Raw genomic sequence first — 121,896 nt, forward strand, 5'->3', positions numbered from 1 at the left:
TCAGCTTTTTGCTTTGTCCTTTTAAATAGGAGTCGAGCAACGATGAACCAATTTAGCTCCTGTTTGACATAATTTAGTTTATGAACTCAACAAATTAGGAAAGAAACATGTAACATAGTTAACAATGCCTGTTTTTAAAAAAATCTCAGTTTACTGCTGACAGGTATTGGTAGCCATACCAGTCATAATGCAGTTGAGCTTAATCTTCTGCTCTATTGATATTTTGTGATGTTTTGCCTTTTCTGTTGAGGGTGGCACTGCAGAGTACTAAAAAGGTTTTTTTCTTTTGCTCTAATGGCAGTGATACTGTGCTGTGTCACGCTCCTTCCACCAACTCCTGACAAAGATAACAGAAAAGAAGAACCAGAAGATCGGTGAGCACTTGCTAGGAGAAACCTTTGTTTTAAAACACAGGCTTTCCCAGATACAGAGGCGGGGAATTGCTGATCTGACATCTGCTGCCTGTCCCACATTTGCTGATGCCTGGGGAAGGAGCCTCAGAAATGTTTCTTTGGGCTGAAGTCCACTGACCCCTCCTCCTTTTTTTTTGACTCTGTATGATGCTCTAGTCTCAGCTGTGGCACGCTGGACAGCAGCTGCTGTGCTGAGTGTGAAGCCGTGGCGTGGTGCTCCCATTTGGAGCAGCACCTTTTGGCTCCAGCAGCTCTAACTGGCTCTGTGCTTTGAACCATTGGGCACCACGCGCTCTGCTCGGTGCGGCTGGGCAGTGACTCGTTCTTCACTGCAGGTCTCCAGAGCAAAGGGCAGAAGTCTCACAAGCATTTTAAAGATCATGATTTTGGGGTTTCTTTCTCTGCAGAGTTTGAATCTGCGTCTGCAGCTCTAGGTAGATGTTCATGAGCTGCTCCACTAATAGAGCATAGAGCTTTGAGGCTTTCTGTGGCATTTTTGCAAGTTCCTTCAGAATTAAAAGCTGGCTGATACACGTGAGTTTATTTTCTCTCCACCATCTGAAAATTACAAAATGCTGATGCAGGTGGAAAAAGGAGGTTGTTGAGGAGGAGAGTGAGTATACTGTGTTAGAGAGGATGGACTTCTTTGACCTTGGGGATGCTGCTTTTGAATATTTGCACTGTGCTTTTCTAACACAAAGGAAATCACTGCTCTGCTCCTAAGTGATCTTTCAATCTTTCAATCAAAGAAACACCCTTATTAGTGTTTTTTTAAATCTTCTCACCTTCTTTCATTAAATCATACTCTTTACAGTTCCAGTTTACCTGCATAGAACGTTATGAGCTGACTGAAAATCATTTTCCTTTGTTAGTTTTTTCATCATTGAGCAATTGAGCAGTAATGAGGACACAAATCATCTTTTCATTATAAATATGCATAGCAAAGTGTAAAAAAAAGTATGTTTCTAAAACAAATAAATAAACAAAACTGTGTGGTGAAGGGAAGGAATTGAGAAAAACAAGATGACAAAGCTTTTTCCTGATGCTCTACCTTTGCAAGTGTACAGGCATCAAAGTCAGGAAAGTATTCAAGTGATGTTGGATGCTCTGAATGCTGTGTTTAATGGAAATAGACATAGGATTGTGTCTGCAACTTCTGTGCGATGCAAATCAATATCACTCATCAGTATGGCAAAAGAAACCAACAAATAAACAAACAAAACCCAACTAAAAACACAGCCTAGGATGACTCTAAAATAGATTGGTTCTTTCATGGAAATGTACAGATTTGTTTTCTCTCTTGACTTTTGTTCACATTTTCCTTGTTCCTGCTAGATATGAAAACAACCTATTATGTCATTTTTTAAATAGGGACAGTATATATCAGTCTGTATGGCATAGATGTTCAGTTCCAGCAATGAGAAACAATTACGAGTTTGGATGAGAGCTGCACATTTTCTAGCTCAAGTTTGTTGGAGATGTAGCTGTGCGGAGGAGGCACTTTTTCTGTGTGTGCGTTTGCACGGCACTTAATAAAATGAGGCCATTATTGGAGGGTGAGAGAGAGAGCTCAGTTCCTATTGTAATGACTATAAACCTCAGCCAGGATAAAATGCACTCATCACCTACTTCTTCATCCCTCCCCACAGGTTGCAGGGGATTGCGGCAGAGCTCTTCCCTGTTGTAGCACACTCTGCTCAGGGCACAGGTGGCAGCTGTGCTTAAGGGTCCCCCTCCCACCCCAGGCTGAGTCTTCCCATCAGTTTGTTCTGCACAGGGAAGCATAGTGAGTCTGGAGAAACCACTTACCCCTTTGTTTCAGGAGAAACATGTAGTCACTCCAAAACAGAAATACAAACTTCTCTTCTTCTGGTGCCAGTCCTCAGGATGTATCATAATCTGGTCCTCAAGAGACAGTATGGCTATTTCTTTTGCCTCTGGCAGCTGCTCAATGCCTTTTCTACAAATATTACAATCATTGTGGCTGCATTTGTTCATATGGTCAAAGACTGCTGATGTTATCCCTTCCTGCCCCACAAATTTGTTGTAGTGTCATACAGTATTCAGCATAAAATGTATAGCTGCATGCTTGTTTTTACTAATAAAACACTTTGGTCACAGAAAGGTTGCCAGCTCAGGTTTTTGTTACTTCACAATATTCATCTGAAATCTTGTGGCACCTGTGTGACACAGAGGTCACTAGCACTTTGAGCTCTGTAAAGCAGGAGACGTGCATGTGTGTGCTTTACAACTGCTTGTTTGAACAATAAAACCCAAATCGCAAAGCTCAAGCCCCTTCAACATTGTCTCTCCTAGGACAAGGTGGGGACTGAACACCATTAACTGTTTATTTCACAGCCCCACAGTGTCCCTAGATCCACGGGAAAATAGATTCATATCAATGGCAGCGAGATTCTGAACAGAGATCAGCTTGGGATCAATCCATGCAGCTCACCTTGCAGGCTCAACTCAAGGAATAAAATGGGACAGACAGCTGGTGGGACGAGGTTTCTTCCAAAGAAATTCTTCTGTAATTGTGTTTTGGCACCACCTGTCTTGCAGTCCCGTTTAGAAGAGTTAGATTTTCTCACATCATTTTGAGGTTGAGAAGCAGGGGTTAAATAATGTTCCTGCTGCAGACTATATCCCTGTAGCCATCTCAGAAATCCAACGTGTGTGTAAGACAGGTTCACTTTCCATCCTGGAATGGGTTTCTGTGCCATGTAATGATTCTCCAGCTGCTTTTAAAGGCATGTATTTTTGATTGTGCTTATGAGGTGATTGTTGAAGAAGTAATACATAAAAGCACAAAAATAGGGGTGTTACCTACCTCCTAATGTCTACCTCCTAATGTCTGCCTCTTTGCTTCAGTGTGCTTCAGGTGCCAGGACAGCTGAAGCAGAACATGGTTACCTGGAGCAAAGATGATCCAGCAATGGTTTTAAACTGAAAGAAGTCAGGTTTACATTAAATTTTAGGAAGAAATTCTTCATTGTGAGGACAGTGAGCCACAGGAACAGGTTGCTCAAAGAAGCTGTGGAGGACCCCCATCCCTGGAAGTGTTCCAAGATCAGGCTGAATAGGTCTTTGAGCAACCTGGTCTAGTGGGAGGTGTCCCTGTCCATGGTGGGGAGGTTGGAATTAGGAGGTCCCTTTCAATCCAAACCATTCTATGCATTCACATTATAAAGAGAACACTTAAAAAATTAAGGAACAGACAATATGTTTTATCAGAAGCATAATCAACAGCATGATGTGTCCCTAAGAGAGCCCTGTCTTGGAAGTATCCTCTGTGTTTGGCTAGGAAAAGCTGACTTCTGAAGTCCAGCCTGGGGAAGGAGATTTAGAAATGTGATTTTTTGATAACTACTGAGTATTTGGATTCACAGTTCATATTGCAAAATACTTGAAAACAATAGTGTCATTTAAGGACTAAGCTATGGACTAAACTATTTTATTACCTATGATCCAATTCCCTGTTCGTGTTTCTGGGGCCTGAGCTCTTCTTCTGCTGGTCTGTATTGGCTCCAGCTCAAAGAGTCATATAACTGACTGAGTCAATAGCAGAGCTCTTAGCACCAGCACCAGGACCCATCTTGGATAAATGGAATCATGGATAAATTCTTCAATTTCTCGCTTTCCTTCAGGGATTTATAGAAGCTATTTTTATTAAAACTTTCTTGGGTGCTTCTCCTGCTGCAGCTGGAGACCATGTGATGAGCATTTTCTATTAAACCACAGACAAAAGAGTCAGAAGTGCTTTGTTTACCTCAGAGCTGACTTTCCTTTGTTTCTGCAATGTTTGTTTCCTTTAGGGTGACCAGGAATACTAGAATGCAACAGAAAAGCCCTGACAGATGCTGCAGCAGCAGAATTTCTCTGTTCAGATGGTATTTTTAGATGAAAAGGTGTGAGACGTGTTTAGCTTGTTTGTCAGGAAATTGTTTATTGGTTAACTCTTTTTTTTGGAGCATCACAGAGAGACCATTTATTTTAGCCCATTAGGTTTTTTGGGAGGCTGTCCTGTGAGATCTCACATAGCTATTGCACTGAGTAAGAAATGAAATAGTATGGCAATAGTATGTACTCACCACAAACTAGGGGATGTCTTCTCTCATTAGCATTGGACATTTGTGGTTAAGTTATTCACAGCTGGAGAGTGACAAAAGACATAAAGCTTTCTCACCTATTCACATTGTCTAAACTGTGGAAGAGTTTCCCCTGCACGATTGCTAAGTCAGTTTTCTGCTGATTTCAGTATAATTGGATGACCTTTAAAAAGAGTTTCTATAGCAAGGGTTGCAGAATCAAATTCTGTTGTGCCTGATTTTTTTGTCCTATATGCAAGTCTGTGTAACTGTGCTTTCTGTTTGCCTTGCACTGTCCCCCCCAACACACACACCTTCACCCCTTTGGAATGGGTATTACTATGGAAACAATTGTGTCCTTGCTATTGTTAAAGGCAGCTGAGTGACATCCAGAAATCCCATATACCCACAGAAAATTGTAATAGTAAATCATCTGACCAGCTATTCTTAGCCATTCTTTTCCTCATGTAAGAGAAGGATGATATATAAAAGGAGATTATATGAAGGAGCTTTTTTTTTTTTTCTCGTACGAATTTATGACCGCTCAGCTGAAGCGCAGGAGTAAAGGTAAAAAACCCAAGGCATTTCACAAGTAGCAGAATTAATGAAGCCTAGTTCCCTATAGATCTGTATAGCCTATGGTTGGATTCTCTGATGACTAATACAATGCTAGCCATCTGATCACATCGTTTCTTTTAGCAGTGACATTCAGAATGCCTTTGTGCCATGTGGATCCTCAGGTATCTAATAACAATTGAGTTCAAATTGCAGCTTTTTGTCAATGAGGGTACTGGCAATGGTCTCTCTCATCTGCCCACAAAATGGTTTTCATCAAACTTGTGGAAATCTATGGGAGATTGCTGTACTCCATCATACTTGCTTGAAACAAACCATCAGGTTCAAAAAGTGTCAGTGGGGAACAGACATAAAGACATTGAATATGCAATCTTGTGAACGTCTTTTTCTTGGGGAATCTGCCCAAAATTTTGCCAGGTTATTCAGTCTAGCAGGTGGGTAATCCTTCTTGGCTTCATGAGATGACATAAAGATTTTTCAGTCTTTTTTAACAAATGGTTAAAACAGGAAAAGTTGGAGCAAGGGAAATTCACATGAAACATTAGGATCTTTTTTTTTTTTTCACAGTGAAAGTGGTGAATCTGTGAAACAGGCTTTGCAGAGAGCATGTAGATACTCCAAAGCTGCTCAGGGAAAGCCCAGAGCTACTTTTGTAACATCTGCTTTGAATGGGGACCGAACCAGATGACCTTCAGAGATGCATTCCTATCTAGAGTTTCTGTGTGTCTGTATTACTTGCTACTTTAGATTTCTTTTCTGTAGGCCTTTGTTCCCCAGGAAGAACCACAGCCAAGGTCAAATTCTCCAGGAACATGATGTTTTGATAAACACATGCATGCTGGCAGGGGCAAACCCTCCATGGAAGGGTTCAGATTTTTACTGTCTGAGACAAACTAGAGCTGTTCTATTGAATCTTCAGTATTTTCATTGTTTTATTTAAACTGTGTGTAAAGTCACTGTGAAGCTTCATATTATATAAAAAAGCCCTCATTTTGACATCTCCCTCTCTGAGAAACTGGAGAGTGCAATGCAGAATGACCACTGGAGCAGCATCTCTTGCAGAAAATAGTTACTGCTTTTATTGCATAATTTTGGATAGTATGCTCTGGAAAACTTGGCTGAAGTGGGAGAAAAAAGTGAAGTCTTACGAAACACATTTTATAGTGAGATTGCCTGTCCCAAGTGCAATCAATCTGTCCATTGAGTTGGCAGTGTTCAGAAACAGATGAAAGTCTCTTCAGATCTGAAGATTGCAAATGTTGCAGAGTCCTATATTGGGAATATATGGGCACAGGAATTTTTTAAAAAAGTATACTCAAAACCTTCATAATTTTTATTCTCCTTACCTTTTTTTTCTTTCCATTGACACTAGTGCAGTGGGAGATGGTGAAATAGTACATTAGTAATGAGCCACAAGGCCAAAAAAAATGGTTTTGCTCACCCTGTGCTAGGCCCCACACAGGGGCCCGTGGCAGGGCTGGAGAGTGCACAGTGGCAAGCAACAGCCCTTGAAATACAGGGTTTAGGAGCTCAGACCAAAGGCAACAGGTGGATACAACAAACAGCCAGAGGCAGCTCAAGGTATCAATGGGGCGATTATGAACAGCGTGGCAAGCAGCTGTCACTGCACACCAGCTGCCTCGCCACCCGACAGCTCACACCAAAGAAAGGCAAGACAGAAAACAAGCCACTAATGACTGATCCCCCTCCCTCAGCCTCACTGGCAAAGAACTGGAGGTTCTGCATCATTTTTTTTTTGGTTACTCATGTCCTTTTCCACCCCTACCCACTTGCCCATGGATGCTGTGCCCTCTTCTGTCATCTCTTCTATTTAGATGCTAGGCTGTTACACATGAAGGGCATGGAGCAAAACTTTCCTTACCTCATCAGGAAGGAAGGGGAGATTTTAGATATTGTGAGATAGGGGAAGGGACACAACACGTTAGGAGCAGAAATAGGGGAGTAATTTATTTCTGTAGCACAGCCTGAAACTATGTGAGCAGTTGCAGGGATGATAAGGATCTTGGGGGCCTGACAGAGAAGGAAGGGAGAAGAAAGGAGTACCTTTTTTTGTGTACTGAGACACTGCTGTGCACCAGAACAGTAAAAGACTGGTGTGGTTCCTCAGTACAGGCTGAACAATACATCTGTCCCTTAGGGTCATCACAGCAGCAAACTTGCTCATCACTGTGCTGTTCTTCATACTCACACACTGGGTGTGGTGGCCACCTCCATACTCAGAGACCTAAATGTAACTGAGTAATTGTAGGTGCTGTGTGAGGCTTTTCTGGCCTCCCAAGCTAGCCTGGAGCAAATTGAAATCCTCTGAAAATTCCACTGACTGCAGTGACTACCTCTCTGCTGAGTTATCTTGGGGCTTGGATACCTATGGTTAACACCTAAACACCTGCATGTATACACCAAAGTTGTTATGGGACTAGAAAACAACAGATAGAAGTCATAGCAATTACTGCAAGGGCGCAGCTGTTAGTTGAGAAGCAAGTTGAATTAGTACATGTAGAGCTCTGTGCCACTGCAATAAATCAACTTCCAGTACCTGAACTAATGTGCTTAAACCTGTGTGATATCCTTGTGCTGCATTATTGCCTGCAATGCAGTGCCCTTGCAGGGTGGTGGTCCTTAGGATGATGTTGCATGTTGAGCATTCTCTGGAATAATGATATTACTGCACTTTGCAGGACATAACCTTTTGAGTTTTTATCTGTTGGTGGAACTATCAAACATGTAAGACAGGATTCAAGCCAAAATGTCCTGTATTTTTCCTGCAGTTTCTCTTGAGGAGATGGATGCAAAGCAAAAAGAAAAAAGAAAAAGTGCGAAATTAGTACAAATTGACAATCATTGACCACCGCTGCTGCTAGCATGGAAGGTGTCCCTGGCAGGAGGCAGCTGAGGGACACCAGCTTTTAGATTAGTTTCAAGCTTAAAATAACTTCAAAAGTATATGCAAAAAGACAGAAGATGAGCATTTGGTGATGCTGGAGCAGAGGTTAGTTCAGAACATGAAAGATAGGGAAGATAGAAATGTAGTTCTTTAGTGTTGGGGCTTTAATAAGACTTATAATCCATTTTAATCCATTTTGTTTGGTTTTTTGTTTTTTGTTTGTTTGTTTGTTTGTTTGGGTTTTGAAAAAAAACAAACAAAGAGAAATAGGGTAGCAAATCCTCCCACACTGGCTGTAGCTGAATGAAGGACAAGCCTACCCCTGCAAAGGACTGTAATGTGATTTGCCCAAACTGATTTTTGTATTGGGTCCAGAAGCAATACAGTACAGCAATAAAGCACAGAACCAGAGTAGAGCACATGGACTTTATTAGGCACAGTGTTGCATACAGGGGCCACTTCATGTTTTTGACCCCAACAAGTGTCTTTGCTGTGTAGGAAGAACTCAAGGTATCTTCATCATTGTTTTTTTAAGGAGTCTCTGCTGTGAGCTCCAATGTAGACGTAGCCAAAACTTTTCCATGTGAATAATAATTAACATGTAGCACACAGACTAACCAGCAGCAATAGATCATGTTTTCTTGATGTAGCTCAAAGTATATACCAAACACACAATCAATCACCCAGAGAAATGCATAAATGTGGGTTCAGAAGAGGCAAGAGGAGGGACTGCAGGCTATAAGGGCATTTGCAAATGACTTGCAAATGTCAGCCAGGCCTTATTTGCATTAACAAATCAGAAATATGCATTTTCAAATTGCATTTTCAAATCAGAAATAAATGGGTTTTGATTGGCTAAATTAAAAGACTTAGGAAAAGAATATGAGAAAGGAGAAGTGTTTGAAAAATGCAATTGCATAGTATAAAATCCGTGAACATAACATAAGGATTTACAAACCAACCTTGAATTACTGGTTCAGGAGAATTACTGGAGACAAGCATTTTTAATTGTTTTGCTGAAACCCTCATAGAGCTTGGAAATAATTTAAGAAAGATAAAGGTGATCTCAAAAACTATGTTAGAAATGCACCCTCATATCCCAGTTTGTAAGGAATTTTTTAAAAATAATTCCCTGTCCTTGGTATTATTTAAAGTGGAGGAGACAGAAGGAAATTTTTCTTGGACACCAGGGAGGTTAAACTACAAGCAGAATTTTTACAATTTGAAGGTCATACCCTCAAAATGCCAGTCTTAACAACTGAGTTCTTACCAAAACTCCTGCTATGCTCTGAAGGACCTTTTCCTGGAAAAGATGGAAAAAAACTCACCCAACTCTAAGGAATTTCTGGTTTGTAGTTAAAGGTCAAGATTAACTTCTAATTCTCTGAAATAGACACAGTCTCAAAAATTATACTGTCTTGTTAAGTGTTGGGGTTTTTTTACTTCAAAACACAGGCTCTTTGTAATAAATTCATGGCTTTCCTTTGGCTGCTTCCTGTGTTTTCCTTTTGTACATATCATCTTGAAATCTTCCTCCTTGTAACTGGATGCAATCCCAGTCCCAGTCCATAATAGTGGTGGTCACTGGTGGTGGGCAGTTTTCCAGGGGAATTCATTATCTGAGTAATTTATAACTGGGCTGAATAAAACAGTCAAAAGTGTATAGAGGGAGAGGAAACAATTCCACAGTGCTGAGGGCTGGGCTGGGTGACCAAAAGGGTATTTTCTGTCTTGGATTTCTATGCTGATCATGGAAGCACACAGTCTAATGAGCCAGATATTCAAACATCTTTGGGCAAAGCATTTTGGAGAGGAAGAATGTACATTGGATGCTCAACTTGATGCATCTGAAAGAAAATCAATAGTTTTCCAAAGGCCATAATTGGACAGAAATAGTGCTGGCAGTTCTGGATATTTCTCTGTGAAAATGTGTACCATCCATTATATAAGCAACCAAGTATTTTTTTGCATCAAAGGCTGTAGTGAGCAAATTTAGTTACTCTTCTCTTTAGATCTTAGTCTTGCTGTTTTTTCATGGATGATATTAGCATAGCAGCACTCCAAAGTCCTTTTTTTTCAAAGTAACGTGATTTCCCACCCAGTGGCTTGCACTCTTTCTGTGTTGCAGAAAGTCAAACAAAGGACCTCCAGTGTAGAAAATAATCATATATAATATAATAATCTCGTATATGTGGGAAATGAGGAACAGCCTTTTTGACAACCCAGCTGCTTTTACCACATCTGACTTCACAGGGCATTAAATATTCTGATTGAAGACCAGTCTTGGGGAAAGTTCTGCCATATCTGCAGGATGATGTGATGTTCAGGTGATGGTTCAGGAGCAGGTGTTTCAAAGCAGGATAACAAGGAAATGTTCCTTTGGGGACCATGTCCAGTGTGTCAAGTGGGTACAGTTGGGGCTGGCTTTCAGCAGGACCAGCTGAGTCATGGGACTGATCCTCTGGCATGTGATCTCACACATGCCAAGACATTCTTAATAAGAGGAGAGGACTTAAAAATAAGTTCTTACAATTAGGCATTTTTATAAAATTTAAATATTTTAGTAAAAGATTTTTGGTTTGCAGTTATTTAATTGTCAGTTTTGTAAACTAGCTTTAATTTCAGAATATTACGTATTTTACATTATTAATAAATTAATGTGTTTTGATCACTTGTTTTGTACTCTCTACAGTACCAATTGCTAAATCAATTATGAAACCAATTATCTATTACAAATGACCATTTTGCTCTGTTACCAATGAAAAACCAAATATGAATTACCAAACCAATTAGAATACCAATTAAAAATTTCCATTGTAATTACCAGTCACTAGTAAGAATTACCCCAATGGCCTTTTGGAACACCAATTACCAATTAAAATACCAATTACCAAAGCAAATATCAGTTACAGTAACACTTAACAATTAGAATACTAATGAATGATTGCATTACCATATCTGATATTGTTTATCATTAAAATAATTATTATGCTCTATTCATATAAAAAATTAAATTACAAAATTTTAAAAGCTCCCCAAATCAAAACAGAAGCAAAATCTCTCAGCTGATGGCAATTATATTTCCTCATAGACATTGCAGTATGGGAGGTTTAAACCTGGGGGCCATTTATGCTGACAATGAATAGAAAATGTTGTAATTCCCCACAGAATGGATGCTTGAGGTTACCATTTGTAAGAACCAACTCTGTATATGCTTGGAAAGCCCACCTGCCCCTAGTGCCAAGGCTTCAGACCTTGGTTTTCCTAGTCCTGAATCCCAGGGGTAGGAGCCAGGGCTCCCTGCCATGGGAGATCTGGACAGTTGGGTCACAGCTGTCACAGCTGTCACTCTGCCCATGCATGACACAGAGGTGTGTGTCTTGTCCTCAGCACGAGCTACCCACAGAGAAACACTCCCCCTTCTAGAGAAACAAACAGCTGCTGAAGAAACCTCCCCCTTCTAGAGAAACAAACAGCTGCTGAAGAAACCTGCCCCTTCTAGAGGCACTGCTGCTCAGTGCCCCTGCTTTCCTTCACCTGTTCTGGGCTGCAGACCTGGCTTCAGCCAGATTCAGCTGGTTGGTGCTGTGTGTGCTTGAGCCCAGAAATCCCAGTTCCAGGAGAATGTTTTGGCCACTGGGATGTTAGCAAGGTGAGGCAATGCCCTCTGCTGTGCTGGTGGAGCAGCCTGGCCTGGGGCAGTGGAGCTCAGCAGGCAAGCATGGGTAGGGATGGAGAAGCTGCAGGGCCGAGCTGAGGTGATGCTCCCACACTTTGCTCCCAGGTTTGTGGAGTGCCAAGTGCATAAGTCAGAGCAATGAAATTCTTTCTCCTCACAGTGCCCAGCCATCAGAGCAGTGTGACCTGTGGCCATCCCTGACCCTGGCCACGGTCTGGAAGAGCACTATTCAATCCACATCAGAACCTTTTCAGGGCTCCTACTGGCTGCCTGACAATGCCAAGAAAAACATGAAACTCCTTGTGCCAGTGCCCTGGGCCTGTTTCACTAGAGGAGGGATAAGCTATGTTAGTTTTTGTTTAAGCATGCCATAGAGCTGCAGTTTAGCACTTCTGTTTCTAGAATGGCCTCAGGGACTTGCTGCTCAAAGATCTAAAACTGGCTGTTTATTTCAGTTTCCATTTCTGACCAGCCTCACATCCAGTAGCATCACTGCAGGGCTGCAGCAGCTCCTGTGTTTTTCTGGGGACAGATAAGCTGAGGGACTGCCACATCACACTACATGAATATATAACCTACTCCCCAAGCTATATGAGATCCCAGCAATACACAGACTATTGCTCATTACATAGAATCTGAGAGTCCATATGTTCAGAGGACAATGTGTGATACATTATTCACCCTTGCAGTTACTTTATAATTACATGTATTTGGCTAGCTGGGGCACATAACTGCTCCAAGGTGTCAGTCGGTGTGTTGGAGGCTTTTCTGAGAAATTCAAGATATTGGGGTTTTACGTAGCCGAGATTCTCCCTTGGGATATTTGGTACAAAACAAGCCTTGGCAGAAGTCTATTGGTGCCCCTGTCTCAGGGGGCTTCCTGGCAGATGCCAATTACTGACAATTAACCATCCATGGCAGAGCTCAGGCCATGACAGGCACGTCTGTGTCCGGCTCAGGGACTCAGGTAGCAGAGAAGTGTGTGAGTGCAGTGTCCCTTTGCTGAGCACAAAGCACAGCAGGGTGTGCGTGGGACGGAAGGCACCAATATGGTCACGGATTGTGCATGTGCCCTCGGTGTCCTTGGCTGCTCTGGAGAGTGGTAAGGTCCTTGGCAGGAACTTAGCACTCCTGGGGGGCAATATGGCATCTCCTCCAGACTCTGCCCACAGCATCTCTGCTGAGGCTTTAGGGCTTGGCACAGGCCCCTTCTGGTGGTCTCTGCAGCACCTGAACTAAGGGAGTGCTCCAAGAGGAGGGCAAGGGACTTCTGAAGCCCTGTAGCACCTCTGTAAAAAAAGTGGGGAAGGGCAGGAGCAGAGAAGACACCTTGCCTCAAAATCTGACAATGTTTCGTTAACTCCTGAGAGAAAAGTATAAGAGAAGAGAAAGATTTATTTGGATTGGAAATGAATGTGTAGAAAGAAAAGAAGCGAAAGGGAAAGGGAATTACAATGTTCTGCTGCAGTTCTTGTTCTTTCGAACAAATACTTAATCTCTTTCTTAGACAGTGCTTAATGAACCTTTCAAAAACTGAAAGTGTTATTCTCTTTTTTTTTTTTTTTTTTTTTTTTTTGGTGGTGGTTTTTTTTTTTTTTTTTTTATTTTCTCTTCCAAAATCTGAAGTGCTGGGACTCCTGAAGCTCAGCAGAACTTTGATTTTTGCAAGTTCTATTTGTGCTATTGCAAGTCAGCTAAGCATTTTCCTGTAAACAACTGACCAGGAAGAAATACACCATTACCTTTTGCTGCTGTGGTAACTTGCATCCAACACCAATGACTTACGGGCAATATTATCCACATCTTCATCATTAAAGATAGAGATTAATTGTCTGGTTCAATATCTCATTAAAAATTAAAATCTATCCATATGCAGTATCTCTTCAGCAGAGTTAAACCAGAGTAGACTTTTCCTGGTTTGCTTAAACTGAGGGATGAATGACCATATTTTATCTCTGCAATACCAGAGCATGGTCACTTAAAAAAAAAGAAGAGGTTTTAGTGCTCTATTATTTCCTCCCCAGTTTATGAAAAGATAGGTTTGGGAACTACAGAGCAGCTGACCAGCTCAATTAAGTGATTCCACAGAATTTTTGGTATCTATTGGTCTCAGTTATTTTAGAAATGTTTGAGGAAGTGTAATGGATTATGCTGCTAATGGATCCATTCTGCTCTGCTCATTGTTATTGTCTCTTCTTTGTCATATCTGCAACTAGAGTGCTGCTTAAGTTAAGCTGAGGTCTGTAATTTAGCATCTCTTTTTAACTGGAGAACCAAAAAATATACCCCTTGCCCATCTCTTGTTTGGAGAAATATGGGACTGCCCTGTAGATTTATACACTTCCAGATGAATTATCAGACTGAAAAGAAAATGTTTTGCTCTGGAATTACCAGTTTACAACATAAGCATTTATTATACCATAATGGCTCTGGGGCCAAAGTTTAATTCAGCAACTTCATGAGACTTACTAAAACTGATTGGTAGTGGAACCATTACTTATTACTGTGCTATGAATAGGGAAAGGTTCAAGTCTGGAAAAAGATGTGGACAAATTCTGGTAACCCAGTAGAGGAGTAAGGGCCTGTGGATGCCTCAAATCTTTACCAACATTTCTTACACTTATATTGTCTATACCTGAGTACCTTACCACAGTTCAGCAACTCAGCATTTATCACTGCTTAAATCCAGTGACATCCACAAACTGTGTGTTTTTCAGGTGATTCTTAGTACAGAGTAGGGATAGAGATAACAGGGTCATATTATGCTGGCAATGTGGTGAAGGCACTCACTCTAGCTGTGGCAAATCCAAGCTCAGTTTCCTCTCTTGCCTGCAGAAGTTCAAATCCATGTTTTCCACCTTCCTGGGGATTACCCTGATCTTGAATCTTGCCAAAAAAAAGAGTCTCTTGCAGCAAGGATTGACACCCACCTCCCCATGCTGGGAGAAAGTAAAATATGATAAATTTCATATGTGGTTTTTAAAAGTGACCAGTTTTAAGAGGAAGGAATGGTGATTCAGAGAAAAGGGACTTTTGCTTGGGATCTTCAGCATTCCAAGCACTTGTCATGACGATACTGTGCAAGAGAGAAGGCAGGAAGAAGGCTATACTCCAGATGGATTTTATTCAGAGGTGCAGAGAATGCAGTACTTTTCTCTGGCTCTGGACTAGACCCCAAGAGCCAAACACCTCAAAATCCTGCATCAGGATTCATAAATCTTCACCAGCCCTAAGCCTTTGCCTATCTCTAGCAGAGCACACAACCTTTAGATCAGTACCCAGGTTCCTGCTGCTGTGAGGCTCTAGCTTGCAAGAATCAGCAGAAGAGGCTGCATGGGCTCAGCTCCAGCACTGCCAGGAATTGGGCCGTCCCTTACATTTGCCCCCCCTGCTCCTAACGCCTGGTTCTCCTCCTGGATAACTTATTCTGCTTTCCCAGCTACCCAGGAAGGATTTAATAAGCTGAACCTGGAGCAGCTGGGTGAACCTGTGTGAGAATATGGGTCAGCAGAAAAGCATGATTACAGAAATGCTATTTAAGGCTTTCCACTAAAATATAAAGGCCATGTAAGAAAGAAAAGGAATCTGCTGGGTTGAGAGCTGTCTGTCCATCCATGAAATAAAAAAATCTGTCAGAGCGCAGACGGTGTCAGGAGCTGACAGGCAAGGTGCCATGTGTGAGTGGTGTGTGTGTGGCCAGTCCTGTGTGGATCTGAGCAGTTCCCAGGAGGTGACAAGAGCTGTCAGCACCTGTGAGCTCCTGCAGCAGTTTGCAGGTTTGGGTGTGGGGTGCCTGGTGCTATAAACGCCCACTGATGGCAGCTGCAATTGAGGAACTGTGAAGCGTAGGAATGACTGTGCCACACATCTGCCCCCTCATTTCACCACAACCCACCAAGCATTCTGCACCCAGACCTGTGGAGCACAGCAGGATCACAGGCAGGATCTTCAGGATGGGGCCCTGTATCAGCAGGATGCTTCTGCCTCTGCCTGCCTTTGCCTTCGTGGCTGACGGCCTTTCAAAACAACAAATGCCGCTAATTTTGTACTAATTTTTTATGGGGACCCTGCCAAGGTCAACAGGCCTAAAATTTCACACGCATGTGCTACCCTAAAAACATTTAATTTGGTGTTTGTTCTTTTTTTCACATCTCTATTATCAAGGGGGAAAAATACCACTTTTCAAAAGGAGGGATGCAGCCGTATTAAAATCCCAGCTGGGTGAACTGCTCACAACAGATCCAGCAGATGCGGGCGTGCTGATGGCAGGGTTTTGCATGCCAGCTGTGCCCTCTCTTGCCTCTCCATGTCAGCTCTGTCACCGATAGCTGGCAAGGGATGCAGGCCCTCAGGATTCTGTGTGCAGAGTTCGAGACACTCATCTCCAGGCAAGTTTCTGCTGGCTCACGTTGGGTGCCAGGAAGGAGAGGACACCATAGTGCTGATGCTTGTCAGCAGCATGACTGTGTTAACAGAAAACCCAGTCTGCTGAGTTAACTCTTCAGCATCAGGCTGTTGAGCTGTTTCTATCCTCCTGCACTCTCAGTCTCTGCTTCTTTCAGCCCAAAAGGGGATTCTTTCTCCTTCTGCCCCAGCACACACTTAGAAAAACCCAGCAGGCTGAAGGAGGATCAAATTTTGGTCTTGTAAACCTTGCATATGTTCCTTTAGCTTCTCACTGCCTACACATGCTGCATGTATTCATACACATATGCAAATAAGCAAATGTGGTCATATGTGAGTGCATATGCACAAAATGACATGCACTTGCACCTATATAGGTTTTGCATAGTAAGCATAATAATAAGGTACAAAGGACTTGTATAAAACAAGAAAGTCTTTGAGATCTGTGCAGGGGATTTAAACCCACCAGCCTGCTTTTTGTTATCTTTTCTCCAAATCTTGTCAGAAATTGTGCTGCCATCTTCATTCTTTTTTTCCCCAAAAAGTCCTGCAGTTACCTGTGGCATGGACAGATAATTACAAATATTGACTGACTTTAAGGTAGAGAGCAATAAAACATCGCTTAGGGGATAAAATTCCCTGCTCCTCAAGTTGTCATGCATTGCCTGAAGGCAAAGAGCCAGCAGAAAATACACAATCAAAAGGAACTATTTTTATCCAAAGACAATTTCCTTTCCCACTCCTATCCTCAGAGACAGTTACTCTTTGTAGTTATTACCTGTAGGTCTGATATGCCCAAAAGCCCAGTCACATCAGGGATACACTGTGCAAGGCACTGTGCAAAATATAGCAATGCTGTTGTTTCTCTTCTCCGAAGATTACCTCCTAAAGGAGACTCCAGGGATGAGGGCAAGCCAAGCCACGAGGTCTTATCCATTGCCAGGAACATCCCGTGAGGAGAAGAGGAATTTCTGCATTTATCTAACATTGCCCTCTTACTCCTCTCCCATGTGGATGAAGAGTCTCTGTAGTTGCAAGTTTCCCTGAGGAAGAGGAGGTCAGAATTTTTGGATCCGTCTCAGAAGGGGCAACCCCATCACTCCCACTGCCACGGTTCTGTGCTCCGACTGCAGGGTGAAGAGCTCAAGGGGACCTGTGGAGATGGCAAAAAAAAAAAGTGTTTTCAATCATCAGTGTCTCTTTTTCCCAGTTCTGGTCTCCCCAGACAGCTGATACTTTGCAGTCCCACAGAGCTGCTATTTCTTAGCAGCATCTTCTTGCTGCTGGCACCTGCACTTTATGTTCTGAGTCAGACATCCATGCTATATTGGCACACGCACTACCATTTTCTATGGCCAATAAAAATGTGTTTGTGCCTGTGTTCTTGGAAATGAGTCCCCATCTCGCCTCGACAGCATTTAGCCTGTGAGTTAGTGTTCAGATGGGAGGTAATTAGGTCCTACCGGGGGTCTGGATTTACTGCTAGCTCTGAAACCAAATGAATGTGTGACACACAGCTCATGTTCTCTGTTCCTGAAAGATGTCTCCAGCATTTACCTCTTCTCCCCTTGGAGCAGGTACCACCAGCCTCTGTGTCTCAGCTGTAGTTAAGGCACCTGGGAGAGAAGTGAGGAGGATGTTGGCATAGATCTAACATATGTTGTTAGCACAACACACAAGCATATCCCTCAGGCTACTTCACTGCCATTTCTAACACAAGCAGCAAAGTCTTTTATAACAAAAACACTCCTTCCCTTAGCTAGGCAGAGGGAGTGCAGGTGCATTAGCAACTCTTGCTCTTTCATCTTCCAGTGCAGGTTAAACAGAAACCCTCCCATCTGCCTGTGATCCCAGAGCACAAGTCTTGGGGATCAGAGAAGTACGGCAAACATTCATGGAGTGCTAACTGTATCAGTGGATGCACACTGTGAGTACCCAGATACCCCAGTGGTGAGTTTAAGTAATCTAAGTGCTTGATAGGGAGGCAGCTAAACAATTAAAATCAAATGCAGAGTTATTACTGTGAGCATGTGAGAACATTATCAGGAATCTTGGACACAAAAGCACAGTCTCATACTCTTTAATTCCTCTTACACTCATGGTATGTGCCTGTCTGAACCCCCACAATAAATTCTCATCAGTTGATGCTCAATAGGTTGTGCTGCCCTAATGATGCACATTAACATTTTTTAACCTTTCTGATTCTGCTTTGGTAATTAGCCCAACATTTTGAAGCCTCATTTGCCAATTCTGTCTGATATGTTGATGAAATAAATCTATGGGCTTCCAGTATGAATCTGAAGAATGTGGCAATCAGAACAAAGCATTGTTTCAGCTTTGTGTACAGTTACTCTAATTACCATAATGTATAATTACACATATTCACATGTATATTTGTGCGCATTCGTGCACATAGTCATTTACACATGCATGTTCTGTTCCTTAGAGTGAAGGCTGAGGGATAGATAGACAAATACTCAGCATACACAGAACCTACTATCTTGAGAAACCCGTATTTTTTGAAGTACTGACACTACTGGCCAGATAAGGAGCCCATAATCTCCGTCTTTCTCCACTGAAAGAGCTGTGCTGGAGCTCTGACATAAATGCACAAAAGCAGGAATATTTGAAGTTAAAGCTTCCGTTCCCTGGATGTGTGTGGTATATCATACTTTAACCCATAGTTTGCTGCGGTATCTAGGCATGACTAACAGAATTAAGGTCACGAGAGACAATGAATCTCAGAGGATTTTTGTACCAGGCTGAAAGAAGACAAAGAAAATTACAGTCCTTTCAAAAGCAGAACTAGTGGGGAAAGATATTTCTGTATAGATGTCAAAGAAAAGACATGCCCTTCATATCTCCATCCATATGTGCCCAGACATGCACTCACACACACAAGCACAGAGACATGTGTGCTTATGCACTGCTAACAGAGAGAGTGTACCTATATTTTTAGCCTAGTGTATTTAAATCTGTATTTTTTAGTACTATTGTGCATGAGTTGAAAATCTGTTAGCCTATTTTTTAGCCTATTGTATTTTTATCTGCAAGTTTTAGTGCTACTGTGCATGCATTGAAAATGTGTTCTTAAGGGCCATTCACAGCCTTTTCCCCCAATCTTACCATTCAAACAATTTCACCTTCTTCTGAAATTTTTCCTATGAGGATACAAGTCTCTATCACTAAATTATTTCCTATATGGTATATTTCAGCATTATCCTTTAGTGTCCAATTGGATGTCAAAATATTTAAGAAGCAGGAAGGCATGATGATAAAGGATTGACTCTCCACACCCTAAATCTATCAGGGAGTTCTCATGGGAGCAATACAGCCCCATACATTTTGAAATGTAGCATTTCTTATTCATTTCAATCATTTCACCTTTCAACAGTTGCTAATGATGCTTAATATCACATTCAAACCATTTACCAGCTAACCAAGAATGAAAATAAACATCTTTGGCCACTTTGTTTAAATTTGGGAAACTGGCCACATTTCAAGAATTAAGAGAGTCTCGTTTGACTGACTGTTCAGCTAGTACAGCGTTGACAAATTGTGTGACTGGTGCTGAAAAAATCCAACCCTCTAGATTCTACAGCTTGCTAAAAATGCAGATATCCCAATGGTTTTTTAATACTGCGATGGAACAGAAAGTTTCCCCTGGAATGTGTTGATTGAGAAATATTAAAGGTTAACTTTCCCCATGCTGCAGAAGGTCAAATATACCCCCTTCCTGGGGATTAGCTCTCTGGTAATTCAAGCTACAACAAAACATATGCCTTTGCCTCTCTTCTCCTGCAACACTGGCTCTTCTTAGGGTTTCCTGCAGGACTCCCATCTGTTAGACCAGTCATTTTCCTGGTGTGCATATAGCAAGATCTATAATTATCTAGGTATAGATATGTAAAAGATAGATGATACACATAAATGATACAGATACATATATTCATAAACACGTGCCTCCACATTTGTAATTCCTGACTCTTTGAAGCCTCTGACAGAATCATGACTGATTTCAACAGAGCCCAGATGTGTGACTTTATTTGCAGGTGCAACTGAGCATTTTGTTAACAGTAGAATCGATCTGAAATTTTCTAACAGAATATTTTCCTGTTAGAAAATGCCAGTTTGTCCAAAGGGAACTACTTCATGAAAATGTACTAATTACCATGACATTTCTCTTGCAGACAGAAATTTTTAAAAGCATATTGACTGGGTCAGATGTGACCCTTTTTGGACATATTTGGAATAGAACATATTTCCTCCAAACTATTTTTCACGTAGAGAAATTAATGTAGCTTTTGATACTATTTTATTAACTAAAATAGAAGGGGATATGGTTGGTTTATAAAAATAAAACTCCTAAGTATTTTTTTTTCTTGTGGAGAAATTTGAGAGAGGTTTTTTTGGTTTTGCTGCAGCTTTGGAGATTTTTTTTCCTTAACTGTGCAATTCCTTGTGAAACTCAGTCCCAAAGAAACTAGTTCAGTCACAGCCATATCTTACATGGATTTTTTGTGAGGTCAAGCTTGAAGGATCTGATAGGAAATTGGAAGATGAAGAGGCAGCCGTGGTCATGTTATCATTAGTGCTGCCCGAGGCACTGCAGAGATGTCCTGCCTCTGTGCTCTGTGAAGCCTTTGGATGCCCAGGGAGCCAACTCCAGAGGACTGCTGACACCAAAGGGAGCTGCCTTAGGGTCTCTGCCTCAGCTCAGAGTTCCTCTTTATTTGTATCTTCTAAAACCTTCAGCATATTTTCAGTGCTTAGCCAATACCAATATCCTGTGAACCAGGGAGGAGGAAGCTGCTTGCAGTGCTTTTTTAGAAATGGTATAATAAAGCAATGGTCACCTTTTCTGAGACAACAGCCAGTAATAGGCTATTCTATTTTTCCTTCTATCCTTTAGAAACCCATGTGAATAGATTACTTAAATCTCATTTGCTGTGAAATGTGCTACATGGCACTTTGTAAGTGGGTTGTGTTCAATGCTGAATAAAAGAATGATATGTCATGAACCCCTCATTATTTTAATTTTCAAACCTATTGGTTTTCAAGTTGATGAAAGACATGTGTAATTCACAACAAAATGGTATTGTTTTACTTAATTTTGAAACATTTTTGCAGTGAAAAACATGACCATGAGTCCTCAATTTTCCATTACAGATAGACAACTTTATTGTCAGGCTGATAGTTATGGGATTATATCTTTTCTGGAAATGTTGAAAAACCTGCCACATTGTAGATAAATTTCAATCTTGCTGGCAGCGGAAACTCCAAAATAGACTTCAGGTGATGCTGTTATGAACAGCAGAATCAATCCAGTAGTTCAGAAGGAGGTAGGATTAGGAAAAAAAAAATTAAAAATAGAAGAGCACTGCTCACATATGGAAATTAAAACAGTCACTGATGACTCCACAAAGAGACAGCTCAAATTATCCTCACAATTATCAGGTAGAAGACTGCAAATTATGCTCCCAGTTCACAAAGAAAAAGCAATCTAGAAGAGAAGTGCTGATTTACATAATCAATATCATCCAAATTCAGGGAGGCTGCCTTTCAGCACACACAAAAAGAGAAAGGAGAGCAGGAGACAGGATTTGCACTAGGCAGATAATGGAAGAAGAACCATGCTGAGAGAAAACTGAGATAAAAGAAAAAGGACTTTAGAGAGCGGAGGCAGGACAGCACCACCTTGCCTGTGTGCCAGTCCAAGCGTAAGCTCTAAGAAAGCTGAAGTGGGGGGGAGGATTTAAGGAAACTTGTAATGTTCTTAATGTCATCTGAAATGGAGAGTAAGCCTTTGGGCTGGCTTCTTCCAGCCTAAAATTGTACTTGAAGTTACAAGCATTTGAAGATTTCCATGAGTTATAGGCAGATTCTGAACACATCTTTTAACTGCAACATTGAAGTTCTCAATTATATGTTCAATTACAATTATAGTTTTCAATTACAATTACCATATTCCAAGTGCCTTTGCAGTGTGATGATACAATGACTCAAACCTTTTTGTTTCACACCCACCTCTTTCTTATGGTGTACAGACTCCAGGAGATGGATTAACAGCTCAGGAAAATGAGAAGTGTGCCATGAATTCAGTCACACTGAAAGAGTCCTTTTCCCCCTGAGCATCACACCATCCACTGAGCAAACACCCCACAGTTGTTCTCGCCTGGATCTTTTAACCTGCACCATCCTGCTGCTGGGCAGAAGCTGAGCATTCACAGATGTCACTGCAGCCAAGGCCCTTTTTGTAGTTGTGACCTGCAAAGTTGATGAAAGCATTCATTTGGGCTTGTAGCTGCAACTGCCAGACCTGTAAATGGAACAGACTTGATTATATGGATCCTGATCATCCTCAGCTTGTTCCAAAGGCAGGAGGTGATTCTCGTGGGATTGTGAGCATTGATTAGCCAGGAGCTGGTCCTGCAAGATAGGCTTTGGACTCTATCCACATTCTGAAAAGGGCTTGGACACATTTGCAGCTTTAAGCATATTTCCATGGCTCAGTGGAGTCACTGAGACCTCGTGAGCTCAAGGCTGGGACAAAACCAGAGGAACTTCTGGAAAGCAGTAGTGATGGAAAAGGGTGTGCTACAGCAGGGTACCAGTGCCAGGGCTCATCACTTTACTGCTGTGTGTGGCTGAACAGGCTGCAGCCCTTGCAGGGTCCTCCCAGAGGGAATGCTGCAGGCCACAAACTGCAGGGAGTGCAGGCAGGCATGTGTGCAATGGATCACTGCAGTCACAGTGCAGAAACGCACATGGCAAGCGCAAAGGCATCGTCCTCACCAGACGCCTTCCTTTGCTTAAAAGCAGCTGAAATGAAGGGCTGGAGTCAACAGACTGACCTCTGAAAACGTATTTGGGTGTGGGGAAACTCCCTCCTGCTCCCATTGGCAGAACTCCCTCTGATTCCCATCAGGAGAGTGCCACATCCAGTGTCCAGCCTGCCACATCCTCTGGGTTGCTGAGGCAGAACCACGGCTGGCTGAAATCAGCTGCCAGAAAGTTGACCAGAGCTCTCTGCTGCTCCAGGCCCTGGTGAATAATGCAATATCCACAACCTTGGAAGAAAACTAAAAATAATTTTACAGGGAAATAATACATTCTTTCTAATCTGAGTCAAACCTAAAAATTAAACAGCTATAATTATCAAACCTAATTTAATTAAAACTAGCTGCTCACCATCTGGTGTTATTTGTATAAATTTGGAAATCTACTATTTCATATTAAATTCCTCCATTTAACAAATTATATTAGAAAATATATTTCTCCACTGTAATCATTATGGAATTGATCATTTTACAAATTGTATTTCCTTCTACTTGATAGAAATATATTTTGTATAATAACAGGCAAAAGATCAGCTACTTTTTTCTTCAAAACTGAATTTAAAATTAAGACTTGCAACATCAATAAAAATAAGTCACTGAAGTAAAAATATGTAGGATGATACAAGATTTTTTTATTTCTCAATTTGGTCACTGTGAGCATAAATGAGAACTCCATCGGATTTTTCTCTAGATGCAAGCACATATTCAGACCTATAATATTATATGTCTATTATGTGTGTGCATACATTCTATAATAGCTATTGAAGAACAACAGTTTGATTGGGGGAGCACTGTGCACTTTCCTGAGGCAGCGTAGAAATGTAAAGCTGTAGACATTTAAAAAGTACTGTCAAAAATATATTTATCTTTTTCCCCCAAGACATATAATAGTCATTTATACAGTGATAAGTATATCACTGTAGAAACTGAAGCTAAAATAATGATGAGGACATAATGAGAAGACCACATATTCATTGGCACCTAAATGCAAGCGTATGACATAGCCAGCGTGGAAGTCATAGTTTTCTCAATGAGTTTAAAAAATGCCTGCAATTTTTGGCATGTAGGTATTTCAGTAAGGAAGTAGGGCAATGTATAAGTATGATAAAAAATAGTGCATTGAAATGGGCTCAACTGGACATGTTCACAGAATGTTACACACACAGTGGGCATCCTTGGGAAGCCTCAGGATGGACGGGATCACAGCAAAGGACTGAGACAGCAGAGTGGGCGCAGTTTAGGGCATAAGTTACTTAAATCATATTTGGAGACATGGAGTTTATTCCAGCTTGCCTGCTGATCTGCTGCATGAATTATGTATAAATAAGCTCTGTTAGTCCATTCACATCACATGCAGATTGTAAACACATGTGGGCAGTGGATGGTTCTCCAGTTGCACTTGGCTCAAGAGCCAGAACCTCTTAGTGGTGGCCTCCAGACAGCACTGCAGAAATAAACAACACCAAATGCAAAGACCAAATAAGTCATTCAAAATGGATGGTGAGAGGAAGGAAAGGAAGCAATGGAGAGAAGGTAGAGGGAAAATGTCTTCTCTAAATCTTAAAAAGGCACATTTTTCAGAAATATGTTTACACCTACAGTTACACCTGTTTTGGCATCACCTGTGGCTGCAAAAACATGAGTTAATCTGTAAGTCACCTATTTGCAATCCCCTAAAAATAAAGCAGGGAATTCCCTTAAAGTGAAGTCAGGGACACTCCAAAATATCCACAGTGACCAGAGGCCCTCTTCAGAGAAGCATTTGTTAGTAACAGGAGTATACAGAAACAACAAGGGGAATGGTGCTCATTTTTATCTTGTTTAATAAAGAATTATCTTCCACATAGAAAACTTGGCTGGTCCAAGTTTCCTGGGGCTCTCCAGTGAGCAAGATGCTTCCACACATCTTTCCCTTAAGCAGCACCCAGGATTTTTCCTCGCCAACCCAGGCTCTCTGCCCCAGAGCTGCCTCATTGCAGTGGGCCATTCCATTATACAATAACTCTTTTTCACTGACAAATCACTTGCAGAACTTCACCCCCTTTTGACTCATCAGTATTTTTAGATTAGCACACAGCAGCACCCATTCCATGACATTTGCTGCTTTGCTTTTTAACAAGCAAAACAAATCCAGCATGGCTGAATTTTATAGTTTGGCTGCTGTTAGACTCTATCCTGATGGGAGCCTAAACCCACTGGTGCTCTTTGGACCTGAGCTGCTTGGCAGCAGAAGGGGATGAGCAGGGAACAAAGTAGCCCAAATGCAAGATGCTCAGATGTATGCAGAGAATGCAACATGACAAATTGCTAGGTTTGGTTAAATTGGGACTGTTAATTATAGCAGTTTAAATTGGGTTCTGACTCAGATTTTGAATTTGTAGTGGCAAGATGACAGCCTGGAGAAGGTGGTTGTAAATGGCTGACTCAGAGGATGATGATCAGCACGACAGTGCCTTCTGCCTGTGCTAGTACTATGTGTTTATAGGAGAGATGTTATAAGGTGATAGTCACCAGTCCAGCTCCACCCCTTGATCTGTTCACCAGGCATTATGGAGACTGGAAAGACCAAGAGAGCAAATGGAGGAAGGAGCGTATTAATTGGGTGAGTACAAAATGGCAATCTGCCATCTCTTTGGTGCTCTCTCCTCTTCTTTCCATATGTAATGCTGGTTTTCCAGATTCTTCTGTAGGCATTCAGCTGCTTCTGACTTGAGTTGATGAAATGGCTTCTAAGGGAAGGATGACTGGGAGGTTGGTGTCTCCATGCAGAGGCTGCCAAGAGGATGGACACTTGGGAGAAAAGCTCTCTGATAAGAGGGTTGGAAAACCTGCTTTAATTTCTGAGCAAATTATGCAAAATTTGAACACTGGTCTTAGAAATACCAGATGCTGACAACTCCAGTGTCTTTCCTCTCCCCAAAGTGCTTTTTTTGCTACCAGTTGTCCTTGAAGTACTTTCAGTCCTGCTTTTATGCAAAATGCAAATGTCCAAGATTCCTTTCCCTGTGTACTAATATGAATTAGCTCAGCTGTTCAATTGATTGTTGAAATTCATTTGCAAGCATTGTAGGTGACTAAGTTTTGTAACTGTAACTTGTGAGTTACAAACAGGGGTCAGAAATCTAATTCCACAAGATTAATGTAACTAACCCATGCTTTGATCTTAGAAATCCTTACACCAGTGCTTGGCTGAGGGCACTGTCAGCCAGCCTCCGAACGGGGAGTGGGGAGGATTTGTTACAAACTACTTGTGACTGAGCTAGAAGCCAGGAACTACATGCACTAACATCACTTTTCAGTTGCTTGTAGAAATTATATTTAGAACGTGAAATTATTGTCTACAGATCTCTAACTCTGATCTAATAATTGCTAGAGACTAATATATTCAATAAATTACTTTTTTCATCCATTGAATAGCTGAGAACAGATTGTGATTCCCCAGTCTATTTGCTATTCAAATGAATTCAACAGATACCTTTTCTAATCTTTAACACTGTGGTCTGAGAGCAAATATCCACGGCATGTAGTGGCTGGTGCTCTGATAAATCATATGCATCACTGCTGTTTTCTGACAGGAACACTGTGCAGATACCTCAGCTGAATCCTTGTTTATGCAAGCATACAACTGGGTTTTCAGAAGAACTTCCATATGAGGCTTTAAAAACTGTTTCCTCTTGCCTTTTTTGTTGTTGTTATTTTGTTACCAAAGGTCTCTTTTCCAAACTATCACTGAAAACAAAAGGAATTTAGATGTGACCAAAGCAAACTTATTTTAAAACTTATTTTAAAATCTTTTTTTGCCCATCAGATATCTGTTAACATGCAGTGCATGGGGCCCTGATGCAGAAAGGTGACTTATGATAGGCATAGCTTTCAGTGTGCTGTCATGCTCCCATTTAATTCTGTGTGACTGTGCAAGCAAAAAAATGAAGTACGAGCATTTTTTGGGGAAGATCAGGACCTAAGCAAAGATTATCTGAAAACTTTCTGAATTATTCAGCTCCAGTAATCACTATTTGAATACTACTCCTGAAAGAACTAAGTCAACCATCACAGTTTCACTGTTCTGTAGACAACCCAAAAAATGGAATGTTGACACTATTTCCCTGTGCAAACAAAACAAAAAATACAACAGTGAGCATCCACAAACATATGCAGCATGTAAGGGGACGTGCCCAAGAGACACTGACCCTGGACAAAGGAACAGTCATTGTGAATTTCTCAGAGGTTGCCAATGGGATTTTTTACAGTGTAACTTATTTCACCAACCAATGCTTCCTTTTTTTTTTCAGAATAAATTTTACATTTTTTGGAAGTAAGCAAGAACATTTCTCAAGGGCTTCCAGGAGGATTTCACAGAGTTTGGACTGAATGTAGCTGAGAGGAGGAGGATGGGAGAGACTTATCAGTCTGAGATCACGTCACCCTATTTATTAATCCACAGCAGAATTCCTGCAGGTAACACCAGGAAGCCTGACTGCTGGCAAAAAGAAAACACTGATCTTCAAGTGTTAACTGAACTGTAATTATAATTTCCACAGCAAAACACACAGATTCCTGGAAACTATTTTTGTGTTGCATGAACACTTCCTGGTGGCTTTTGTGCCACTGCTTTCCAGTCTGGGAGTCCATTCCTACAACCAGAGATGCCCTGCCTTCAGGTTTATGTGCCTGCTTTGTAGAGAAGCCATACAGATCCATCACACAAACTTAATTCAATCCTCAGTCCCTGCTGTGATATAGATGTTCTGAAGGTGGGGAGAAACCCTCTAGCAAAGGCATAAAATCAGTGGAGTGCCTTTCCCCAGACACAAACATAAGCGTAGCCATATGAGAAATGTTCTAACCTACATTTGTGCCTGAAACAACTCAGTTGGAGGAAGGAACAAGGCATAGGTACAGAGATTTGCAGTTTTTGATGTCCTCCAGGGTAGAGATGTAGTGACAGATTGCCTAGTCAGAGAGAAGGCTGGGAGAGCTGGAAAGATGAGGCAGGGTATTAGCCCCTTCAGATCAGCCTGCAGTCTGGGTGAGTAGCTCTGTTACTGACTATTGCCATTTGTGTATTTTTCTCCTTCACATGCTTTCCATTGAGTTATGGTATATTCCACTGGCATGTTGTGGTGTATCACCTTCCCTTTTCCCCCACCGCTCTGAGTACATTTGTGTCTGTGTTTGCACCACAGAAGACACTCATAGGCCATTATAACCAGAGATAGCCAAGCTCTTCCTCTGGGAAGCTACAATCAACCTTGCCAAACTCCAAACTGCAATGCTTCCACCACAGTCGGTAGTTTGAAGGAACCTGGGAATGTTTCCCTGTGCCAGAGTTACTCCTGCCCAAACTCTTGCTGTGGTGGAGAGGGTCCCTGTGGTAGAGACCCTTGGAGAAATCAGTTTCTGCCTCCTTACTATGGTGAAGCAGTGCAGTGGATGGAGGAGGCTGGATGGTTCCAGAAACTGAATGCTGCTCTGGAGAATAAAAAAAGTCAGAGGGCAAATAAAATAAAATGACCAAAAACCCCCAACACACAGGCGGGCAGTAGGCAAATGGAGAGTGAGTGGCAGGAAGGGCTGACAGGTGCTGCGGGTCCTGTGAGTGTCACTGGAGGGCACATTCTCAGCTTTTTTGCTTGTTGCACCTTCTTGGGGCTGATGGCCTGCAGCAAAGCAGCCATAAAACCCGGCATTGTTTCAAAGCAGTTACTCGGTCATGCTTGAAGGGTTTGTACATGTTTGTTAGAGGTTGCAAGAAAAAAATGTGACTGAAAAACATAAGGCAAGCCCTCGGGGTAGATGTACTCTGTGAGGCAGTGTAATCTTGTCCTGCTGCTTACCAGCTTTGCACCTGGTTAACTCTAGGTCAGAATGAAACTATATAGTCAGAAGTGATTATTTGTGACCCCAGACAAGAACATGACCTTTCTATCTACAGACTCCATTGAAATGGCAATACCCTGATTATGGAATATTTCTCAGCTAATTAGGAATGCAGGCTCTACAGGTCACTGGGAGTTCATACTATTCCCTTGGCATAAGCAGATGTGTTCAAGATAAACTTGTACTAAACACATCAACAGCTCCACACTATCTCATGTGCACTGGGGAGGAAAAAAAAAAAAAGAAAAAAAAAAGAAAAGAGAGACAGCATCTCACCAAAGCCTGAAGAGCCAGATGACTCCAGGAGCTAGATATTAATTTATGAACATTAAGTAAATAATTGTCTTTTGGGTAGTGGCTCCTGGGCTCTACACCACATGGCTGCCAATATGTAAGCAGGACTTACTGGGGAGGTGCAAATCTGAGGCCAGGAAGATAGGCTGCACAGCCTGTAATTCCTGCAGAGCTGTGCAGGATTCATGCAGGGCCAACGTGGGTATCTGTGCTGTGCTCCCAGCCTGGAGGGGTTAGGGAGCACAGCACACAGGCACTCAGGTAATCGTCATCACAAGAGCCTGTGCAAACTTGGTGCAGTGACATCTTCATTTCTGTTTCTACCTGTTTCTACCTCTATTTTTGTTTTTTTTCTTCACTCTATTTCCCCTCCCAGACCCACTACAGGCTTTCTGATTGCTTCCCAGCTGCTAGCTAGATTCTACATTCCACTTTATATCTCCTTCATCTTTCCTTGCAAACCCACACATCTTCTCTAAACTTTATTGCTCTGCTCTTTGCCTGATCTATTTTCCCATTTCTCATTCAGATGGATGCCATATTCCTGTTGCAAGTTTGTCCAGGATTCTCTTCTACTCATTGTTCTTGCTGTAATTTCCCCTCCTATAGCAAAGGACTGCTTTCCAAAGAAAACTGGTCATGTTTCCTGGTGAACTTACCTGCCTCTGCCCTGCCATCAATCTTCTCTCTACCAACAGCTGTGATTCAGCTGGCAGGCACCACACACTCCTCAAATACATGCTCAAGGGAGGAGAGTCCTGCTGGCATTGCAGGGCCAGCAGAGAAGCTGTGTGACAGCCGCTCTCTCTCTGAGCAGCCGCTACGGCTCTACTGTCCCAGAACAACACTCCTACTTTCCCAAAAAATAGCAAGTGTTTTATTTTGTTGGCCAAGCAGGAGAGCTGAATCTTTCTCATGCTCATGACTTATAACTCTTCATGTGACAGGCCATGATGGTGAAGGCATCTGCTTTGCTCTTTGGGAAGCAGTTGAATTTCATCTGCTGTATTACAGAGTGCTGTTCAACAAGGTAGCTGCTGTCGGAGCTGCTGTCCTGGCCATTTTCTGGGAGGATGATGTACTGCCTAGCTGTGCCTAGCCTGCACAATGAACACTGTAAACACAGCCCTTGTATGGTTTTATCCTGCAGGACCTGGAAGCGTTTGCAGCTGATAGAGATGCAGGATAGCATCAGTGATCCTCATCAGTGTTCCTTCAAGTGCTGAGCTGGGATTTTGTCCGCACTGCCCCACATCCGTTTTCACAGGAAAAGAGGTGATAAATAACAGCCCTTTATGTGCCTCTGCCTGGAGATTCTTGGATGAATCCTCCCCTCCTGTCTGTGGCACTAGTGAGACAGAGATAAGCAGAGGGAGGCATGAGAAGCCCCCGAGGGGTAAGGGACATACCCAAAGCCAATGTTAGTTGTGTGCAGTGGGCACGGTGTCTGTGAGGTAGGAAAAAAATTGCCATAATATTGGAATTAACATTCCTGCTTGAGCCATAAAGAAACCAGGACCTTATGACTTTGTGTGTCATAACAATCCAAATGCTCCTGGTGGAGCTAGGGAAGCTGGCAGGAGAAGGTAGGGGACTGCAGAAAGCCATGCACTGCTGCCAGAGTTGAGGTCAAGCAGGTTTGTACAGGCTGATCACACCAGGATGGATACATGCACTGCCTTTTCTTTTTCCCATGCAGAAAAACCTCTTCCTCAACACAGCAGATACATCTGCACACAGCTGGTCAGGAGACAGGAGGGACAGCCAGGGACTTGCTGTGGTACCTGTATTTTCCTTCTCATTAGCAGAAGCACCGTCTCTGATTTCTGTTTTATTGCCTTGACTTCCTTAACACCATTGCTTGTGTGAACAATAACATTCTGATGCCAGCAGTATTAAGGCACGGCATTAAATAGGGGCATTTTTAACTCTGAGCCATTTTTCTCTTTTCACTAGGACACTTTATGTATTGTTCAAAACTGAAAGACTGAAAATACGGTAGGAAAACAGTTTCTCAGTGGCCCCTGTGATGTCTGTTAAAATGTGTACTGAAGGGGAAACATCTCATCTGCCATGTAAAAGAAATTCAAAGATATCAGCCTCTGAAAAATATGATGCAGGCATTGAACAGGTCATATTCTATATCCTCAGATACTTACACAATACAGTGTAGGACAGGCCCTTTTCCAATTGTTATATCTACATATGCTATCTCTTTAAACATAAACAAATACACTTCTGCAGAAGATGACTGTGCCTTTCTTTCTTTACTGTCAGCAAAGATAGAGATATTTTGACTGATGGAGTAATTCGGGTGGGGAGGGAACTGATGTTCCAGAATGTGTCATCATGTCCTCCTCACAGTGACAGGTGGCTCCTAAGCGCCTCCAAAGTTGCCTCTTCTCTAGGCTGAGAAAGTGAGGTCCCTCAGCCACTGGTCCTCATGGGGCCAGTGCCCCTAACCATTTTGCTGGCACTCTGAATTTGTCCCGTTTACCGGTGCCTTTCCTATGTATCAAGGAGCTCAAGACTGGATGCAGTAACAGTCTCATGAGTAAAGAGAGATAATCCCTTGCCTTCAGCTCCCCAGCAGGGAGACGCTCACCTGCATCACATGGAAATATATTTCCATGGCATATGCAAGTAGCAGGCAGATAGATAATGATGTCCCAGTGAATTACTTGTTCCAGTTGTGCCCTCAGTGGATTTCCACTTTTCAAGGCCTCTACATATTTTGGAGGAAAGCATAAATGTTTTCTTCCAGTGTCATGTTGGCCTTTGGAAGTCTGACATCACCGTCTGGTCTCCTCTGAGACAAAGGGAAACTGTCTGTAAAATATCTCTCCTTTCTGGTAATAATATCTTAAATAGACTTTGGTATTACAGCAGTAAAGTAGGTTACAATATTTAATATCATTTACCTTTCATAGTGGACCTGTGAGACAGAAAACTAGTTTCATCTTGAGTTTATGAATATGTAAATGAGGCATGGAAAAACGAATAGATTTATAGGTAGAAAGGCTGTCACAGAACAGGAGCATGAACTGATATCTGCTCAGCTATCATGCTCTGTGTTCTGGCTACTTCTTCTTTCCTGCTTCTATTTTGGTGTCATGCTGCCTTCATGGATGAGATGACTTGCTGTCAAGATGTGCAGCAAGATGCAATCTGATCCTACACACCCATGGAAGTGGGAAAACACTTGGGTTAATCTATCAGCTCATCAAAACAGAGCCCCAAGGGTTGCTGAACTTTGTCATCTCCTTTTTATCTTATGCTGCCTTGAAATGAGCTGATTTTTCATGCTATAAAATGACAACACAAAAGAATGCAGAAAGTTAGTTCTTCAAATGCTGATCCAGGACTACTAGTGGAATAAACATAATCTTCCTTTTATCTATTCTGCTTTTCTGTTTGGTTTTGGCACTGAACAGTCTCTGTCCCTCATTGCCCTGTTCCAGTGCATAAATCATACATGGATCTCTCCAGCTCCCACTCCCTATTTCATTAAAAAAATGGAATATGAAAGGTGTGCGGAAGCCCTGGAGGGAAGTGACACAAACCCAGATGTTGCACGATCTATGTCCCAGCTGCAATGAGCCTGCATGTGGCAGCTGCCTTTGCACAGCCATCAACAACAGCAGCTGGAGGGGCTCTGCTGTTAATGGCTCATCCCCCAGGAAGGAGCCAAAGTGAGGGAAAACAGCAGGCTTTATGTACAAGATATCACATTGCTACACTTTATGTTTTGGTTTTGTTATAAAACAAGCAAGAACCTAGAGAAAAAGAAAGCAAAATTAGATATGGTCCCTTGACCTAAAAGTGCCATGAGATATTACTCCCTGCCCCCTGATTAAGCCCTTCCCTTTCTGATTCAGTCCATAGGAGATCAGGTATTTGTTACTGTATGAACTATTCTAAATACCTTTTCTAAGGCAGTAAAAAATAAAAGTGGTCTAAGAGCAAAATGAAAATGAAAAAAGAATCACGAGTTTTAGAGCCTGTCCAGTGAATGCATATTCCTAGTGGGATTTTTTCTCATCCTTGAAGAAAAAGGCATATTTTAAGACAAATAAAACAAAATAGAGGTTTATATCCTCACTAAAGAAAAAGTAGTTTCCACCTTCATTGTCACTGTGTTTTGATATATGTTTAGTTGTGTTATATCCTAGGATCATCTAATTTCCATATAAAGTGTAGCTACTTTCAGTTTTACTATATAGTGTTCAGGGCAGACTTTGATTTGTATGCCCTAGGGTAGACCTGAGAAATGCATAATTTTCTTTAAGTCCCTTCTGTCATGCACCATCAGTAAATTCCTGTACAGATTACAACATGGATGTTTAGTCAGAGGTCTGCACTCCCACGGAGGAGAGTGGGAGGGATAATAATAAATGTGTGGACCGAAGTGGAAAAAAAAAAGAGTAAAAGAAAAGAGAGGAAGAGAGAGAGAAATTCCATTAAGAAAGGTTACTGAATCAAGAAGAATTTATCAAAAGTAGACTGGTGAGAGTGGCTCTTGAATTTTTATGAATTTGTGGGGCACACTAGTCAGTCTGCTTTGGACTGTAATTTCAGGTAATAGCAGAATTGGGACCACTAGGGCATAGTCTGTCACTGTTTCTAATCTCCACTGCTCTGGAACAACAGTTACACATCAATTCAATTAATCACCAGTGATAACAAAAGTTGTTTTTTTCCCACTTTAGAAATATTATTTTTTTAAATTCTTTTTTTTTTTTTAGTGCAGAACTTTATCAGACACAATTTCTTTTTCCCTTGCGAAGAAAAGCTTATGAAGTTCATTTATACAGAGAGCATAAATCCTATCTCCTACTGTTTTCCCCTGTAACCTAACATGAAATATGGCTTATAGCTCAACTAATTCTCAACATTTAGTGCAAACTGATGAAAGTAGTTCATCACTCACAGGGATGCACCAGGCTTGCAGCAGCACACACAGACCAGGACAGGTGCATACAGCAGTGTCATGGCATGACACATACAGTCTCATATATAGCAAAGCAGACAGGTATCTTCATGATATTCATTGGGGATATGTACCATTAAAAAATGAGTGCATCCCATTTTACAGCAACACTGTCTTTCTTCCTTGTCACTCTTCCCCCTCCCCAGATTTATCTCCTTTTCTTAATGACTCCCTTTTTTCAATTTGTGTCTCTCTCTGACAGATAATACTTTGTCTCCTTGTTCTCCTGGCTTGGTTTGTGTCTTGCCTTGTTTGCTGCTCATTATTTGCACTATTTATTTGCAGGATGTAGATACAAGAACTTGCCCATAATCAGTTCAATAATTCCACTTCAAAACAAGCCATTCTGCTGCCACATGTAATCCTGACAACTAATCATCCACCAGCCCAGGTAGGTCTGGCTATTGCATATTAGCTGTGCTGCAACATCAGCCTCTTTCCCTTGCCTCCTACACTTTAATTCACTATTAAATTCCCCTTGCCAAGTTTTACCTTCAGTTGCATTACTGCAATGGGAAGGGAAGGAAAGGAGCACAGCAATGCAGCAGGGATGGCCAGCTCTTCCTGACTTCTCAAATACCACTTTTTTCTGGTAAGTACAGTTGAAACTGTGTTTTCAACTTGTGACATATAAATTATTAGAGCTGACATTTTCAATATCTCCCATCTGAAGCCTGAGAGATAACATTTGCCAGCCTGCATGCAAGCAGCTGTGATCGCCCCATGTAATGGAAGGGTAAACTGAGGCATAGGGTGAGGACATGAACTTGCCAAAGGAAGTCAGCCCTGCACCTTAGATCAATATGTGCAGCTCCACTATCAGGTGGATGAATGAGACAAAGCTCTGTGGAGACATAGATGCACCCCAGTACCACAGCCCTGGTGCCAGCCAGTGATCCCAGCAGAGAGGGCAGTGCAATGTTTTACACTGTCCAGGGGCTGCCCTGGAGAGTGACTAGGAGCAGAGCACAGTGATGGTCCCAGGGACACCAGGTACTCCACAGGATGGGGAAGTGTTCTTGCTGCTGCCTGCAGGAGGACCTGATCTTAAAAGATGAGATGGGGGATGGTCTCCATGGTGAACAGGAGTATCTTGTTATGTTCCAAGATACAGGAAAGTCAGACATTTAGCAAGGCAGACAAAGACCTAACCACATCCTTCATAGAGAGGCAGGAGCATTCATGTACAGTTCCTTTATCAGTATGAAAGGAAAGGGTTGAATATGAAGTTTACTAGGCAGCAAATAGGTCTGTCTTGTCTCTCCCTCTCTCCATCAATCAGGAAAGAACAGGTCTATTTCTAGTTATGGAGACCCAAATAACCAGAACGTTTCTTCTTGCGAAGTGGAGGACAGGGAAAATTTCACAGCCTGATTTCTCTCAGATGGTTTGTGTAAGAGTCAAGCTTGCATTTGAAGCTGAGCATTCACGTATAGCTGAGAAGATGAATCAGAGTTTTGGCTCTGGTTCCTCTGCAGAGACAGCAGACCCAGTGATGACCAATGTGGTGGCTCTTGCATCAGCTCCTCAAAGTGACAAATGTCCCTGACTCAGTGTTTGTGCCAGGCCATACAGCACCACCTGGCTCAGCCTTTCAGGTACTGACACAGCATAGTATGAACAATGGAAACAATGGAAAGAGGCTCTGATTTTTTTTGGACACTCAGTGGAGCCGTCAGGTAAGTTCATCCACCACTGCCCTGAGGAAGGTTCCAATCAGGTGTTGTGCACTCCAGCACCAAAGAACATTCAATGCACAGCAAACTGCTCCCTTTTGTAGCACTAACCTGTGTCCCCCCCCCACATCAGGCATTCACTGTCCTGCCCGGTGTAAGGTCGTGCTGTTTATTCAGCACCATTCCCCACCATCCCCAAAAGTGCAGTCTGCACAAGCAGAGGCAGCACTCAGACCCCATTTCCAGTACATTACTGATATGTGACCTCTGCAGCAATGCCCGGGGTGACAGGAAACCTCAACACTTCTGACATGCCAGTTCTGTGCAATCCTGAGCAAGGTAAGGCAAGCTCCATGCTCGCTCCATCAAGCTTTGGGAGAGTGGATGCAGATGGCTTTAGGAGACCTCTTCACACCTCTTTTATACCTTTGTTTTCTGTTTGTTGGCTGCTTTTGGTTGGGTTTGGTGTCAATGCTTAGGTCAGAGAAGACCTGATCCAGCTGAAGAAATATTCTCAGCTCTTTTACACTGATTCAGTTCCCAGCTGATGCCCCCAGGATGGGAGGGTCTGAGGGCACAATAAAACTGATAGCTTGAACAACTGGACAAGGGGGTGTGTGCACTCGGAATGCTCTGAGGACAGTAGTGTGTCTCCTGCTTTTCTGCTTCTTGTCTATCTTAATCTTTTTGCACCATAGGGGTTTTTTTTTCTCTAATCACCTTCCTAAGTTGTGCCAACTGACTGCAATTTTCTCCATATCATCCCTCAAATTCATAAACCATGTTTTCCTGGGTCACTCTTGTGGTTGCTCTTGCATGACCCTTACAGAAAATTTATGCAAGAAAGGGATTTACACAGTAAAAGAGCTGCTCACAGCAAAGGGCAGAGAGTCAGAAGGCCTCGCGTGGTCAGTTCAGCTTCACATAAAAGCCAAAGAGGGATATTAAGCAAAGGAGAGAGCAGCAGTGACAGCTGCCTGCAACGAGTGTAGCAGGGCTAAGTACAGAGTGGGGGCTGTGGCTGAACATCAGGAAGGCTGAGAGCATTTCTCTGTGAGCTGCCCCTGCCTGGCCCAGCCTCTCCTCTCCCACAGCAGCACTGCTCTATCCCACCCTCCATTTATGCTGTGGGGTGAGCCCACCCCAGAGGAACAGGGCTGATCACACCACCAAGACACATCCCTGGCTCTGTGGTTTGGGACCTGCTGGCACTGCGCAGCCCCAAGGCTGACCAGACCTACCTTTGACAACTGGAAGCTTTTTTGGCACTTTTGCTCTTCTCAAGTCAATGAAGTATATTTTTATGGAAGGGTCAGAGCAGTGCTGATGAGCACCCTTTACCACCCCTTGCACATTTAGCTTGCTGTATCTCTTGGTGAAATGCCTCTATCCTACCTCTGTGAAAGTGATTTCACTAACCTTAATGTCTGATTGAATCTCTTGTCTCTTAAAATCACTTACTGCCTCTGCCTTCCCCATCCCCATTCCTGCCCAAGGGCTGGGCTTCACAGAGTCCTGGTGTTTCTTAAGATTTTTAAGAGAAACATACAGAAAGCAGTGGAAGAAATATAAGTACAGGGATGACCCAACACTCTGGGACAGTAATTAATAATCTAGGATCTAGTGCAATGACCTGGATGAATTAGAGGGGCTGTCAGGAAGGAATGAAATATGACAAGTATAGGCTCAGCACAGTTAAGAGAATTACAGATGCAAATACAAAACAGGTAATCCATGCATGGACAAGAGTAGTACAGGGAAAGAACCTGGGGCAATCAGTCATGAAGAAATAAAGATGAGTAGTTAATGAAAAGCCATAATTAAGACAAGGCAAATATGCTCTTGGGATGTATGAGAAGGAAAATAGTATGAAAAATATTACCCAGAGTGTTTTGTCAGAGCAGCTACCATCAGCTGAGGTGCAGCTCCTAACAGTACTGGGTTTGTACCTCTGGAATGTGAAGACAGACATTGATCTTCAGGCTGAGAAACAATACTCAGGAGCTCGCTTCCCTCCCTGGGCCAGCAAAGCCTCTGTTTGTTAACAAACATCCATACAGTGCAAGGTCAGTCAATTTTCAGGCTGTTTCAGGGGCTGAAAGAGCAGGGATCCTTTCTGGATCAGATGGCAGTTTTCACATCTTTATATTTGATGTTCATTTTTTAAATCTCTTGTTAGTACACAGTGGGGTGATTCCTAAAGCTATAGCAAACACATGTGTGGACAAAGAGTTTATCTCCTGCTCACAGCATGCTCTTGTACACACTGTAGAAATTATACACAATGATGGCCAACGCAAAAGGAGATGTGACATTGCTGAAATGCAGGTGAGAGTGTGCTGAGCTGCAACCAGGCAGCATCTAATGTCTGACTAAAATCACATGGTGACTTCTTCAATTTTCCTGAAATTGCTGCTTCCAGCAGCTCCCATGCTGTATGGCCAGCAGCATGAGGAGAGACAGGAGGACAGCTGGCAGTAGGCAGGATGTCAGGCCTCTGAAGATAGCTGATGGCTGGAGGAATTACAGTGCTCAAAGTTGGGATGTCCAAAGGTCATAGTGGACTCATTGCAAGTGCTTGCCTGCCTCATTCCTTTTGGAAATTTTGTCCACCCACAGGAACAGCTACCCGCCTGGGCTACCCGCCTGGGCTACCCAAGTCAGCACTCTGGGATGGTGGGAGACTGACTCATAGCAGGCAGAAAAATGTGACTTAAAGAGAAGATAGCTGCTAAATTCAAAAAATTATGGGGTTATAATAAAATAAAAATCACTTGAGCTAAACTAAAAGCAGAATGTGTTATAGAGAATGGGTAACTGGCAAGACAGGCACTGGCTGTGTCTTAAACATGAATAGACAAGGTAGTCTCAGAATGCAACAGAAATGGAAATGCCAACAAACACAATGAGCAGAGTAGGAGTCTGCTGTGGTTCTTAATGATGGAACCAATGGAAAACTATTGCTGCCATCAGAGTACATTTCCCAGATGTAACCACGTTGAGCCATGTATCCCTTATGCTTTTCCTTCATGGTGGAAACATGAACCCTCTCAGCCCTGTTCCCTGGGGACCCTACCCTGGTCTGACTGTGTCTTGACCACCTGTCCATCGCTTGCACTGGAGCTGGGAGGGCACTGGGGCACGGTGATAAAGAGGAAGGCAAGGGTACCTCAAATCATCTTGCAGGGAGGCCCATGGGGCAGATTTGACTTGGTCTCTTCCTTCCCCCTGTGTTTGCCATGTCAGGGGACTATCCTCTGAGGAGACTGACGGATTGTATGTTGGGATAGGAGATGAAACAAGGAGAAAAACATTCAGTGCTCAGGAGAAGAGGAAAATTATGAGGAAAACAAGGTGACCACCTACCCAACTTCCTTAATCCTATAGAGGCAAGAAGTTACTTTAAAAGTCAATATTCCCTCTGTTTCCTCACCTACCTGTCTTTGAAGTGAGCTCTTGCCTGAGTTCTTTAAATTCTACAAGGAAAGGAGAAGGAATAGGGGTTGTCTTACCTCAAGAAAAACATCCATGCTGATAACTGTCTGCCTTCCCTTTGATGTAGTGAAACTTGAGTCTCTAAGTACCACCACAGTAAAACTGGACATGCTGGGCTCTATGCCCATTTTATTGCCTTGGTTTGCCTGAAGCTGAGGAGGGACTTTTATGATCAAAAGTTTGCTGCTAGTTGACAGGAGGTTGGTCTTGTCCTTCCTGTCCCAGCTGGGCTACAGCAGCTGACATTGCCATCTTAGTAGTGGCTTTTTGCTCATTGGATACAGTGAGTCCCTACCCCCTCTGACACGCAGGAGAGAAAGCCCCAGTAAGTGTTTGCACATCTAGAAAGCAAATGTGATTCATTATTAATACAGACCTGTTAAAGTGTGTTGCACTTTAGAGACTTTAACTGATTGACAGGTCCCTGACCTAAGGAGATTTCTTTCTATGTTTAAGCATCACAGGACAGGTAAGTATGGCAAACAAAGGAAGGGTTGGATGAAAGAGGTTGAAGGGCCACAAAATTAATATTACATGCTAGCATGGTTCGTTACACAAAACTCTTACACATGCTGAAACTTTGCTGACACCAAGAAGTCTGTAAGGTTCAGAAAAAAATTTGGTATTTTACTGTCATGAGTAAGTTTGAGTAGTTTCTTGGGAGCTTACCTAACTCCAAAACCTTACTGAAACCACTGGAAAAAGCAGCAGTTTTCCATGAGGAGGTGTTGAGTGAGTGTTCCTTTACTCAGCAGTAGTTATGGGCTCATGTGAAGATCAGGACACATAGCGTGGGGGTTTTAATGCAAATATTTGAGAGCCTACTTTGGAGCTGTGAGTCAGAGGTAAAAAGATGACAAGAAATCCTTTAAGAAGTTATAGTCTAGAAATAGCGGGTGGAGCAAACTGCTGCATGGCCTGGGGCCAAGGCTACAAGTCAGGCAACCTCTTTGGGCAGTATTCTGGCTGAAAAAAAGAGGTTTCAAATTTTGCTAGAGGAAAATGCTTCCTGTGTTCTTGGTGCCTAAATAAAAAAGTTGCTTCAAAGAAATATCCAGTCGCATACTGATAAAAGGCACAGTAAAGCACAAATACAAGCTGCAGGAATTAACCAAGGATATGTCCAGCTAACAAGGTAATAAAATCTGTCTGAAGTTACCCCCACATTGCAGCCCCACCTAGGGCTCTTAATCATGCTTTAGCTCCAAATTCCCTATTATTCATATACCAAGTCCTTTGAAATCTGACTTGAGCTCTTAGGCTTTCCATGCTAAGGATATGGCTTAAAGGGGTTGGGATGCCTCAAACAACTGGCTTTGAATTGGGGAAACATCTCCTGTCCATATCGCAGACTTTCTGCAGTGATCGGTGGGGTAACATTGACTCTGATCCTTTCAGTTCTTTTACACTCCTACCTTGGAATGCATGAACCAGCCTCTGGAGGGGCTTTTCTTCTCTTCACACTGTGACCCATGGGTGCTCAGCTCCAGTGTACAATTAACCTTTGCTAATTTGCAGACCTGTCAGTCAAATAAGGCAAATCCCATTGGAGCTTGGCTGGCAGTGGCCAGGAAACCTTAGTGAATCTGCTGAAGAGAATGTCATGCACAGGGGTGCCCTCTTTCACTCCATTCTGTACATTTTCTGCTCTCTCTCTATTTAGTCTTCTGACACATACAAGGGCATGTTTTGTTTTCATAAGCACAAACCACTTTTATTCAAAAAACAAATTTATCTTTTATTTAGGTATCCAAAGAGAATTGCACTAGATAATTGTGGTCCTGATTGCTCTCATAGGCAGTACAAATGTGTCTTCTTTGCTTGTTTTATTTCATTTTGGCTCATTTTTTTTTCCACATGCCTATATGACGGGGAAATATTAAGCCTACACAATGTATGCAAACACAATTCATGGTTTGAGCAAGAGGAATCACAGTTGGGTGACATTCTGTAATTCATCAAGAGGTCTGACACTGTTATGAAAAGACACTTTTCTGTATTTTGGAATACCTTTTTCCCAACAAACATTCAAGTACATTGTTTGATCAAGCAATAATAACACTTTAATCTACCTTGTGTATTCTCTTCAAAATAAGAGGTCAGAGAATAATAGTTCTCTCAGGCTTTAAAATGAATCCTTTAACAAATGGTTTTAGATGCAAAGATATGGTGAAAGGATTTTTCTTACCTGGAGAATTCAACATTTTACTGGAAGAAAAACCATATCCATGGAGTCCAAGGTGACAGATGATGGGACTTATTCTTTTGGTGCCACAGATGTGTATCCCACACAGATGTACAGCTCCCCTGCTCTTCGGCAGAGTCACTCTCGAATCAAGGTCTGATGCAGTTACTTCCTCCACTGCTATCAATCACCTCTGGATTAGGCATTCAGAGGACAAAGGAAAAAGTATCTTATTCTCTTTATTTGCATCCTTAGCCCCTCATTGACTCAGTATGAAGAAAAGGAGACTTGGCACATGGTGGCAGAAACTCAGTACCTTGTGCAGAGGGAGTGACACAAGCTGTGAGGTGGGTAAGACAGGTGTAGAGCAGCTGAAGCACTGTGGAGTTCACAAAATTCAGTCTCACTCCCAGCTCAATGACACCAAGTGATCAAACTGGTACAGAATTCTCCTATTCCTCACCTGCATGTTCAACTCCTGGCCGTGATTGCCACAAAATACTACTGATCTCAAGCACTGACTTAGGAGCACCTCAAATACCTGGATGTTTCTATCAAAAGCAAACAACTTTGAGCTGTGCTTCTTTCTCTTACCAAAAATTAAACTTGTGCTGGGATCCAGTGCTCCCAGATTTGCCCATGAAAAGACAAGTGCCAGTTCTATCCTAGTTTTCCTGGATATCTTCTTTTGCTACCAGGCAGAAATGGATACTTCCATAGGCCAGTCCATCCCACACATCTTCCATTCCTTCTACAGAAATGTCAAGTATGGGTATTACACCATGCTTGATCAGGATTTTGTTCACTGCACACTGTTAGCCCCAAAACTGCATAGCAAAATTCTTTTCTGTCTTGGCTGTTCCTTTGAAAAAGATTAGATGCCTGGCTGCTTTCAAATTCATTTAAAAGTCTAGAATGCAGCCAGATAGCACAACAGTCAATCATGACTGTTTTTATCAGGACCTCATCTGTTTCAGGATGTCAATGGAAGTTCTGCTTAACCAACCAGGGTAGAAGTTGCCCTAAGCATTCCCTCCTCCCTCTGGCTATTTTGTCGCTTTGCCAGCAGTTCCCGTATGTGTCCATAGTTTTAGGAACACCTTTTGCTGGAAGTTAGAAAAGTGAAAGCAAAAACTGGAAACTTAAATTCAATAATAAGTTAATAAGGATAAATAGGCAATAGTGTAGAAAGACCATTTGTCTGAACACAAAGCTCTGGATATATATGGCCATGTTAGAAAAGGCAACAGTCAAAACAATATAATAAGGACTTCTGTAAAGCTAAGGGGTCAAAGTGGAGAGCCAATTTCTACCTGCAATTTTTAGGCATTTCTAATGACACAGGACTTTCAAAGGAGATGGGAAAAATGTATCTTTCAAGTTTGCCTATTTGGCTGACAGTAATTCAGCTGAGCTCAGCAAAATGGAGCTGATAAATGCCACTATCCTTGGTGATAAGGGCTTTTCTCCTTTATTTTTAATGAATACAAGAATGACCCAAAATTTTTCCTACAGAAGACCACATCTGGAGATTTGCCAGAAAACTCAGGGTCACTGCCTTGTTTAAGATGGAGCAAAATAGAGCTACCTAAATTTTTAATGAGAAAGTAAGACCTGAAGGGAACACAGCTCCAACATGCCATGCTAAGCTGCTGCCAAGGCTGGCCATCTTGAGGAGATGCAGCCATGGGTTAAACCTCTGTGAGCCTTCAGGGCTCAGTGGTACAGGCACAGCAGAACCATGAAACATCAGCCTTGGCTGATGATTCATGTGAAAAATCAGCTGTTTTCAGCCAAAAAGTTGTTCTTTAAAGTGAAACCCAAGTCTGCAAAATTATTTTTCTCTTCATATCTTTTAATAGAGATGAGCAACATTTTTTTTTTCCCTACTCAAGTGAACAGCCATAATTCTAGATTCCCTGCAGCACTTTAGGTAAATTTCCATTCCTTCCTTTTCATGGAATACATACTCCTGGAAGGACCAAGTGGAGATAAGCCAAATAAAAGTATAATGAATAATTTTATGAAGACAAAGGTGATTAAAAAACAAGTCCCAAATGTTTGTGAACCTCAGACTAATTTCCACCTCATTGATGCTGATGCAGCACATTGCAATTCTGAGATGGCCTCTCATGTCTGTCTGATGTTATTGATTGGAGAAGGTGCCAAGATGAGAACCAGGCTCTGCATTTCATATTTTAAGGTCACTTTTAACAAATGAGCTCATTTCACACCAAGCTATCCTAGAGCATCTCACCATAATAAACACAGTAATTAACAAGCCCTCTTGAGGCTTGCAGAATAAGCAAGACCTCTTGAGTAATTTTCAGGCATGGGGCAGTTGACCTTTTGTAAGAACTTCATGCCTCTCTGCTAGCCCATCCCTGAGGGTCTGTCACAGTCAGCTCTGCCCACAGCCCTGCTGAGAAACCTGCTTCTCCTCTTCTGCCCTGTGCTGCCTTGGGCTGCATCCACATCCTGCTAGCCAGGCATCCCATGGGTGTTGGGAAAAAGAGAGCACCGAGCTGCCATCTGGAGCTGATCTCAAAGCTCATAAAGCTTCCCCACATGTGCAGGGGCTGAGTAATCACACAAGACCCTGCATGCAGACGGTGCAAAGCAGAAAAGCCCCATAGCACCCAAGGAAATACAGGGTTTTTTTAAATTTCAATTAGTTTATAAGAGCACAGGCATTGTTGAAACGTCATAAATGATGAAGTAATTTGCGTTTAACTCAATTATTTTGTTGTGGGATTCACCAGAGCTCTTCAATTCAGGTGACAAACTATGTTTTGCTAAACAACCAGGATAGGCTGCGTGTTAGTCACCAGTTTGTCTTGTGGATGCTTCAGCTTGGCTGGAAAAGGAGGGGGATGTGCACAGTAGTCCCATTGCAAAGAACAGTGCCAGCATGATGAGGAAGGCAATCCTTCATCTCTCTGTGTAGCCCTGGTGAGATGTCTGCAGTGCTAGGTTCAGGTCTGGGCTCTCCACTACACAAGAGACTTTGACATGCTGGAGTGCATCTGAGAAGCATCTTCGTGTTCCTCTTCTGGACTCACTCCAATGAATCCTGGAGAAACAACAGCATCTCATTCCAGCTTCTGCTACAGGGAAGGGGCAACCCAGCCTGAACGTCAATGCCAGTTTTCTAGAGAGCATGGACCCTGGAAAGTTGTTTGGTATAATGAACACAATCCCCATTTCCCAGATGGATGGTAAAGACAGAAAATGACTGCTGCCTAAGGAATTTAATTTTTTAGAGCTTAAGGGGTGTCTCTATATCAGGGAGAATTCTACTCCTCCACCCTCAGCCCCTCAGTGATGCTCCAGGAGAGACTGGCTGGCAGCAAGAGCCCTGCTGCCTCTGGGATCCTGAAATGATAACCTTCTTCCAATGCCAAGATATTCCCAAGTTAGCAGTCATTCAGCTGGGCCTTCCTAGCAGATCAGAACCTCTGAGGTATCGCAAAGCTGCAATGGCTATAATAAACATTCAGAGAAAACTTCCTGGATGTCAGCAGAGGATAGAGCAATATACCTGCAGTGCTATGACAATTTTACCACATAACAGTAGTTGTTTCCATGCCCCATAACTGCAGTTATAGTGGGATGATGGGATCACTGTAAGGCCTGGGTAGTGACATGCAATCTGAACACATGACAAGACAATTGTAGTCTTATTTGCCTTTGGTTAAAAATTATGTTGATCTCTATATTTGGTGTATCACGATGACCTTTTTCCCAGTTTCCACTTCCACTTTAGAAGATGGTCAGTTAGCTGCACTTACAAATTGCCAGTCATCCTTAGCTTCAGAAGAAAAATTTCACTGCTAAATTAGTACTATCATGTCCTCTCTTATTAGAGGTTCTGCTATTTACTTGTATTTCTTTAAGATTTCATTTCTCTTATTGTTGGAATTATTATAAATATCTTACGTCTATTTGGTATTCCCCAGTTTGGTAATATTAGATTATAGTTGTGGAAAAATATATAACCCCTTGTTTATAAACCTAGAGTCATGCATCTAGGCAATGTATCATCCAATAAATTTATTTGTTTGTATTTTGCCAGTGGTGAATCACTTTCTTCACACCACTGTACTCTAACTTCATAATGGCATTCATTATCATAACATATTCAAAGCCTCTGCCTGTGCATGTAGTAAGGATTGGTTCTTATAATAAAGATAAATGGGATGGGACATCTAGTAGTTAGTGCTAAGCTAAGCTACAGTCACACTTTAGAATATGAGTTCTACATTCATTTGTCCATTAGAAGTTAATACATAATTTGGATTAAAACTGGGTATTACCTTCTGGGCTTTCCCAATTCTGTTCTGAAGGACTGCATAGAATCATTGATTCATAGAAGGGTTTGGGTCAGAAGGCACCTTTAAAGGTCACCTAGTCCAACCCCCCATGCAATAAGGAGGGAATGTCTTCAACTACATCAGGTTGCTCAGAGCTCCATCCTGCCTGTACCTAAGTGTTTCCAGGGATGAGGCATCTACAGCCTCTCTGGTCAACCTGTCCCAGTGTTTCACTGTCTTCATCATAAAAAATTTCTTCCTGCAGATTCCTAGTCTGAATCTGCCCTCTTTTTGTTTAAAAACATTACTCCTTGTCCTATTGCTGCAGGCCCTACTGTAAAGTCTTTCCCTATCTTTCTTATAAGCTCCCTTGAAGTACTGAAAGGCCACAGTAAGATCTCCCTGGAGGCTTCTCTTTTCCAGGCTGAACAATTCCAGCTCTCTCAGCCTGTCTTCATAGGATAATTTTTGTGGCGCTGTAGCATGGTGCCCCCAGCAAAGATTTTTTTCATCCCAAACTCAAACTTTTCTCTGTCTTGGGCTTTGAGATGTGTCCTACCCTGCTAAAATGATCTCTGTGTTTGCTATCTCATGATAGCCTCATTTCAGCTGCTGACATGCCTTTCCTGCTGCAGATATCAATAATCCTGTGATTTTTAGCAATGTAGAAGGGGAAATAAAGGCAAATCAGGCTGCTGAGAGGCTCACTTAAGTAGAAGGGTTTGTTTGTTTTTTGGTTTTTTTTTGCATTTGATGTAAGGAATTGGCGTATGCTGAAGATGACGCATGGAGTAATTTGTTTTCCACCCAAAAAGGGCAAACGGCTTTATTTCAGCAGAGAAGTTTAAGCCATCTTTGTTTTAGCTGGGAAACAGATTATAAAAGATATCAATGCTTAGTAGTTAGGGATGTGTATCGTGTAAGTTCTGGGATCATTTTGCTTTAGGGAATTTTGGTAAGACATCTGCAATAGTAATATAGCAACACATACATACAATAATGATGATAAGGTAACCATGGCAATGATGATAAGACAGAACTGATTCCAATACACACATGTCAGCCACAGAGGAGAGATCCATGAACATAAACAGTTTAAGAAAATGAGTATGTCAAATGCATATGCTCAGGCCTAAAAGCCACTTGTGCAAAGCATAGTTGCTTTAACCATTAGAATATTATCTACCCTCTTGTTCCTTTTTTTCTTGTTAAACTAGAGACCTGCTGGACCTGGGGAGTATAAAAGGCTGTTTGATAGATTTGCTTCCTTAATTTAGCAACAAAGTGAGTTAATAAGGATTTTGGCTTCTGAGGCAGCCATACAAATATACAGTAATAATTTCTGTTTGATTGGACAGGCAAAGCAAGTACAGGACAAAATGTTTGAGCATTTCTACTTTTATCTCAGAATAAACCTGAAGTCAGACCCAGAATTTCTTTTAAAATTAGAGGCAGCAGTTTCCATCTGAGATGCCTGTATTGTCATCAGAGGCTGACAGTGGAGTGGCAGGTCTGGGAATGGGGGCGATGTGCAGGCCATGTGCTGCGCAGGCCAAGCTCAGGCACATGCACAGCCTCTTACTTGTGCAGTCACAGGAGCCCAACCAGGCTTTACAGCTCCACTGTTGAGTCCCAGTCTCTCTCAGTCATACACACAGCATGTCACCATCCAGGTGATCTCATGGATGTAAAGAAGAGCAGCAGGTAAAGAAGAGGAGCCCATCAGGGAGGGTCTTTTGAGATGAAGAACAGTAGTTTTTCAAGCAGTAACCAATCCCATAAACCTGATTCAGAAAAAATTCCCATTGATTTTAGCAGGAATCTTTCTGTGTTGGACTTACAATATTCAGCCTACTGCAATGTATTTCACTAGCATTTGATTGCAAATATGGTTCACAGGTCCATAGGCTTGGATTAGCATTGTTAAAGACACTGAAATTTCCACTCCTCCATCTTTCAGGCTTGCAGCTTCATGGCAGTATCAACTGTTGCTTTTTTCCTCCTTGAAGCAGAAAGGAAAAATACAAATTTGCAACATTACAAATCTGTTTTGCATAAGTCCTTGGGCCAAAGCCATCTCTGATGGAACTCTGTTGCCTGGAGTTGTATATATTTTCTTCCTGCATTTCATTCCAGAAGTGTCATCACTGTAGGCAGTAAGATGATTTGGTAAGAACAATTGCAGAGATTATCACAAAGAGATCCTGATCTCAAACCTAATCCAAATCTCTGTCTAATACTCTTCACATTAGTCCCAGTTCAATGTACTGTGCAGTAAATGATGCACTTGGCATCTCTTTGACCAGGCAGCAGAAGAAAAAGATGAATGCATAAAACAGGAAATGGATCATGGCCAATTAGTGGTGCAGAAACCATGGTGGGTCATTTCCAAAATAACAAATGAGCCTGGCAGGCTGGCATGTATTTGAGCAGTGACCTGGATCAGGCAAGTGTTGAAGACCTTATCTGTGTGGGCTGGTTTTGGTGCTGCAAGATGAGCTTAGGAGGCCTTGCTAGTCTGCAGGCACAGAGCAGCTGTGTGAGGGAAAGAACAAGAAGAACTTGAGATATAAGTCAAACTTGTCACTTCAAGACATTTACAAATCATCTGAACTATGGTCCCCATTACTAAGAGCCTGCTTCTGTCCAAGAGAGATATCTATCCAGCAGGGAGGAGGAGAGGAAAGTCAAAGCACAGATTCCAGCCAATTCCTTTCACTGATTTTTTTTTTCCCTTCAGTTTTCAAGAGGGAAAAAAGCATCTGAGGAGCTGGGAACATCTAGTCAGGTCATTAGAGGTCCCTGAGCCCAGCTGAGCTCAGAGCCCACCAGGACAGCCAAAACACAAACAAACCATACAAGATGCCCCCTGCTGGAATGGGGATGCAGGATAAAGAAGGGAAAGGCTGGAAGGGGAAACAGAGGCAGAGAAAGATGATGGGATTTGCCTTGGATTGCTCTTGACCACAGCGGTGGGCACTGACCTCCTAGGAAGAGGTTAGTGACACAACATAATGCCCCCAGCTAATGGCTGTCCTGGTGGGTACCCTCTGGTTGATCAGGGTGGACCCCCAATGTACAGAGGCAAGATTCTGTTCTGATGTAAAAAGACAAAAACACCTAGTAACAATAACACTAGGGTTTTGATGTTTACAGATGTCACTGTTAAATGAGAATGATCAAATTAGTTCACTGTAACTTGATGTCATGGTGAAATAGAACAAAAGATAAAAGCACCAGAAGCTTTTTTTTTTTTTTTTTTTTTTTTTTTTTTTTTTTTGTGACACCAGAGAGCACATTAGAAGACAGGCAAAAAAAGTAGAAGAGAAGAAAACAGGGAATAAAGACATTTGAAAAGCTTTTCTCACAGCTTTTGTTTAAAGGAGAGCTAGGTACTTAAATGTACTTAATATTTCTTCCTTGTTTTTCAGGCAAAGAACAGGTGAGAACTCAAAGGAATTGCTTCTTAAGTCCAATTGTAGTTTCTTTCTGTTTTTTAACCTCACTGGCTTTGTTAGGTGGCTCAAAAGCATCTTACATCAATTGTGTAGATTCTTTCCATCATTAAGGCTTTCAACAAATAGTTTTCTCCACAGAAACACTTGGGGGCTAGATATTAAAAACTATAATAATTTCTAGAACCTGATGCATGAATTGATGAGGTATAGGTGAAAATGAAGACAAAGGCAACTTTCTTGCAAAAGAGGCAGTTGGAATCACAGCCGGGAATTAGGCTGTACAATGCCTATTCCTGACACCAGACAAGTTTTACTCATTCTTCTTTCTGAGCTTGTTACTGATGCTATTACAGATAAACATGTTGACAGCTCATCTTAGGAAAAGAAACATCTCATCTCTGTAGAGAACCACCTGCAGGATGGGGTGTGTGTCTGCATAATCTATAGAAATCCTTGGGCAGAAAAACTGCATCTGTCTAGACAGACAGGCGGAAAAATCTTCAATATTATTTTCTAGATCTTCAAGTCCTCAGTAAGAAACCAACCCAGGTTTAACAGCAACAGTAGGTTGTGCTGAATTTTTGAGCATTTTTATGTTGAGATTGAAGCTGTGCAGAGAAAAGAAATTCTGATTAATGTAAATTTTCAAGGTCTTCCTGTAAGTTTTCACCATGAAACCCTTATGCTTCAGAATTCTTCACAAAAACTTTTTGAAGATTTAAGCTGCTCAAAATACATTTCAGCAATGATACTTCATTTTTATTTTATTTCTCATAAATGTTGTTACAATATAAAATAGAATACACAAATAAACAATTCAAAGGAATGCAATGCCTTTAAAACTAGAAACATTGATGTTTAATTCCAAAAAACAGGATAGCTCAAAAGAGGATAGTCTGATATCAGAGCTACTTTTGGTGTTCAGACCGGAATTTGGTGAAATTGTCATGGTTATATTATAGAAAATGGTACTGCTAGGTTTTTTCCTGTCCAGTCCTCATGGACATCTGCTAAAATGGGTACAAATTATTAACTATTTATCAATATTAACATTTTTCCTTGCTGTACAACAAAGTTTATCTAACAAGTAATGTAGCTGGTTCTATGACATACCTTAAAGGGAAAACTTTATATGGAATTTTATACTGCTTACAATTTTTATTTTACAAACCCACCTTGTAAAATTGCACTAAAAGCAACAAATTATTGGGAGAGGACACAAAAATATCTGATTGTATTAAATAATCAAATGATATTTTTAAACATCACACATGTACAATATGAGATTGACTACTATTTTGTAATAGGGTCATAACACAATTGGTCCTATGGTACAATTGGGAAGTGACACTGTCACGTTGCACGACCAGCCTTGGACATGATAACTGTGTAGACAAGGTGAATAGAAGCTTTAGGAAGAAAAAGGTCATTTTAGAGTCCAAAAAAATGCATGCAGAAACCCTAAAAGTTGCCCTTTACCAGGTAGACCCAAGACACTGTTGCTTATGACCAATGGACTTACAGCCACAAAGGAAGTCTGGGACCCCTTGTGAAAGAAGCTTTCTGAATTTGAGATGGTCATGAACTGGAGCTGTACAAAGGCACTGAACTGCAGAATAATACAAGCACCGGGGAAAACAGGAAATTCAGTAAATCAGGAGCAGCAGGAGGGAATATTGGAAGTTGGGAGGCATCACCCTAGGAATGAGGACTGGGTCAGACTTCCAAAGGAGTGGAGGGGCTGTGTTAACTCATGGGCTAGATAAATAGAAACAGCAAGATGTGCAATACCACAACATACGAGTTTATCCACTTAAAAATAAACCAGCTGTGAGTTGAAGTTTGCTACTGTCAGTTGACCATAGCTATGACATTTCCATAGGTAAATAGGCCAGTGGAGCTATTTCCACTTGATACCTGAACACAAATGTTTTGAAGACTTAATCTGGACTTTTGCACCAACTGTAATTATTCATGTTTCAGGAGGTAGCTTAAAACAACACCAGGCAAATGAAGAACTGCTAGGAACATCCAGAGAATGGAAACAGCAACAAAAGTGAAGTCTAAAAGAAGTTACATTTATATATATATATATATATATATATATATATATATATATATATATATGGTAATAAACCATAAATTCAGTGCTTAAAGTTACAACAACATGATGTTTTCCCAAAAAGATTTATACCACTTCCTACAAGTTTTGTATCTTTAATCCAGCTGTTTTTACACCGCCTTTTATCAGTCCACTTATGGCAGAATTTGGCATGTATAAACTCAGAGAGCAAATGCTGAGACAGAATCTGATTTCCACCCATAAATGTACTGAAGGTGGGAAAGGGAAAGAAATAGAGAGGAACAAGAGCTAATAAAGCTCCAGGACTACATTGTCACCTGGACAAGAGATAAAATCTGGTCATAAACAAATTCAGCCTGGAATTCTGAAGAAGGATTTTAACTCTCCAAGTAGCATAGCTGGAGAATGGCTGTGCAGTAGAAAAAGAAGGCTCAGAAAACTTAATTGGTTTTACAGCTTCATCAAACTGAAACTCAATTAATATTTTAAAGGGATTTCATGTCATTGCTCTCTGAAATAATTGAGATCTGGATTAAGTGATCCAGAACATTGCTTCTAATTCTATTTTACTGAAATACAGCTGTAAATAATATGCCCAGAAAACATGAAAGGCAACAACAACAACAACAACAACAACAAATTCTCTGAAAAAAAGCGTAATAGGCAAAAGAGAAAATAGGTAAAAAGGGCAGCGTCACAGCTCCAGGAGAAAGAAGAATCTGAACTGGAAAGCAAAAGACTCATAGGGAAGGGAGAAAGCACTAGGCAACACATTAAAGTCATCTAGTAAAAAAAAACCCAAAAACACAATGACATTGTTTGTGTCAGGAACACTGTGATTTAGTGTCCTTATAAATAATATAGGAAATATGAGCTGTACACAAAGGGCTCTCACAGATGACCCTGGCCTGGGAGGACTTGAAAGGTGAATCAGAATATGGAAATAACACAGAGTGACCTACTGAGTCTGGGGACATTACATGAGAAAATAACAAGATGAGATTCCACTTGTAAGCATGAAAATATACCTGAGGCAAAATCCTCCAAAACACTTGTAGTCAATGGCAAACTGCTAGCAGGAATACTGAAACACTTTGCAATGAGAGTGAGTGGCCAATTGATCATAAGTGCACATTACAGTTTGGCTGCAAAAATGCTGATGCAATTTTAGGGTGAAGTTCCCTTGATATTTGAATCAAAGGCAATAGAGATCTATTTTCTACATCATTTTAATGCAAATGCATCTGGAATAATACACCCAGTTGTGGGAGTTGCTGTGCATGGACAAATTGGTAAAAGGAGAGAAAACAATAAAAAATACCAGGAATCGAGACAGATAGCCTTACAAAGAAGATTTAAAAGCTCTGTGTGTATGAACAATAAAGGTCCTTTCAGCCCTGTTTTTCTGTGACTCCATGCTAAGCAGGTATAGATTCAGAAGACAGGAGTGCCAAAGGGGAGGTAATACTTTGGACTACTACATAAAATCAGAAGTGCCAAATGGGGTGAAACTAGCAACATGAAACCATAGGCTGAGTAGCAGGAAAATCTTTCAAGATGTACTCAGCTGTAGAAAAGCTGCTGGGGGACCTGGTGGAAGCCTGGTCACTCAGGATTTTTACAAGGCTGGACAAAACATTAGAAAATGTACCATAGGGAGCAATTCTCTGCTGGCCAAGAGCAGTGGAGCAGATGATCTAATAGGCTTCTTGCATCTCTAACCTCTACAGTTTTATGATTTCTTACTGTAAAGCACAATATTTCAAAAGGAAAAAGAAATAAATACCAGGTAAAATATTGGATGGTAAAAAGCCCCAACAAACAAACACAAAACAGATGGAGAATGAATCAAGTTCTGTCCTTTTGCCTTTCTGTATTTAAAGGAGTTTGCTTCTGGCACATTGTTTCCTTGTCAGAGGCACTTCATTTTCTTTCGTCTCTTACCATTTTCTTTCTCACTACAAAAGCAGAAATAGCCACTTGGGACTGCTGATGTCTTTCTAAGGAAGGATGCTGCTCTCATGCTGTGGAAAAGCATCAAGGCTTTGGTCAGTCAAAACATAAAAATCTCATTGTTTTCTTTGAAAATAGATTTCTTTTTAAATCAAGGCCCAATCAATTACATGCATCATGGTATATTCCCCAGCATGGCAGTCCTTCTCATCTTCTGCATTTCCTGCCTCCCCCCTTCCAGTACAGACTCTCATCTTACCACCTTCTTCACCCATTGCTTTTGTGGAAGCTGAGCTTTCACAAGTCCATACTACCTTTGGGGAGAATTATGTGTGAACGTTACATCCAAAAAAAACCAGGGACAGTAGTTCAGGTTTTTCAGTGTGTATTCATTTGTCCCATTCATCATTAGTGGGGATTGTGAGACATCTGGTGACTTTGAAATTTTGATCAGCACGCAGGTCCTGATGACAGGCAAATGCACTTTCAAAGGGAATAATAAACTGATTTTCAGAAGTCATGGCAGCTTTGACATACAAACATGTCAGCTAGATAGATATGTAACACAAGACTATGCACCTCGGCTGTTACCTCTGTCTGCCCTGGGGCACCTTCACAGCACGTGGTCCCCCTCAAACACCAGGGTACAATCCACATGAGATCAACAGGGTTACTGAAACCTTGAGGCATTGTTTCAAAATGCTGTTTGAGCAGGGGCTTCTTTGCTGAGGTTTGTTCGTTGGGAGTTTTTGTAGAGAAGGAGCATGGTAAATATAAGAGGGCCGTAATCGTGTGCGTCAGAAAGTTTCCCAAAGCAGGAGCTTCAGCAACACTTCCTAAAGACAGATGCATAGTATTGCTTCCTCAAAACCTACTTTCAGATGGCAGTAATAATCTAACTGTGATTTTGGTCATGACAACACCTTTAAATTGGGTGGGTTTTTATACAGGGAAAAACTCTTTCTATTTCTTGTGCAAATCACACATTCTGTATATAGACTACAAGTACTTTATCTATCAACAAACTGCAGCCAGATTCAGGTGAGTAGCTGTGAGTTACCACAGACCAAGGCTGCACTTGCACCATGAGAAGAGAGCTATTCAGCCTGAATCAGAGTGAATCCAGGATCTTAGAGCTTCTCCCTTAAATTGCTATGCACATGCTGGGATAGTTAGCCTGTCAGGACCAGGCAGTTCCTAGGGGAATGTCCTCCAGCACATGGCTAGTTTTCAGAAGATAAGCAAACCCAGCAGAGATGCTCTTGAGTAGCAAGTAGTTTGAAGGTGCTTTGCATCCCGGTTTCATTCTTCTTCCCTCTGCCATGAGTCAGTCCTTCCCAACCTACTTCAGTCCTTTAACATTTTGACTTCTGGAGCTGGTGCCAGCCCCACTGCAGCTCAGAACATGCCGGGGGAAAAAAAATAGAATTAAAATTAATCAAAAGTCTGAAGTAGCCTTAACACAGGTTGTGGAAGAGTAGAGCCTTTCTAAAGGCAAGCTTGTGGTCAGAGTATACTTGCCTGGAGTATCTGAGGAAGGGGATCTGGCTGAAATGGCTGTCTTACAAGACATGGGGGAAAAGAGATTCCTGTTTACCTTATAAAACTACTGACAGCACATACAGATTTGTCACAGTTTGTGATATTAATGATAGCAATGGGATGTGGGACTTTCAGATTTTATATCTCAGCTTCATACTGCTGACAGCTCACTGCTCATCAGTTGCAGTTTGGGGGATCTTCTCATCTATTTTTAATTACCTAAAGACCTGGCATATGGTCTGAGCTTGTCATTTGCCTTCCTTTTAGAATCAGTGGAGAGGGCCATGACTAGGTGAGTTGTCCCATCCTGTCCTGCAGGACTGTGAGCTTGAGTGGGGATGTCAAACTGGGGACAGCAGCGCTCACTATTCTACAAGAAAAGGTGGTTGAAACAGACTGAGAAAATGGCTTTGCTTACACAATTAGGAAATCTGGTTTTGTGCTCAGCTAAAGCACTGTATGTCAGTGAGAGAAGATATGAACCATGTCTTCACACTCAGGCCCAATGCCTTTAGAAATTACGATAGGCTCTCTGATATTTTTGTTTGGCATGTCAGTACATGAACACCCTTGCTTACACAGGGTAATCACGGGGACATAAAAAACAATACAAGCTAGCAAGACAGAAACACTTGCAAACATCTCTTCAGACAAAATAGAAAAGTCAGCGTACTGAGCTCTGCCTGACTTTTAAAACCCTCATTTCCTCACTCCTGACAGGTGTGAACAGGACACCATCCTGTTTGGGGACTGTTTTCTAAAGGAAACACACGCAGTAAATGAACCTTGATTTAAAGTTAGAGAATGACATGAGTCCAAACCATCTGGCTTGTGATCCAGCTTCAGCCTCCCTCTTTACAAAACTAAGGTTCAGCCTTTTTGTGTCGCTTTGAGGACTGCCTTTTGCTCCTCTTCAGGCTATGTGGTCCTTGTGTTCATACAACCCCTGGGGAAAAAAAAAAATTAAATCAAAGCAAAACAGCCCAAAATTCATCCAAGGCTTAAAAGGAATATGTTGGTGGCTCGTTATGCCACACTGAGTGCCCATTACTTTTGTTGACTTCAAGGCCGTAGTCACTCACAGAGAACGGGCCGATAATATTTACATTGGGATTTCAAGGAAGACTGCTCCTATAAATTAGTAAAAGGCATGAGTCATCCCAGCACAGGGTTGGATCCAAGAGATGCAGTTATCAGCCCAGCATAACACTCTAGCATCTGTCCAAAACACTGCACACCCTCATTAGCACGCTATTCCTGGGAGCTAAGCAGGCTGAAGGTTGCAAAGAGGTGCTATTGTTATACCAGGAGTAATTCTTATGTTTTATTGATACCCAATAAACTGTGTGTTAGCCTGAAAGCACAGAGAGAGAGAGAGAGAGAGAGAGAGAAGGAGCAGAGGGCTGGAGTAGTCTGTTATATACCACTCAAATACAGGGAGTGGAACTGGACAAATCCTTTTCAATTACTTTTTTTCAATAAATGTCAGGTTTGGGGAGGAGGACCATCTGAGCAATTTAATAATTAATAAGAATACATTCATCCTGCTGTACAGCTGGATACATCACCTGTGAATAAATCCCCCAGATAATATATTTGTGGATCTTTATATTTTTTCATTCTGCTTTTTTCACCTTTTTTTTAGTCTAGTCCCACTTGTCCTAGGATTTTCCTGGAAATCAACTACCAAGATAACCACTTAGGGGAAAGGGAACAAGCATGTGGACCTCAGGCACTTGGCTGTTCAGGAGCAGAAGTGATGTTTGCAATGATTAGGGCTCATGGCAATGCAGGGAACCTGGCTGGGGAGCTGCACAGATTAGGTGATGTGACAGGACTCTGGAAAAGATAGACAAATATGGGTGCTGTGCACAAGCTGGGAATTACTGTGGGTGTCAATTAACCTTGCAGATCACAGGGTTTATTAGGCTGAATTATTTATCCCGAAGATAAAACACTGAAAGAAAGTAAGGCATCATTAAACAGCACAGCCTTGCACAGAGTTTAGGCAGTGAACCAAGTTTCCGAACAATTTAATTTATTAGGGACCTAAATTGTGCTAGATTATCAAATCAAGTGGAATAGAGGGAGGCAATGCATTTTATGTTCAGTGTTCAGAATGTAATAAGTGTGTTATTCCATTCATGCCATGTCTCAGCCTGAGTTATGAAGAGAAAGGGGTATTTCCTCTGTAGGGTAATTTTCCATTTTATATTCATTTTTAAAAACTGTCAAACTGTTGTCATGAAGGAAAAACATTTCTAGTTTATCACTGAAGCTTGAAACCTGTTAAATGTTAATGTAAAATGGAGCACTACATATAGTCTCAATACAATGGGAAGAAGCTTAACTGTTTGAAGTCTGTCTTTGTGAAGATTATACCCTGGCAGAAAAAGACAATAGGAGAGTTTTGCCTTGGGAAAAGAGAGATTGACAGGTCTGCATGTTTTTCTGCAATCAATATTGTAGACAGAGCTCTTCTTACACGGTGGGGTTCAATTAAAGAAAAAAACACTAGAATTTGGGGGAATTCCCTAAAGAGTTCAAATCCTTTCTGAGAGGAGGGAATGTTTTTTTCAAGATGAGCTTGCATGAAAAATTCATGCAGTGGATGGATACATTCATACAAGAAGAAATTTGATAAATAAATAATTGTTTTAATACTGAGTCACATAACAGTTGCTCATCCATATTGACCACTTCAGTTGCAAAACTAGTCCTTAGTGTAAACGTGTGTAAAATTAAATCATCCAGAAAAACAAAATAAGGCAAAGGGTCATACATGTTAACTGAAGCAAGTAGTTCATACTAAAGTCTCTCACAACATCCAAGAAATAAGAAACTGCCACATGCAGACAAGAAACCAGTACAGGGATGAACACAAAGAGACAGACAAAACACAGCATGAAAGCGGGTGATAAGCAGAGATTTGCAGCCATCAGGAAGGAGAGAAGAGGAGGCAGCTGCAAAGACAGGAGGCCGGAAAAGATAGACGAATTGAGCTGGAAATATATACAGTTATGATAGCGGCTGTGAAAGCGATGACATGAAGCTGCAATTAGCTAGCTGTACTCGACTGCTATTCAGCCATACTTGCAGCCCTCTCCTCATTTTCCCCTGTATTGACTGCATGAGAGTCAGTTATCTTTGTTGGAAAAGAGTTATGTATAGAACACCTGGGATGGGCAAATAAAGCGCCAGCCTGGTCTAAGGTCTCTGCATCTCCAGGCCATGGAGAAATTCAAGAGGAGGAGCTCAGGGAGAGCTCATCAACAAGCACAGTCTGCATTTCTACTGCACTCCTTCCCCACCAGGAAAGAAAAATCAAAGAGGGAAAACTGCAATGCTTTTTCTTCTAGTAATTTCTGTGTCTTTGGTACCTGTCAGTTCCTCTCCCTCACCTTTTTTCCATCTTTGCATGGTTGCTTTCTGTGTTGTCTCATATAGTTTTCTTTCCTCAGCCAGTTCTTCCCTAAGATATCTACAGCTCAATGAGCATCCCTGTAAACCTCTTTCCCTTCCTTTTTTACACTTTTCTCCACCTGCCTTCACCCCTACCCACGCCCCTTGCTACAAGAAACCCTTTTTTGTGTTTCTTTCACAATCTCTCTCTGCACAGTCATATTCTTTGTCTATGTGATTCTGTCTGCATCAAGGGAAGCCCTCAGATGTAAGATTGAAATGGCCTTTTCTTCAGTCACAGGGTAAGCTCCAGTGCTGGCATGATCCTGGCAAATTAGGTGAAATATTCTGTAAGAAGCTAGGAAAAGTCTCACAATCACTGGCCCTTGATCTTACAGGGGACTCCAACTTTTCAGATGTGTGCTGCAAATATGAAACAGCACAAAGGAAGCAGTCTAGAAGGTTCCTGGCACAACTGGTGAGTGAGGCAACTAGGGAAGGCAATCATGAAATGACAGAGATTGTTGGAGAAATAAGGAGGACCAGCAGAACTGCTAGCTTGGACTTCCAGGAGACAGACATTGGCCTGTTCAGGAGCCTGGCTGAGAGTCCCTTGAGAGGCAGTACTAAGGGACAAAGGAGTCTAGGAGAGCAGGACATTCTTCAAGAAGGAAATCTTAAAGGTGCAGAAGCAGACCACTCCCATGGGCCAAAAGACAAGCTGGTGGGGAAGACCAGCCTGGCTGAACAGAGAGCTTTGGCTGAAATTAAAGAAGAAAATTACCTTTGGAAGAAGGGGCAACAACTTAGGAGGACTACAAGGATGTAACATGAGGTTGTGCAGGGACAAAAAAAAAGGGGGCCAAAACCCAATTATAATTTAGGGCTATGGTTTACTGGAAGACTTGAGGGTGTTGGGTTAATGGTTGGGTTCAGTGATCTTAAAGGTCTTTTCCAACCTAAATGATTCCATGATTTATCATCTTTTCCCTTCACTGAAAGGGACTCCCAAAGACTTGCTCTGAGCATTTGTCTTGAACTGAGCATTTGTCTTGAACTGCTCCACAGAGACAATGAGCTTGGCTTCCTAAGCAGACCAAAGAAATCAGAAGAAAATTTTTTTTCCCATTTTTCTTAGAAAAGAAGAGATAATTAACTCTCCCTCAGCCTATGGTACTACAATAACCCGTGCTCATGACTAGGTTAGTCACCTTCAAGTAAGAGAAGAGCACTATGTAGTAAAAAATACTAATTTTTAAAGAGTTAACTAAAAACTAGAGGCTGGTGGTTTTTTTTAGTTATAGGATACATCCAAACTGCATTGCTTAGTCACAAACCGTGTCCCTTACTACATTACATGTTTCAACAAAAAAGAGCCTCTTTGTGAGGGAGGCTGGTGAGCAGACCTACTTGTCCATTACAATGGTGAGGACAAGTTTTGGCAAGTAGTGCTTGGGTAGACAGCTAGGTTTATGCAAAATAACCTGAATCTCTGATTTATAAATCTGTAAAATTCATCCTTGCAGTAAAAGGAGAAAACTAATGTGCCTGTGCATTTTAAGGTCTTGTCCAAAAGACCCTACTACAGAAAAGTCATTTAATCTACCTTAGAGGGATGAAGGGCTGAGTCAACCCTGCTAGGATTTGAACCTATCACTCCAGGGAGCCTAATTATTGCAAATGTGGCGTTTAAACCACTAAACCCTTCCCTCCTGCTCTAATCACTTCTCAAAGAGTCCGTTTTGATCCCTGAAGTTTACACTGCACCTGTGATAAAGGCAAAGTATTTAACAAAGTCTCTTTAAGCTGAGTATATCATTATTCATATTACAGCAGGTTTAAAAGAGCTGGGCAATGATGAGAACATTGTGCTGCAACAAAGATCACAGTGGCAGCATCACGAATTGCTTCTCAGCTCCACTCTCACTTTTCTTTCTGCTGCACAATAGAAAAATAGAGTGAGAGGAGAGCTGAGACAAACTGTGTGTGCTCCCTCCATGCTGCACCCCTAACCACAGGTTTACTTGAAAGAGGTTTCATGTCATGTGTCTTGGCCACAGGCTGGTGCACGGCTGGAGGGAGACAGCTGAGTGAGCCTTGTTCCCCTCTGTACCCACGTCAAGTGTCACCAGGAGCCATGCACTTGGGAATGCTCCTGACAGGGGCCCCAGGGCTGCAGGAGCATGGGAGGCTCAGTGTGTGGGTACTGGGAGGACCTTGGTGCTGTGGGGTAGCAGGTGATAAAATATCCATAACAGGAAATGCTAATGACAGGTCCTTGAGGATTTTTGCTTATCTCAGGATGTTGGTAGCATTTCTGCACAGTTTAGAAGGCAGAAGTGGAAGCTGATGAGACTCTCTTGACAAGGCTCCTGGTTGGAGGTGGAAGGAAAAGCAGGGCTGAAGAATAAAAGGAAGACCTTTTTTTTTCAAACTCTGAGCTTAAAAAAACCCCATATTCCATGTTCTTCCTCAGAGATAACATTGCAGCTAATAATTTTGCCTTTTATTCCCTGGGAGAAAAGGGAATTTTTGTCCCCCCCTTCCTCCTTCCATTACCTGGAGGGGATGCATTTTTTTCTACTGACATGCAGAGAGACTAAATCTAAAATGCTAATGGACTGGCAGTGTTTGCAGTGGGGTGAACAGTTTTCTGCTGGAAGGCTGGTTGGCAGGATACCGTCCTGCAGTCATTGAATCATTGCACTGAATCACAGCCATGTTGGCAGGATCCCATTCTGAGGAAGTTCACAGTACTGTCAAACACCTGCTGTTGCCATTGAATGGTATTATGCAAGATCTGAAATTCTATTTATCGAAATCCCTATTTGATTTTTTTCCCCCTCCTTTTCAGTCACTAGTCTCAAATGACTGCAGCAAAACCTATTCCCAAGAGCATTTTAATTCAGCCTGATGCCAGGATACCAGTTCTCATAGGGTGAAAATCTGCTCTTCTTTGTGCTGATGCAGAGATTCCAAGGTAGCACAGGATACAAAGACACACAATCATTCCTACAGCATGCACTCTGCAGAGTTACTCAGGTAAGAAGATCAAACAGACTGACTCACAGAAGCCAACCACCTTTTATTTCCCTTGGAAGCCCTAGTTGTACAGCCTGGTGGGAGAGTCCACTGCTATAAATAGGTTTTATCTCCTAGTCTTCTTAAAGATAGTGGTTGTTTCAAGTTTGAGTCACCATTATGAGAAACTTGGCTTACACACAACTAGGAAGTGAACAATGCCAGGTTGTGAGAGCAAGTATGCTCTTCTTTCTCTTAGCTCATAAGATATAGTAATTTAAAGTGGTATTTCACTGGCATGACCCATACCTTCTGTCCTGCTATACATCCCATTTCACCTTGATGTTTTGGGGCCCTTCCTCAAAAGCAGTAGCTCCACTCTGTCTCTGACTCGACTCCCAGCCCAGCTGGAATCAAGCATCTCTGGCACATTCCTGCCCCAGGGCTGCCCCAGCCATCCCAACTTTCTCTGCAGCCACCTGCATCATGACCAAATCTTCTCCTTCTTTTTATTTCTATGGACCTGCCATTGTCTTTCCTGCAATCCTCTAATTTTGTCTGTTTTGCAAACACCACTCCCTGACTGACTTTTCTCAACCAGGAAATCTGCTCTCTGCGCCAAAAAGGTCTCTTCTTGTCCAAACTAAAATATCTACTTGGTTAGCAATTCATGAGGGGATGTCAGCAAGTTATGCCCGGCTGCAGCAGAGCTCTTCCTGTCAAAGCCCAGTCTTTCCTGCTGGTTCTTTCTTAAGCAATTGGATAACACTGTTACCTTGCATCAAACTCACAGTCTGTGTGTGAGCCTCTCACAGCCATCCCCTAGCTTAAATTTCACCTTTTTAAAAGTAAAAATAAAATCTAACTTCCTTATCCAGTTACACAATAAAAGCCTCAACCAGGAGCTCATTAACTGGGGTCTCAGTTCTTACTGCATCCTTTACTTGAGCACTAACACAATCTTGCCTTGCCAGTATTCCTCTGAGCACCACTGCAAAAATCATTTTTGTAGCCTCTCTGTTTGCTCATGTCAGCTCTCATTGTGAATCCCTCCACTGGCTGCCTTTTCTCTGTTGTGTAAAGATATTGCTTGTCCCTGTGCTGTCATTTTCTTTTTAACACTTAGAAGATGATTTCTGTCTCCCATTTGCCCATGGCTCTCATCTCTGCTGCCCCCTTTGAATCTCAGACAAGCCCATTTTCTTTCATACCATATTCTCCTCCATGGTAACACCTGGAGTTTCAAACAGCGTGTCCCCAAACAGGTGTAGAAAATGCCTTATTTTTGTCCTTGAAATCCTTCCTCTACACTTGCCTTGCATGGGAGAGTTACAAAAGCCTTCATATAGTTAGGCTGGCAACAAGTTTTTCACGATGACCCAGAATCCCTCTCCAGCTTCCTTCCTTCCAAGAGGAGTCACTGTCTTTTCAGCAGATTGTGACACAATAGGATTTAACAACAAAAAAAAGAATTCAAGTAAGTTTCTTTAGAAGAAACCAAACCAACAATCAAACAAACAAACAAAAAAGCTCTATGAAAAACTGCAAACCACACACAGTTTTGCACATGTATTTTAGAACAGAGCCCCAAAATTAGTTTATATTTGTAGGAAGGATGTGACAGAACCTGAAACTGGGATAACAGAGATTAGTTGCTGGGATAGCAGTAATGCAGAACTGTCCAAAGCCACTTTCTCCCCCCAGTCATGTGCAGAGCTTGTGGCAGTGCAAGGGCCTGGAACCCTCTCACAGATCCCCAGTTAGAGCCAAGCACTCAGGCATTAATCATCTGCACACTTGCTGTCTTCAAGCTGATACAAGCTATTCGCTTCTAAACTAAGAGCTTGGAAACAATGGCTTTTAAAACCAGGAAGCAAGATAGTAATTAATATGACCTGTCTATCTCCCAGATTATTAAACTGCATTATGATTGTTTTGTTGCTGAAGATTAATTATGTAAATCTTCACAGGAGTCTCACACAACTGAAGGAAATATTAATGTTTGTTCATCAGCTCTGATTTTTAGCTCTCAGACGCTTTCTAAAGGTTGTTGGAGTTCTAGTCTGCTATCAACATCACACAATTACCATTAGCAGTAGCCCCAGTGCTTTGTGCTGCATGTAGTTAATAGCTCTGTATGCATGTGGTTGACTAGAGCTTGTCACAGAGATTCACACAAACACTGTCTGAACCTATGGAAACAGGAGGTCAGGAGCTGCAGCTCTGTCTGTGGTCATATCCACTGTAACCTGCTCCTAATTCCATGACCAAGAGTTGCCAGGTGGTTCATGGAAAAGAAATTGTTTAGTGAAAAATAAAACGATGAATTTTTAAGACCATTGGAACATTAAATTTTTTTTTATTACTTTTCCACTGTGTAACACAGATGCCATTCTGAAAAGCAACTTTTAAGTCTTGCATGGATTCCTTGGAGGTTTTTATGTGCTACTGGCAAGCAAAATCAGCTGAGAAGTATTATTTCTGCTGAAATTTTCATGAATTTCAATGAAATTACTTTCAGCATGTCCAAAACTCATAGGCTGAATAGAAAAATATGTTTGGGCAAGATGGTATTTTGTCAATAGCAAGGTGCTATCATGAACCTGTGTCTTGAGGATTTTGTGGGAATGTGATCATGTGTTCAAGCTCCAGCTTCAGTTTTTGTCATCAGCATCTCCACTGCTCAAAGTCACAGGATTTTGCCACCCAAGAAACTGTCCTGGACAGAAAGGAAGCTGTGATGCAGGTGGAACACCTCATTACAAAAGCACAGTAAGAAATGAATTTTAAACAGGGAGCAACTCTGCATTTTAAGTTTCAGGGAAGGTGAGCATCCTTGGCCATGCAGTTTCAGATTCAGGATTTCTCTTTCATACTCCAGGCCTCACAGCCATTTAACAGTTTATCTTTGCTGCAGAATGGAGATTTTCTTTAAAAAAATTAATCACTTTTACTAGAGCTAACCATGGGAAAATTATATGGCAAACCTGTGTCTTGTTGATCCCACATATCTCAGTACATTGTTGACCCTGAAACATAAAGGCAGAAATAAAAGATATCATTGATTTTCAGTCCTTCCCTAATGATCATGTTAGCAGAAAAACTCAGCTACCTTGTTTGTTTTATACAATCTCCAAGCACCTCTGTGCCTCCTCAGGAGCCAAACCCAGCACTTATTAACACCCTGTTCCCCCGGGCTCCTTGTGGAACACTTGGTTGCTGCTGCTAGTGCCTGTCACGCATAACTGCACAAAATTAAAAAACAAGCGTGTTAAAAAAAACCAAAACAAACAGGCAAAATTAACATGTGAACAAACAACAGGGGCTACACAACTGATTATATTTTCACTGTCAAGTTGTATTAATTAAAGGTTCCCATCCCATAATTAAAATGAAGCAGCCAGAGAAACTCCACCATGTTATGCAGGGTTGCTCTTAGGGGTTTACAATTATGCTGCCAGGTAGTACCCAGGGCTTTGAGTGAAGAGATCATTCTGATCAATGGCATTCAGAGCCTGGATCCCAGTTTTCATAAGTACAGGCTTGTGACCCAAGGTTTTCTTCTGGCCCCATCTTTAATTAGAGCCTACTTTGGCTTTCCCTAACTCAGCTGCCATACTTGGCATGGACCTCCTGCATATTTAGATGACAACTAATGAGGATTTTTATTAAACTTGAGCCTCGGCTGGGTGGGAAAAGGGAGCAGCTTTTTAGCATCAGATGGAAAAGACTTTTGCCTCTGGAATATTTCTCAGCACGGAGCAAAGAACTGGGGGAGGAGATGGCAATAGGAATGCTGTCAGTGCTGCCACTAAATGGGGCCTGCCTGGGGCACACTGTTTGGTGTCCCTTGGAAGGTGACCTTGACTGCTAACATTTACATTTTAGCAGCCATTTGGCATATTTGATTGTGTCTATAGCAGAGAACGGCACAATTCTCTGAGAGACATGTAGCTCAGATCAATGTCTTCAACGCCACTGTCACCCCATCCTGCCATTCTCTGATGTTTCCTAGTTAGTCTGAAAGTGCAGGCCACAAGAGCACCACAGCACTGCCCCTTCCTATGAATGTGGGCAATCAATTCCTCACATCAAGCACCATCTATACAGGCTGACTCAAGGTACAATCCGCAAATCAGAGGCTTTCTCAAAACAGTAAATAATTGAAGTGGGCAAGAAAAGCATTTGTTGTCCTATGAACCAAACAGCTGGCCATTATTATTTGCCTTTGGTGTGATTTATCAGGCTTGGACATGTGGGACAGACTGTAGGTGTGTGCCAGAGGTATTGCTGGGTCAGATCCCAGAAAGCTTTGTGACTGCAGCTCCTGTCATTTCCTTACCCCACAGGATCTGTCTTGCAGAAGGTGGAGATTTGACAGTAACTCCCAGTCCTTTCTGCCACATGTTTCAGAAGTTCAGCAGATGGCTGTGTGCTCTTACCACCTGGCCAAAGGGTGCTGTCACCCTTCCAAACACATGGCATTAGCACCTCTGAGAGACAGGCCAACCCACTGATGCTGATGTGCTTTAATTCACAATATCAGGATTGCTAAGAGCACACATGGGGCTAGATAGGATGGCTTACCAGATGGGTGGTAATTTGTTAAGCTGCAAAAGCTTTCAAATGAGTAATCATAAGCTAAGGTCTTCAGCCAACATAAGAGTCATCTGGTTTGTCTTTAATATAATTGCAGAAAAAAAAAGGAAATTAAAATTTTGGGCCACAGTGTGTGCCAGTCCTAAAAATCTCCCTCTGCCTTCCCTCTCTGCTGCTGAAAGTTCAATCACTTATCAAAATAGTGATGCCTTTTGTCCTGGTACATTACTGTAATGCTAAAACATATGTTATATTAAATATTAAGCAACTGCTAATTGGAGCATCATTTGGCCACGGAAAGAGGTGGCTTCATATTGTCAGTGGTTGTTTTCAGTCTCCTCAGAGATAACAGGATAAGCTAACTTTGCTCTACAGTTAGCTTTCCCTGTTACTCTATCAGCCTTGAGCTTGAGAAGCATTGCATGATCTCCTGAAATCAGTCTTGTGCTCCCTTTTGCACCACAGTTTATGTACATTGAGAGTCTCCATTGTGGGCAATATTGCACAGGGTATGAGCTGATGAAGTGAACACTGGATTTCAATTCAGTTTTCCAACAGTCCTCCCAGATAAACATGGAAAAATCACTTAATTTACCCTGTTTCTCCTTCACAGGTGTAAACTACAGGATGAAAACCACGGATGTTTAAGTTATTAAGGTTGTTTACTCACTGCAGGTCATAGGAAGAAATATACATTGTGAAATCCCGTGCTAGAAAATCTATGTTAAAATCATTGCATCCAGCTATACTGTTGACTAATTCTTAAATATGAGATTGTTTCATTCAACACACCTGGAGATGATGAGTGGCTTACAGGCTACAGTTACAGTGTGAGATGAATAACTGTCTGATTAATTGAACAGCAGTGATTTTTCAGAACAAGATGTGTAACACACCTTCATTTGCATGGCAGGAACCTCAGGCCTTAAAGTATTTTCCAGATTTCTGAGCAAAACCAGCTTCTCACTGAGAGCTGCAGCTGGGGCAGCTGCAGGGAGGGACCAGTTGGAAGAGCTGCAGAGCTTAAGGAACAACAGAAGCCTGACCTGCTAGGGGAAAGGACAGTGTACACTAGAAACTCTGACCATTCTGCAGTTTGGTCACTCTTTATCCTTCCAGGAGGGACAAGATGTAAAAGTTAGCAATTGGATTAATAATTAACATTCCCCAAGCTTCTTGGATGTGGTGCGGTTTTTGCAGCTTCAGATATACCACACTGGGCAAACTCTAGTCTCACAGATCTGGTCCTATGGCCCACGTTTCCCCAAAATCCTAACAGTGCTGGTAAAAACTCTGAGGCTTCAGAGCAGAAGTCAATCATTGGCAACTCAGGGCTGGAAAGAAGCTTTCTCAATAAACAGTTTGTCCCCAGAACTGGGAGTTCTCCTTAAAAAACATTAAAAAACATTAGGTACTGTCTTACCAAGATAAGTGATTGGGGTAAATGATTGTTCTCTGTTCATGTGCTCTTCAACACCTTCATGAATGTCTTGGATGCAATACTGGAAGGAATTCTAAGCAAATTCATGGATGATACAAAACTGGAAGGAGCTGTTGACTCACTCAAAGGCTGTGAGACCCTGCAGAGAGACAAATTAGAGGACTGGGCAATCACAAACCACATGAAGTTCAAACTTGGTATGTGGGATGGGGCAACCCTGGATGTACAGACAGAGCAGGGAATGAAATGCTGGAAAGAAGAGCCACAGAAAGGGACTTAGCATTCTTGGACAATGGCAAGTTGAACATGAGCCAGCAGTACCCCGGCAGCCAGGAGGGCCAACCCTGTCCTGGGGGACATCAGGCACAGCATCACCAGCTGGGCAAGGGAGGGGATTGTCCTGCTCTGCTCTGAGCTGGGGCAGCCTCACCTCGAGTGCTGGGGGCAGTTCTGGCTGCCACAATGTAAGAAAGATGTTATTACAGAGCATCCAAAGTAGAACTACACAGATGATGAAGGGTCAACAGCTGAAGCTGTACTAAGAGCAGCTCAGTACAATTGGTCTGTTCATGCTGGACAAAAGGAGACTGAGGGGAGGGCACAGAGCAGTCTAAAACGTCCCAATGAGGGGAACAAGAGGCAAAGACAAAAATCCCATATTTGTGGTGAAATAAATAGCAAAGGCTGATTCAAAGGAGAAAGCTGAGGAGGGAACCATGTTTTGGCAGTTTTGTGTTCCCCTTGGCATGCCTTTTGCAGCTGCAGTGTGCCTGGAGCTCTGGGCTTTGTGGTTTTCACAACCCTAATCCTAGGCACAACCTTAACCCTATGTGAGGGAGTAATCGGTTCACGGAGTTAGGGTGATGGCCTGACGTTGTGTCCAGGGACATTTAGCTTTAATATCAGATATTTAGCCAGATGTTTTTTCTTTACCCAGATGTTGTTTCTACACATGGAACATGGTCCTCAGGGAAGTGATCACAGCAGCAAGTCTAACCAAGCTCAAGATGTGCTTGGATAATAGCTTTGTGCACATGGTATCATTCTTGGGCATGATGCTGTACAGGACTGGGACTGTGACTTGATGATCTTTGTGGGTCCTTGCCAATTCAGCATATTTTGTGATTTTGTGCAAAGTCCTCTACCTCTGAATTAGAAGGAACAGGTATAAGCTGAGCCTCTTTGTATTCACTTCCCTTCTTGCTGCCTAAAGGATGGATGAGAGAAGAACTACTGAGGCACCTGTCTTTGGGGCAGGAGCCAGGGCTGACCCTCCTGGCCATACAGCAAGGCTTGGCTATCAACTTTAGAGCTGAGCCAAGGAGAAATGCTGATGGCTGCAGTCAGGAAACAGTGAGGCAGTATGGTCTGAAGAGTTATCCCAAAGTTAGGGTCATCAAGGAGCAGCCTCATCCACAGAGCCTGTGTGACCAGATCCACCATTAGCACATCTCTAGATATGCTTACTGAAGACAAACTGTTACAGGAGTGAAACATTAAAGATTTGTCTGGATATTTCAGTGTCTAGAAGACTTGTTTTTTCCCTGTCTTAAAGAGCTCGAAAGTCCTGTTCTGTTTTGCAAAGAGTTAATTCTCTGTTAAGAAAAATAAATGCATAAAAAATATTTTTGTTGTGCAGGTTTTTGAGATGCTTCAGTGGGCTACTGGGAACTCTCTTTAAGACAGAGTCTGGCTGTCAAATTGACTGCTAGAGGCACAGCTGAGTTTCAAATGGACGAACAGTGTGCGTGCAAGACGCATCCCAGAAAAGGAAGATGTTTGACAAGTGAAGTGTTTTTATTTTATGATGGAGAACGAGCAGGAACATCAGACAGGTAAATCGGCCTGCCAAGCATGAGAGTTCCTGACTGACAGGCTCATCACCAGCCCTGCTTGCTCCAGAGGATCCAGCATGCATTCTACTGAAAAGCAACCATTTAAATTGTTATTTTCTGACTTTTCATTACTGATTATAATTGCCATGTGCAGGTTCAGAAGAGAAAAGGGAAGCCTTTGCTTTGCAGGCAAGGGAGAATGGGATGTGATTCTTCTTGAACCAAACAGAAATGAAGGAAGCTGGAGCAAGTGAAAAAAAGCCTACAAATGGTCAGAATAAAAACCAAACAATCTGAGGCAGAGAAGCAGGACTATCACTGATATTTATCAAAATTTAGTCATTAAAATCACAAAATGCCAATTAGAATATATGTCAAGGATTGACTCCTACTAACATGCTCTAGTAATGCAAGCATCTTTTATATAAGAAATTTTGAAAACATGGCCCTGTAATTTGAGATTATTTACTATCATGTTACTATACAAACATGTCTAATTAAGCATTTTGCTGAGTGCTATGATAAAGATGTTCAAATAAATAAACAGACTAGAAGGATAGCATGAGGACATTGGGTAGTGTGACATAAATTGTTTACCCATCTGAATGTGAAATGCCTTCTTTAGTCACAAGTGCCAAGGACACTAGTGAATGTGTCCTTTCATCCCTGAATGGGTGAAGAAAAAACCTTGCAATACAACATCATGTATTTTGTATGGACTGTATTCAGCAAAGTGTTTAAATGTGTGCTTTAATCTATTACTATTCAACAGTTAAGTACTTAACTTTTACTAAAATCCAGGAGAAAAGATACACTGAATCAGACACTATAAACTGAATATTTTAAAGCAAAACTATTCTGGCAATGCTTGGAAACACTTTTAAAACTTTATTGGGACCATTTTGAGATCTCTGTACTTCTCAAGCTCTGGTTACTGTAAGGTGAACTGTACGCAGACCAGAAGGAAAAAAATATTAAACTTAATTAATCCAAAGTGATTCATAAAATGTCTGGAATAACTTCCCTGTACTAGGAAAAGGTCTCAGCTTTGAAGTCTGCTATTTGGAGAATACTCAGGGCTAAAGACAAAAGCTAAAGATCTTGGCAGAAGTCTTTGATGTTCTCCCTTCCACCACTGTTATAAAGTTCACAATCCTAATCAGTAAAATTATAAGGTATTTGATCCTCAAGCAAGGCTTGGCACAAAACTGATCCCTGCATACAGCAGCAGTGAAAACAGAATAACCCCAGGAGTGAGAGCAGGGAGGATCTTTGGAAAGAAATAAATAGGCAGGATATCCAAAATGGCAGCAGCTGGAAGCTGCTCAGAGGTGGGATGTCAGGATGAACCCCCTGGGAGATGCGATACCGCACACAGGGCAGGGGAGGAGGTCAAATGTGCAAGGCCCTGTAATTTGTCAGACGGCTAACACCATCATTACCTGTGTGTGTGTGCATGGGGCATGCTTGACAATAAATTACAGTCACAGATTTCCAGGCTAAATGCCCTCTTATTGGCAGCACACAGCACTGCACCCCCCCTATTAGGACATATTGTTTTATAATGGGCAATAAAAGTTAGCTCTCACAGTGTGAGCCTGAAAGAGTCACTGCTGAAATTAGCAGCAATGTCAATAGTTTGGATTTTTCTGTATATTACATATTTTTCCTTTTTCTGACATAGCTGGGAGGAAGAGCATAGGAAGAAGCATGGGCTTGAAAGTGGATGTAGAAGTGGAGAAGGAGTCTGAGGGTGGAGCATGGGAGAGGAACAGGAGAGAAGAAAAGGTCCCTTGCTACCACTGTTACCCAGTATCAGGCACACCAGCCTCCAACAGCAGGCATCAGTGCCAGAAGCCAACATCTTAGCAACATCAGTGGAAGAAAGAAGGTGAGAGGACACAGAAAAGGGAAAATTAGAGTCTTCCTGTTCCCAGTGGAGACAGGACCAAGCCTGTGAGGAAGGAAAACCAGCAGCCACTTTCATAAGGTGACTGTGGGGAGGAGATCTGTCCCATCACCCTGCTTGGTCCAAGAGCAGCATGTGACCTATCACATTTGTATTGCCCCAGCTTTCCCACAGCTATCTCTGGCTCAGGATGAAGGCTCTCTTTTGCAGCTGACAGGTGCCACTCCCAACACTTTCAGGACTGGGAACCAAGGAATAGCAGAAGATGCCACTACTCCAAATTAGATTAAGCCAGAAGCCTTGGCAGTGGCACTGTCACTCCTTGTTTATGGATGCTATTGTGTTTCAGTCACAGTGAGCCTGCCCAGAGTGGGAATAGGAGAGGGTGGTGAACACAGCAAAAGTAACAATAGTGCTAAATTTAAACATGTTTAAATTTTCCTACATAAGCTGCACCTAGTGCTTTCCTAAGAGTCCAATACTCCTGTTTCCCTAGACCCCTGCCTTGTTACTCCCAGAACAGCCATCTCTTTATACCCTGTTGAAAAACATCAGCTGCTGCACCGGTACCTCCTCTGATAATCAGTGAGGAGAACTGGCATTGAGATGGCAGAGAACAACTGCAAGGTAATGCACACTGAAAGATACCATTTGAACTACCCATATGCATTGCTGGGTTCTGAATTAACTGTAACCATTTAGAAAAAACAAAGGACGAGGCAGATTACTGAAAACTTTGCTATTTTATGCTGGTCGTTATCTCAGACTCTGTGGGGGAGAATTTGTAGTATTATTTCTGTTCCATTATATAAATTGAAGACCTTTGCTCCATTCTGGTTATTTCAGATTGAAAAAGAGATATGGTAAGAATAATAGAGGCCTGGGGACAGGTGACAAAGAGGATTAGAGGGATGGAAAAGCCAGTGTGTAGAAGAGATTGAGACGTAGGATTTGTCACAGTTCCAGGGTTAGCTGCTCCTCTGACCTCTTTCTAGTATAGAGGCATGCTCTGCTTCTTCAGGCCCCTGTGGGAGTCTGTCTATCTGCCTGTTCTTTCCCTGCTAACAGCTCCCTGACAGCTTAGTGAACATGTCTTTCAAGGAACTTGCTTTTTAATGTCCAGCATGCTTGGGATCTTTTTATTCCTGGCCTTGGCAAAAGAAATATATAGCTGGACTGCGAAAATAGCATCCTTCCAACTCTGGCTGTTTTGTCATGACCCCTACCATGCTAATTGCTAATCTGGAGGCACTGTGCAGCCTTCCAGCTAGTTAGTTCCCTGCTATTAAACTGAGCCAATGTTTACATGGAGTAGTGTTCACTGCCACTCCATCACGTACCTTGTTCTTAATGACTTAAAAGCAGCCCTGCATCCTCCACACTCTGGTTCAGTGATGGTGACAAATACTTGAAGCTTTTTTCCTTTTTTAAAAATGGGGGTTATGTTTCTTCTTTTCCAGTCAGAGGGAACTTCACCAGACTCCCATGACTTCTCAAATATGACGGACTGTGACTTAGCAACTTCCTCCACCAGTTCATTTACGACTCATGGATGCATCTGATCAGGTCATGGACTGAATCATGAAATCATAGAATGGGTAGTTTTTGAAGGCACCTCAAAGATCACCTAGTTTCAAACTCTCCTGCCATGGGCAGGGATGCCATTCATTAGATTGAGTTGCTGAAGGCCCCATCTAGCCTGGCCATTCCTTCCAAGGATGGAGCATCCACAACTTCCCTGAGCAACCTGTTCTAGTGCTACACCCTCTGAGTAAAGATTTTCCTTACTCTTTCTCTTATCCCTGATGTACCGATAGAAGCTTTTCTTGTTGCCCTTGATGTCCCTTGCCAGATTCAATTCTATCAGGGTTTTAGCTTTCATAACCTGATATTTGGCTGTTTGGACAATTTCTTCTTTTCCTCTCAGGCTACCTGTCCTTGCTTCCTGTTTTGTGTTTGAGTTTGTTCGGGAGAAAATATTTAATCCATGCTGATTTCCTGGCATTTTTGTCTGACTTTCTCTTTGTTGGGATGCATCTCTCCTGAGCTTGGAGGAGGAAGTGATTCTTGAATATCAACCAACTCTCTTGGGCCCTTCTTCCCTCCAAGGCTTTATCCCACAGTGCTCTATCAAGCAGATCCCTGAAGGGGCCAAAGTCTGTTCTCTGGAAGTCCAGGGAAATGACAGGTATTAGCAAGGGAAATTCCTCTGCTCTTCCCCACTCAAAGCTGCATGGCTGAATGAACATGATGAGGAGAAGCTCACCTGAGGCTGTTCTGGTCCCCAGGGAAGGTGGACTTAAATACTCCTGGGACACTGAGAGAAAGCCACTAGGCTTGTTTCAAGCAAACCTAGAGGGCTGAATTAACCCACCTAGAGCCTCTTATTTCCAAGGATGTTTCAGGTTTGCCCACTGCCATCAAAGGTAAAGCATTGAAGAGTGAAGAAGTGATCAGCAATTTTGCCAATATATAAACCTTCCAGGTCTAAATGCCCTGGTCTGTGAATGATTTTGCACCCTGGCTTGGTGTCAGTTGGTCTCTCAACTGCCCAAGAGAACAATCAAAGTGCCATAGGTCCACTTTTGGCTCCCAGTTGCTTACACATATCAAACAACAAGCTGATGCCACTGAGGTGTGAATGACTCTATTCCTAGGAAAGCAACTAAGAAAAAAAATCCAAAAAATCTCCTTGTAGGGGCAACCAACCCCTGTGAAGAGTTAATGAAGAGAGCTGTTTCTGTAAAAAAAATAAGAATTAGTTGTGCCTTCAAATCTCCTCAACTATGGAAATGCAAAATATCCTCATTTTTCATTTTTTGTATTTATAAGCCTGTTTTGCAGAACTGCCCTTCTTTTACACAAACACCACGGTACATACCCTTCCTTCCTTTGCTGTCATAAATTATCTTGTGGATATGCTCTGTGAAGTTACTAACTGTACTTTTGCTATTAATCTTGGCTCCAACTTTTTCTAGACTTCATCTCCTTACCAATCCATCTTGGGCAAGAAAGAGAGAGCTTTAGTCAGGGCTCTTCTCCCCTCCAGGGAGCACCACTCTGTAAAGTGTCTGTAACAATGCACCTTTTAATGATGCTCCCCTTTGGCTTTTACTGGGCTCATTGCAAGGCTTGTACTCCATTTTCCTGTAATAACTCAACTGCCACCAGGTTGGTGCTCCTGACAGTTACATCCTTTCCAAGACTTTTCTGACTTGCCCCATCTGGAGCAGGAGGATGCAAAGCGACTGCCGTGCTCTGGGGAAGCGATAAGGGCTCACCTCTTCAGTGACCTGGAGTATTTCCACTGGGGATACGATCGGCAGCAGGCAGCAGAAGAGCACATGAATTAATGCTCCCTGCAGCTCCCTGGGGTGGCGTTATTCACTCGTTTCCCTGCACATCTTTCTGCAGACCTGAGCACATGTATAGTTTGTGCCATGTTTACCACCCTAACCTCTTCCTTTAGTGGACTGTATCAAAATAGAGTTAAAAAAATTCATTCCCCATACTAGATGCTAATACAAAAAAGAGAACTCTTCAGCTGAGTGAGTTCTGATGGTAAAATAATTGGTGTAACTATACTCAGGATGAATATATGCATGCAGGATGCAGTCAAGACATTTATGTCCTCTACCTCCAAAGCACACAACTCTACCCAAAAAGAGCATTTTTGCAGGCTCAGCCAGTGGAAAGAAAAAATAAACACTTGAGCGACCCTCATGTATATTTAATCTGGTAGGCAAGGGTGATGGGTGCACACACACACACAAATCCATATGTACCTTCTTCTATTGCTATACAGCATTTCTGATGTATTTTAAAATATTAGAGACTATACAAGCACCTCCCTACCTTGCATACCAGAATAGGAGGGGCAAGGAGGAGCAGTGCTATAAGGCAAAGGTCATGCATGAAAATGTAGTATCTGGGATTCTGTTTTATTTTTACAGGTCAGCACCTGATTTTGGTAAAATATGTTAGGAGGCTAGTGTCCTTCCACACCCAGATGGGCTCAGGCATGCCTGCTTCAGAGATGAGGGGTAGGATGGAATTCAACAGCAGCTACATCAAGAACAGAAACCAGTATCTGGTTGAAAACAGAATAAAACCAAACTAAAGATCCTTCCCTGAACAGCAGAACACAGAAATGTAAGAATATCCCTTCCTGGGGACATTTCCCTTCCCTTCCCTTCCCTTCCCTTCCCTTCCCTTCCCTTCCCTTCCCTTCCCTTCCCTTCCCTTCCCTTCCCTTCCCTTCCCTTCCCTTCCCCTCTTGTCCTCATCCTGAAAATTCCTTAATCCACAAGCTTAGTACTAGCAGCCTTTCTCCCCCTCTTTTCCTCTCTCTCCATCATTTTATATAACAATTAATTACCTATATTGCAGGGCATGTTACATCTGACATGATGATATTTTATATATTGATAAAGCAGGTATAACCACATAGATATTCCACCCCTTCCTGTTTCCTTAAATATGAGCTCTCAAAAAATATTGAAAATTAAAGGGGTGAGCTGAGACTGTAAGACCACCATGGCTGACATAGAAGTGCTGTGACTGACTGAAGTCACAGTCTCCCTTGCAAGGCCCAGGCACCACCCTCCCCTACTAAGCATCCTACTAAGCAAGGAAGGCAGTCAGCCATAAGAGAAATCTAGGAACTAAATACTTAGGACAGAACATCATTTTTGCTAGGGACGCTGGACTATGAGTTTGCTGAAAGAAAAAGATTTGGCCTCTTTTTTTGGACTTGGTCAGTGGAGGAATGACCCTGGTGAGGCTACCTTCACTGGCCTATTCCATGGTGACCTTGTCAACCCAGGATATGTAGAGAAGGGCAATAGTAGCTCCTGGCTTGGGAATGGTTAAAATTCTTGGCATGTGAATGGTTACAATTCTTCTCAAGTTTGATGAACCTTAGGGCAAAATTTCCCACTAATAACAGATGAGTGCATGCAAAGCTGGTAGCCTCTAAAACTAGGGGTGCGTATCCCCCCTGCCAAGACTCAGTTAGCAGCTACAGATACAAAGTGCAAATTTTAGGAAAGTGCACCCCAGAAAATCTAGAAAAGCCATAGTGCACTTTGTCATGCTTGAAGAACTTAATCCATTGCAAACAGGGATCAAATTGCTGATAAGCAATATTCTCACTTCAGGGAGAAAAAACACCAACACTCTGACAGGTAGAGTTGCAATAAATAATTGGTAAAATATATCTACAGCTCAAACAAATTGCAGTCTTCTGGAGGAGGCTGGTGGGTTGCTTTTCCCATCATTGCTGTAACCTTCCCTCTCAGTCTGAGACTATTAACTTCTGACAAGGTGTGAGGCCTGATTTAGACTTATCTGATCTGACGGAGTGACCTATTTCTATTACCTGCTCCCTCTCTCCTCCTGCTGTTCTCTTCTCTGATGGCCACTCTGGCTCACTCCCACAGCTCTGCCAGCAGCTTTTGTATTTCAGCTCTTGGAAGAGTCACCATAATAATGAGACCTGGACATGGTTTCTCAGCTCACAGGATTTTTTGAAGCCATTTCTCCTGTCTCACACACACCACAGGGAAATCTTACACAATCCTTTTTCCTTTCTTTACTTAATGTCATCACTCCTATTGTAGCAGAAATGCCCCTCAAACATGTAAAAAGCTGGCTGCATTTTAGTGCTAGCTCACTATTTCTTGACACTTTTTCTCCTTTCTCTCCATGTGATGCCAGCTGAAGGTCACTTGTCCTGTGGGATCCCCACCCTGGGAACATGGAGGGGCTACGGGAAGCAGAGTGGAATGGAGGTGTCTTCACTCTTGACTTGGACTACAGAAGGCTGCACATATTTAGGCAAGTCTTTTTCTAGAGCAACTATGCAGCATCCTCTCAGGTTCTGAACTTGTCCATTCTTGGACTTCTTTTATGACTCACTGTGAGAAACAAGCCAAAATCTCCAGAATTTTGGGGATTTTGCACATCTTTTTTTTTTCCTTCAAATTAATCTTTTTCTTTTATTTGTGGGTGGTTTTTTTTGTCTGCACTCTGCAAGATATTGCCCTTTTCAAACTGCTTGACAGAACACTGCTTCATGACACAATGTTGACAAGCAAAATATTGAATGGTTAAATGCTATTTTCTAAAACAATATGGGACAGCTTACCACCAGGAAATGTACTATGGCCAGAGACACTGGGAGAAAAACCATCACCACCTTAAGCCAATGCTGGCACCTGAGATAACATTAGGGTTATAATTGTCTTAAACCAGGATCTTGTGACCCAAGAGAAATAATGAAAAGGTTTATATTTTTTTACAGCTAGTCTCCATACTAGGACAAGCTGAAAGAACTTGGAGTTTTGCTATTGATTCTGACCTAAAGTGATATTGATATGAATTTTAAATGCGGGTGATATTGATACAAATTTTAAAGAGGGTGCAATGATCAGTTCAAATATAGTCTATTAGTGCTTGTTCAGGCAATTTTGTATTGTGTAACATGATAAAAATTGGACAAGACCTTGTTTGGTTTCTGTGTTTGAAGCTTTAGCAGGTATGTGTACCATGTCTAATCAATACATCCTGTTTTTTTGGATGGGCCTCAGAGTCACTGCTTAAGGACTGATGGAGCTTAAATGCTGGGACTTTACTTCATTGTGCTGTTTTCCCTTCCATTTCTGTATAATCATGTCATTCTGGAGAGACAAGGTATTGTATATCAAGGAGCATATTCACAGGCCTTTTGTGTTGGCTTTCATCATGATAACAACAAAAGTACTGGTGGTAGCAATAATACAAGCAGTAATAAAAATATACATGTATGTCCTGAATTGCACCCTATTGTGTAGGAGCACAAATCTTTGTAAGTGCTGATAATCATTTGTCTTCCTAGACTATAAGATGCTTTACTGTTTCAAGTTTTTCTGCACAGAAACTCTTTTCAAGGTTGAGGCATTGTTGGAAGCTAACAACAGTGGCTTTGAAATATGTAATTTAAGCTGGAGAGTGACAAAAACCCTATCCTAGTCCTGAGAGAGTAGCTGTGCTTTTACTTAATGAGGTAGCTGAAGACATCTCTGGTCCTTTTCCTACTTTGAGCCCAAATGCCAGAGGCAAAATGGTGAGCTTTCCTTGCATGTGTGCAAAGATTTCAAGCTCTGTGTCTCTATGCACTTGCAGCTGTTGTCACCTTCCTGGAAAGGTCATTTTGACTTGCATAGTTATTCAATTCTGTCTCTTTTGTTCTACCCAGATCAATCCTAGGCCAATGCATTGATGAAGCAATGTCTGATTCTTTGTAAAATGGAGCATAATGGCAAATATTGTTGATAGGCCAAGGCAATTTAAGCTTGACTGTATTCTGCATTTCTTGGTGGCAGGGTAGCTGGGTCTCTGTGACCATTATGTCTTTTAGTACCATGAAGGGTAGCAAAGCAAGAGTACAGCTTTACCAGCTATGAAAACTACCTGGTTCAGTGGCACCAAACAGAGGCAGACAGAGAAGGATCACTTAATGATTTTTGCATGCGTGCTAACAATGAACTCTCCTTCTACCCCAGAAGATGCCTCAGCTTGGAAAGCTCATTTGCTTCATAACAATAGCTGTGTCTTCTGCACTATGTTCTTTACAATATACACTTCAAAAAGGTTCCTGAAAAGAGACCCTATGTAGCACCTCTGTATGTTATATTCAGAGCACATGCTCAAAGAGAATTCTTACAAACTCTTCTTCATATAGCACTTGGATAATGAGTAGGCCCAACATTCTAAATATAGTGTAAATGTCACATGCACATGGAAGAATTCATCCATGATATACATTACAGATTTATGATGCACAACTCACTAGGTTTTTTTATCTGATTCACCAAGTTTTCAATGAAGACAGATTGCCAAACAGGAAAAGAGGTGAAGAAAATCCAGTCAATTTATTCTAAAGGACCCATTCTATCCACAGGACATTGTTTTGGGAGAAGTCTGCTTTAAATCAGGATGTATGCAATTGGTTAATGAAACAGTTTGATTTGAGGGTACTTGGTTGTCCTTATCAAGTAGTATTTATTTCATCAAAGCAAAGGAAACAGAAACTCATCCAGAAATTGGAAGCCTTGCTCATTAATCTAATGAGAGCTGTCTTCTCTTCCCATTTCACTTTCATGCCTGTTGGGGACAAGAAGGTTGTTTGTTTTATCATCATTGTCCATACAGCTATCCCATACTGCAGAATCCATGATGACTGCATTTTTGAAAGAGGGTCTCCCCAGGGACTGTAATTATTCATCTTTCAGGAGACACAAGATCTATAATACACAAGTGCTGCAGACAAGAACTAGTTTACAGGTTTATCAAAATGACTGAAAGTATAATCCATCTTCCCTGGCATGATTTAGGAGGTGCTGCATAAGAAAAGAAAGAAAGTGGGTCAACCCCATTTCAACTTGCATTTCCTTGTTCACACAGGTCTTATTATTTTAATTTCTCATTGAAGAGAATTAATGCTTGAGTGAGCAGAAGAAATGGGCCCTGTTTCGTGTATCCTGTAGCACACCTTGTAGCCATTAGGGCTGCACCTGCACCAGGTTTGGACTCTCTGAGAGCTTTCATGCCCCAGCAGCGACCCAGACTGGCATCTGTTCTATTATGAGAAAGCAGAACAAGGAAGCCCTGTTTCTAGTGGAGATAAGTGGCTTGGGATCTGGAAACCTTGACAACTTCATGAGGTAGGAATCAAGCTATTCATAGAGAACTTGAGTGTATTAATGGAATTTTCCTAATGTTTACATGGTAGGTCTAAGCATCTGAATAGGAATTTCAAAATTTCCCATGTTTCCTCTAATGACTGATACCTTAAGACACTTCCTTGTGTCTCAACTCTTCCTCTTTGCCAGCAAGTCAGCTGCTCCCCACTATCACCACAGAATGGCCCTGTAGCTATCACTACAACCCCTTTCCCAGGAAAGTTTATTCTCAAGACGGGACTTCAGGTAGTTGAAATGTTTTGGAATGCAATTTAGCATCTAAAGACACTGAAGACACAAGACTGGCATATGTTCATGCCTCTGTTTGGGAGTCCAGGTTGGGTGTTCAAAAGGAAACATGAGCAAACATGGCACCAAACTGAGAATTCATCTGCAGAATAATATGCCATGTATGACTATGTTGCCTCCTTAGAACTTATTTTTTCACCTTCATCCCCCCATATTTTTAATTTCCACGTCTGCTAAAATCCCCATTGGAAACAACCTGTTCCTCTGTGTTTCTTCTCCCCACACCCTACAATAACCATCTGTTATTTCTAAAGGGTAAACATAGCTTGTCTTTTTCATTGTGACATAAAACGTTACTCAACAACCCTAAAATATTTGCATTTTCTATAAAAACCTTGGCCAAATCTACTTTCTGTGGTCTTACACACAGTCTTGCCCGCTCACCAAGCACTAAAAAACCTACTAAAGGATTGTTAACAGAGAGAGCACAAGGTCTCTAGCATTGAGTACATTAGGAAGCAGGCATCGGTCCTGGGTGCTCACACTGCAAACTATTTCAAATACCAGAGTAAGACAGGAACAGCTAAACTGTGCTCCAGACATCTAAATTTAAGGATTTACGTTTCTTCTGATGCAGCAGATGACATTACGAATCTGAAAGCAACAGAAGGAATGTACTGCTCTGCCTTGCTTTTGCCATTAGAGATTACATCAGCTCTGCTGGGTCTTTGCAGATAAAAAAACCCAAAAAACTCTAAAGAAACCAGTTCAAAATTCAGCAGTGATCTTAAAGGACCTAAATCCAACCACCTCAATTTTAGATGTAAACAGTTTTTAAATACCTCTAAAATATACTAAGATGGGTAGAAACCCTAAATCTAGGGTTCTTTGAACATATAAATCCAAATATCATTGTTGCTCCTTGAGGCTGTCTCTGATTTTGTTTGTCAGAATTACTGATTTTAGTAAGGAGCCATCCTTTGAAATCAATATGATGGTCTGGGCAATATTTAGGAAAAACATCCTTATCTCTAATATTTACACTCATTCAATATGAGCATCTGAAGTGAACGAAGTTAAAAATAAGTCTTATTTTTTTTTTACCATTTCACATCAATGAGTGAGCTTGCTGATTTATATGATCATTGGTATCATCATAGATGAAAACTTGCTTACAACTACATTAATTTTCCTGGCTCATGTGCAGTTTTGTGCAGACTCTGGAAGGATGCAGACACTTCAAGAAAATAATCATAGGCAAAAAATACCCCAATAAATTAATAAGATAGTTTCCATAAGTCCCAAGTCTTGCAACACAAAGAAATAACCCACAATTAAATGAAATGTTGGGCTTCATATACTCAGACCATGTTCATTAAACAATATAGGTCTTCCAAAATCTTACTTATTTATTTGTTGCAAAAGCATTTTAGGTTTTCAGCTCACCTTCATTTTCATGCAATTTTAGGATGGTAAACTGCAGCAGGAATTGATTTGTCTGGAATTTGCTAATTCTCTGTACCTGCCTCCCATGTTACTATAGTTTCTCCCTGATACCTGCCCTTCTGTGACATTTTTCTGGGAAGCTGACCACTGTGCTTTAATTTATTAAGCCCTCCACATGAAGATATCAATTGCCTCCTGGCAACAGGAGCATTCATTATTTGTCTTTGGGGGACAGGCACTTTCAAGAAAATTTTCTGAGCGAGGGACACCACATGCTGTTAGCTCTTTAGAAAGGAGGACACTTTTTTACCCTTTCTTTCATCAAAATTATTCAAAGGCACAAATACTGACATTTCTGTCAAAATGGTCACTTACCAAGAGGTGGAGAGGCAGTTTTAGAAATGACATGTACAACAGTAGTGCTCCAGCTTTTCAGAGCAAAAAGAGCCTCTTGAAGGGGAGAAGCATATATACATGGCTCTGTGCCTCTGATAGTTTGTGGCTTTGGCTGTGAGATTTGCTTGAAGCCCTGATGAAGCTCAGACTCCCAGGTCCCAGGGGCATGCTCACTGGTTTCTACATTCTAGCACTTGTTTGCATGAAGAAAAACAGCAAACTTAGTCTTACCAAATATTCTAAAGAACTGAACTGAGGTGTTTGGGATATTATTAGAGGACTAGACACTAATTCATAGGCAAGTGTGCTCTTGATGCAAATCTGTTAGTGCCAAGAGGTCCAATCATCGCAGGGCTCAAAAAATGCATGTTAATGACTGTAAATTATAAAACATAATTTTTAAGAGAATATACATTGTAAAATTGACTCTAAAAGGACACTTCAATTTCTGTGCACCAGGAGACAGAATGAGGAATTGATGAGCAGAAAGGAGACAGAAGGTCAGTAATAAGACAAAATGATTTGACACTGCATCTGAAGAACTTGTAATCCAAATTTGGAGTTCATATAAAAGTTTAAATATAAAGTGAGAAAGTTGAGACAGAAAATGCCCTTGCAGACATTAACTTCTGAAGCCACAAGACTACTTGTGCCAACACTCCAGGTCCCACTCCTGTAGAACCTTTTGCACACAAAACCTACCCCACAGCAGCCTCCATTGTCCCCTTACTTCCCTTATCTCTTCTGAAAACTTCCCCAGGACATCTGACAAAGAGCAGATCTTGTCTGTGCAGGGTGTTAGTCAGCTGCTGGTTTGCCCCCTGCTGTGAATCTTGCCATCAAATTTAAATAGAAGTCAAGGTTCTTATAATGAACGACACTGGGGAGACAGCAAAGGTAAATTACTACAAACCCATGCTTTTAGCATGCCCAATGCCAGAAGTTTCTTTCCATAGCATGTTCCTACAGCATTGAGCAGGAGAGTGCCTGGGATGAGGACAGGATATTCAGCTAAGGAGGTTGTGAGAGTGGGCAGCAGCAAGGAGAGGCTGGAGAAGCAACAGGAAGGAAAGTGCTCTTTCTTGGCAGCAGTGCAGCGTGGCAGAGACCATGAGCACAGAGTGGACAGACAAAGAATATCTGGGTGGACAACAAGAACTGCCTGGAGCAGGAAGCAAAGGTTTGTGCTTGTAGAAGAAAGGAAACTTTCCTAAGAATCTAGAGAGGACCATAAGAAATTCATGGATCTGGAGAAAAACCTGAAAGTTGCTGGACAGAGTGAAGAGTGAGGAAACTTGCAATAATCCATTTTGCTTTCAAGCCTTTTATTTAATTTGTCTCACACATCAGTGGCTTGGCTTGTTCTGCTGCTCTGTTCTTGTTGTGGTTCAATTTGTTTCAGGGGTTGTTCTGTTTATTTGTGCACATCTGTCTAACAAAGCACGGCTTTGGATCTCGGATACCTTTCTTCTCTATTAATATGCTTGTTTAAAAGAAAATGAGAGGTGCATCCTTCTGAAAGTTTCAGCTATTTTGTTAGGCCAATCCAATGATACAACTGATAGAACCCAAAATAAAGCCAAATCAAACCGATTTCACCAGGCTGTACATCAAAGAGCAAGTAGTAACAGATGAGGAAAGCTTTTCAGCAGCTTGCCACTATGAGTTAACTCAGTAATATACCAAATCTAGAGATGCCTGCCATTTCACAGGCTGTTGGATCTGCTGTAAACAGCAGATAACTAGGGAAAAAGTAAGATGGGATGAGATGTTCATTCATGCATTTTTGGAAGGGATCAGTTCATGGATATTAAGTCAATGGCCATATGTGTGAAGGTACAGTGAAAGTGATTTTTTAAGACAAAATATGGGCTTAGATACCTTGCTGACCACCCATTTGTGGTTAAGTGAAAGGACATACATCACTGGAAAATATTAATAGCTAGTCTTCAGGGAAAAACAGTGGAATACAGTCAGCATTAATCACATCCCTGACTCTATCTCAGGAGCCAAGAAGAGGTCATTTTTTTTTCCATCAGGAACATCTTGGTACTTAAAAGAAAAAATGCATTCACACTTAAAGGTTTCTGTGGTGTAACCATAGAGATGTGTTAATGTAATAATCACACACAGCCATGTAGGGGCTTGTGCTGTTTTGTGCAAAGGGGCTTAGCAAAGTCCAACCATTCTCTACACAAATGCACCCTTTTATAAGTAAAGATAAGGAAATATGTAAGCTTTACAAAAGCAAAGGTTTTGTTAAAATTTAATAAACTTAGTTGCCCTAATTATTTCATTTGTGGTCTAAAATTGTGACAGAATCTCTGTATGGTGCAAATCAGCACACCCAGGGTAGCTCTGGGGATTTGCTCCTGCTAAGAAACCAGTCCATCACTTCCTCAAGGCTCTGACATTTTGAGGACCGTGTTACGACACAGAACAGCAATTCTGAAATGCCAGAGCAATCCCACTTTATCACCACGTGGTCCTGCTGAGTAAAATAACAAAGCTCAGTTTCTCCATGCAGTGTACATTTCAGCATGCAAGTTTATTTTTCTGCAATGACAGTTTTCTTCCTCCTCTAATTTCACCAAGAATTACTATGGACCTGCATACTCCTCAGGAAATACTGGCTCAGCAAACTGATATGTTACAACTTCTGGACAGAATCAAAATTCATTACACTAATCAGATTCTTTATAATTCTGTAGAGCACTGCTCTCAGGTGTGGTGTGGAACCACAAATATAGATATTCTTGATGTCCAGTAGTTTTAAAATCTGGTGAGATATTTTAATGGACAGTTCTTCATCTCTGCTGATGTGTGCACATGTACTGTTAACATTATACTGAGCCATACTGAGCAGGCATAGTAAAACCCACCAGAATATGCTATTTTCTGTATTTGTAAGAAGTGAGCCCACCTCTGTGGGAATCCATTCCCAGCACAGTACTGAGACATCTGGTAGTTAATAGCAAAGCCACAAATCATCTCTAAATTCACCTAAACAAAGCCAGAGATGATCTAATTTATTGCTGGTGGCAGTCCTGCTTTGACTTGCTGCAGGTAGCCCCTAGCAGCCCTCTAGCAGTTAACAGGGAAAAAAAATTCCTACTGGACTTGAAAGGAATGGCGGGTGTTTGGGGAGAGGGGTGGGAGTAGCTTAAGATTTTAAAAATTATGCAAACATTTCCAATTTGACCAGGAATTTGTCCCCTCTAATATTGAAAATGTTTCATTTTCAGTTTGCTGATGCATTCAAAAGCATTATTTCTCTAAAAAGTGAGAAGATAATTGCCTGTCTGAGAATGAAAATGTGTGATACCTTTAGCTGTTTCCATTCTGCAGATCCACAATACTCCTTTGAGTTTGTGATTGCTGATATACACGATGTACTGTAACAAAATGTTATCTTGTTTTTCTGCTACTGAAAGGGTTGTTAGCTGTTTCTTTCCTGAACTGTAGCACCACAATATACATATTGTACTCACTGGCAGGCAATTCTCTGACTGCTTCCATCTTCCACCTTACTACTGGCAGAGCTGTATTTCAGCACTCTGCAGACGTGCACTGACGGGTGCTGAGCTCGACATCTGGACCTGTCCAGCAAAGGGCAGCAAGGCTCCTGAGAGGTCTGGAAAATATGTCTTTTGAGGAACAGCTGAGGGAGCTGGGGTTGTTTAGTTCTGTCATGGTTTTTAAGTTTTGTTTCTTTACATTGTCAGTAAGAAAGAAAAGGTTGTGGGGGAAGGAGAAGTGTTCTGAAGGTTTTGTTCTGATTTTTATTACTCTTTCTTATGGTTTCTTATGGTTACTGTTAATAATTTTTTTTTATATAGCCTTTTAAAGTTTTGAGTCTGCTTTGCCTTTTTCAGTCCTACCTCACTGTGACCGTGTTCACAGGGGTTCTTGGATGAGGGAAGAGACAAGAATGTTGACTCCATGATCAGAAGGCTTGATTTATTATTTTATGATATATATATATATATTACATTATAACTATACTAAAAAGAAAAAGAAGGACTGGTTTTCTCTGAAGCTAGCTAAGCTAAGAATAGAAAAGAAAAGAATGATAACAAAGGCAGCTCTCTCGGACTCTGTCTGAGATAGGTTGGTCCTTGATTGGCCATTAATTATAAACATCCCAGATGGGCCAATCACAGGTGGACCTGTTGCATTCCACAGCAGCAGATAACCATTGTTTACATTCTGTCTCTGAGGCCTCTTAGCTTCTCAGAAGGAAAAATCCTAAAGCAAGGATTTTTAGTGAAAAGATGTCTGCGACACCTCACAGCAAGAGGTGAGTGCACTGGTGATTAGCCAGCACTGAACCCACCACACTCCTTGGTGCATTGGTCAAGAAATCTCAAAATTAGTGAAATGTCAAATATGCAAACTAAAACCACTACACAAAGTTGGTGTTTCTGCCTGGTTTTGAACTGAAACCTCCACAAGATCCAAGTAGAAGAGGCTCAGGAGGACCTCATTGCTCTCTGCCACTACCTGAAAGGAGGTTTTTGGGGTTGGCCTCTTTTAGCATGACTGCAGCGACTAGACTAAAGGGAATCGCCTTAAGACAGGAGATGTTCAGATTAGACATTAGGAAAATATTTTTCAATGTTAGGCTGGTCAGGTGTTGGAATAGGTGGCCCAGGATGGTGGTGGAGCTGTTCAAGAGGCACCTGGATTTGGCTCTGGGTGATGTGGTTTAGGGGTTCAGGGTTACAGGGGCAGTGCTGGGTGGACGGTTGGACCAGAAGAGCCTAAAGGTCTCTTCCAGCCTCGATGATTCTGTGATTCTATGCAGGCAAGGCTGCACTTCTCCATGGTTCCAACTTGCCTGCCCTGGCAGTTGCTGCAACATGGCTCTGAAGCTTGCTTGCTTGCCCATTAGGGTTTCAGAATGAGGAAAATGTGGACAATTTTCCAGAGACCAAGAAGATATGCTACACAGGAGTCTGCCCAGTTTATCCTCTCTTACCCACATTGCTATGTCCTTTCCAGAAACTTCATTTAGACAAAGTAGGTGTCATAAAAGGTAGGGAAGAGTCAGAGCTCTGACTGAGCTGCAGCTGAACACGCTCCCAGCAGTTAGGAGCAATAAAGAAAACCCTCTTGAGTGCTCAAGCAGGGAATTAATTATTTCCAAGCTGTATTTTCACAAAGGTGTTTAGACTCCTGATAGTGGCACCTGAAGAACTGAAAAACAGAGAACTTGTTTCAAACATAGACATATTTGGGAACTTTGTACAGTCACATTGTTTCAAGACAACTGTTTGACAAATGAGAGCATGGTGAGTGCTAAACAAGGGTGATCTGTTCAAATAATGTCACAGCCAGAAAGAAAATACCACGATCAGAACTAGTCAAGTGTGCGTCCATCACGACTTATAGCTGGTGTCAGTGCCCCCCAGTGACAAGCCCTGTGCTCTGGGGCAGGTGGAGCCCAGCAGGGCTGGGGTGGCAGCACACCAGCTGGGACCCTCCAGCTGGCCAGGGGCTGCCCTGTGGTGGCCCAGGGCTGCACAGAGGGAGCCCCAGGAGCAGGGCTGGGCAACTCACAGTGCTGGTAAGGAGGCAGATAAAGCACCCTGGAAAATACAGGTCACAAGCCAGTGGTAAACTAACATGAGGAACCAGTTCATTTACTGCTTGACAGCTGTAATGGGTGGGGTTGGGGAAGAATGAATCTACAGGTCCCTGAAGAACTTGCCCGTTGCTGTCCACAACAGCATGGATTGTATCAACAAACATATGAGTATTAATGGCACTGCAATTCTGCTAATTTTCATTTAAAACCCCCAAAACTATCAATCAAACAAACAAAACCAAAGGTAAAACCTTAGCTGTAAAAGGTCAGTGGAGAATTGAGAATTTCTCTCCTTTTCTTGGTTTAAATCATGCCCAGTTCAAATTATATGAACTCATGTACCTTGACTCTGTAAGGGCTTTGTTGTGGTTACCAGAAAAATAGGAAGAAATTACTGTCCCAGTGATTTGTTTTTCAAGTATGAAATAAAGGGTTAATGACTATAAAATATGAGTGATTTGTACAGAGAATATGTGGTATCTTTTCTCCTTGTCCTGACTACTGCCCCTGTAATCATGTAAGTAATTGAGAACAGACTGCACCAGCCTTTATAATTCCCCTTCGAGGCACTTAGAAAGGATGGGAATCCATTCTGTTCCATTTGCAGCCAAACTTTGCAATTCTGAAATTTCCTATCCCAGAAAATCACATTTATGAGGTAAAACAACCATAGGGGGAATGTGAGTCTGATGGAGCAAGAAGGCTGATTAGGTTATTGGTGTGTCCACAGTAATAACATTGTTTACACTGGAACTGGAACATGGCAACGTCCTTAACAAGCCTCCTTGATCAGACCCTCCAGAAAGAAAGGGGAAAGAAGGGAAAAAGGTAAATCCAAAGAAGGAACATGGTGGAAATAATGTAGAGCAAGGAATATGGGAAGAAAATGCTGCACCAAAAAGCCAGCAATGGGCTGCACGTATCCCCATGTATCAGGGATCAGACAATCCAGCTCGTGGTTTGTTCTTACACCCTTCTTAACTGCACAGGGTGCCTGTTCAGTGTAATACAAAATGAGATGTGTTTCTGTATTTTAGCTGAATTTTTTGAGTTCAAACCACCTTTAAAGTGCGGTAGCAATCCTATAACACCTGACAAAGAGGAAAGGCTGGGTACAGTTCTTCCTCCCCAATACACCCAGTCTTCTGTGCCACACTCTCTGCCCCCAAAAAAGGCATGGTAAGAAAGAGGCATTCTAATCTTTACAGAGCATTCACTTCAATTGGCTTTGGATTGCTTGAGCCCTCCACTTTTGTATTCTAAAGAAACCAAGAGAAAGCTCATGAAGATCAGAGGCAGCTGAATGTCTTTATGTATAAAATAGCTTGAAAGGTAGGGCTTAACCCAGCAAAAGAGAGAAAAATTCACAGTTCACCTACTCTATCCAGTCACAGATTTGTAATTTTGACACTTGTGATAAAACTAAAAGAAAAAAATGTTAAAATTACATGGGGAAGGGAGGAGGGTCATAAGTCCAAACTAAAAACCTGAAAAAAATAATTTCAGGACTTCAATTGTCCCTACAGATTTCCTCTAAAGACTGACAGCATGTGGCACTGTCTTACTCTAATTTTCTCTAAAGGGAAAATGTGACACTGTATTAACATTGAATTAATCAGAGGAGCCAAATATATCTGTATGCAGAATATATCTGTATCTCCCTATCTCAGAAAACTTTCTACCCCAACTGAGCACCAGCTGGAAGTGAAATTCTTGCAATGGAGCCCTTTCTGTTTAATCCCTTAATCTTCTCAACAGTAGGGATTCTCTCTTAAACCCGACTGGAAAGTAACATCTGCACTGTTGAAAGAGAGAAAGCAGCAGAAGGCAAGCCACGGAGGTCTCAGCTCCCTCTCTCCCACTCAGTAGTTTTCTCTTGAAGATGCCTGTTTAAGGACAGTTTACATTTAATGACAGTGACACAGATCAGGCAGAACCCCAGAGGCTGAAATGTTTTCTGTTTCTTAGCAGTTATGGCTCCCCATTCTCATGATGTGGCAGGAGAACTTCAAATGACAAGGAGACCACAGAGATGGATTAACCTGCAGAGATGGATTAACCTGTAAGTGTTGTTATTCCCTGAGAGTTACTACCTGTCCTCCCTTCAACCTTCCCTTCTTATTATTTATGGTTAGTATTTTGACAGCTTAGACCACAGGGATGTTCCTGTCTGTAACATGTCCTGACTGTCAGTCCCAGGGCTTTATTATGGGTTTCAATGTCTCCTTTAGACTCGAGGTTAAGCAGCATAGTAGCACAGATTAGTTGAGTGGCTGCTTCCCAAATGCTAGGTCAAAATTTCTTGGGTCTCCCTGGTTAACCCAGCCTTACAAAACCCCATGAAAAGTCAGGCACAGCACTCACAATCTTGTTATGTCTTCTTACAATCTAATCTAATGGGGGAAATACCCATGTCTAATTAGAATTAAATGTAAATATGTATTAATGTATAGAATTCCTATGTATAATATCTTCAAAATATCAAACCTGATATTTGAAGGGAGGATGGGGGGAAGATTGTTGCCAGAGTATTTTTTCCTGTTTTTAAATAATACTTTTATGGGGACAGGGAAGAAGATAACTCTGAACTCAGGTGACCAGATGGGTTGCTAATGTGGCTCACTTCATTCTGTTCCCTCTTTGAATATCTGTCTTGTTTCCTCTCTGCCCCTTTTTCCCTCTTTTAAATTCTCACAATGCTGCAGTACAAGTATCTGTTGCAGAAAGGAGAGGTGATGGTATCTAGCCTTATGTTGTTGGACTGGCCTTTTTCTGAAACAGTACTCACAGTCAATTAAAGCAAACTTTTTACCAATGGCCAATTCTTCATGCTTACTTTTTTAGAAACCCTTCAACTTCATAATATTAATCACTTGCTATGGAGAACAGATCCTGACCCACAACATATCTTAGGTTAGAAGCTACTTTTTGGAAGAAATAGTGAATTGTGAGTCCAAATCAGGCATACACTGAAAAAGGCAAGAGCACAGTGATAAGAATGCACCTTTTTGGTCTTTCACCTAAAGTTTGTAATTTATCATAGGTTCCATTGGATATTCTGTGACTTCTGGTGAGGATTAAACATAAAGAATGCTCTACTTTAGCTTTCTGGGCTCAGAATCTGTGACTTGTTTTATGGTTGAGGAAAAATTGGTATGCAGGCCCAGAGCTCCCTTCTCTTCCAGTCTCAGCTGGAAGCTTCTGGCTCCTCACTAGAGTGAGATCTGCCCAAGAACCAGTGAGTTACTGATCTGTGACACCAGAGAAAAGGTCCCCAGGGCAGACATTTAGATGGCACTGCAGTGGTGGTTGAGAAAGATATTCGAGGGACTGGGGACCTAAGTTTACAAGCAGCCCCAAGCCCCGTGAGCATATGTAGGGCATCTTGCCTGTGGGTATTCTCTTTATTCAAGTGATGCTGATAATAGCAAACACCTCCCCTACTGAGCACACCACACTTTCCAGGTTGTCTGTGTCCAAAACAGACCAGAGACTTGAGGCAGACCTTCTGATTGCCTCTGTCTTCCAGCTGGATCCATCACACAGAAGACACAAGAGTATCCCAGACTCTCGTAGAATCAGGTCTTAATAAAATATATAACTAATAACTTAAAGATAAGTAAGTTATTTCAGTGAGGAAAATTTAGGTAAAGTGACTGAAAAATATGAACTAGAAAGGCTGGTAAACAACTTTTCTTCTATCCACCGAGTCCTGGATAGGTAGGCACATTCCTCCAGTCCTTGTTCAACTTTCAGTGCCTTCATGAGCTAAAAGTACCCCACTAAGGTTTGGCAGTAAGCCTGCTTCCCTGTCAGGCCTCCTTCATTTCTCACATGCTTCTCAGTCTGTTCCTTGCATGTTGCCCCTTTTCTCCACTGCCCATCCCATGCTTATTTGGGAAAGCTGTACCATGCCCACATTTTCTTAGGGAAAAAGAAATCATCCTCCTTTCACCTCCTCCCCAAAGGTTTTGGCTTGACCCAGAAGGCAGCAGTGAGGACCTTCTTACTCTCATAACCTCTGCAACATGATGTACAATACACAATAGTGGGCCAGAAATAAATTAGAGAAGGAATACTTATGTTCCAAGGTTGTGGTACACTCTGCTGCTTTTATGTCTGCAGTGTTCCTGGTGGGGCCCTTTAGAAAGCCAGAGTTAATGCAATGGTCTATGAGTAACAGAGTGCAATTAGTGCAGGCTCCTGGAAGCATGCAAGGCAGGAGAATCGATCTTTGCAAACCTTGGCCTTAGCCTGCAAAGAGGTGGTTTATGATCATGGTGCTTTTTGACCTGTCAGCATCATGGCAGTATATTACAAAGGCTGTTGCTGTTCCTCCCTGGAGCAGCACTGGAAACAAAAGTGGATTAAGGGGCAGAGGGCACTGCACTGCCTCCTCAGCTATCCAAATGCAAAAAGAGATATATTGCATGGCCAAGAAGAGTTTGTAATGTAACAGCTTAGTGCTGTTTTTAACACACCAGCCCAGTAAGAATCCCCATGCTCTTGCATTCCGAAGGTCAGGTGCCTCCCCTCACTGTATCTTAACTGGGAGGCTGAGTGGTGAGCACTGATTCATGGTCAGCACCTTTTCATTTCTGCCCTGACCCAGATTCTGAGCTTTTGCTCCAAACTGGCATGACACTGCAGGGATCAGAGGCCATTTGCTCTATTGTTGGCAGCTAGGTACAAGACTGTCCAGGGAGAGGTGGAGTGGAGGTGTTGGAAAAAGATAAATTTCAAAAATAGACATTTTTACTGGGGAAATCCTAAAATGCCACTGTGCAATCCGGTGATACCAGGGATATGCCATATTTGCCCTTAGGAGCCAAGGGCTTTAGTGGAATTGCAGTCGGGTGGTGATGTAAACACACAGACCTCCCACTTCCAGCTCTCTTGATCCCATTGCTTTGAATTGCAGATTCAGGCTGACCATACAAAAGAACACACAATGAGAATTTCTCTTTCTTTCTTTCTTTCTTTCTTTCTTTCTTTCTTTCTTTCTTTCTTTCTTTCTTTCTTTCTTTCTTTCTTTCTTTCTTTCTTTCTTTCTTTCTTTCTTTCTTTCTTTCTTTCTTTCTTTCTTTCTTTCTTTCTTTCTTTTCTCTTTCTTTCTTTCTTTCTTTCTTTCTTTCTTTCTTTCTTTCTTTCTTTCTTTCTTTCTTTCTTTTCTCTTTCTTTCTTTCTTTCTTTCTTTCTTTCTTTCTTTCTTTCTTTCTTTCTTTCTTTCTTTCTTTCTTTTCTCTCTCTCTTTCTTTCTCTTTTTCTTTCTCTCTTTCTCTCTCTCTTTCTCTCTCTCTTTCTTTCTTCTCTTTCTCTCTTTCTTTCTCTCTTCCTCTCTTCCTCTCTCTCTCTCTCTCTCTCTTTCTCTTATCAAAATCTCTGCAAGTGTGCTGAGAGGGGCGGGAGGGTGTCTGCTGCAGATTATTACTGAGACCACTTGTGACACTTTCTCATTAGCCTGTGTAATGGGAAGCCAATCTGCTGCTCAGGAAGCAGCACTGCAAATTATTTTCAGCCACAGATGATGCAGCCTGGCTTTGAACTGCTTAGGCCTTGTTGCAACAGAAGCACCAGCAATATTCATTTAATGTGCATTGACCTTTTCCTGACCTGGGAGACAGAGACAGCTCCTGCTCTGGCCTTTTTCTATCACCATGTTTTTTTCTGTAAAGATTTTGCTTGGCAGACTACGAGGAGGAAAACACTAAATGCTGTCTGCAAAAAAAATATCAAGTTTGTTTGGCTTCAGTACAGCTAGGGAAGAGAAACAAATTTGTTTATCTCTCCTCTTCTGTAGCCATGCTGAGGACACATGGCAACTTTTGAACCTTAAAGGACAGCAATATGGAGTGAGGACAAAGGAGTAATCTGGACAAAGGGTGCCCCTAGGGCATTAAAAATAACTACTCCCCTCACCTTCTGTTGCTGCAGTAAGCTCACACCACTTGTCACTCAGCAGGAGATCTGTATCAAATAGGATGAAACTGGGGATGACAGGAAGTTCCTGAATGTAGACAAATCCATCAAGTCCATGCTTTGGAAATGAAACTCTGAAGTACTACCTGCTCCTAAAATGATATCACTTTAATATGCAGTGGTAGGGCCACAAGTTTCTCATTATCCATGACAGCAGAAGAGAGACTGGGGATGATGCCTGACCCCAAAGCTTGATGCACTACACAGTAGCAGGCCAGCACAGCCATAGGACCAATTGCAGCAAAATCTGAGCACCCACAACAGAGGCATAAATGAGGAGAAGGGGAAACATGAGACAAATGTGGAAGGGTATGAAGAAAACACCTCTTCCTTGAAAATCAACCAGAGCTGGAGGGAAGAGATCACAAAGAAGCAGAATACAAGATGAGAGATTACTGCCTGGTCAAAAGCATTAGACTTCATACTTGAGTTGGATGAGCCTTTACTGACAACACTACACAACCATCACAGCGCCCGACTGGGTCAGGCATGCCTCAGGACCTGACCACAGAATCTCAGAATCATTAGGGTTGGAAGGAACCTCTGGAGATCATCCAATTCTACATCCATGCCAAGGTAGGGTCACCTAAAGCAGGCTACCCTGGAACACATCCAAGTAGATTTGGAATCTCTCCAGAGAGGGAGATCCACAACCTCCCTGGGCAGCCTGTTCCAGGGCTGTGCCACCCTCAATGTAAAATAGTTCTTCCTCATGTTGAGGTGGAACTTTGTGTGTTTTAATTCATGGCCATTGCTCCTCATCCTGTCACTGGGCACCACTGAAAAGAGTCTGGCACCCTCCTCCTGGCACTCACCTTTGAGATGTTTGTATGAATTGAGGGCCCCTGTCAGTCTTCTCTTCTCCAGACCAAACAGGCCCAGCTCCCACAAGCTCTCCTCATGAGAAAGATGCTTCAGACCCTAAATCATCTCTGTAGCCCCTGCTGGGCCCTTTCCAGTAGCTCTTGTCTTTCTTGTACAGAGGAGTCCAGAACTGGACACAGCACTCCAGATGGGGCTCACCAGGGCTGAGTAGAGGGGGAGGATCACCTCTCTTGACCTGCTGGCCACACTCTTCCTGGGCACCCCAGGGTCCCACTGGCCCTCCTGGCTACAAGGACACACTGCCAGCTCATGGTTAACTTGCCATCCACCAAGACTCCCAGGTCCTTCTCAGCAGAGCTGCTCTCCAGCAGGTCAGCCCACAGTCTGTACTGGTACTTGGGGTTATTCCTCCCCACATGCAGGACTCTACACTTGCCCTTGTTGAACCTCATTAGGTTTCTCTCCACTCAGCCCTCCAGCCTATGAAGGTGCCACTGAATGGCAGCACACACTTTGGGTGTATGCCTAATGGTACACTTTTACACTTTCTGCCACCAGAAGGCAATTTTTTGTTCTATTTATTCCCACTCCATCTTGTTTTCTGCCTCCTTGCTCTACAGATTACTCTGAAAGCTAAGAAAAACATACTGCAAAGAAAAACATACTGCAATTTCAGTTGCCTCCTTGGAGGAAGGCCTTTATATTTCCTTCTTGGCCTTTCTTGTTCTCTGGTTTATGGATTGCTGACATACTCGTGTGGCCTTTGTTTTGACCTCTGCATTATATGCCAGGGCTTGAGAGAACTCATCCAAGGAGCAAATGGGCATTTGTCAGAAATATTTATGCAAAGACAGAGCACTGATGTCTGAGAGAGCCTGCCCTGGATGCAAAAGGGTTGTGCCACATCAAACTGTTCTGACATCAGTTGTCACCTCGGCCAATCATGTAAGCAAATGTTGGTCTGGCACCCACTTCAAAGAAGCTGTGCAGGAATATCTCACTTTTCCAAGGTGCAGGGCTGTGAATTCTCCCTCTAACATGTATGCACAAACCGTGAGACTTAGAGGGGATAAAGGTTCCATTCCAGCTATTTATCCTGTGTAGAATCAGAAACCCAAAAAGATACAGCCAAATGAATTTCTGGCAATAGAGGAGTTTAAACAAATTGCAGAGTCACAGGACAAAGCCTTGCTGCCTAGAAAGCCAAGAGGGGACAATACTAGAGCAAATTGCAATTACCTGCTAACTCTGGTACTTCTAAAGCTGACCTCTCATTGCTATTGCTGGCTGATAATTTTTTACAGCAATCTTGAATGTTTACATTGAATTAATAAACCCCAAACATTTGTGTCATTAACTTCTGGGCTTGGTAATTCTGACATTTCTGGTATTTCTTCTCTAGTGTGCAGAAAGCACTCCCCCCCCCTCCCTCTCCTCCAGTGTTGTAAAGGCTCCAAGTAGCTCAGTATAATCTCTGCCCTTTTTTCCAAGATCCCCCTGTGGGTCCTTGCCCCGATTCGTGATCAATCTGAATATATCCTCTGACAAAATGACTACACCCCATCTCAGCACACTCCTGCTCCACATTCTGCTAAGTTGATTATAGGGCTAATTGGACACAGGCAACAGAACAATTTAACTTCCCTGGAAGATGACAGGACTTAAATGCTCAGAGCCATTGAGAGTAGCTGTATGCAGGAGCTAATTTTTCCACCTCAGTTATCACAGGCAGCTTTCATGCACTGGAAGTTTTAGGGCAATACTTCTCATCAGAAAAGAAACCAAGTGTTCAGAAGCACACTACATCAGCCCAGGACATTAATTTTCTCATTCTCTAATCTGTGTTGAGGTGTGCCCCAAATGGCCCTTTTCCCTACTGGGAAACATAAGAGCCAGCAGCATTACAGGTCCTACAAAAAATGATGCAGAGGATGGAGTGAGCCTGCTGCTGTTCACTGAACAGAGCTGAAGAAAATGGATGAAATTGGGAATTAAAAAAAAAAAAAGGAAAGACTGAGCATTTGGAGAAAATGAAGCAGAGGAACAGAGAAAGAAAGGCAGACAAGAGGACAGAGGCCTCTCCTTCAGCTGAGTTGCTTCTTCCTGGACACGTAAAGCTATGGCACTGAAAAACTTTGGGAAAAGCTTTCTGGTCACCTGGCAAGAGGCTGCTGAAAAAGAGAGCTGAAGAGTGCTCTTGATATCCCTGTAGTTTTGAAACCTTTCAGAGGAATTGTTTCCTCCTGGTATTCCCATGGGTGTGATAGGGAGGGGACCTCTTTTTAAAAGGTGTTAGCTGCTTACAGGTCACCTCAAACACCACTCTGAAGAGAATGATATGGGTAAACATTTCAGCCTCACCTATGCTCCAGCAGAAAGAATGGAAACCTCGCTGTTTTCATGGTACCTAAGTGCTCCCTTGTGAAAATGAGAGAGCCCATCTATGCAGACATCTCAGACCATCATGTGGCTTGAGCCCCACCCCACACCTAAGCCCTGTTCACAGCCATCCTCCCGTGGTGGGAGCGGGGCTCTGTGCTGGGGACACACTGCATTGCCCCAGGAAATGCAACCTGTTGTGCAACAGCATGTCACCCCCTTTGCCAAACAAAAAGCAGCTGGGAGAAAACATCTACCCCTAAATGTAGATTTATTAACACTCAGCACCAGGAAAGTCAAGGTCAGGGGTTAAAGCTTGCCTTTATCCATCACCTCTTGATACGACCTTGGTGGGGCTTTTTGCAAAGGGCAGGGACAGTTGACGCCGTAATGAGCTGCTCTTCCCAGGAGACGCAGCACGATGAAACAGGACAGAACATCCACTTTCATGTACCGCTGCAAGAATACAGGTTTGATTTGCAATAAGTTTTCCATTAAAAATACATGGGAACTTACCTCAAAGAGACAGAGAGTAGACCCCACAGGATAAAGTCTTTTCAGCCAGCTTTTAATGAAGACAATTATAGCCACGTATTTGAGGCTTTCCTTCTTCATTCTTCTCCAAAGAAAACAGGCTCATTTCACGGGGCAAAACTAGAATGAAAAATAAATTTGCAAGTGTTGTACTTTAACTGGGTCAATTACATATTGAAATCTGAATGACTGTGGTTTTAATACAACTAAGTCCATAAAAATATTAGCTCACATCATGGATGTGTAATAGCTGCTTTTCAGAATGAAATGGTTTTTAAATTCTGAGGAAATTAATAGTTTCTAAGGAAAGAAGAAAAATACAACTTGGGTGGTCACTGAGACCATTAATTTTAAGAGTTTGCCAATAGATTGGATCATACAAGGAAGGATCTAATGCTGCTTTATTCTGAGTACCTATTGAGGCATTCATTCATCTCTCAGTCAAGACTGGATGTCACAAGTTTTGTCATTTGTTTGAACTCATATTCCAAACATGGTAAACAAGGTGCTCTTCAGTACTCTCCTTCACTATTTCCTGTCCTGTCCCTCCCTCTCCAGGCACACATGGAGAGCCTGTAGCAGTTTGCTCAGTGGATTTGTGCATTTTACCCAGTGAACTATGGAGTTTGTTCCACCTATCTGTATTTCTGAATTTGAACTCCAATCTCATATTCATATCTGATGTATCGCGAAGCTTGGAAATTCACAGCACACAAAATATCCTCTTCTGCTCAATTGATTCTCTGTTACTACTGACACTGACACAGGGCCATTATTTTTATGCAGGTAAGGACAGGGAAGAAGGCCACACAGTCACCAATCCAGACTGGAATGATGCCAAAAATTACTGGTGTTTCATGTGGAATAAAGGCAGAAAGGCAGTGCACATAAACCAGTTTACACCCCTGTCTGCTAGCAGATCTGATCCATCAGGATTAGATTGTTCTCATCTATGAACATTTTTCCTTCTGTGCAGTACATCATCTTCTGAGGCTCTGAGGTGAAGTTAGGGGTGCAGATGGAGTTCAAGCATCATTCTTAGAAAAGAGAGATGCTTTGGAGTACTCAGATCATGATACCTTTAAAGGTGCCCAACAGGTTCAGAGCAGATGCTGTAAAGAATACCTCTTTTCAAATTGTCTCCAGCTGGAAATCAGAAGACAAATGAAGCATAGTCACCAGCATTTTTTAAAACTTTGGTCGTGGTTTAAAGAGCTGAACTGTGAACATGGTATCATGTGAACCGTAACAGCCTCATTAACTTAAAGCAGATCTGGACCTGCAACTCTCTTAGAACGGCCAGGACACAGGGCCACTCACTTCTCCACCCACCTCCAGCAGCAGCACTGGGGAAAACAGAGGCACAAACATCCCATCCCAGGAGCCATCACACCAGATGGTACAAAAAGCCATCGATAGCACAGGCAAGAGCCCATGGACAACAGGGACGATAGCAGCACTGAATCCTGGCCAACTCTAAAGCTGGGTAGATTGGGCAAAATGGCTCTTCTGTTCACTCTGCCTTGCACTCTGCCCTTCTCTGAAGCAGCCACAGTGGGCCACCATCATGGCACTTGGCTGTGTTCCACTCCATCCCCAGAAGCTGTAAGAAACTCACACAGGGGAGCACCCTTTATCAAAGTGCCCAGCCCTGCCAAGACAGGCTTTGGGTTCAAATTACATTAATTTGAAAAATTCTCTGATTCCTCTCTGAGTGTCTTCTGTGTTGTTTAGGCAAAGTGCTTTTCCTAGAGCAGTCTATTTTTTCTCAATATTGCTTTTATAAGAAGAATTTCCTTACCCAGAACCAGCAGACACTCCCCCTGCTCCACATTTCCTTATCTTCCTCCCTGTCCCCATAAAATTATTATTTAAAAACAGGAAAAAATACTCTGGCAAACAATCTTCCCCTCATCCTCCCTGCTATCTGTTTAAATATCCTTGACTGCAAGACATTCAGTACAGAACAGTCATCAATTTTTAATTCATTTAATCTCTTGGTAACAGTGTTCTTGTGAACTGACGGGCCCCTGAGGAAACTTCAGAGAAACCTCAGACACTGGATCCAGGAATGAAATTTTGAGGATAGGGTGGACTCTGTGACACTGTAGGGGTTAATGGAGGAAACAAAAGATACTTAAAAGCAAGAACCTTTCACCCCCAGCCAAATCAAAACACATTGTAAACCAGAGCTCTGTACCCTAACACAGCACAGATTGAAACAAGCAGCAGGGAGAGAATTCCCTGCGTCAGAGATGTTCATGATTCAGCAAACTTGGGAAGGAGCCCTCTGAGTAATCATGTGGGTTGTCTGCGCTCCTGGTCCTGCTCCTGCTTCTTCATTCTTGTTCCAAGAAGCTCAGAGAACATCCTTATATGCCGTCAGTAATTAAATTCTGCCTGCTTAAATGCCCTGGAAGTCTCAAGAGAGGGCAGTTTTTCTCCTTGAGTCTGTAAATGTGGGGGAATCTAATATTGTGCATATCTGCATAGTTCTCCAAAGAACTGTCTCTCAAAAATGGACAAAATGCTACCTGTGTACAATGTGAATGTTAATTGGCTCTGCAGGCATTTTAGGGTAGGGAGCAAGAGAATTCTTGGCTATATTCAATCATGTCATATAACGGTAGCACTCGCAGGGCCCAGATGTACTAGAGTGTTGCATGAAAACAGGAAAGAGCAAAACCCCATCCTCAGTATTTTATCATCTCATGAAAGAGGTTAAAAATATCCTATAGGTCCAGTTCTGTGGCAGCCAGAAATGATGTGTTTTATCTGAACCCAAGTTTTCTCTTTACAGAATGTATACGAACTACATTTCTCTGAGGAGGCTCCTTTTGGAAGGAGAAACAGGTTTGATCACATGCTGTATGATACTGAACTTAATGCACACATAGAGCCGCATCAGCTCTACAGCACCCAAGCAGCACAAAATGCACATAGCTCCAGACATCCAAAGTGTCTGGATCCCACTGACTATCACAGAGAAATGCAGTGCTAACAAGGGTGGCAGCAGAAAGAAGCCTAAAGCCTTCAGCCACCCCCCTCAGCACCCTCAGCCCTCCTTCTGAGTTGAGATTCCTGCCCAGAATTTCCTTACCTGTAATACCTGGCAAGCTGCTCTGTAGGGATGGGAATGGCTCAGTCCTGCTCAGCTTCTAGAGGCCAATGCTAAATATCTGCTTCAAGCAGAATCAGTTGTAAAGAGACTGTGGCTGTTCACACTAAATCACAGAACACAATTCCCCATCTTTCCACATGCACCTTAATGCAACAGGCAAGCTGCTGCTGTAATGACAGGCAGCACAAGAACACAAGGCATTACACTTCAGAGCTACTCAGTAAATTGGTATGGCTTTTTGCAAGATTGTGCAATGTTTAGGACATTTGGGGTCTATTTTTTCAAAAAATGGTGACTAGAAATTCACGATGCAAACCATGGCCTCAATGCTTAGTGCTAAAGTGCTTTCCAGGACACCCACCAGCAGAACTGCAGCTCAGCCAGACACAGAGGTGCTGGGATAATTTGCAAAGTTACTATTTCTTGCAGATTTATTTTGTCCCCTATTTGTGATGCCTTTTTCTAACCAAGTTATTTGCCATTTACCAGCAGCACCCTCTGATTCTTTGCCTGTGTACCTCCTGTTCTCTTTGACACTATTAAGAACATTATTTTCTATTCTTCTGTCAGTGGAGTGTGCTGATGATTAGCACTGCAATATCTGGTCCCCTTTATTGAAAATGTTAATCCTTCCTTTTTGCCAGGCTTCTTTAGCCAGGGGTGTTAATACTTGGTTAATAGAATCAGGCTGCCTTTTTCTTCATCTCTTGTGTTGCATGTCTTTTAGGAAGGGAATTCTTTTTTGTCTTTTGGTCAGAATTTATTATAGTCTCTTGTTTGGTTCTTTTTTTTTCTCAGAGGGTCTGCTTTGACCTTTTTTTTTTTTTTCTGTGATTATGTTCTAACACTTAGCACTCAGAACACTCATTGTTCTGTGTCTTTTTTGGTTCCTGTAGTCTGTAAAGGGAACTTAGGAGTGTGTCCATCAAGGAGGAGTTACCTGTCTTCATAACCAAGAAGAGGACTGAGAGCTGAGAGGCTTCTCTCACTCAGTGCAGAGATAAGGCTTTCCACAAGCTTCCCTTCAACCGGAAGATAATTTCAGAATTTGGATAGTAACTAGCATCCACCCACTGCTCACAAGACATTTTTTTCCATGGAGAGAGTATGATGTGAAGCATGGGATACCTATTATACCTTCAGGAATCACAGATCCTGCCCCAGGGCAAAGGTGAGGTTGCCAAGATGCAAACCGGAGATGGCTGCAGAATGAAGTATAGGTAGCTTCAGTGGCATGATCTTTTAATCCTGATCAGCTAGCAGCTGAGTGAATACTCCTCTTGTTTTGATGTGAAGAGCACAGACCCTATATCCCACAAATTGCTGTTGTGATGATTTTCTTTACAAGGAAAGACATCACCTGGAGAAATGCAGTCACTCAAGGAAGAAAAATGCCAAGTCATCTGAAGCTTTGTCTCTCCTGATTGCAATCATATTTTATTCTCAAGTAAAGAGAAATAGTTTTGGCATGAAGCTACGAAGCAGTGGATGTTCAACCTGCGGCTACTGTGGATATAGGACTCCAGGACGATTTTCAAGGTCATCCCAACACACAGTTGTGCTCCCACTGGAAATAGTTTCAGCAGGCACACATCCTAAAGCTGGATGGAGCTATGGGAACTGGCTGGCTCTCCCTCCATCTATCCAGCCAGCCAGCTGAAGGGGCCATGAGCAATGCGGGAACTGCGGGGCAACTTTCCCTGCGTCTTCTACGAGTCAGACCACGAGGCTGGCAGAGTTCTCCTTTGACCCTTCGCCCGTAAACAGCCACGACCCTTCCTGCGCTGCAGCCCCCAGGCACAGGCGGCCCGGAGCGCGCCGGCAGCGGCAGCGGGAGCGGCCCCGGGAGCGGCCCCGGCAGCGGCAGCGGGAGCGGCCCCGGGAGCGGCCCCGCCCGGCGCGGCCGCCTGCGCACGGCGCCGCCCGGTGGCCGCAGCGCCGCATTGCACGGGCAGCGCGCGGAACCCGCCCCGGGGCTGCGGCGCGGGTTTGAGCGACAGCCGTCCCTAATTATGTTAATTGCACAGCTCCTTTTTTTTTTTTTTTTCCTCTCCAGAAACCCTTAGGCTTTTGTTTGCAGGGAATAAATAAAGAGGGATTAGTTACGTTTATCTGTGTTTTCCTAAGTCTTTACGGAATAACTGTTACATGTAATTAAGTAATTTGTCTGTCCTTGACCATGCTGATAGCAAATTACCAGACATTACTGATGAGGTTCCATTACATTTTAAGAATAGATTACATGGATGTGGGATTTATCGATTTTTATTTCTTATTTTAGACAGGATCAGCTGGAAATAATGGTCTTATGAAGGTAAAAATGCAATGTGCTTTGACAAGTCGCATTTATCCAGCAGTATTGTTTGGCTATATATGGATGTGGGATTCCAAAACCATTTTTAACATTGCCTCAACACAGAGATATTCTCCCTCTAGAGAGAGTTTCAGCAGGCACACCTGGAGCTATGGGAACTGATTGAATCCCTCCCTCCACCCACCCATCCATCCAGCTGAGGAGCCGTTGTCTTCTCCACAAAGGATCTGCACTGAACCAGCTGCACAGCAAGTTTTCCATTCACAGCTTTCCCCGGGCCACTGTCAAACATGCTGATTGGATATATTGAGGCAACTTTTGTTAAGAGCAATATCATCCTGGATCTGTCCTCTGTGATCCTGCTGATAGTGAAATAATTCACACTCTTCAAGGATCCAGCTTCACTGCTTCCCCTATACTTTGCTGCATCTCAAATCACTAATCCATATACCCTTTTCTTAAAATCTGCTTCCTGTGAGGTTTTCCATATAATTGCCACCCCAGACTGATAAGTTTCTCTTCATGAACCACGAAGCATCGATGTGCAGAGATAATGTCAAAACATCATGTCTAAAAATAGATTCTCTTGTCCAAGATACAGATATCATTTCATTCACTTACTTTGAAGGCACTTTATTGAGCCTGTCAGGTCCTTACATTCTCCCAGGGAATATGTTCCCCTCAAAACTGAGACTGGATACTTCACCATAGAATTTATTAATCTTATTACACCTTTGGTTTTTAGGTATATATTAACTTAGTATAATCACACAAACATACTTCATACTAAACATATGCACCACTCTGCCAACAGAAGGCTTGGAACTATGTCCACAACTCCTGACAAATTGCAAAGGGGAAAAACTCTTCCAAGGAGATACTGCACTGGTGCATTTGCCAAAAGGCCTGACCAGAACTAATTACAGCCCACCACTGAGCTCCAGAAAGTGTGGCATCAAGGCTAGGTTTTCAAAACTGAAAGGCAGCAACTAATCATAATTAAAGGGTGTGGATGTCTTTTTCGTCCCCTGGGAAGTAGCTCTTGGGGTAAAATAAGAAACTCTTTCACTAAACCCCATTGTGTGGCTTTGTTTTCCAACCACACTGGGGAAAAGAAGGGGAGGAGATTCAATAAGTGCATCCAGGAGAAACTTGGATTACAGCCAAGAGTCGTGATCTGGACAGTGCCAAGACTGTCAGCAGCACAGAGAGGAGGGGTCGCTTCCAAAAGACTTTTTGCAGAGATTTTATCCCTGCCAAACCCTCCTCCCAAGCCTGTAAGTAAGCCATGATGGTTATGCCTTTTTTTAGTACATGCAAAACTTCTGTTACCAGAAATTAGAATGCCATTGTGATGCTTCTGTTTCTTGAGGAAATGTCAGAAGTAAGCAGCACCCCAGGGCAGATGCCAACGCACAGAAAACATTTCAGGTGTTTTTGGTCACAGGCCAGCCCATGCCTGTAGATACATGGGATAAACTGGTCTAGTTCCCTGGGACATGGGATTTCAGGGTTTGTCTCTCTGACAACCTGACCTGGCACACAGGCAGCAGAATGTGCTCCAGGGAAGGCAGCTATTTTCAACAAGAGACGTGTGAGAAGGTGGGAGTCCCCCAGCCCAGTCCGGGGCAGCCCCAGCAGCCAGAAGCACTGGCTACCCACTGCTTTGGGTGAGGTTTACCAAGGTGGGATAAACAGATGCTAGCTGCTCACTGGCATGGCTAAAGGACAGTCCCTCTCCCTACTCCTCTCCTCCTCTCTCCCCTGCATGCATTTGGATGTGGGTCTGTCTGCTTCTCTCAAATCAGCTCTTGCTTTCAGTCTGCCCTAGGTGAACTGATTCAGCTCATTAACCATGCCTGTGAGGGAAAAGGCCCAGGACACATCCTCAGGGACAGGTGGCCCCAGAGACATTTCTCCAGGCTGTGAGTGGCTAATCTTGACCAATCCTCCCTTTCAGATAGGCCAAGGAGGGACAAGCAATCACAATTCTTGCACAGGCTGCCTTCCTTGAGATTACATGCCCTGTCCCCCTACCTGCATCCAGGCTGGCGACCAAGAGCCCCCAGGGAGCTTCACGTGCCCCTCACACACTGCACACACCACATCCAGCATGAAGGCACCTCTCTCCTCACTTCCACCTCCCACATGCAGCATCACCAGCCCGTGGATCTTGCCAGAAGTCCACCACTGGCAGCTGTAGTTGTGCCACCTTAGCCTGAACAGAAATGTCCAATTTTTGTTCCCAGTGATAAATATGTGAGGGTTTTATAGGTGTCCCTGAGGAAGGATGCTAATCATTTTGCTTGTTTTAGGAGTTTTTATAACTGACCTCTCTGTTGTCAGGACTACAAGTCCCACAGATCAGAATATGAGTTACATTCCTTTTTTCCATCAAGGGGAGACAAACTTTTCTTGGTTTCTTTCTTCTCCTCCATGGGGAGAAACAAAACTTGTTTTTTTTCAGTAGCCCAGTCATTGCCCCTTTGTTCTGTTTGTATAAAGCAAAATGCAAAGAATCCCAAAGAAGCAACCAATTTTTGTATTCTTATTACAAAGAACAAGTATGTCAGAAATCTTTTGGTTTTTTTCCCTTGGAACTTGTCTTTTTATGTAGGCACTTCTCAAATCATGAAAAATAAGTCCTTACTTCATTTCCCTTTTCATTTGGAATGGGTGGAGGATTACACAACAGAAGAGGACAGTTCATTTTCCTAAGTGTTTTTCCTAACAACCAACAGGATGTTGGTTAGACCTGACACCATCCCTTCAGGTCTTAGGGTCTTGGCCAGGTCCCTGTGGAGAAAAAGAGCCCAACGTGTCTGGATTCCTTGCAACAGCTTTTCTGAGTGGCTGCTCCTGCTGCTCTTGGCCGCTGCCCCACGCTTCAGTGGAGAGCCCTGATGTGCCCTGAGCTGCTGCTCTGCCGCCTGCCCTGCCTGGCGGGGCCCCTGCCGTCCGCGCCGCGCTCTGCCCTCCCGTGTGAGGAGAGCCCCAGCACCGCAGGCTGGCCTCCCCGGCAGGCAGGCTGACAGGGCAGGGCCTCTGTGCTCGGCTCTGGGGCCCTGCACAGCGTCCTTTCACCTCTGAGCCCAGCCGGGCCTTCCCCTGGCCAGCAGTGTCACCCTCAGGGCTGTCTGTGCAGGGGCTGTCACTGACCGCGGGCCCAGCCTGGCCATCTCTCCCTGGGCAGCCTTGTGCCGGTGCCAGCCTTCACCTGACTGCAGCCTGCTCCCTTCACATGGGGAAAAGCTCACTGAGGCACAGCTCCGTGGGAGCTCCAGCACAGCTGGAGCTTGCACTGCTCAGAAACGCTCCAAAGGCTCCAAAGCTCCTCACTGTGTGTCTCATTCTGGTCACACAGACCCTATCTCTTCCCTTGGCTGCCTCACAGAGCACAGCAGTCAGGCTTTAGCTGGTCCCCATGTCTCCACACTGTCCCTGGAAAGATGCTGGGGAGCAGCTCTTTCTCTCCAGACACCTAACCTGGGTCTCTTTACCTCATTATCTGTGAAATACAGGCCATCTATAACAGATTTTTTCCTTACATCTGATTGCTGACTGTGTGAAAATTCTTGCTGTAATACCTTCTCCCCATTCAATTTTTAGCAGATTTGGACGCAATTCCACTTTATTCAGAGATGTATTATCATTCCTTCTGAAATCCTGGAGTGTTTGAGGATAGCTTTTAATTTGGGGTGCTGTAGAAAGCATTGGCTCTCTCCTGGTTTCGAGTTTTCAGCTGGTGCAGGGGACCAGGAACAAAAAAAATGGACAAACACTGAATTATGTGCTTGCTGAGTGAGACTCTCCCCTACTTAAAAACAGTTTCATCTTAGGAAAGGTTTTCTCTTGACAGAGATTCTTTACTCTAACACTTGTAATGAGTATTTATTACAACAGTTGCATTTGTCAGTCCCTTGTATGCACTGGGCTCTGTGAAGATTTAATGTAGCTAAATGAGAGGATGGACCAGATTTTTGGTGAAATATCAGATACTTGTCCTCTCTTAAAGAAAACAAAGCAACGACTTCACATAGTTTTTCAGCTTTTTTTTACATGGCAGCACCCATTCTGTTTCACATGGTGCCAACAAGACACTTGAAAATTTCCTGGACCTTTTACCTTGGCAGCTCAGCAAGAACAGCTTTCTCTGAAACCTCCCTAATCAATTGACTTTGCCAAGACTTTTGCTTAACAAATCCTGCAATTGCTTCCAGCTTTTTCCCACAAGCAATACCAAATTAATGGATTTCTAGTCTCTTGGTGAGTCTCTTGGCCTTTCATTGTCTGATTAGGCACACTCTGGCCTGCTGGGAGAAATGTACTGCATTGATAAAGATGCTGGAAGAGGTTCATTTCATGTCCCACTTTCCTTTTGCATTCTTGGATTCATGCAAGTCAAAATGTTACAATGAACATGGACAAGATTAAAAAGCTCAGAGTCCCTCAGTATGGGCACATCTCACGTCATGACTAATCCAGTGTATAGGGATCCTAGGCAGTCATGCATGCTATCCCAAATCTGTCTTGCCTTTAAGAACTTGGCCCAAATTCATAAGAATGTATTCTTAAAATGTATTTGGGGCTTAACTGTACATGCAAATGAAATGTTCATACATGTAACCTAAGGACCCAGCAAATCTAACTTTATGCCTCTGTCAAACAACCCAAACCAAAGCAGTATATGAAATTACTACATTTTTGAGCATGGATATTTTGAGCATACAACTGCTTTCCGAATGCTATTTTCTCTGTCATATGTTTAGAATCACTGTCCCTAAACAACAGACTTTTCTTAGAAAGAAAAGCAACAAACAGGATTTTGCTATTTTTCTAAACAGTTTCATCTCTATTTCTGCCTTGTTCCAGATATTGTTTCACTTCCAGACAATCCAGTAAATCTCAGAAGTAGCTAACTCTTGCACCCCACTACATATGAAAATGTTCACACTTCACTTTCCTCACTCTTCCTTTGGCCACCAGTCATGCTGCACATATGATAGGGTTCAAGTCTTCTTTCAGAGAATCTGTGTTCAGACTGCTAATAATCCCCAGTTCTCTCACTGCCCCCCTAGAACTAGCAGGTTCCTCTGGCCCTAGCCTTCCCTTGAGGACAGATACCAATTGTTGGGCTGGAGAGATGCTCTAGGACTTGAGGACTATGAACCTACCTTCTGCAGCATCCATGGACAGGAATCCCACCACCAAGCCATTGCACACCCCTGGCAGGAGAGCTCTGCACAGCTTCTCCTGGCACTGAGCATTGCACAGCCAGGGGCACAGCCACAACCCAGTGAGACAGAAGGGCAGGCAAAAAATCCTTTGATCAGCCTAGTTACTGAGTTACAGCCTGGGAGGGGAGAGATATAGAACCCCTGGATTGTTTCTGTTTAAATTCTTTCTGACAATAATCCAACATGTACACAGGAACACAGAATCAGCACTTTAGTTCTGGTCCTCAGTGTAGGTGTCATCTGCTCAAGACAGTCTTGGATAAGATGGGAGCTATAAATTGTGGCATATGTTTGGTTTTGCAGGCTAATAATACATCCAGAGATTATAAACTCCAATTTTAACAGTCCTGTTCTCCAGCAATTTTCTGTCATCAAACTACTTCTTCTCCCCTAAATTTTTGGACTGGAAAAAACCAGGGACTTGAAGCATTCTTGGTTTAGAGAGTTGTAGGCAGAGTATTTGAGGTAAATCTCCCTATTCAGTCAGGAGCTCCTCTGAACCTTGTGACGGTATTCACAGGGGTTTTCGAATGAGGGAAGAGATGAGGATCTGACTCCATGTTTCAGAAGGCTTGATTTATTATTTTATGATATTTATTACATTAAAACTATGCTAAAAGAATAGAAGAAAAGGTTCTCATCAGAAGGCTTAGCTAAGAATAGAAAAGAAAGAATGATAACAAAGGTTTGTGTCTCGGCTCTCTGTCCGAGCCAGCTGGGCTGTGATTGGCCATTAATTAAAAACAAGCACATGAGACCAATCACAGATGCACCTGTTGCATTCCACAGCAGCAGATAACCATTGTTTACATTTTGTTCCTCTCAACTTCTCAGGAGGAAAAAATCCTAAGGAAAGGATTTTTCATTAAAAGATGTCTGTGACAGAACCTGATCACCCCTCTTTGTTTCCAGGCTTTGGTAACACTGCTATACCTCAGCAGCTCTTGATATTGCTATACAATTTTCCTTGGGTTTCTTTGGGGGGTTGGGGTTTTTTGTTTGTTTTTCTTCTCAAAGGCTCATTCTCCTGTTCTTACCCCAGCAGTGAGTACCAGATCAATGCACTTTCCTTCCATTCCTTTTTTTACCTGAAGTTGAAGGTAACTTTTGCTGGACTGATGATCCAGGGGATTCTCAACATTTTATCTAGTAGTGAGCAGTAGAATAAATGTCACTCAAGCTCTTGGAAGATGTCCTCAAACATTTCTCACTAGTTTTGATCCCCAGCCACTCCAGTAATGGTGTCCCTTGAAAGGGACTCAACACTTGATATGTATTACCTCTGACTATTAACATCAATACATTTCTCACATTTTATAACTTACTCTTACACCCATCTCTAATAAACCCTCAGTGGGAATAAAATTTATCCTTTTTCTGACAGTACATCTGAAAATTCCTCTTTGTGCCAGTAACACTGTGTGTAATGCCTGTGCCCTTGTTCCCAGCAGGCTGTCTAGGACATTCTTGGTACAGCACTTGGTTTCAGGTCAACCCATTTAACATCTCCTCCAACACTATTAGGAAGAACACCTCTGAGCAAACAGGACCTGACACCATTCTCTGTTGACATCATTTACACTCATACTTGGGCAGTGACAGTGTTCAGAAATCACAGTCACATCCAGAAAAATGTCTGGCACCATTAAAGGGCAGCATCAACCCAGGCAGCTCCTGTGGCATTGGGACTTAACAGGTATGCAACCAGGTAAGCAAACAGGTTCACCAGAAACTTCTTCTCCTCCTTCATGTGTGTGAAGGAGAAAATAAAGGGTAGAGAAAAAAGGAATCCCACAGAAGGCATCCAAATGCTCTTTCTGTTTTCATGACTTCTAATACCTGCATGTTCCAGCAAGACAAGAAAGTCATTGCAGCTCCTGGATGTTTCTTTTCAGTCACTGGCTCTTAGTCATGCCTTGTGCTTTTCCCATACTTCAGGAAGCTCCATGGCTCCATGGTTTTTGTGGCCTTTGATTTAGGGACTTGCTTTTTTCTTTTCTGGGAAGATATTTCAGATAATCTATAAGTCAGCTATGGGAGTATTAACATTTGCCCTAAGCTTCAATGTGAGCTAGGTAGCTGTCCTTTGTGCAAGAAATTTCTGTTTTGTTGTCAAGGGTTAATTATCTTCACAGTAGTACTTCTTTGTTTCCCACTCTTACTGTCTTGGAATTTAAGGGTTTGGGGCAAGTTTTTTTTTTACAGATAACAAGCTGCTGTTTTACCATCCCAGAAATTACAAGATTGACTGAGAAACCTCAGATCAATCACAGACTATGTTAGGCCTTCACCTTCTCTGTACAGTATCAGTTTAAAAACATTCTGCTCATTTTAAGGGCAGTGCAACACTTTTCAAATATTTGTAGCAGTTTCACAGATAACTTTGTCTGAGTGGATAGAAAATGATTAAAAACACCTTCAGGATCAGCTATTGTGAAAAATAAAGCTGCCTATTGTGTTCTTTTTCCTCTGCAGAGCTGACCTAAAGCTGACTTTGTACTTTCCTCACTTACCTGTTTCCATTTTCCTGGAAAACTCAACACTGGCAGTGCTTCTCTCCGCCTTGTAATTCCAGAAGTGCTGGCCTCATGCAGCTTACCCGTGGTGTTGTGTGCTGCCTGTCCAGCACTCAGAGCCTCAGAGTATCCCAGAGACAGGCTCCCTCTGCCATTGCAAGCTCTAGCTGGTCAGTGTGGGGTTAGCCTGACAGTTTGAAGCACATCACATCTTGTCCCAGCTAGTTCTTGGCAGACTCTCCAAGCCCATAATTTCTTCTTGCTTTTAGTGATCATTTCTTGGTCAGATTGAATGAGTGCTGCCACCTCCAGACATATTTTTCAGGTATCAACCTCCTCTCATAACATTCACAGTTATGCCAATGTAATGGAAGTCAACTCGCTCTCGCTGGTGGAGGAAGTTGGTTGATCCATAGCACTGGAGGACATTGAATTAATGGAGACTTGCTGGAGAAGATCCTCAGTTAAAAAATACCAGGAAATCTTTAACAGTTCTCTTCCTGCATTTGGTTTTGCTGTTCAAATTTTCCTGGTATTTTTTTGCCCTGTCCATACTCTTTTGATCCAAGAGATAAAATATCTGTAAGTTTGCCCATTGATCCCAGCTCCAGTTACATTTTCAGCCTGACTACAAGAGTTTACAAAATGGAAAACCTGAGCAGACATCTGTGGATATTCTAAACATAAATCCAAAATGGATTTTTCCCAGCATATTTCCCTTAGTATGATGTTCTCTTATATAGCAGCTCATGTGCAGCTCCACCAAATGGAGAAAGACAAAAGTAGATGTTGCTGTCAGTGGAGACCATTTAGCTCATTAACAGCTGATCATACACATGCACATGTCCAGCTCAAGAGATTTTTCCCATTACTGAGCTAGAGAGATGGTACATTATCTCAGCAGACTTCTGAAGAGAACAACCAATAGCATTTTGGGTTAGATCAACTCAAACCATGTCACAGGACTTTTACACAAAACACTCACCGAAGCATCTAGTGATGATGGTTTGTATACCTGACTTAAAACCTACATTTCTGAATATTCCCTTGCATGGCTTCATGGTAGTTCCACGGAGGTGCAGCACCGGAAAAATCTTATCCAAATGTGTGTCAAGTTTACAATTCTGTAAGTCCCAGCTGTTGAAGAGGTCAGAGAACTTCCAAAAGCAAGTGCACATCCAGTTCAGCTGGCAACTGCCAGCAAGCTAAATGAAAAATCCCAAATCCCACCCCCCAAACACATTCTTTGTTCGGCACTGTAATACACTGTAATATATTCCTTTCTTCTATAAGCTTCTGGCATCTCCAAGTCTCATTCATAGGAAAAGAACAGTTGGAAAAGTACCACAGCTTCTTTTAATAAGACACTATTGTGTTTTTAATGAATTCCAATATCAGGAAGCATTTTTCAAGTGCATCACAGAAAATTAATTTCTTGCAATATTCCTTAATTGAATTGCATTTTAATCTATCATTTGACCAATAATGCAAGACAGTTATATTTCAGGATTTTCTGCCTCAAAAACAGCTCTTTCTCACAGATCCCACTTCTTCATACCTGTGACATCACATGAATCATGACATCACAGTCATTACCATGGAAAGACACTTACCTCACAATATTTATTGTGTTATCAAACAGAAGCAGCTGGGTAATGTGGGTGAATAATCCTGTTCTATATATTCAGCAATAGCAAAATGAATACCGAAAATTACTAGCAAACTAAATAGCTACTTCTATAAATATTCCCCTTGCAAAAGTTCACCCTATTTTAAAAGCCACTTGTTAAATGCTATTTAGTGTATATTTAAAGACTGGTGGATTAAGACCAAAGTCCTTGAAACAGACGGGAAAAATACCTCATTGCTAAGTGTAAAGTAAAATTATCTCTTTATATGATATACGTAGTTTGTAGTATAAAAAGATGACACCGCCTCGGGGGCGGTGGAGAGTGCTTGTGGCTGCCTTGCTGAGCAGATCTCAGCTGGGCAGAAAGAAAATTTTGTAGATAAGAATTAATAAACAACCTGCAGACCGAAAAGCAAAGACTCCAGACTCATTCTTCAGAGCGCGGGCTGCCGCAGAACCATCCCACACATCTCGGGGCAGAGAACAGACAGCCGACCCGAGACCGGAGAGCTAAAGAATTCTTTTTAATCAGTACCAGCAGAAAAGGAAGCACAATAGAGATGGAAAATACCACAACAGTTTCAAACCAACCTAATTTGGGCCAAATTTTAAGCCAATACCAGTGAGCAAAGCACCTTGAAAAGAGGCAAATTTCAGCACCCCATGATCTGAGTTGCTTGAGCACTCAGCAAGATGACCCACCATGTTGTTATGACTGATGATAGCACTGTTGACAAAAGAAAAGAGCTCAACAGCATCTGGGCATCATGATAGGGCTCATTCTTAGAAAAGGAATCCTGCTCTACAAGTGGATAAACTTTGTGCTACAGAGACACGTCTTGTCCTTGTGCTTAGATGATAAAGCAATACTGTCCATATTGCACACAAAGTCCAAGCCACAGCCCAGTGAGCTGTCACTGAGGGCAGGTCTGTCTACACATGGAGAGAAAATGTGCACCAAATAGCACTGAAAGCTCCAGAGGAGATTTTGGATAATAGAGCTGTTCCCTTTCCTTCACACCGAAACAAGTAAATGAGATCTCTTTCCCCTCTTCTCTCTTTAAAATATTAGAAATCATTACCAAAGCTTGGCTATTATATTCCTTGTGCTGAAAGCCCCTGTTTTCTTCTTCATGTGAAAAGAATGTTGAATGCATCACATTTGCTACTGAACAAATGCATTTGCCAGTTCCCTTAAATGCCAACACAATTGCTTTAACAGAGTTAATAAGGGGGGGTGGTGATGTGAACAGCCTTATTTTTGTCCTTAGCGCCCCAAAAGGAAATGTGTTTCTTACTAATAATAGTGTGTGTGACAGAAAATACCAAGTACATGCAACTGTTCCCATTCACTTGCCAAAACGGATAATTCACATCAGGGCTTAAAAAAGTAAAACAAAATAAACAGAAAATTACCCCAAGTAAACAAATTAACCCTTCCCCTTCTACCAGTAATTCTCCTAAACCCAAAGCTTGAATCTAAATTATTTTGCTGGTGACCAGAGGGTGAATTAAAGGGAAAAAGAACAGAGCTGGTGTTTAAATTCCCTGAGGATCTTGTAAGAAACCATCCTGTCTGTCACATTTTTTTTTCTCCAGTCAACCGTTAAGCACACCCTGCCAGTGTAAACCAGACCTGTGGAGGAAACAGCTTATTCACACCCAAATTTATTTCTAGCCATCCATTTTTTGTAGTACTCAATACAATTCTGACAGGCTTGAACATTCAACAGTCATAAATTCACTTTCCTCCTGCCTCCCCCTAGAGAAATTGTGTAACTGGGCTTGAAACCAGGGAGACTTAACTGAAATTTATTAATAAATGTTGCACGGTTTCGTTTGTTTCGGTTCCTGATTTTCAAAGCTACATTTACTCTCAGTCGCTTTTCCAGGATTTTCTGTAACCACAATGACAAGGGATGACGTTCTTTGCACCCCTTTATTTCCAGTGGCTGAAGCTGTAGGGGGAAAATAAAAGTGAATCAGTATCATACAGCTCCAGATGGAACAGATGTAGCAGTGCTGCTGCCTTGTTAGCTCAAGCCCAGCATGCTGCAGCCTGAAGCCCCAGCACACTGCCTTCAGGGGTGCTGGAAGTGAAAGCCACACCTAATTCCAGGGAACAAAATGGTACAAGATAGCTGGCTGAGGGTATATCCTGCACTTCGTTAACAACTTGTCTCAAATTAGCAACCAGCTCTCAGAGAAAAGTCTTCTGCTCGAAATGTAATGCTCCCAACATAGCCAGGTATTTCTTCCCTGCCTTGGGAGATTTCAGCACAGCAGGAGAACTGTGATGACAGAAAGTAGCCAGGGGAGCCTGTACCTGGGATGTCACCTGCAGTGTGTTACCAGGAGCCTGTTCTCAGGCTGGGATGTGCCCCTGTGGGTGGGCTTGGCTCAGGGGGCCCATGGCAAGCAGGGCAGGGCAGAGGGGAGCTGGGACTGGCCCCTCTGCAGTGCTGATGGGGCAGGGGCTGGTGGCCAAGGGGTGACACAGGGTCCAGGACCTGGAGGGGGGGGAACCCCATGGGGTGGGCAGGGACAGGCAGGGCTGGCGGTGCCAGGATGTGCCATGGCAGGGCTGTGACATTGTCTGGGGCAGTCTGGAGTGGATCTCCTCTCAAACATGGGCTCTTTTCCCTTCAGGAGGAAGGGGATGTTTTGGTGTTTTACCACATGCACACAGATATCTGCAGATCTATAAAGCCCTCCCCAAAGCCACTATGGACACCCACGTGCAAAAGATGAATTCCTCCCTAAATTAACCCTGGGTTCAATAGGGGGACCAGAGGCTTATAACGAGTACATCAAAAACTGCTGCCTGCTACAGGAAAATCACACTGTGCCTTTTACTCACTCTCTGGCCATAATGTACCAATGAGTAATTGTAGTGAGCCTCTGGTTGAATCCACTTAAGACCAAGTAATAGCTTAGAAGTCAGGTCCTGAAAATCCATTTTTGACAGCCCAGGACCTGAGGATAGATCCTTCCTTTCCTCCCTGTTGGTGCTTTTTGAGGGCCAGCATTCCCCTGAGACCTGGCATCCCCTGCCCACCTGCCCTGAGAAAATCAGTGTGTCCCTTCCTCCCCATCCAGGGTTTTGGCACAGCAGGATCACAGTCAGACCCAGGCCCACTTCAGCTCCCTTCTGTGTGGCAGCTGGACACAAAATCCACACTACTCCTCTCAAAGATTTGTTTCATTTGTGCAGCAGGACTTCAAAGGCTGACCAGGTATGAAGCCTTTCTAGTTTCTGGCTCCTATGATACATTTATTCACTGTAGGAACACTGCTTTCTGGTTTAATCTCCCAGGACAAAACACACCAAAATAAAGTAAAGGGTAATGACTTACTAAATAAAACTCTTAACCCTGTCTCAATAATCTCCAATAGTAGAAAGCATTATCAACCAGTGCTGTGGAAAGAGCTGACTCAAAACCTTCCTCCTCTCCTTGCTTGGACAGAGTCAGTCCAGGCAGTACTCAAGCCTTCTCTCCTTTCCAAGGCTCTTCAGAAATGCTTGGCTGTGATTTAATAAAGACAGTTTTAAAGGAAACTTTTTCTACATCTTATTTTGTATCTGTCTTTAAAAGTATGGATCTTAAGGCTCTCTCAGCTTGGCACACTTGGATCTACTCTGCTACAAGGTCAAAATAGCCACTAGTGAAGATTTGAAGGCATGGCCTGTGAAGGTACAATCCCTTTGAGATGTCTTTGGGCATCCCACACATCATTTTTAGTGTACAATGGATAGAACAAACTGATACCATGTAGACTGGCTTAGCACCTAGACAGAGGCAGCCTTGCAAACCCAGGGCTGCTATCTAAATAGCAGTCACAGTCCAGCAGAGAAGCATCTCCCATCCCTCACAAATGGATTCAGTTTCTATTCACCCTTCGATGAGCTCCAAGAATTAACAAAAACCAGCTGATCTCCACAGCTGTCTGTATTTTTGGGGGGATGGTGAGGATCTGGGATCCACAGGGCTAGAGATATGCCTATGGGCTTCTGCACAGTGTTAACAGCCCTTTTACCAAAAAGCATGGGGCACCAAAATTCTGCAGTGAAAAAAAAAGCCATTTTTCTTATGTATTTGGAATGACAATCCAGCACAACTGACTGCCTTCTGGGTGCCCATTTTACACCAGCCCTGGTGCATGGATTATTTTCCATATTTTGGTAGCAATGTGAAAAGCTTATGGCCTACGTGGTAGGAGAAGTAATTCCTTTTAAAATCATTCCTAAAAAGCCACAGGTAAAAACCCAAATATTAAGAGTGTTCCTAGCCTTATTAGGCTTACAGTTATTCCCAGTTCATGTATAATGCTAACTAGTCTAATAATTTTTATTGTCATGTGTGAAAATGCAGTATTAAAGGCCACCTCCTTATTTAAGACTGAGAGTGTGAAATGGGGAAAGTGTTAAGAAAAACAAAACAAAACAAAACCAAAACAGAAAGGAAATTAAAGTTCTGTATGGCTTTTATTATTATTATTTCTTTTCAGTTGCTCAGAATTTTATAGACTCCCTTTCATCTTTGTTCCCTTCAAAGACAAGTCTATTTTTTCTCCATTCTGAAGGCATTTGTTCAGTGTGAAGCAGTGGCATGGCTCCCTGGGCAGAGAGCTGTCAGCAAGCCCAAAGTGCTGCCATGCAAACCAGGCCCACATCAAAACTTGCCACATGTCTCATGAAGCTGTCTCAGGGAGAGCCATTTTCTGAGAAAAATGTTTCCTCCTTTCTCCATTACTTTCACCATCCGTATTTTTACGGAGGAGCCCTTTTAGCACAGTATTTATTTCTGAGTCATACAAATCAGCTCCAAAGCTTGGGTAGTGCCAAAAATGGGCTATTCATATTCATTCGTGCTCTTGTGTGCATCTCTGCTCTCATAAAATGGAACATGTGTCTGATGAGCTTATTTACTTTCTAAATGTGTGGCAGGAAAGGATAGAGAATGTGCAGGAGATAATGGTGGAAGCACTGGAATAACATCAATAAGGCATTTGCAAATAGAAACTTTACAGTTTGCCTGATCTCTGCCAAACTCTGTGAAGTTTGGTTATAATGGTGTAGATTTTATTGTTAGGCCCTTAAAAAACACGGGCAAACGCTTCCGTCAGTTAATTCCCAAAATAATGATGCTGCTCAGTGCAGCAATGACTCATTCCAAGATGCCACTTGACTGGTTGCTGCTCACTTCCACAGGGAAGAAAACTGCTTAGGTTGTCACCTGTGCTGTCACTTGGAGCCTCTTGGGGGCCAGGGCTTTTTGAGCATCCCCATCTGCAGCAGGTTGAGTCTGCTGTGACTCATCCTGCACACAAAACTCATGGTCAGCTCCCTTACCACAGCCCTGATGGATAATGCAATACAGAAAATGCTCGGGGAGCAAATTTCTCCACTCCCTGGTGCACCCATGCCATAACAACACCTTGCAGAACAGGTAGACTACCCCAGGGACCATGGGGAGTGCTCACGATGCTGGCTTGCAGCATCTCTTTCCACATAAGAGAAAAAGGCATTATTTTCACTGTAGGATTTTGGTGCCCCCTAATAGGACCCAATACTAAAAAGGAAGATGCTCCCCACCCAGCTGTCTTGTGTACACGAGGCAGTGGTTAACTGATCAGCTCTCTCTTTGACAATAAGCAGGGAATCCTAGATAAGCCTATGTCTACCAAGTTACTACAACAGAAAATGAGATTCCTGTCCTTTCTCCAAAAATATTGAACATAAGTTCAGGTTTTGCAAGTGTGTTTCTTACCCACATAGCTGGCACTATATCCCTTGTGTCACAAACATTCTTATATTTATGCTAAAAGTATGATGGAATTAAAGAGCACAATTCTGAAATATCCTTAGGGAATAATTTTGTAAATATATATTCAGTGCTGTGAGTCCACTTCAGCAGTTAAAAAAAAAAAAAAGAAAGGAAAAGAGAAAAAAAACCTCTCAGCTCTTCAGAAGTATTTTTATGAACCTCAGGGATGAGTCATCTCTGGCAGAGGAGATTTAACAGGATGCAAAGAAGGGCTGATTCCACACCGGAGCAGGGAAACCACCATTCCTCCAGTTTGATGGCTATTTTTTTTTTAACTAGAGCTTCCCTTACCACCACAAAAAGCCCCCAGCTCCTCATACATGACTGACAGATAGTCCTCTCTGTTTCCATTGTGCATGGACAACCTGGCCCATAACCTGGGCTGGGGGATGTGTAATAACAGGGACAAGAATCCTCTGCTACCTTGAGAAAGATCCAGAAGGGCTGCTTCCTTTTTGCTTTTTTCCTCCCCAGAAAAATGCATCTCCTTCAATAACCACCCTCTCCTTTCCTCACCAGGCATGGCAATTCAGTATCAGACAGAGCCATCTCTAATCTCCCACGTAGCTTTCAATTTTACTTGCTACCAGGGCACTCAGATTCCCCTCTCTCTGTGTGGCAGATAAAATGAGCTCAAAGTTACACTTTCAGGGATGGAGGTCAGTTCCCTGATATATCTAGACCAAAGCCTCCAATCACTTGAGATTTATCCAAGTGAGAGCTGTGAATATGCTGCATTTCTAAAATCTACTTATTAACATGATAACTAATCTAATGGATGCCTTCAGATGCTTGAAAGCTGAAGGCAGAAGCAAGCGTGCACACACATAAGGACAGCTTCTACATTTTTAAGCCAATTTGCTACTTGCCTAGAATTACAAAGAGGATGACAAGTTCAGATCTGCAAAGAGTTTAATGGGAGCTAACAAAGTCTAACTATGGCTGACAGGGCAGAGATGCATGATGTCTTCCCTACTGCAGATAGGATTTTATTTTGTGGTCTTAAATCTTTTGAATCTAAATTTTAAATACTCTATTATTCTCTACCATTTTGATATTTGCATACGGGTTCCTGTAAGAGCGTTGCAAAAATCCATTTGGGATCATTTTTCAATCAACAGATTAAAAGAAAGACAAAGTACTCCCAGCTATTCTTCCAATGTATCTAGCATTTCTAATATCAGAAAGTACATTCTAGAAAAAGCCCTGGCCTTGGTGTGGGCTCAACAAAGTTTTCCAATATCTCACTCAAAACAAATTGGTAAGAGGATTTTGCTGAATGAAGATTAGAACAGTCTCACCTATTTTGGTGTAAGGACCCTTTCCAAATGCAAGTGAGGACCAACTTTTCTATTGTTCTCAGCACTGAATGGCAGTCATGCACTTGGCTTCCCAAAAGTCCTGGCCCAGATTCAACACTGGACTGTTACCTGCATGATACACTCAATTCAGCTGGAAGGGAAGAGCAAAGATCCTTCCTAACACCAATAACACACACACACTTTGAAACAAACATGTGTTACTAGCTCCACACCTGGAGTGGGAAGGAGGGTCCTCAGTTCCTAAGCTTTCTCAGTTTTAGATCAAATTGCTGTTTCTGGGGTGGAAGTAATGTCTTTCCTGCCCCAAGCACAGCTATGCAGTGCCACATGAATAAACAATAGAGCAAGGCAAGAGATCAGGGAAATATAACAGTGCTCTGACACCTCGAGTTTGGATTACTTACAAACTGCATCAATTCCTGGCAAGGCTGACCTAACTTGTGATCCTGAGAGCTCGATAAATTGAATTCCACAGAGCTCACCATGTAGTGGTTTTTGATGAAAACTTTAAAAAACAGTGCTGTTTGTTTTTTTTCCTCTCCACAGCAGTATAGTTCTAAGAGTGTTGCATAAGCATCGTGACTTCTCTCTCTGCTTTGAGACAAGTTTCTTTCCGTGCTATGCACTGAGTTCTCCTTGGGTTTTTCTGTCCACCCCAGAGGATGCTGTGTTTCCATGATGTATTATTAAAGTGTGTATGTTGTTTATGAGCTACCCTGATATCCTTCAGCAGGGAGACACAATCTAAATGTAAAATAGCATTACCGTGATAAATAAGGAGAATTCAAAGCTCTGTCATCTTTACTGCATGTATGAGATGTGCCTGGATGCTAAAGCTATCCTCTTTTGCATGTAAAACACTAATACTTTGTAGTTTCTTCACTGAGATCTGTAAGTACAGAAACAAAGTCTGACTTCTAAATGACTAATGTTTGCAACTGCACTGCAGACCTGAGACATTGCCTCTGCAGCCACCTGAAAATGACTGACTGGTTCATGGCAAGCAGGATGGAGTGGCAGGAAGAAAGGTCTGAAGTGGAAAACTACCCTGCCCCATCAGTTGGCAGGGAGCTTATGAGGTGTTTTGTTGATTCATAGCACAAAAATATGTGAGAACTGGGGGAGACAGAGGCTCAAAACCTAGAATGTTTCACTGGCATTAGCAAGGTGTCTCACGGAGCAATGGGTATAATTCCCTCCCTGAGAGAGCTCTGTGGGGACTGTGTAGGAGAGCCACCAAAAGTGAGGCAGCAATGACCCCACTCTGCAGCACTCTTTTGACTTAATAGGAACAGCTGGTCAGTGAAGTGTTTGCTAGAAATTTAACAAGGCTCAAACAGTGAGAAATGCTTGCCAATAAATCAAAAGGGAGCACCGAGCTAAATGAGTTTTAATTTAAATTTGTACCTAGGGCTGACAGATGAGAGCTTCATGGCTCTTCTGCATTGCATTAGCACACACAGGTCTGTGCCACAGCATCAGCAGCAGCTCAGGGAAGGTGTTTCTGGGTGGCAGCCTGGGGTCTTGGGTTAGGTGTGTGGCCATGGTGAGAAAGGGTGCATTGCACCCAGGGGGCTGTGGGGAGAGGCAACAGGGTACAATGTAATGGCACAATTTCCAAGCTATTTGAACACCATGAAAGCCACCTTGGCCACAAATGTTTTGGGTTCTGCTGTGCCCATTGCTGCCACCAGCTTGATTCCACTGCTCCCTATCAGAGCAAGCTGCCATATCAGAAAAGGCTGTGGCCATAGGAATAATGATCCCCCAAATGGTAGCTGGGGATAGCAAAGGGAGGGAAGTCAACTAAAATTTCTGTTTCCTTGCCTGAAGAAGCCCTCAGAGCCCTCAGTGAAAGGCCAGCTTCCCCTGAATCTGCAGGATATGGTGGGTGTGGGTGGAAGCCTCTAGAAGGTCACCTCACAGTGACCAAGGCCATCACAGGCACAGGGGGTTTGTGAATCCTTCCTGCTTCCCTGAGCAGTTTTCAGTCTGGCAGCAGGGCTGGATTTCAGCTTGAGACACTGACAGGCAGACTGGGTGCCTTTGTTCCCCTGGGGCATCAGGAGAATCATGCCAAGGGAAACATGGGTGTTTGCTGATTGTTCCTGCACTCTGCCATGGCTCTACCACGAGCAAAGCTGACTTATTTTCAGGGAAATGCTCAATCACACCTACTGTGACTTTGGAGAAAACCTTCATGGCTGCTCATGGGCAACTTGAGCACTCACAACAGTGGCAATTCCACTGCAGACTTTGTGCCATAGCTGAGCCCGTTTGGCACCCATGCCTGCTGGTTTGTCTGATGGAGGCTGGCATCTGATTTCCAGCTGTGCTGCCCCATGTCACACAGGTTTCTGTGCCCTGGGGAAAACTGAATCTGCTGCTGAAGCAGCATTCACTTTGCCAGGAGGTCCTGTGGTGCCATCAGTGGAAATAATCACTTTTCAGGCTGTTGGGGTAATGCAAGCAGCCAGTCAAAACCACATGAACAAGAATAGCAAGTGGGATGGTGCTGCCTCACAGAAGTGAGAGCACAGCCAGGTGCTGAGGTGGCTGCCTGTGTGTCTCCATGATGCTGGGTCCTGGAGCACCTCCAGGGCCTCTCCCTACCCTCCCAGGCCTCTGCCCATGGCTGGAAAGCACTGCAGAGGTACATGACAGCATGCTGCGCCTCAAAACATCATTTGTGCTTCCCAAGGTGGCTTGATTTGGATCTCACAGGGCTGCTGGGTTGTTTGCTCACAGCTCATGATCCTCACAATCCAAGATACAGGGCTGGCTGTCCCTTCATCTGGGATGGGGCATCAGTGGAGAGACAAAGGAG

The 121,896-nt window shown here is 42.5% G+C and overlaps 3 long non-coding RNA genes across 7 annotated transcripts; 2 read left to right on the forward strand and 1 right to left on the reverse strand.

Annotated features, from left to right (window-relative positions):
• The first annotated feature begins 25,038 nt into the window (after positions 1-25,038).
• LOC143693527 (uncharacterized) lies at positions 25,039-78,053 on the forward strand. 5 transcript variants are annotated; one of them, XR_013181284.1, is made up of 9 exons: positions 25,039-25,506; positions 27,197-27,933; positions 29,608-30,353; positions 34,354-34,459; positions 34,555-34,660; positions 68,876-69,071; positions 70,756-70,962; positions 74,934-75,132; positions 76,699-78,053. It is a non-coding gene; the product is annotated as an uncharacterized LOC143693527 (long non-coding RNA). The 5 variants fall into 5 exon arrangements; XR_013181287.1 differs by lacking the exons at positions 29,608-30,353; positions 34,354-34,459; positions 34,555-34,660; XR_013181283.1 differs by lacking the exons at positions 68,876-69,071; positions 70,756-70,962; positions 74,934-75,132; positions 76,699-78,053 and adding an exon at positions 35,547-45,454 and having other exon boundaries at positions 27,197-30,353.
• On the reverse strand, positions 48,156-67,328 carry LOC143693529 (uncharacterized). The gene is made up of 3 exons (XR_013181289.1): positions 67,219-67,328; positions 55,559-55,719; positions 48,156-48,272 (listed from the first exon to the last, which is right to left on the reverse strand). It is a non-coding gene; the product is annotated as an uncharacterized LOC143693529 (long non-coding RNA).
• Positions 78,054-79,050: 997 nt separating the features above from the next.
• On the forward strand, positions 79,051-102,084 carry LOC143693528 (uncharacterized). The gene is made up of 3 exons (XR_013181288.1): positions 79,051-79,685; positions 89,356-89,446; positions 101,119-102,084. It is a non-coding gene; the product is annotated as an uncharacterized LOC143693528 (long non-coding RNA).
• Positions 102,085-121,896: the final 19,812 nt, after the last annotated feature.

The sequence above is a fragment of the Agelaius phoeniceus genome, chromosome 3 (assembly GCF_051311805.1).
Source record: "Agelaius phoeniceus isolate bAgePho1 chromosome 3, bAgePho1.hap1, whole genome shotgun sequence".
Lineage (NCBI taxonomy): Eukaryota > Metazoa > Chordata > Aves > Passeriformes > Icteridae > Agelaius > Agelaius phoeniceus.